This window comes from Carettochelys insculpta, chromosome 29 (genome assembly GCF_033958435.1).
Source record: "Carettochelys insculpta isolate YL-2023 chromosome 29, ASM3395843v1, whole genome shotgun sequence".
Lineage (NCBI taxonomy): Eukaryota > Metazoa > Chordata > Testudines > Carettochelyidae > Carettochelys > Carettochelys insculpta.
In genome coordinates, this window is record NC_134165.1 from 14,821,410 (window position 1) to 14,940,927 (window position 119,518).

The 119,518-nt window shown below is 57.2% G+C and overlaps 5 protein-coding genes and 1 long non-coding RNA gene across 10 annotated transcripts; all 6 read right to left on the minus strand.

Moving 5' to 3' along the window:
* Positions 1–3,468: 3,468 nt before the first annotated feature.
* ZC3H10 (zinc finger CCCH-type containing 10) lies at positions 3,469–8,565 on the minus strand. Of its 3 annotated transcripts, none has more exons than XM_074979807.1 (3): positions 8,300–8,352; positions 6,843–6,920; positions 3,469–6,190 (listed from the first exon to the last, which is right to left on the minus strand). In XM_074979807.1, the coding sequence occupies exon 3, from the start codon at positions 6,140–6,142 to the stop codon at positions 4,958–4,960; it is 1,185 nt and encodes a 394-aa protein (XP_074835908.1). In that variant the 5' UTR covers positions 6,143–6,190; positions 6,843–6,920; positions 8,300–8,352; the 3' UTR covers positions 3,469–4,957. The 3 variants fall into 3 exon arrangements, with proteins under 3 accessions (XP_074835908.1, XP_074835909.1, XP_074835907.1); XM_074979808.1 differs by lacking the exon at positions 8,300–8,352 and adding an exon at positions 7,396–7,414; XM_074979806.1 differs by lacking the exon at positions 6,843–6,920 and having other exon boundaries at positions 8,300–8,565.
* A 1,092-nt stretch (positions 8,566–9,657) lies between these two features.
* Positions 9,658–11,947, minus strand: LOC142003206 (uncharacterized). Its single transcript, XR_012642794.1, has 3 exons — positions 11,812–11,947; positions 11,258–11,280; positions 9,658–9,951 (listed from the first exon to the last, which is right to left on the minus strand). It is a non-coding gene; the product is annotated as an uncharacterized LOC142003206 (long non-coding RNA).
* Positions 11,948–14,607: 2,660 nt separating this feature from the next.
* PA2G4 (proliferation-associated 2G4) lies at positions 14,608–31,384 on the minus strand. 2 transcript variants are annotated; one of them, XM_074979982.1, is made up of 13 exons: positions 31,208–31,384; positions 27,646–27,774; positions 26,067–26,172; positions 25,783–25,852; positions 24,454–24,546; positions 23,025–23,088; positions 20,922–21,000; positions 19,749–19,827; positions 19,330–19,463; positions 18,670–18,764; positions 18,099–18,226; positions 17,136–17,189; positions 14,608–16,476 (listed from the first exon to the last, which is right to left on the minus strand). In XM_074979982.1, exons 1-13 carry the CDS (start codon positions 31,293–31,295, stop codon positions 16,411–16,413), a joined length of 1,185 nt encoding a protein of 394 aa, XP_074836083.1. In that variant the 5' UTR covers positions 31,296–31,384; the 3' UTR covers positions 14,608–16,410. The 2 variants fall into 2 exon arrangements, with proteins under 2 accessions (XP_074836083.1, XP_074836084.1); XM_074979983.1 differs by having other exon boundaries at positions 31,237–31,357.
* A 1,991-nt stretch (positions 31,385–33,375) lies between these two features.
* On the minus strand, positions 33,376–58,022 carry ERBB3 (erb-b2 receptor tyrosine kinase 3). The gene is made up of 28 exons (XM_074980113.1): positions 57,882–58,022; positions 50,657–50,808; positions 49,819–50,005; positions 48,372–48,497; positions 47,422–47,487; positions 46,963–47,081; positions 46,687–46,828; positions 45,858–45,971; positions 45,540–45,660; positions 44,630–44,703; positions 44,321–44,411; positions 43,680–43,879; positions 43,297–43,429; positions 43,004–43,094; positions 42,642–42,796; positions 42,130–42,183; positions 41,475–41,616; positions 41,272–41,391; positions 40,989–41,087; positions 40,379–40,564; positions 39,633–39,788; positions 39,304–39,379; positions 39,021–39,167; positions 38,081–38,178; positions 37,450–37,617; positions 37,069–37,137; positions 36,519–36,786; positions 33,376–36,162 (listed from the first exon to the last, which is right to left on the minus strand). The coding sequence occupies exons 1-28, from the start codon at positions 57,964–57,966 to the stop codon at positions 35,642–35,644; spliced, it is 3,960 nt and encodes a 1,319-aa protein (XP_074836214.1). The 5' UTR covers positions 57,967–58,022; the 3' UTR covers positions 33,376–35,641.
* A 5,570-nt stretch (positions 58,023–63,592) lies between these two features.
* RPS26 (ribosomal protein S26) lies at positions 63,593–67,442 on the minus strand. The gene is made up of 4 exons (XM_074980415.1): positions 67,321–67,442; positions 66,578–66,819; positions 65,519–65,649; positions 63,593–63,688 (listed from the first exon to the last, which is right to left on the minus strand). Exons 1-4 carry the CDS (start codon positions 67,440–67,442, stop codon positions 63,653–63,655), a joined length of 531 nt encoding a protein of 176 aa, XP_074836516.1. The 3' UTR covers positions 63,593–63,652.
* Positions 67,443–71,175: 3,733 nt separating this feature from the next.
* Positions 71,176–116,799, minus strand: IKZF4 (IKAROS family zinc finger 4). 2 transcript variants are annotated; one of them, XM_074980114.1, is made up of 8 exons: positions 116,645–116,799; positions 103,273–103,327; positions 94,727–94,831; positions 87,759–88,019; positions 87,415–87,582; positions 78,456–78,605; positions 76,812–76,943; positions 71,176–76,181 (listed from the first exon to the last, which is right to left on the minus strand). In XM_074980114.1, exons 2-8 carry the CDS (start codon positions 103,310–103,312, stop codon positions 75,457–75,459), a joined length of 1,581 nt encoding a protein of 526 aa, XP_074836215.1. In that variant the 5' UTR covers positions 103,313–103,327; positions 116,645–116,799; the 3' UTR covers positions 71,176–75,456. The 2 variants fall into 2 exon arrangements, with proteins under 2 accessions (XP_074836215.1, XP_074836216.1); XM_074980115.1 differs by lacking the exon at positions 116,645–116,799 and having other exon boundaries at positions 94,776–94,831; positions 103,273–103,309.
* Between the last annotated feature and the right edge of the window lie 2,719 nt (positions 116,800–119,518).

Here is a 119,518-nt window from a genome sequence, read left to right on the forward strand (position 1 = left end):
GAGAGTGTGCCCAAGGTCATGCAAACAGGCCGGTGCCAGAACTGAGAAGACAGGCTGGTTCTGATGCTTAGCCAGCGGCCTTGTACGCTGTTTCTTTTCCATGTCCTTCTCAGGACAAAATCCCTGATTTCACAACCTGCATTTGTTTGAGTGATTCTCTGTTATACTCTTATCTTGCTAAAAGCTTTGCTGGCAACCGCACAGCTGTGGCCAGGCCGTTTGCCCTTCTTTGACGAGCAGATCCTGTATGATGAGCAAAGTGGCTTTTCTTGTACACAATCGACTGACTGCAGCAGCCCTTCTGGCTTTCCAGTTTTACAGGTTACCTCATCTCTGTTTCTACTCTCTAAGCGTCTCTGTATAAACTACATTGCCAAGAGCGCTGTGCCTGCAGTCAGCCTGGAGTCTGATTTCAGCAGGAGCACATCTGGGTCCTTTGGCATTAGAACAGTTTCAGACTGGGTCTTGAGGAGGTTTCTTTTAAACAGGAAATTCTCCAGGAAGGGAAGCACAGCTACTTTGCATTGAAACAAAATAAGAGCTCATGAGATGGCAATACAGAGCAGCTCTTCCAAGGCGGGTGGGGGCAGAATATTCCAGTCTGGTGACTGGGACTTTTTTTACACTCCCATCTTCCTAAAGTCACACAACATGCATGACCTGCTCTACCCACTTGGCAAAATTCCTTAAAGGTGGGAGCCCTCTTTCCCCACCCCCCATTTTAACTGCTACAGGACAAGTGGCAAAGGTGGAGAAGAGTTTCTTTACAAAGTGAAAGAAATCTTCCTTCCAGCTAAGCCAGAGGTAGGACACTCCATGCATGCGCCTTGCTCTCAGTCTAAATGGCTGTTTACCCAGGTGTTTCAAAAGGAGCAAGATACATCCTCTGCTGCCTGACCACTTCACTCCTGCAAGCCTCCAGCAGTGGGAAAAAGCTTGCTCTGCAAACTATGTAATTGCTGTTCCTGTATGTGTTTGCGTTGCTGCCTTACAGCCTCCCGGTTAAACAAAGCCCTGTGGATTTAAAGCCAGCTCTGAATGATTGACTGCACCATGGAAGCTGAAAGTTCATCCCTTGGGCCTTGGCAATAGCTTACCCAGCTGCCAAGCCAGCTGCAGGAACAGAAATAAGCACGAAGGCCATCTGCCTGCAGCACAGCATTAGAAACAAAGGCTGAGGCCGGTGCAGCAGATAGCAGTGGGGGAAGCCAGAAGCTGTTCTCCCAGGACCACTTAAGACCCTACAACATTCTCACTTATTTCCAAAGCCTAAGCTTCAAGTGAGCATGTGCTCTTCCAGCGTAAAGGTGGGAAAGGCAGGGATCCATTGCCAGGGGCTATGGGTTACTGGCCTATACACAGAGAAGGTCCAATGCTCAGACCTGGAACCACACATCACAATCTCAGGCAGATCCAATAAGCCTGCCCCCTTTTCAAGTTAGATAAACTTACTGCGGGGTCGGGTAGGGGGGTGCTAATCAGGTCCCCAGACACAACCTCTCAGACCTTGCTTGGCTGCCTTTCAGTGGCAAAGTGTGTGTAGTTTACTGGCAGCTTTGGCTCAGAATGGGGCTGTAACAAGCACCGATCTGCAGCCAAGGTGTGTGCTGCAGACCTCTCTGCCATACTAGCCCAAGAGCTGTGCTGGCTGAGAAGGGTGCCTTGTTACTATGTGCTCCAGGCAGCTGTGGCAAGGTACAGGGTGCACAGGGAACCAGGCTGCCAGTTGGAAACCCCACTCAGGCAAACAGCTGGCACACACCACAGGCATGAACAGCCATCACCAGCCCCTGTGCACCCCGTTGAAACACATGCAGGTGTGCTTGCTCCACTGCTTTCTGCTATACAGACACACATCTATTGCGTGTGAGAAAGAGCAGGTCAACCCCTAAGTTCCCATTTTTGGTAAGGGGCTCTTCAGTCTCGCAGACAACGGACTCGCGCGACCCAACCTGGGAGTGGAAGCGAGACAAACTCTGCTGGAAATCAAGCGTGAATTTGTTACTGTGAAGGTAATTAAACATTGGAACAATTCCCCCAGGGCCAGCAGAGCTCCTCCAGCAGTGCCAATGTTTCCTTCAAGACTGGGTGGTTCTGTAAAAGCTTGGCTCTGGGAATGGGTTGCGGGGAGCTGCCTGGCCTTTGCTGTTCAGGGCCATGAGCTGTTCTGGCCTTGGAATTCAGTCGCTGGGGCATGGCTGTGATGTGCAGCGCACTGAATGGCTCAGATGCTCCAAGGAGCTGAGTACTTGTAACCAAAGGGAGCAGCAGAGGAGCAAGGGCTTTAAGTCCTCCCCGCCACGGCAGGCTGCAGCACGAGGAGTGACGCAGCTGGAGTCTCCCTGCTTCAGCCCTGGTCCGAACTCAAGCTGTACCCCAGGGAGCCACAGTGCACAGTTGAGGCAAAAGGAAGGGGCAACCAGGGGTCCTTCCCAGCAGCGAGGGGGCAGGGCTGCAGACTGCCACCACCAATGAGAGGCCTGGACAGCCTCATCTCTCCACATGGGGACCCTCAAGGGCTGCTCTTCATGGCCATTCTGAGCCCTGGTAGGAGGGTCAAGTGCCATCACTTCCATGCAGGGACCCTCCCACCCTGCACCTCTCTGGAGTAGCCCCTAAGGGAGCTAGACCTGCCCCTCCAGACAAGAGGGAATCGCCCTTCTAAGCCCTGACCACGTCCATGGGGGTGAGGGTGAGGACAGCAGTAGCAGCGCCCCTCCTGTTCTGAGCAACCTACCTGGGCACGGAGGCAGCTGCTAAAAACTGGTGCCACTCAGAGCTCAGTGCCCCACGCAGCGTGCGACAACCATCAGGGCTCCCCACCAGCTCAGTCACTCGACCCAATCTTCTGACGACCTGGGACCAAACCCTGGGGATGGACCGGGACCAGAGCCCGACAGTAACGAAGCAGCAGCACATCCCCCAGACCGCTGCCGAGCGCCAGAGCTGTCTGACGGGGCAGATGCGCCGCCCCTCGAGGGACGGACACGCGGAGCTCACCCCAGCGGTCGAGTTCAGGTTACTCAACGCCCAGACCTGAGCGCTGCTTCACTGGAGCCTCTCGTGGGTGCAGGCACGACAGGCCAGCCAGGCTGCCGCTCTGCACTGTGACCGGCCAGCACCATCCCATCATCACAGCCACAGCCAGCTCCGCCCTGGGAGACCTCCAAGGGCCTGGAGCGATCCAGCAGGTTGTGCTCTGCTGGCTGGAAGCCATCCAGCAAGGCGCTGCTGCCACCTTTTGGACGGGACGCAAAGCACGGCTCCGGGCACACGCCATTTGCAGCGATGCTGGCAGCTGCTGCATCCCGCCCCAGAAGTGGCTGCACTTCAGTGGGGCCCACGTAGCCCATACCTACCTCTTCACAGCCTTCCCCTCCCTGGAGTGTGCCCAGGTGAAAGGCCCGTGATCCGTCTGCTGGCTCAGCCGTGCTTTAAACAGAGCGTTGACACCAAAATATATCAGTCGGGGGCTGCAGGTTTTCTTTTAATAGCTGCAGACTTTACACCATAGTCACAGAACTAAAAAGCTAGACAGGCAAAGGTTGGCATTCTTAGAAAGAGCTTCGGCTGTAAATCATTCTCCTTTAAACCAAAACCAGACACAACTACACAAAAGCTAGTCTAGACCCATGGGTGAGCTTCAGTTCTAAAAACAAAGAGAGAGAGAGAGGGAGGGAGAGACTCTCTCTTCTCTCTGAACCAGGTTTCCCTGGGGGATGCGTGAATGGGGTGATCAGGGCAGAGGGCAGACTTCAGCGTGCGGAGGCTCAGGCACGGAAGCGGCTGGTGAAGGGGGCGGGATGTGGGGGCAGGGTCCAGTCAGGGCCTGGCATGATCACTGGCCCATCCGCCTCCTTTCGGCGAGCCGCTGCGTCTTGGGAGGTGGCCCCTGCCCAGCCCTGGCCATTCACAGAGCAACAGAGAGGATTTTATTCCCCACATGCTGCCAGGTGAAGCAGGGACAGGCATTGGACATGTTCCCTCTCCAGTGACATATGTAACTAGCGCCCCACCCCCACAGGCTGGAGCGCATGGCAAGGTTTATGTTGGCTGGAATTGGCAAGGGCCTGTCCCCACCTTTGGGGTTCAGTTGGTCCTGGGAACGAGCCACCCTTCTGCTGTGGGGGGCGGGGACAGGGATGCTCTCAAGGCCACTGTAGAAATGCTTGGCTCAGGTGTAGGCTGCCTCCTCCCGTCTTAAAGCAACAGGGATCGGTTTACAGGAGCCCAAATCCTATTTGGGATTTAACCATTTCATCCCCAAGCAAAACCACGCCAGGGTCGTGCCTTAAAGAGAGTGCTGATGAATAGCGTGAAGCATGTAGCCAGACTTTCTTCTGCCTTGGGAGGAGGCGCTGTCCCCAGGATCTCCCTTCCCTCATTCTACCTGAGCCCCCGGAAGCCTGGGGCACTCTCTCCTAGAAAGCAGGGGCCCAGGGCACCCAGTCCTTGGGGCGATTTCCCTGCAGCCTCCGTTCCAGTCCGTCCGTCAGTGAAATGATCCTGCCACAGCCAGGCAACACGCTGAGTTCCTGAACTCGCAGGGCTATGGCGGGGCTGGCATGGTGGGTACAGAATGGGGAGTATGTGAGCAAAGGTACATGTGACGCACAAAGGCTCTGAGGTTACTGTACCCTTCAAATCACATGGCATGAAGCCCTTCATCCCTGAATTCTGCTGCCTGGCGGAAGACTATGGCAACTGCTCTGGGTTCATGGAAATCCAGGTTGCTTGCCTGCGGGGCGGAACGCTCACCCCCTAAAAGGCCCCCCACCCCCAAGAGGAGAGAGGCATCCAAGGGTTCTCTCGTTCACATCTGGAGTCATTCACTTCTCCCCCTTGTCGGTTCCTGTCTCCCCGAAGGAACGAACAAGTCCTGCCAGGGCTGGAGCCCTCCCCCTGCGGCTCCCAACAGCACAGATCCACTGTAGCGCATGAGGTCCGCTGGGGGCAGTTAGTGCGGCATGGCTGTTATCCTCATGCTCTGTGAGGCAATAGGGTACGTCACCATGGGCGTGGTGGCATGGCTCATAGTGATACCTCCCAGCGGCTGTGCCATCGAAACCGCCACTGGTGCCACTGACACTGCCACGGGCGCCATGGAGACGGGAGGAGCCATGCCTTGGGCAATGGTCTGTGCCAACGCAGCCGAGAGCGGGGCAATTTCAGGGTTCATGGGGGGCGCTGCATTGGTTGGGGGCGCCGCCTGGGCTCCAGCTGGAGCCACCAAATCCTGCTGGGTGACAGGCCGGGGCTGGAGGGCCTGGCTGCTGAGCGTCGTGTGGGTCTGCGCAATGCTGTGGTTATAGCTGGTGACCGTGCCCACGGTCGGGGCCAGGGTCTGCTCAGTGACTGGGGCAGTGGAGCTCAGGGTCATGACCTTGGCCTGGTTCCGGAACTGGGCGTTCTGCTCCAGCAGCACCTCGTTGGTTGCCAGCAAGTTGCTGACCTGCTTCTTGAGGTCCTCCACGCGCTTGCGCAGCACGACGTTCTCCTCCTCCAGGAGCCGGTACTCCACCGTGCGGGGGCTGCCGAAGCTGTACTCGTAGTTTTCGAAGTGCAGCCCGTCCACCCGTCGCCGCTTCAGTACAGGGTCAAGGTCGTCGTAGCGGTCGGGGTCGTACATAACGTCATAGGGGTCGTAGCGGCGCACGGTGGTGGCGATGCCCTGGTCCCGGGCCGCAATGACCCGGGCGTCATACTCGTACTCCCGCTGCAAGTGCTGGAACTTGCACTTTGCTCCCCGCTGGCAGTCGCCCTTCAGGAAGTCCCGGCATATGGGTACCTCCTCCTTGCTGTTGGGCAGGTCCGCTGGGGAGAGCCCCAGCCCAGCAGCCACCTTCTGGCGCAGACGCGGGGGCAGCTCCCCTGTCTTCTTGTAATAGTCCTCGTCCTCCTTGGTGCCGTGGATGAAGCGGCAGTTGAGGCGGACGCACTCCTTGTTCTGGAAGTCGTGGCAGAAGATGAACTCGTTCTTGCGCACGCCCAGGTTGGTGACCTCACTGATGTCGGGGTGCCGGAAGCGGCAGCGCTTGCCTCGCTTGCAGACGTTGCGCAGGAAGTCGCGGCAGATGTCGTCCGAGTTGGCGCCCGCCTCGTCGCTGCTGCTGCCATTGTTGTAGTTGTCCCGGTCGGGCATTTTTCCACCCACGCCCTCCCTGCCCCCCGGTGGTGAGAGCGCACGCAACTGCAAAAGAGGAGAGGAGGCAGCGAGTGAGAAGACATAAGAGAAGGAGGGGGAAGTGGGTTAGGGAGGAGCTGTTCTGGGATAGCTGGCAGGGACATATCTGCCCTCAGGAATTACAAGCAGGGCGCCAGCCTCTCCTGCGATTAAATGCTGTGACTAGTTTTTGGCTTAAAGTTTGACCGTTAGTGCTGTAAGAGCCATGCGGATATCAGGCCATCTTGAAGTGATCCTGAGTAAGGTTAGTGATGCAAAAATCCGGGTCCCTCATTTTTAAGAGACGCTGTCAATACTTTTTTCGGACAGACCTTGTGCTGGTGACTACCCAGGCCCCTGCCCCACTTGCCTAACTCTGTTGTGTAGCCACTTGTCCGTTGGGACCTGGAGTGAGAGCCAGCCAGCTCTTTGCATAAATGAGCTTTCAGACATTCACCATGGTGCACCATGATGCAGTGGACGCAATTTTCAAAGCAGCTGCATTTTAACAGTTTGAAACCTCCATGAAAGGGCCTCTAAACAGGTGAGGTTCTGACTCCTTCAGACACAATCCAATGTCTGCGGCTCTTGGTACCCCTGCGCATTTAACATCCAACTCTCTCTAGACCCCGCCAGACTCTTCAACAAATACCACCTGTTCAAAAAGGCACAGCTTTACCTGTCAGATCCAAAATCTTCAAGGTCACCCCAGGCCAGATCACTGCTAGAGGAGCTGACTTGAGTTGAAATCAAAGTCCTAATGAAATTAAAACATAACCAAAACAAGCTAGTAATTGCTCCTTCTACATTAGTCAAGATAAAGGCAGAGGGGGCTGATTTCACAGTATTTGATGTCAGACAGCATTAGGGCCCACCATATTTATATTAGGGTCAGTAAATCAAGGCAGCAGCTACTTTTATTGTAAATGATGCACATCCAGCAGGATACATGGAACCTCCTGCAATCACACATCTTAGCGCCAGATTTCCAAGAGTGCATCTTTACAGCACGCGATGTACAGCAGCAGATGAGAGCTCTCCTTTAAATTCTGTCTCCTGAATTTAAAGGGCATGGGAAATCTGTCATCACATATAGTTACATCCGGAGGCAAACAATCAATTTTCTAGGGCAGGGCCATTGTTGCATGTACAGCACTTAATGCAACAGGGCCAGGATCAGGACCCTAGGAGTGGCTACAATACATAATAGTTTATTTTTTAACCAGACTGACCTTTTAAATCAAGGCCCTGGAACAAAAACTGCTTCTACATATGTCCACAAGCATGCAAAACAAAGATAATAAACACACAGCCCTTGAGGCTAACTATAGGAACAAAGGACTCGAAGGGACCCCCCAGGGCCAGCCCCCTGCTATCCTACCAGCCTATTCATAAACTTAATGAAAAGTGGAAGGAAGTGCAAAAGATTGGGGGTAGCCGTGTTAGTTTGTGTCTACAAAAACAATGAGAAGTCATGTGGCACCTGATAGAGTTACACATTTACTTGCCCACAAAAGCTTGAAGTGCTACTTGACCACTTTTTCGTTCCAATAAATCTGCTAGTCTCTGAGGCGCCACGGGACTTCTCGCTGTTTTGGCAGAACATCGCGTGACTAAGGGCGCGTGTGCGGTTCAGAGCCCGAGGTGATGTTGTTAGAAGCTGCTGGGGGACCCCTCTGCGGTTTCAACCTTCCCCTAACCTACCCCCTCGTGCTACTCTGCGATAGAGCCACCACGTTTGCGCGACCCACCGCAGCAGCGTGTGTAGGCGGGGGGGGGGGGGGGGGGGCAGTGTAGGCCTAGCGCCCCTACAGCGCCACCCGCGAGCGGTGAGCCCAGCGGGGTGCGGGGTTGGGGACCCAGGAGCCCCGTTTGCCGGTCTCTGAGCCGGGGTGAACCCCCGGGCCGGCGCCGGCAGCAGAGCAAGAGGAGTCCGGCCCCTCACTGCGGGTGGGGGACGGGGAGACCGGGGGGGGGGGGTTACCCCGCCCCGCCCCGCCCGGGACCGGGCCGGAAGTACGGGGAGGGCCCCCGGGCGGGCGGGGTTAGCCGGGCCCAGGCGCCCCAGCGGAAGAAGGGCCCCAAACCCGCCCCCTCCGCCCGGCCAGGGCCCACCCGGGGCGGCCTCTCGCTCACCCGCTCTCCGACCGCGTCCTCCTCCAGCCGCCACAAAGAGCGGCCCCTTCCGCCGGCCCAGCGGAACCACTCTATGGTTCTTCCGGCCGACGGCCGGAAGCCGCGCCTCCCAGGGTGCAGCGCGCGGCCAGGCGAGGTTACCATAGCGACGAGGCCCTACTTCCTGTAGCCTCGTGTAGCTAAGGCGGGGCGGGAGGCCTGGCAGCGCCGCGCCGGGTGAAACAGGCCCCCCGGGGACAGGAACCTGCACCCCACTAACACCTGGGCGGCGGCCCCCACCTGAGACCCAGCCAGCCCCTCCCCCACTAACTGAGCTGAACCACACGCGAGGGGGGCCAGGAGCCAACCCCCTCCTCCCATTGGCACCTGTTGGCTCTGCACCATTACATGGGATGATTGGATAACAGCAGCAGCCACCACTACTGGGGGCAGCTTAAGGACGGCCCATGGAAAGCCACCCCCCACCCCCAGTCATAGCACCTACGCCCCAGGCTGAGGGACAAGCCAAGGAAAATGTCATGGTAGGGCCAGAGCTAAAGAGGGCCTGTTACAGAGGTAGGTCACCTCGGGCTGCCAGCCCTTACGCCAAGCTGGGCTAGCAGGGTTGCCACAGGATTATTCACCACGCAGTGCACGCTGAAGGGTGCTTTAAATTCAGTTTTGTTTCCTTCTGCATCTCACACAGTATCTCTTACCACAGCTCATACCACACATTTCATCAGAGGAATATAATTTTTGGATAACCCTGATGCATTGCAGAAGCACCAGAGTTACAGGTTAGCCATGCACTCAGCACAAGAGCCAACACTTCACAGCATGTCATTGTGCAGCTGCAACAACCTAAGGTTCTCATCCCTGCTCCTCCCACTCATGTGCTGCATAATGGCTTTGCAATCTGCAAACAGACTCATTTGTTTAGTGTTTCAGAGCCTGCTCTGCAGCACAAAGCCTTCCCTTTGTGAGGGATTCTGCTACTGTATTCATTACCACCCTGGCATACAAACCCACTGTTCAGAGACACATGGGAACCCAGCACGGCTAACTTTGAAGGCTACAACTGCACAAAAGTGTAGCTGGGTATACGTGCACAACAACACAGTGCATCGTGGCCTGGACATTTGAAAAATTTCTCCAGTCGCATCTTCAGCAAAAGCTATTTCTGTATGTGGTGGATTCACTTATTCTAAGCCAGAGATCAAAAAGTCAAGAGGGGAGCTAAAGATATTGCAAAGCCAAACTACCATGTGTTAGAAGGGGGCCCAGAAAGCAAGCCACAAAGGGACTGAATGATGCAAGGCAAGTGTCATTGAATATCAAGTTGCATATTAAATAGCATTAAGAAAAAAGGCACATTCCCAACCAGACCAGGGTTTGTTTATTGTATACCTGCTACATTCAACTACAAAGACTAGGACCAGTCCAGAACGTCAAAACTCAGGGTTACCACCCATACAGATGAGACCTTCAGTCCTAAAATGGAAAACTCTTGAAGATGGTAAGGAAGCTGTCTTGCAACATCAGGAAGTAGGCACATCCGAAGGAGGTCAGCACCCCAAGCTCCAGCATCCTATGCTCTGCTTTGCAGATTCAGTAGCAGCAGAAAAGATGCCTACTTAGACCTCTGCCTCATCTTTCTCCTTTTGCGCTTCAGCCTGAGAAAGACAATTTTAACCCATCAGTAAAGAACAGATCGACACGGTAATAAAGCTATAATCATTCTACTGCAGGCATCCAACCTGGTCAAATGGACATGTCATTATCAGGCCAGATAAGAACAAATCAACAATTTTGTAAAAAAATTTATGCCTGGTGTTTAAACAGAACTAACACCCTATGAAGTCTGCCACTGAACTGCTGCACTGTCTTAGTGTACAAGGAACTGAATAACCCAGTTCATTATCCAGAGATGTGGACAGAACACAAATGAGGACAGCAACTTCAGTAGAGGCTAGCTCCAGCATAAAGGATGATTTGCAAATGAGGAAATAAAAGCAAGAGATCAGACGATTTTTGGTTAAGATTCAGTTTTTATGTATCAGCAGATCAGTGAACAACTAAAAATAGCAACAAATGAATTTATTCTGCTTGGAAGAACACTCATCTTCCCTGATGTATTTTGATGGCTTACTTTAAACACAGATAATACGGAGAAACTTAAACGTGACCGTTCAGTTAAAAGAAGTCAGCCTTACCTGTCCTACCTAACACAACTTATTACAGCAAAGACAAAAAGGTCAGAGGTAGGCAGGCCATTTTAGTTCTGAGCTGGCCCGGCTGCTGTTCTACTTACATAGCGCTGCCAGGTGAGCTAAATAATATTCACTAGAAATAAAAATTGGTTTACTTCTGCCCAAACATACCCACACAAGAAAAACAGTATTTACAACTGATGCCATCTATTTAAATGTTTTCTATAGCCTAAGCCACTAAATGCTTTGCATGCATCAATGTTTATCTTATCCCCACCCCAAAGTTGCATTCTCACTATTTTACAGAAAAATAGAAGCATTTAAGACTCTCAAGGTCATACGACAACAGAACCAGGAATTTTACTTTGCACCTAACACTCTCCTGTTAGCCCTCATGCTGTTCCCACAGCAGGCATCAGTCAATTAAGCTTGTAAACAGTTTTGACAGGTGGCCCACCCAACACAATGGGCTCTCAATCCTCAGTCAAAGCCTCTAGACACAACAGAAATAAACACATTTTAACTGTCAAATTAGCAAGTGATATGGGATGCAAAACCTGACTCAAACAAATCAAGGTTTATATTACACTTGCTTTGCTACATTTCATTAGCCATCCAAGCAGGCCTGCGCATGCATTCTTAGAGCACAAAAACAAGATTGGTATTTGCTAAGAGCTAAGCCATGCAAAGTATTTGCACCCAGCAGAACTACCCGTTAGCAGGTAAGCCACCTGGCCCTGCAAGAGGCAGCAAAACCTGGAACACATACCTGCGCATTCGCTTCTTTCGCCACTAGAGGAAAGAGAGGGTGGGAAAAAAAGAGTCAGTCACAGCGTTTTCACAACACACCCGTCCTGGACCCTCCCTTGAGGGCCCAATACCCGCCGCACTCCGCAGGTGAAGCCGGTACCAAATCGCCCCCCACCACGTTTTGAAAAGGATTAATACCCATGCAGCAGCGGCGCCAGACGGATCTTGACCCGCCCTCCCCACCAGCCAGCGCTGCAGGGGAGCAGCTCGCCTGCTACCCGCCCAGAGGCCATGCGAGCGGGGCAGGGGCAGCCCCACGTGCGTGCCGCCCAGAGCTTGAGGCAGGACCCCCCCGCAAGCCCAGGATGGATAGGGGGCTACCCCAGACAGCCACAGGACCGAGGGTCCGCGCCCCGCCCCCCGAGACAGGGGGTAAACACTGCCCCTCCCCCAGGCCCTCCAACCGGGGGGGGGGGGGGCCGCCGCTCAGACATGGCTCCCCCCACAAAGGAACCCCCCCGAACCCCGCTGCCCCACCCGACAAGCACCAGGCCCCTCCCCCGCCCCGCTCACCTTGGCTCTCATGGCGGCCCGGGCTCAGGGCCCGCGGATGCAGGCGGATGGCGGCGGGAGCCTTCGGCCTCCCACAAAATGGCGGCAGCAACGGCACAGAAAGAGAGCGCGAGCCCCCGCCGCCCCCTTTTATTGGCCAGTTACGGAAGGGGGCGGAGTGCCGCACGCGCTTCGCCGCAGGGCATGGCGGGAGTAGCTGTTTCTCCCGCCCCACAGCCTCACGGGAGATGTAGTCCGCCCCCCCCCCCCACTGGTCCTCCATTTTGAATACAAATCTCCCAAACTAAGCCCAGAGCCGGGGATGGGTTAAAAACTCCCAGTGGAGTGGGGGGTGGGGGGTATGAAAGGCCTAACCCCGCCCCCAGCTATAGTCCCCTGCCCGAACCGTGCACAAGCCCACGTGTTTGGTGTGTAACACCAGCCGCCTGTCCCGTGCAAGGCTACACATGCAATAAACCCATGCTAGGCGTGCAGCAAGGAAGAGTTACTCACCCCTTTCCAGGACACAAGAAGAGCCACAGGGGTCAGACCAAAGGCCCACCCCACAGGGACCTGTCTGCCGACCATGGCCAATGGCCCAGAAGAACGAACAGAACCACCACCGTGTGACACTAGCCCGGCCTGTCCTGGCTAATAGCCACCGATGTGCCCACCCTTCATGGACTTATCTAGCTCTTGGCCTTACAACATCCCCCAGCAGGGAGTTCCACAGGGTGACCGCACGTCGTGCGAGGAAGTGCACCCTTCTGTTTGGTTTACGCCTGCTGCCCATTCATTTCACATGGCCACCCCTAGGTCTTGTGTTCCAGAGAGTCAATATAACACACCTTTATTTACTTCCTCCACACGCATTATGATTTTATAGCCCTCTATCATCTCCCCAAGCCCCTTTTTTTTTCCAAACAGACGAGTCCCAGTCTAAATCACCTCTCCTTACCTTTCGTTGTGTCCGTTGACATTTTCTGAGGATGCCAGAGTGCCATGCTGGATGCAGGAGGTAACTATACCATTGATTTACATAGTGGCAATTTATTTTCTGTCTTACCTATTATTTTGCCTGCTGCCATTGACCAAGGAGCTGATGTTTTCAAAGAACTAGCCACAAGGATTCCAAGATCTTTCCTCGGGGTGGGTGACAGATCATTCTGCCCCCATCATTTTAATGTACGGCTGAGATTCCATTTTCCAATGAATGTTACTTTGCATTGGCCGCTGTTGAATTTCACCCACCGCATGCAGAGGGCACCGCTCAGCATTATAACCCACTTCAGTTTAGAGCCTGGCTTTCCAGCTTACACATTTAGCCCTGCAGGTCCGTTCAAGCCTCAGAGCATTAGGCAAGACAGGGGTCTGAGCAGCACACGCTGCATGTTACTGCTGGCTAATCTACTGGCCTATCACCAGCAGAGATGGGGGGACTGTTATAACACAGCAGCTAGGGCTGAAAGAGGCTTGTTGCCTCTCCACCTCAGCATGGGTTATGCTTGCAGAAGTGCACACACCCACTGCTGCGCTGCCAAGAGCTGATACCCCCCACTCCAGCACAGGCTGAAGGGGATATACAGAGGAACGCAAGCCTGGCCTGATCCAAGAGAAGGAGAAACTAACCCAGGGCTGGGAGGCCCCTGAGAAAGGGGGACACTTGCAGCAGACTCCCTCCAAAAATGGTGCTGTGAAATGGGAGGGGGTGGGGACCCCAAATCCTCAAGTCCCAGGTTGCAGTGATCACAGCAACCAAATGTGGCTTCCCACAGCGAGACCTTGGGGAGAAGCATTTCCCTGACAATGGTGGGAACCGAAAAGCTTCCTCGTTTTGCCTGGCATAAACAGCACCCTAGATTTCACTGCATCTCCTGATATTTAACCACCCCAAACCTCTTGCCTGCAACACCCTCCCCACCAGCTCATAGGGCAGGCCTCAGAACTTATATCCCCTCCTGGCCTGGGCACCCCAATACCCTACCCCAGCTCACAGCCCCCTCCTTCAACCAAGCTCCCTCAGACTCCACCCTCCAGTCCCCTATCCCAAACTCTGTGCCAAGCCCCACGCCTTCTCCGTTGACAAGTGCGTGCCTTGACCACACACCAGAATCTTTACATGAACCCCATCAAAATATATTGCCCACTCCTGCCCCAAGAGTGAGCAATAAGGTGCAAGCAGCACAGGTCAGAGAAGAGCCTGCAGCTGAGTTAACAGCTCTAAGGCATTTGTGCCACACTTGTCCCGGTTGCAGAGCATTGGTGTCAACTGGTTGCTGGTGCTGCCAGGTGGGTGTGGGACAGACCTAACAGGCAAGGGAAACCCTAGAGGCCCGACTCAGATGCCATACAACAAGGCTGGGGAACCCCCACCCCTGGAGGACTCTCCCCAGAAGCTCTGGTGCGAAATCAACTGGATGACTTTAGCACTAGAATTTGAACTGCACCAACACTCTTGGATCAAGCCAAGCCAGGTTAATGAGGCCTTTCCATGGGAGGTAAGTGGAGTTCCATACCTGGCCAAGTCTGGGGGCAGAGCCCAAAACCCTGAGCTCATGTTTGAATTTGAAGACCAAAGGATCCCTGTCTTTGACAACTATCTCCAATCCCCATTCTGGCCCAGCATGCTGTGCTTTGTCCAGCAGTCTCCATGCCAGAAGTGGCTGCATTTCAAGGATGTAGCAGAGGAAGGGGTACAAGATGCCTTCAAACCTGTTAGTGTGACATGGATACAGAAATACAGCCCACATCTTGTCTCTCTCCTGCACACACACAGCCCCCACAGCCCAAACAGCAGACCAACTTCTGTCCAAAGAGCAGTGTCACTAGTCAATTTTATTTGGAAAAAAATCTGTTACAGAATGTTTCTTGGGAATTTTGTTTCAAAACTTTTCACGACCGGAATTTTTCTCTTGCCTCAAGAGGTACATATTTTTGCAATGTTATTTTCAAAGTAAAAATAGAAAATTAAATAAACCTCCAGCAAGTCTTAGTGGTTTATAAATCGGTATTGTGAATGTGAAAGATAAGCCCTGCCCTTCCTTTACCAAAGGCGATAGACAGTGTATTGCTTATAAATGCTAAAATGTTCCTCTTCTGGAACAAGGCATCTTTATTTTCCCTTAAGCTCACGGTTAACAGTTGGGAGCAGCGTAACTTAAACCACCAGCAACATCAAAGTCTTGGACAGGCATGTGTCACCACCACTTCAGCGTGTGATGGCAGCTACCTACATCCATTCAGAATATAACCCACAGCATCTCTATTACTACCCAACCTCCTACCAGAGCTGAACACAGTTAAGAAATGGGAGCAGTTTGTAGACAGATGGAAAACTCATTCAGAAAAAAATCTCATTCATCTCCTTTTATTGACTAAACTTTGGTAGCATTTGAAAGGTTTTTTGTTTTTTTCAAACTCAAATACTGCCCAGGAAGCACTTAACCTGCAGCAAAGCACAGGTGCGCTCCTTAGAAAGGGTATCTTTTAACAGACAGGATGCCTTCCAAGCCAGCTACAGTAAGTGCTTAGAGACTTGGCTGGATAACAAACCCCAACTTGGATCCATTCAATTCACCTGGACAGCTTTGGGAAAAAAAGACCTACTATAGAAAAGGTTCCTGGGGTGGAGTCTAGCCCAGGACTGCGCACAAATTCTTTTATGGCACACAAGGGCAAGTGGGGAGGAGTGGGGCATTCTTCTGAAAAAGCCAAAGGTGTATTGACAAGCGGTGACCACTGGTTTGGTGCACAGGAGCCAGCCATGGGCAAGGGAAGGCAGGGGGAAAAAAGTTAAAAATGCCGGCAAAATTCTGAACTGAAGCTGATTCCAGAAACCTCTTACCCTTCGGAGGAGTTTGAAAGGGTTAGTGGAAAGCGTGGCTCGAACAGGCTGTTTCCTGGCCATATTACAACTGTCTCAATTAAAAACAAGCTTATCACACCCGTGCATTAAAAATAGAGTTTAGACACAAATGAATGCAAGCCAGAACTCAGTAGGCTGACCAGTCTACGGACTTGAGAGGGGGCATAAAATTTGATACGAATTTCCCAATTTTAAATATACAGGCTAAAAAAAGTGAAAACTTCCACGCCAAGGTAAGAGTTTAAAGCAGAAAGGTCCTTGTGGGCAGGGCCAGTAGAAGCGCTCTACCATCCAGGCGTACCGACTCCCTAAGCACATGGTGCTTCTCAGGCTTAATCGGTGGCTTGTCAGAGGTGACCGAAGATTTTTCCCTCCCTCCCAAGAGGGATCAGAAAATCTTCCAAGGGAGAAATGAAAAAACGGAGAAAGAGGGAAGAGCTGCTTACACTCCCTCTCTCTGGGAACAGAGCAGTCACTCACCTCTTCAACAAACACGAGTAGTAGCAAAGGTTAGAAAGAGGGGGATAGACTAGTTTGTACTCCTGGGTTTATTGTTTTGGTTGTTTGAACGCAGCCTGAAGTTGCCGAGTGAGTCCTCCGTTGGAGGAGAGTCAGTTGGAGCTGGCTGTTGTCAGTGGGGAGGCCAGGCTGGCTGTCACGGGGGGCGTAACGAGACAGGCAGCGTGTTTTTGTTTCTCGTTTTTGGGGGGTGTGCGCAAGAGACTTGGGTGCAACATGAGGGGCGCTGGTGCCATTCAGTCGCCAGCTTCGTTGTCTTCTGCTGGTTCCCCCGTGGTGGCGTTCTCAGCGTTCTTGGATGCCTGCAGACACAAAGGGGCGACTGACTGCTTCAGTGTGGAGAACTGCGAATTCTGGAGAGAGCCCAGAGACAGAGGGCCACCGCACCCCCGCAACCTCCACCACAGGCTCAGCCAGCCTGCAATACTCCATTGATTTCAAAGGCTGCCCACCTCTCCACACCACACACCCCAGCTTGGGCATCTCTTCCCCTCCTGCGATCCCACCCAGGCTGGCACAAGGCTTCCCTGCTACCACCGAGAATCTCCTGAACCTCTCCCTGTCAGCAGTACCAAGAGGTCGAACATCCCGGCTGCTCCAATCCCTCCCACCTGGCCCCAGAGAAGAGCTCAGCTTTGACACCTGGCCACATGAACCCAGACCAAGGCGGAGCAGTTTACAAGTGGGAGCACTGTGCTCTCTCTGGGATGGGAGAGACAAGGCTGGGTCCCTTCTGGCCTGGCCAGGCGGTAAAGATTCTGAGGACCAAACTGTGCTTTCAGTCACCCCTGTGCAACTCCACCCCAGACAAGGGGCACTGGTCACCCTTCCCGGACAGGGCAGAAATCAGAATCTGCCCCTCTTCCATAGCTGCAAGAGCTCTGCTAGGGCTGAGTAGGGAGTTTCTGGCTCCCAAGCTGCAGCCGATCCATGTGTGTATGAGATGACACAGCCAAATTACCTTCTTTTTCTTCTTTTTCTGCGTCTTCCGGCTGGCGGAGCTCTGCAGCAGTGCCTAGGCAGAGGAAGAGCAGGTAAGCAGCAGGGAGAGAGATGGCCTTTTTGCTTTGACTGCAGATGAAGGGAAATTCCAACAGATCAACTGAACTTTTGCCAGCCCCAAGGAACAGCAGATGTCCTGGAGGGCTTGGCCTGGGGAATAGCACTCAGCCTGCGTACAGCTGAGCGGCACAGCCACTCTGAATCGCCAGGGCCAGGCAGGAAAGGGATGACCCACATGTGACCAAGCAGGGGCCACTTGTGGATGATGCAGGAGATGTGCTAGACAGCATGTTCCTGACACAATCACCGTGAAACCTCAGCACAGCTGGGGTTAAGATGAGCTGCTGTTCTCTCACTCAATACTACTGCCACGCCTCACACATGCAAAGCAGTGCCTCTGAACCATGCCCTCCTTGGCTTCAGAGCCTGGAGCTCAGCATTCTGGTCCAACCTGCACTCCCTGTCCCTGCAGGAGCTTGGCCTCGTCCCTTTGGCTACCTGGGCCTCCGTCCCTGTCGGGTGATGGAAGCACAGCCCTGCCTTATGGGGGTTTCTAAGGGTAAGTTTAGTGAAGATCATCAGGCATCCAGATACTGCCATGGTGGCAGGTACACAAACCCCACACCAGGGTCTCATTTGAAATCTCGGTGATGTCACATTTTCTTCCCTTCCTTACAGCCCTGCCCCCTACCCAGTCTTCATTTGAGATCCTGGAAGAATCTGGTTGACAGGTAACACAAAACTCGCGTGGGGGAAGTCCTGTGAGCCAAACCACAGACCTAAACAGCTTCGAGAGACGACAAAAGGCCACCAGACTGCACAGGGGCCACGGGGCTGGCCAACCTGGCACTGAAGCACCAGACTCGCAGGCCCCAAGGGGAGCCAAGGCATGTGAGTCGAACACGCTTCACCTCGGACTGACCTTCAGTTCTGCATCCTGAACCTCCAGTTCAGATTTGTAGAGCTCCGGCTCGAAGGGGCCACAGGTTATCCTCATGGGGCCGTTGGGCATTAAGAGCACTGTAAATTTGAACTGGGCGACAAACTCACCTGTAAGGCAGGAATCGGCATCAGAGCTGAACCAGAGGTCGGCACTGGTGGAGCAGCACGCAGCCCAAACTCCACCTGCTTTCCCGCCGGTGAGCCTGCCTGACACAAGCAGTAAAGTGCACCTGCCACCTGTCAGTGAAGTCCCTCCCACCCAGTATGTCCTCCCATCTGACCTTTAAGAGAATCACACTGATGGCACTTCCACCACCACCCACAGAGAGCTCCCCAGGTGCCAGTGGAGCTCACAAGCAGGACTGCTCTTATGCAAGACCAGGCAACCAATGGGTCAAAAGCTACTTAGCAAAGAAATCCTTGGCTCTTTCTGCTGAACGAGTCTGATCAAAGCTGGGGGGGGACACACACACCAGGGGGAGGAAGCGGAGAGAGAAGCTGCTCTACCACCATTGTGCTCTCCTACAAGCCCCCTGCCCCCAAGGACTCACCTTCCTTTTCATACAGGACATTGAAAGGCTGGAGCAGCTCATGTTTGGCACATTCCACCACCCCCATCCTGGCCTTCTTCTCGTCCTCAAATGCCCTGCACAGAAAGGGAGAGTGCCAAGGACCTGAGTTTGTCTCTCTCACGAGCTAATGAGCAAACAACGGAGGAGGAGGCTCCAACCATGCTACCTAACTTCCCACTGGGGGCCCTTCCCCTCCCAGAGACCAGCCCTGGGTAAGGTAGCAGAGCTAAGTGAACACTAGATGGCAGGTTAGAATCCCTCAAAACAGCCCACAAATTGAACATTAACCTGGGAAGTTATTTCCCCTTTGCTCAAGTGCACAGCAGCCAAAAATGGGGGGCGTGGAATGGCCACTGCATCCAGACACAGCTTTCACTGTGCTGTGTGTGGGGGACAGGACTGGCTCCCTCATATTGCAGCTGCAACCTCACAGATGGTGCGGGGGGGCGCTCCAAGCTTCATGCTCCCTGACGGGTGGAACACTCGAGGCTGTCACATATCCTCTCTCTGTAGCTTGTTAGCTGCAGCGCACCCAACAGCTGCAGTCTAACTGATTCTGCTGTTGACAAATAAGGGAGGACTCCTGCAGGGCCCCTGATTTTGAGCCAAGGGGGGCCACAAAGGGAGAAGAGAGAATACCTGAGTGTAAACGGCATAGTGTCAAAGCGCCTCTCCACTTCGCTGAAAAAGGCACGGGAGGTTTTCATTTTCAAGCCGTACTGCTTTGAGGGGTCCCTTTTGTAAATGGTAGTTCTCTGGCCAGCATCCTTTGCCTAAAAGCACAGGCGAGACTGGAACCCAGCTCACAGCTTGGCTAGCCAGGCAGACTGAGACCCAGTGCATGCTGAGGCTCCGGGACCTCTGCTGGGCTTTACATGGAGACACAAATATTCCCAGCCCTCCCAGGAGGGGTCTCTGCATTACACACAGGGTGATGGAGACCAAAGGTGGTGGCATGATTGCACACAGCAAGTGTTCCACTGCTGAAACCAGCTCCTGATACCCCACTCAGCTCACAGGGCCACACTGAAATCCACATGGGGCCGAAGAACACGCACCTTCCCTTCTCCGGTGCTGACAAGAACATCAATGGCGTAAACTTCATGGACCTCAAACTCAGCTTTTTCATGGTCCTTCCTAGGCAGAAGAGATTTGGCAAGTGAGCAAAGCGAGACATCTCGGCAAGAGAAACGCCTCCTTCTCCCTAAGTAACACTGCTGCGCAGAGCCGGGGCCAGAAGGGGCAGGAAGAAGACAGCAGCACAGACACAGGTGTGGTAGTCGTGCTTTACACCACAATGACAGGAGCTTAATCAAACCAAGACATAGGAAACAGAGCCAAGGGTGCACCGAGGTGCTCTGTAGCCGCCCTAGAGATCTGACAGACAACCATCATTCAGGGAATTCTTTGCTACCCCAGCCACCAGCACCATCTTCAGTCGCGAAGATGGGAGGGACTAAGTCGCTTACACTGCATTTACTCTCTGCTCTTTGCTCAACCTGGAACACAGACCTATTGGTTTCACTTCTGGCAAGTCCAACAGTAGCTCAATGCCAGAGAGTCCAGACTGAAGCTACGTTAAACAAATGCCATGGAAATGTTTCTATTCAAGCGTATTCTTGGTTATCGATATGGAACTCATTGCCCCCGGGGCTGTAGGAATGTAGAACACAACCATGGTCCTCACAATATAAACAAATTATAGATTTTAAAAAGCCACAAAACTGGCATATTGGTCTAGCCCACCCAAGTGTATCCTGGCAGGAAAGGGAGGAGCCGGTGGAAGGGAAGGAAATGGGATAGCTCCATGATGTGACTGAAAATGGCAACTCATGGAAACTAATTTGATAACTCTCAATATAGTTGCTGATGAGCTTATGACACATGGTTAAAGAAATCCACTGCCACGATGAGAATGACTGGCTATGGTTGTTTGGCTGGTCATTCAAGTGATCAAAGACTGATTTAGTGATGGGGACACTTTCTAGAAAGACCAATGAACTGCACGGATGCCAGTGAAAGTTTTAGGGGGCAATGATCTTCAGTCACTACCTCTCAACCCAAGCTGCCAACGCACTGCCCTAAAAAAAATGGAAGACACCCACCATCCCACCCAGCCAGGTACCACACACCAAGAACTGGAAAAGCGAAGCTATTCTCACAGCAAGTCTGGTGTCATCCCCTTTCCCAATGCCGCGGAGAGGAATGACAATCCCGGAGAGGAGACTTACTTTTGCTGGTCTGTAGGATTTTGGATGATCGTTTTCTCCCCATCAATCACGTGCTGTTTCAACTGGTGGGACAGCATCCCTGCCAAGTTAAGAGATGCTGTTAGCACCTCAGAGCTGCAAACCAACTAGAGTGACTTGCATTATTTGTAATGCTCCCAGAACCTGCTCTGAAGCTTTCTGCTGGAGGAAGAATGGCAAGCTAAAATTTGAGACTGTTTGCCTCCTCCCTCCCCCGACCATCCAGGGATCTCAAATGGCTTCATTCATTAAATTTCACAGCTACTCTGTGATATAAGCCAATGTTCCCACTGTAAAGGGGTAACCTAATGTCCTAGGTCTGAGGCACAGCCAGAGAGAAACTCCTTTGTAACACTTCCCAACACAACTAACCATTAGAGCTCAGTAGTAACTTCAGGACCACCCCATAAACAAGCTGCCATTTTTCCTTTTGGTCTCTAAGCTGGAGCATCACCTACAAGGAGAATCAGATGTTGCATGGGGATTACAGCATCCCATATCTGTGAATGTTGCATTGTTCAGCATCTCCAAGGGAAGCACAGAGGCAGAAATATTTTTGCCTGTTAGATCACTTATGTACCCTCTGAACAGTCTAGCTATTGGGGCATTCAGCACATCTCAGTCTCACTGAATAAACTGTTTGGTTAGTCTTTAAAGCACTATATATTTCAGCTGTTTTGTTTTGTTTGCTTTGCAGCTCACCTTAGAATTCGGTTCATCAAGAAAAGCCAAAAGGCCATTCCTAATCTGCTTCCATAGTCACCAGCCACAGCAAGGAAACAAACGTAAATCCGTTTGGGAAGGCCTGTGGCCAGTGATGGCTAAGAGCTCACAGCCGAGGCAGAAAACAGCTCCATTTGTTTTCATAAACTGGATCCTTATGCTGCTGCCAGTGACTGCATAATTACAGCACCCGACTGTTTCCAAAACAGTGGCTGCTTAAACTCCCTTGATATCACGAGCAGCCGCCTCCACACTGCAGCAGAGGTGATATTTTTCTCCCAGAGAGCAGTGCAAAGCCTTGGCAAGACCTACACAACATCCCACGTAACGAACAGCCCAGCCTTGCAACTGCAGCTCTCTACGGTGAGCTGAGAAGCCTGCTAGTCTCTCATGGGATTTAACTGATAAGCAGCGACAGGATCTGTTGCTGAAGAAACCAACAGCCACATCACTACATGAACAAACACACCAGCTAAGACTGCGAGTACTAACAACTTTTGTTTACAATTTACATTGATACTTCCCATGTGTACATTTAAGTGTTTACCTTCAGTTTTTTCAGTTTACATGTTCACAGTTGCCAGAGATTATGAAGAGGTCAGACAACAATTATTCAATGATGACAAAACACCAAACCTCATTAACCATCAAAACACAATTCTGTCAACATCACACGTCTGAACACACAAAGTAACTGTTCTTAACCCAAACTATAAGTTTGAGGACCCCCGCCCCCCCAAGTGTGGGAAAACTGAGGCGGGGGGAGGGTTCACACAGACTGGATCCCAGGCCAGACCCTTTGGAGATGGGGAGGAGCATCACCCCCCCCTGGCTCCAGCGGCGAGCCCCTCTCCCTCGTCCATACCCACCCCAGCTGCAAGAGATGGTCCTGATCCCAGCTACTGATGGGGGGCGGGGGGGTGTTAGACTGCTTTAAGTTCTCAAGCAGCCCTTTCCTTGCTTAGTTTGCTGAGCAGCACATTTCAACAACCCTGCACTGAACACTTTTGGGGTTGTTTGCCTACGTACAGCAAAACTGATATTTATGGATCTAACCCTTCCAAGGCTGAACACAGCTGAGACCCATGCACTACGCTCCCCAGCACTGCTTCAAACACTGCAGTCTGATTTGTCTAAAATGCTTCCAAAGGCAACTTTCCGTTCTCCAATTCAGCGCTGAGAAAGCGCCAGCCTGAGCTGGCTTGAGGAGAGGACATCAGAGCCCTAATCAGTGGGCTCCAGGACACTGAATCATTAAAGGCTTCCCAAGGTTTTGACCAAGTAGGCCAGAGCTGCCCCGGATCACACTAGCGCACTTTTACTTCTCTGGCTGCCACCTGTGCTGAATCAGCAAGGCCTTACCTTCAATCGGCGTGCACTTAAAGGAGTGGGCTATTTTGTTCCAAGCGTCTGTCACTTGTGTGTTCTGTAGGAGGAAGACGACATGAAAGCAAGTGAAGGTTTGACAATCCAAGACACAGACACAATGAGGACGTAATCTGTGTTCTGCAACAAAACCGGCATGGTCTCTTATTGGCGGGATCGTGCAAAATCGCCCACTATTTGGGAAGCTGAAACAATTGCAGGTTTTGGCTTTTGATTTTGTAACAGCAAAAACAACAAGCTAACAGCAAAAATACAAGTCCAGAAGAAAACCAAGATGTGTTTTGTGCTAGGGCAGTAATCCAAAGTCTCTGCTGTGCTAGGAGCCACTTGACACAGGTCAGATAGTAAGGCTACACAGAGGCTGAGGGACTAGTAACATGGACAAGAGCAGCACATCAGGAGTGTCTGAGGCATGACCCCCAGGACAGAGGTGTGGCTTAGAGCCCCAAGGAGGATGGTTAGGAGGAATGGCAGGAAATCAAGAGAAATGTAAGTTGACTGTGAGGGAACATTTGCCAAGTGAGAGCTGAGACTAGTACAGCCTCCCAAGGCAATTAGTGGAAACCCCAAACCTCTAATATTTAAAAAACAAGGACCACTGTTTGTTCTGTCTGTACAGCACCAAGCACAAGGTCTCAGTCTATCCACTGCTGCGGTGATACAAATAAATGAGCAAAGGACAAAGAGAGTGGATGGGCTTTACCACACGTGGGCCCTTTGCAATCTGAACTCCTTCTGGGATTGCATTGCCTGTCATTGGATAAATGTCAACTTTCTACTCTTGATCTCAGTCACTGGGCTGCCTCGTGGCATGAATGCCTGTGATGGGAAGACACAGCAGCTATCTATTCCTTGGAGGGCTTGGGTTTCCTGCCCGACTAGAGAGTGAAACTTCTGTACGTACAGATGTCGGCAAAACCCACCAAGATACAGGCCACAAATGCAAGTCAGCAAGCGTGACAGTCACTCCCTCTGGCTGTCTTGCTTACCATGCCAGAAACTGAACAGCAAGCCACCAACCCTGTGAAACAGGGCTCATCTCCTCCTTCCTGGAGGGTATCTGACCGTGTGATCAGCTGCCAGTGACTTGTCACACTTAAGAGCTGTGTTCAAAGAGGGACTGACAAGCAGTAGTACCAAGCCCTTGTGTAATGACAGCTTCTTCCCAGTAGTACCAAGCCCTTGTGTAATGACAGCTTCTTCCCAGGTACAGCTCCAATCTGGCTGGAGAAGGTAACACTGGATACAGCCTTAAAGTCACAGCACCTCACTCTGCCTGGCTCCAGCACTCACCTCGGCTAGCTATGACCAGCTGGCTGTGGATTCCCTACTTTTGCCCCTTCCAGAGTAGGTCATGGCATTCTTGTTCTACATGTACGAGGTCACAGTACTAATTCGTTCTCACCTGGTTTCCGGGTTTTACCAAGCGCAGGGCAGCTTCGGCACAAAGGTGAGCTGCCTTGATGACATCCGCTTTACGACCCATCACTGGGGTTTCCTGGAAAAAAGTTGGCTGTTTTTGAATGGGGTCATTTCTCCCCTCTCTAGAATGCATTCTGCATTAGTGGGAGCTGCTAGTCAGACCCCGCACTAAAAACATCCTTCCAGAGTAAGGCAGGGCGCCCTTCCCTTAACTAGTGAACCCCAGGCTAAGCATGGAACAGACCCTGAGAGAGGGGAGTACAGATTTCTCAGCCTGTTCAGTTACCTCTGCTCTGTCAGAGGGGCCGGTCACCAACAGCTGCAACTGAAATCTAGTTACATTTCAGTTTGTAAATTTAAGAGCTACAGACAGGAACGCTGTGCAGCGCATCTGCCTGACCCCCACAGGACGAACCCCTAACAGTCCTACACTCCCAGACAGAAGAATGGACTCAGTGAGATCTAAGAACTTTTCCAACTTTCCTTTCTATTATCATCTAGCCCTTTTCGCAAGCACAACATGTTCACATGAGGACTGCTGCCCCCAGGTGCTCAGCTGTTATCACAAACGCCCCCACCAAGGGCCGCAGGTAAAAAGCAAGATTGAAGGGCTATTTACGACAAGTTTATTCAAATTTTCAAATATATTTTTCCCTACGTGGCAAATCTCTCAAATGCCATTTGTGAAAGTGACTTCCTGACACCACGCAGGATGGGCTGTGCCATCAATCTCTGCCAAAGACGCACCAGGTCTGTACACGTAACACTACTCTGGAGTACCTACAGCCACTTGCAAGCCAATCTGCTGCAAGTCCAGGCAGGATAAGTGCGTAGTGGGACTGGGTTCATCTAACTTGCTGTGCAAGTCACCTGAGCCGAACACAGAAGCAGGAACTTGGCTCCCTATCTTCCCCAGCAGGGAGCAGCAAGCCCAGTTTGACCAGCCAGCTCCATGCACCCAGGACACCATCCCCTCCAACTGCCACCACAGATCAAAGCATGGGTGACCCCCAACAGCTCAGCTTGCAGTTGGCTGGCTTCCCACGTGTTGCGTGTGCTACGGCAACATTCAAACAGCTCAGCGTCCTGGCTTTTATTAGGGGAATAATGATTCATTGATTTTAAATACTGCTTCTGTTCACGTTTTCCAAACTCACTGATGTACAGACTTCTGCTCTGCTGCTGACATCAGGTGCTCTCTGCAGTCTGGGTGCTCAAGCATGGGCTTGTATTTCCTGCCTTTTCTGAACCTGGCCTGATCCGAAAGTAGCGTAGGTGAGATCACCATGCATACCACATGCGAGAAACCTACCTTTGCTGCACTGATGATAAAACTGTGCGCTACATTCGCGATGAAGCCATCCACATGGACTCCCAGGTCACTGATAGTGAGAAAAACCAGGGTTAGTTCCAGGCAAGACCTCATGGTTCAGGAAGCCTCTATGACCCCTGAACACACAAAGGGAACAGGCTGTTTCAGTTGCATCACGCGCCTCACCAATGCTTCCAAAAGTGAGCCAGTTTGTAAATGCTCTTCACAAATCAAGGGGCAGAGGCCAACATTTAACTCACATGAAACATAGCTCAGGCACTTACATCTTGACCAAGTCTCCGTCTTTGAGGATATAATCTTGGTCACTCTTCAAGGGGGAAAAGTGACAGACGCAGTTATTTACTGATATACTCGTTGGGAAGGCAATACCTATGAACAAACGGAAGAATGGTGAGATCTGGTTTGTTAGTCTCTTCTGATGCACCTGAGAAAAAAGAGAAGAGCCACACCACCTCACGCTGCAGCCACATGCTCAAGCCAAGCTAAGCTGGGCCCTTCTGCACCCACTGAGATCTCCAAGGAGCAAAAAATGCATTACATTGCAGTGCCAGTTCTAGTGATCACAGTAGTACTGGAGGGGCCATCTTGCGGAGGAGATGCAAAACCACCGTCTTGATCACTTGTAGCCATTATAGATCCAACTCATCTAATTACGTCTGGAGTAACTAGGACTGCCCCCACTAGCTTTCATGGGTACTGGGTTTTACCTTCTGTCTTAAATGTGTTACCAGCACACACCAATAGCCCAGACGTGACAGATATTTGTGAGATTCGTTTAGCCTGCATATATACTATATTCTCTGGGATCTTTCAGGAAGAAAGCCACTGCAGAAAATCAACATGTGATTACTATAAACTCAGGCATCTGCCTTGAACATGGTTAAAACAAGTCAGCTCTAGAAGAGAGCCAGTCCTAATCAATTGTTTTCATACTGTCCCCATTGATGTTTTAATTTCCAACATCGTATGTGATGTGGGAGGTAAGAGGTGCTCTCCTCAAGAACAGAAGTCCGCTGGTTTAGAGACTCCGTAGTAAAGCTGAACAGGTCAGCAGCTCCAATGGCATACAAGTGAGGAGACAGCAAATCAATTGAGACAAGGCAGCATGGTCTGAGGTTCAGAGCACAAGTAACAAAGCCACAAATTTCAAAATTCTTACCTCAGCTCTGCCAATGACTATCTGTCTCGTATTTGGGGCAAGTCTAAGCCTCCAGGTATCTGTCTCGTCAGCTGAGGAGACTGAGAAGGACTGCTGAATGGCATACAGTATTTTTAAAATACAAAGCACTGAAATCCGGGCACAGACCATTGAGGTCTGCCACTCAATTTTTTAAAACACTGTTCTGTGCTCTGGGAACGGTCCTTCAACCAAAACACAGAACAAACATTTACTGCATCCCTCGGCATCAGACCAACTCCAGCCCAGACACACAGCCAAAGCAATCATTTCTCTCTCATGAGACACTGCTTGGAACCATGAGGTTCATCACAGCTTTGTGTAGCTGCAGAAATCTTGTAAAAATTACAGAGCTGCAAAAGTAGAGTGAGTCTTATTCGAGACAGGGTATGTGTCTCCAAAACAAACCTAGTTTGTCTGAAGTGCATGGCTCATTCAAGCACGAAACTCAAACCAACCAGTGCTGTATGGTTGCTGCTGTAGACTGCTCCTTAGTAGAAAATGTGGGGTGTTTATTGGGGTAGGCACAAACCCTGGAGCTCAGCTTCCAGAAGGCAATCTTCACTATGCATCTCAACAACTTCATTGTATGGTGTGATGTAAACAAACAGAAAAGGGATAAAAGCACAGCCTTGGCAAAAGGAACCTTTGAAACTGCACTTTACCTTTTTTCATTTCTTTCTCCTTCTTGAAGATTTTGCCAGTCTCTTCCATGATCATGGCATCCCCCTTCTCACACAGGCTAAGAACAGACCCTCCAGATTTAGCGGCTTCGACCACTGTACGCAGGACCCCTGGATTCAAACACAAAGTGGAAATGGATGTGTTCATTAAAAACAGGCAGTAACATTAAAAGAGCTCCTTTATATGTGACACATATATGGGCCACAGCAGAAAGGCATTTCAGGAGACGAAAACTGACAGCTCAACTTTTCACCCCAGTACACCCTAGGTGCACACATTTGATTTTTTTAAATACAGCTGGCTCTCAGGGACTGCCCTGACTCAGGAACTCCATCGAGCACTACCTTGCTGTGACTGCAAGCATACATGAACAAACAGGAGGACTTGCACCCACGGGCTATGTCTACAACTAGCCCCAAACTTCGAAATGGCCATGCAAATGGCCATTTCGAAGTTTACTAATGAAGTGCTGAAATGCATATTCAACGCTTCATTAGCATGCGGGTGGCTGCGGCGCTTCGAAATTGATGCGCCTCGCTGCCGCGCATCTCGTCCTGACGGGGCTCCTTTTTGAAAGGACCCTGACTACTTTGAAGTCCCCTTAGTCCCATCAGCTCATGGGAATAAGGAGACTTCGAAGTAGGCGGGGTCCTTTCGAAAAGGAGCCCCGTCGGGACGAGACGTGCAGCTGCGAGGGCACATCAATTTCGAAGCGCCGCGGCCGCCCGCATGCTAATGAAGCGCTGAATATGCATTTCAGCGCTTCATTAGTAAACTTCAAAATGGCCATTTGCGTGGCCATTTCGAAGTTTGGGGCTAGTGTAGACACGGCCATGAAGTGCTGAACTTCAGATGCCCTTGAAATTCCAAACACCTGTCCACTCCCGCCTACAGACAGCAGGGTCTGTTTACTAAGGGAGTCAAGTGGAAACAGTGCCGCTCTCCCTCATTCCTTCCCTGCACGAGTCAGGGCTACAGAAAGAGGCTCAAAAATGACCCAGGAAACTGTGTGTCACACATCAAAGGAACAAGGGCTGCTATTGTGGCTTCAAGGACTATTACATATGGATTCTCATTGGGACAGGTCATTTGGCACCAGAGCTGGCAACGGTACAGAACAAGTGCAGCTAACCTTCCTGCGCTAGTCTCATGCTTTGCAGCCACCTTTCTTGCAGTGGCACAGAAAAACTTTTCTTAACTAGTCCTTTGCTTTCTTTCCTTCTTCCCCACTCCACCAGCTGTACACCTCATGCCGCACTAGGTGCTAAACAACATTCTCGGCCCTAGTCACAGAACACTGCACAGTTCTGGCTTTGGAAATATTATAGTTTGGCTTTTTGATTGCTTTATCAGCAGGCTGAGAGTCCAGCACAGACACAAGGTACATTTCTATTTTATAAATGGCTAGAAAACATTTGAAGCATGGGGCTCTTGCTGAAGTTCTCCAGCACCACATCTGTGACCAAATCTTGACTGCATTATTCACACAGCACCAGGGAAATCCCTGGGATTATTTGAGGGAGAACAAAGAGCAAGTTGACACATTAGCCAATAGTCAGTATGTACAGGCACTGGGAGCCAGGGCTTTCCTTCTGTTTCCAGATCTACTGAAGGCTGCTATGCCATTACTTTACCTCTCGGCTTCATTTCCCCCTCTTGTAATAACATGGCATACTACTTATTTACTTCACAAGGCAGTTGTGAAACTTACATTTTGTAAAATGCGTTTAAATCCCTGCATAAAAGGCACTTGCTCCACAATCTTTCACCCAGTTTCTCTCATATGGAGGAAAGAGATGACCTAATGAATTAATTATAAAAAACCCACCTGTTTCCTCAGACAATCAACTTTCCATACACTGCATGAACTGTGAATTTGGAAGTGGGTCTTTAAAGCGTATCGTAAAACCATCACAAAAACAGTGCTTGGCATATGCCATCACATGAGGAACGGGCTGCTTGAAAATATGAAGTCTTAAAATTCACACTGGAGCAAAAGAAATGGGCATCGATATCCATTAGGGATTGGGAAGTTACAAACCAGTTTTATAGCACTGGCCAAGGAACATCTATTAACTGTACTTTGTACTTATAGAGTGTCTCATTACACAATTTAAAAGCACTTCACATCGTTAAATACATGTACTACATTGTCAAGAAATCAAGAGATTTTGAGCTGGCCCAGGCAAATTTAAAACCTTGTCACTATTCTGGATTGTGAGGATTGTGAATATTTTACTTGTGACATACAGAAAAATACTGCAAGAAGACTTGTGGCACCTCATGGATGAACAGATATTTTGGAGCATAAGCTTTCGTGGTCAAAGACCCTCTTCATTATATGCATGTTAATCTAGAAGGTGCCACAGGACTTGTTCTTTTTGAAGATACAGACTAACACGGCTACCCCTCTGTCACTCGCCATCAGAAAAACACTGATATACCTCACAAAGTGGGCTCCAGACCACAAAAGCCTTTAACTATCAGAGGGACAGCCGAGTTAGTCTGTATCTTCAAAAAACAACCAGAAGTCCAGAAACACCTTATAGACTAACAGATATTTTGGAGCATAAGCTTTCGTGGGCAAAGACCCACTTCATCAGAGGCATAAGTGGGGGGTTCCATTAAGCCTTGAAGGCACCACCACACCCCTCGGTGTTTTCGCAGAAATACGGAGAGCATTTTTCTCTCCCACTTCTCCTACCATGCACACGCCAGGGTTTCCGTCTAGACCTTGGTGCTCTGTGTGGCATAACCCAACGGGATACAAGCGTGTTTACACCTCACCGGTAAGAGCCACGGGGGCGCCCACGCACGGGCCATCTCCTACAAACGGACCCACTCCCCGAGCCCCAGGAGGATCCTTCTTCCAGAGGGGTTCTCCAATCCCCCGACTACCCAGGGCAGGGGTGAAGCTGCTGAGATGCACGTGGAGGCCTCGCAGGAAGCAGCCCCGGCGGATTTGCAGCCAGCTGTCACTCCCCTGCGAGCTCCCGCCCGCCACCACGAATGATCCAGCAGAACCACGAAAAGGGAGCGACGGGGAGCAGGCGCCGAGTTTCCCGGCGGGCTCCCGCAGGGCCGGCGGGCGGGGGGAGGGGCGGCTCCAGGACCCCGCCGCGCCCGGGGGGCAGGGCAGGGGCGAGCCCGCGAACAAAAGGCAGAGCCCATGTGGCAGGCGGGAGCCGCACATGGCACAGGCGCAGCCGGACCATGTGCTGCACTTCCCGGCCGGGGGCAGCCTGACACCCCCGCCCCCACCCCGCCAGCCTGCGGCCGCGGGGGAGCAACCGCCCCGGGACCCGCCGACAATGGCGCGGGGCGGGGAGAGGTGAGGTCGGGCCGCGGGGGCCTTAGGCCGCCCCGGGGTGCCCGGCCCGACCCCCACCCGCAGGGGCCGGCGCTGCTCCGAGCCAGCCCGCACGTGGCCCCCCGGCCCCGAGCCGCCCCCCAGCTCTGCCCAGACCCAAGGGGCTCCACAGCCCCAGCGGCCCGGCCCCCGCCGCCCCCAGGCCCCGGCCAGGCCCCCCCGGCCCCACTCACGGTTGGCGATGTCCCCCCCCATCTTGTACTTGGTCACCACCAGGTCCTCGGCGATGGTCAGCTCGGCCGCCTCCTCCTCGCCCGACATGGCGCGGCCCGGCCCGGCCCCGCGCTGGAACCGCCGCCGCCGCCTGAGGAGAGACCCGGCCGGAGGGAGCAAGCCGCAGAGAGCGCGGGCTCCGCGCGGGGCACGCTGGGGAGGCGAGTCCCCGCCCGCTCCGCCGCCGGACTACGACTCCCGGCAGGCGCCGCGCGGACCACCGCTCCCGGCATGCAGCGCGCCTCGGGGAGCGCTCGCGAGAACAGGGTCGGCGGGCTGGTTCCTGGCGGGCGGGCAGGCGGGGCCGCAGTGCCCTCTGGGAGTTGTATGCTGGGGCCATTTCCACAGCCTCCAAGCAGGGGGCGGGGGCTGAGGAGCCTTTGGCAAAGCTGTGGGGGGCTGTCCTAAGGGGCGGGGAGAGAGGGGGGGCACCCTAAAGAGGGGAGCACCCTCAGAGAGGGGGAGGGGAGTACAATGGGGAGCACCCTCATGGGGGTACAGTAGGGGGGAGCCTGAGGGGGTGGGGCACCCTCAGGGGGAGTGCAGGGGGGTGAGATCCCCAGGGAAGGGGACCACGGGCGGGGGGCAGCACAGGGGCCCCTTGTGTTGCTGGGGAAGCAGAGGACACAAGCTCTGGGGAGGGCTCTAACCCAGGGTACCCCAGGCAGGGCTTGGGGCCTCAGCAGGGCCAGGCAAGGGAGGGGAAGAGGCCGCCTCGTCCCCGTCTTCAGCAGAAGAATTTGACCACAGAGGGAGAGGGCTGCATGGGACTTCCTTGGCGAATGGGACACAGTTAATCCAGACCTGAACAGAGATCACCTTACAAGGGCCCGTTCCCCAGGATGGGAGACACCCTACTTCCCTGGCTTCATTAGCTGGTCCTACTTGCAACAAGGGACGGTTTTTTCCTTCCTTCCCCGCTATATAAATCCTGGATTTTATTTCTCTTCACCATTCATCAGAGGAAGTGGGTTTTACCTACAAAGCTCATGAGATAATACATTTGTTGGTCTCTACGGTGCCACAGGCCTTCTTCTTATTTCTCTCCTTCAAGCGCTCCTTGGCATGGCGTTGGGAGAGGCCCCACTCACCCCTCCCTGCCCCCGCACTACACCAGCAGAGATGCACTCAAGGACCATGTTCATCAGTTTCATCTTTATTTTGTCTTAAAAAAAAAAATGAAAACTCCTTCAGTGCCGGAAAGCATAGAAAACCAAGAGAGATGGCGCAAGCAAGGGCTTCCCTTGTGGGGGTTTGTCCCGACTCGGAGAGTGACACAGAGGAAGGCACCAACCCTCACCCACCTGTAACACCACACCTACTGCCCCAATCCAGCAGTGATACGCACTTGGAGAAGCCCTTCTTCCGCTCTGCAGCTGCTCACAAGTTCAGTGCGAGTTTCTGTTTTCTTAAAGCTTCATATTACATAAAGTATGGTTCTAGTCCTTGCAGCTGCACGGAAAAGCTTGACGAGATGAGCTCTTGTGTGAGCTAAAGGCTCAGAAACCAGAAGACAAATAAAAAAAATACCACAACCAAACTCATTTTTAAAAAAAACATCAGGATTTTACAACTGAGCCCTGATTTTTGAGTCCTCGAGTTTGGCACAGCTGCCTAGAGAGTCCTCTTTGACCTTCGATTGTTTGTTCGTACCGCCCACAGCCTCCAATTTCCTTCACTCATGCTGTATTCACTAAGGCCATGATATATAGTTACCTGCAGTTTGTCTGTATTTGGTATCTCTCCCTCATGCCAGAGGAATTAATAAACGCATCCCTAGTTGCCACAAATGTGTCAAACCCAATGGTGAAAGGAAGTGGGTGTGCCTCCATTCTTTTAGCAACACAACCACTAGAGCTGTTTCATTCCTCAGCAGAGAGTCCCACAGTTAAAATGGTAAAGCTCAGAGATTTCTTTTAACCTTCATGTCACCTGTTCTGACACACAGCAAGACAATGCAAACACTGACAGGAACAAACTGCGTGCGCGCACACACACACACACACACACACACACACACACACACACACACACACACACACACACACACACACACACACACACACACACACACACACACACACACACACACACACACACACACCCCCCCCCCCCCCCCCCCCCCGCTTTCATGCATATCAACCTGTTGGCTTTGAAAATGTATACGAAGGGCCTTTTTGGGGCAGCCCACACAAGGCTAGGTGAGGCACTGCACGTGAAAGGGGGAATTAACAAATTGGATTGGTTCGTGCTCACTGCCATTGTGAGCTGCCAAGTTGCCATGCCCTTTGTAAACAAGCTGCAGAGGAATTGGAACCCATCACTTCACTAGAATTAGAAAACCAAGAGCCGCCCCTTTGAGTGTAGCAGGGAGCTGCTGCCCTGGGCTCAGCTCTGCTGGGTGGGTTTTGGTCTGTTCTTGAGTTGTTCTTTCTCCTTGGGAGAGGCTGGGAAGAAAACACGGCAAACCTGCCACATTATGGATTGTTCCCTGTTTAGAACCCAGGAGTCCGGACCTAGCAGACTATCGGCTCCTGCATTTGATACAAACGAAACCGGCTGGAGCAGCCAGCCTTGTTAAAGCACAGGCCGGGAGGGGAGACGCCGGGCTTGCTTCTGCTTTTCATTCTGAAATACAATAAACCCTCCACCCCCAGCGGAAGGTTTTTCTGCAGTTAAGTGCCACTTGCCGGAATGGGGCAGGGCAGTAGCTTTTAGAACAAGTGTGGGGCCTCACCTGGCCCTAGGGTGGGACAGGGGCCAGTGTGGATTCTGTAGCCCTCACATGCAGGATGGTATTTGGGGACTGAGCCAGGTCACAGGCCCTGCCCCGATTGGAAGAGGGAAATCAGAAGCTGGAGCTTCCCCACAGCTCCTGCAGAGGGGAGACAGTCTCACCAGATGCCACCAAAGCATCGATGCAGCACTCCTGATCTCTGCTGGCAGCTCAGGGCAATGGCCTGGCTCCCCCAGCTGCACCAGGGAGGAGCTTGGGGAAACAGGTTCCTGCTCGGCTCAGATGTCACTTGGCTCATCTGCCCATCCTGCGGCTGAACGAGGTGGGGAGCAGTGGGGTGTGCCCCGGTGCCCACCCCTTTCAGACCTCACAGCAGTGGGGCCAGCCTGCTCCAACTGATAGCCACTTCACTGTCTCCCACAGCCAGGAGCAGAACCCAGGTGTCCTGCCAGCCAGAGCAAGGAAGGATCCCGCTCAGAATGGGACCAGAATCCAGGAGTCCTGACTCCCATGCGCTCTGCTCTAACCCCTACACAATGCTGCCCACCCAAGGGGTCAGTGACTTCCCCTACTCTAACCAAGGCCCACTGCGGTCCGCAGGAAAAGTAATTGACATCCCATAGCCTCCAGTGGAAATCATTCAGAGCCGCAGACTCGGTTTGGGGGACACAGGTGGAGAGAGACAATTCAGCAGCCCTCTGGCACAGCCCGGCAAAGGTCAGACACCGCAGGCCTGTGGCGAGTGCTGAGGCCTTTGTCAGTGGAGAGGAAAGAGGGGAAGTCTGTGATGAGAAAGCCCCAAAGAGAGGGCCAGCTCAGGGACACAGCCAGCGTGCCGGGCCACCTGGCTCCCGCTTCGCCCGTGGGGTCAAACGCCACCAGATTCAGTGCAAAAATATCAACTTCATTTCTTTGCCGCAGGCCTGAAGTGGCCCCCCACTGGTAACCAGCTCCCAGGCTTCTCCTCAGGTGCTCCTTCTGGGAGGCAGAGAAGGGGAGGTGACTTTGGAGCCGCTGCCAGGGCTTTTCCCAGGCTCCCATGGACGTGCACTGGCACCAAATCACCCCTGTTTACATTGGGGCGAATCAGGAGTGACTCTGGAAGAGTCAAGATCAGATCCTGGCCCCCAGGCTCCTTTCGCCAGTGGAAATAGGGTTAAATCCAAACAGAAACGGACGCACGCTGCAGCTTCGGCTCCAAGGGGCTCAGTGGCACCAAGGGAGGGGGAAGCACCTCTTGGGAACCGCCTGGCTGGCAGGGGAGAGTGGAGTGGGGACTGATTCATTCATGGCTGGGCCCCCAATGCCCCCAGCTGAGAGCTTATCACAGGAAGCTTTCCCTGGTGGCAGGGGCGGGCTGGGGGGCCATGCGGCTCCCCTCCTCTGCCCGCTTGCCAGCTATGTGCCTGTGATCCTGAGGCAAAAGAGAGGGCAGCATGTTGCCCCCAGAAGGACCCTGCACCCCAGCCTGCAGGGGGCACAGATGGAGGGGCCGGCCCCCTCAGTGGCTGTTTCTCCCCGGGTCCCGGCTGCCTGTAAATCCCCCAGGCTGGGAAGGAGATTTGGGGCAGGCAGGCACCGGAGTCCCAGCAGAGCGCCAGCCTCCCATGTCCGACGGCCCTGCCCCAGCACCAGCAGCTGGCTCCCCCCGCTGCCCTTAGGTCCGCTGGGCGTCCACCTTGGCGAACAGCCGGCTGTGCCAGTAGTCGGGGTTGTCGAAGGCGCAGTCGGAGGCCTCCAGGCTCCGCAGGGGTTTCAGGAATCCGTTCTTGGGGCAGGGCAAGCTGGAGCAGCCTGGCCCCGGCCCCGGCCCCAGGATGGCTTCCATCACCTCGTAGCCCTGCTCCTCGGGGCCAGCGGGGGGGCCAGCCGTGCTCATGCAGGCATAGTCGTCCTGCCTGGCCCCTGGCGAGCTCAGCATGCTGCTCAGGGACTGGCTGAGCCGAGGCTGCTTGTTCATGTACTCGTAGTCCTCCTCTGCCTCGCAGTCGGGCGCCGGCAGCCGGGAGCTCAGCATGCTGCCCAGGGAGGCGCTCCGCTCCGAGCTCAGCTCCATGTACTCGTAGCCCAGCTCCTCCAGCGAGGCTGGACGGGGCTGCGGGGGGCGTCTGTTCATGTACTCGTACTCCTCCTCCAGCGGCCCATCCTGCACTGCCCGGGCCAGGCTGGCCGCTCGCGCTGTGGGGTCAACCAACAAGCCAGCCTTAGGGGTACCTGGGGGGAACTGAGCTGCCTCGTGGCCTCTGCCTGGAGGTGGCCCATGGCAGTATCAGCCCCTGTCCAGGTGCCACCTGCCAGCCTTGTACGCTGTGGGCAGCCAGGGCACCGTACCTGGGCACCACAGGGGAGGGGAGAAGCTGGCTCTGGAATCTCACCAGGCTCAAAGTGGGAGGGACCAGGCAGCCAAGACTCCAGGACACAGGTGCAGCGAGTTTGTTGGGTCTCAACGGGGCGGCCAACTAATTACAGCCCCCACGGCCCCCCTCGGCAGCAGGGAAGACCTGGGGAGCAGAGGCAGATGGAGGTGCCCTTACCTCGGCTGCGGCGCTCCGGCATGACGTAGCCGTTGGCATCCTCCTCTTCGTCAGTGGCGCCTGCGGCCAGGGGGAAGCTCTCGCGCTGGGAGAGGTAGGCGCTGTCGCCCCGGGAGCGCAGGCTGCGGCACAGGCTGCCTGCCAGGGAGAGCTCTTCCGGCAGCTCGCACTCCGAGGCCGTGCCCCGCCCCTCCGATGACTCCGACAACGTCCGCCCCAGCGATTCCTGCCGGGTCCTCAGGGTCTGCCGGGAGCCCAGCCCAGCGCCCTGGGGCCATGGAGAGAGACAGGTCAGGAGAGGAGCTGCTGGTCGTGGGCTGCGTAAGAGACCTGGTCCTGCTCACAGCAGTGGGGATGGGCAAGGCCCAAAGGAGCTGGCAGGGCAAAGCTCCTGGTTACTCCAGTCCTGGCGCCCCTCGCTGCTCCTAACCGTGCCACTGTCCATCACCCCTGACTTGCAGCCCAGCCCTGTCAGTGCCCCTCACCCCCAACCCGCAGCCCCACGGGACCCCCTGGCAGAGGACAACCCTTTGTACGCTGCACTGGGTACCTGGCGGCTGCTGCTGAAGCCAGTCTGGTTCATGGGGATGTAGCCGGCTGCGGGGCTCAGGTTGGGGCTCTGCAATCGGACAGAGGCAGGGCGGTGACTGTTTGGCGCAGGCCAGAGAGGGAGGGCACTTGCTCAGCCAGCCTGATCCCCAGCCACAAGCTGGGTGGTGTGGCCAGCGCTGAGGCATGACCAGGGAACCAGGTCTCATGCTTCGGGGCTGAGCACTTCCGAGGTCAGGAAGGAAACCCCTCCCCAGCATGGGGATCCCACCGTTGGGGTGTCCCCGTTCATGCTTTTAAAGGGTATTTAGCCTCCTGGCTTAGGAGCAGGATGGGGGCGGGGGGCACAGGCCGGGCGGAGGTGCCAGCGGCTGTCTCTTACCCGGGCGTACTCAGCCCGCTGCTTGGAGGCGAAGTGGCCGGTGGCCGCGTTGAAGGAGCTCAGCTCCTCCTCCAACTCCAGCTCCAGCTCTAGCTCCAGCGCCTCCATGTCCTCCAGCTCCTTGTCGGTCAGGGGGGGTTCGGTGGGGGACAGCGTCCCACTGTCCCTCTGCAGGGCAGGGCACCACATCAGGGGCACAAGGGGTTAGCGGGGCCGGACCCCAGGGGTGAGCAGCCAGGGACGCCTTAGTGCTCAGAGGAGCAGGGAGGCCACAGGGGTGTGGGACCCGCCTGGGGGGTCTGAGTGAGGGAAGGGGGAGGGGGTGTGCCTAAATCTGGTCCTGCCCCTCCCCCCAGGAGGGCCCCTGTGGTCCAGAGCTCCCTGGGGTACATGTGTCAGGCAGGGAGCAGAGAGCAGAAGGGTGGATGGGGCAGGAGCTGGGACGCTCAGGCAGTGGTGGCGGGGCAGGAATGGGGATTTAAAGGACCGATGCACCATAGGCTGGGCAGCTGGGGGTGGGGGGGGAGGCCGTGCTGAAGGCTGAATTTGCCGAGGGCAGAGGGCCTAGGGCAGCCTCCCTCACCCCCCCACCCCCTGCAGAGAATGACCCGGCCCAGGGCAGCACACTGACCTTGATGACCAGGTATCGGGGAGGGTCCCGGGCCATGCGCGTGAACTCATTGGCCAGTTCCTTGAAGGTGGGACGGACATTCTCATCAATCATCCAGCCTGGAGGAAGGGGGTGGGGGGGAAGGAGGTGAGACTTGGCAGCTGGGGTGGGGGGGTGAGACCCAGTCTCCCCCCCCCCCCGACTCCTCCCAGCAGCACAGGCCCCAGCTGAGGGGCTAGGAGACAGTGTGTGATGGGGTTCAGGGGTCCCCCTGCACTGCACCCCGTCCGCTGGCAGGAGAGACTCTCACTCAGCAGGTACAACAGCAAGTTTATTAGGCGACAGATGTCCAGTTTCTCACAGAAGCGACAGCACAGCAGCCAGAGACGGTCCTTCCAACCTGTCCTGGGGAGAAGACCCCGAGGGGGGCCCCTCTGGGGTGTAGCTTCCCCCTCCTCAGGCTGGCTGCCTTCCAGCTCTCCCTTTTCCTAGCCTCTAACTGCCGCCCCCGATTCAAAAACCCAGCTCAGCTCCTCCCTGCTCTTTGTTCAGGCAGAGGTGTCACCTGCCAGTTGTAGCCCCAGGGTCATCCTTAGCCACTGGGAGCTGCTGCTTGCCTCAGACATCCAGCCTGACTCACACATGCACTCCCCCCACTCCATTACACAGTGCCATGCCCTCCTGCCCAGGGCTGTGCTCTGCCCCCCCAGCTGTGGGGCTCCCAGCTCCCCCCTGCTAGATGCCCTCCTTGCACCCAGGCACTGCAGACCTTGAAGTAGCTGGTCCATAGCAGGGGTAGCATGCATCCTTCCCACAGGCCCTGCTGGGCCACGGGGCACCAGACCCCCAGACCCCTTCCCAGAGCTAGCTCCCCAGCTGCCCCCAGCAGGGAGAGGAGGGCCAAGCCCCGATGGACAGGACAGACGGATGGACAGAGCTGCGCCCGGCCGCAGCAACTCACATTTCACCATCACCATGTAGACGTCGATGGTGCAGATCTGGGGCTGTGTGAGCCGCTCGCCCTTCTCCAGCAGGTCGGGCACCTTGGCCAGCCGGATCCCAGCGTAGGGCTCTGCCCCGAAGGTCATCATCTCCCACAGCGTCACGCCTGTGGGACGGGGGGCACCAGGGTCAGTCAGGGGACGTGCCAGAGGGGGCCCCCGGGTCCCAGGGCGGAAGGGGGGCACAGCTCCTGGCTACTTCAGCCTGGCTGCCCTGGGCAGGGGCACATGGCGGGCACTGACCGTAGCTCCAGACATCGCTCTGGTGCGTGTACCGCCCGAAGTGGATGCTTTCCAGCGCCATCCATTTAATGGGGGTCTGTGGGGCGAGAGGCAGGAGGAGCGTTACCCAGCCGGGGCGGAGGGTGCGGGGGAGGGGGCTGCTTCTGCCAGCGCGTGTACGGGGCTTCTCTGATGGGGTCCCAGGGTCACCTCTCCAACCAGCCCCTCTCCATAGGGCGGAGCCGACGCCAGCCCCGCACCAGCCGATGCATGAAAAGAGCAGGGAGCCTCAGGCCAGACTGCACCTCAAGCGCTGCCTCCCCGGGGATGAGGGCCCGAGGGTGTCCCACCTTGAGCTCGTTGTAGAAGTATTTCTTGTCGTCGGGGTAGAGCAGGTCCGCCACCCCGAAGTCGGCCACCTGCACCTGGTTGGGCGACTTGAGCAGGATGTTGCGGGCAGCCAGGTTGCGGTGAACCATGCGGTGCTCTTCCAGGTAGTACATGCCCTGCGGGTGAGAGGCGAGTTTCACTGGAGTTTCATCCTGGTGATGGGCAGCAGGCTGTGCAAGCTCTGCCCGTAGCCTCAAGGCTCCACCCACTCCTGCTGGCCTAGTCCCACCCATAGCCTCAAGCTCCACCCACTGCCTCAAGGCTCCACCCACAACTGCAGAGCCAGCAGGATGTCCTTGCTGAAGTGGTCTGGCCTCAAGACCCACCCACAACCCTCATAGATCCCCCTTCAGGGCATCAGGCTCCGCCCCCACTGAAAAGCTCCACCCACACAGCCAAAGGCTCCTCCCACCACCCTGACCAAGAATGGGTTGACACCACTGGCCTGTTCAGAGCACTCCCTCATTAGGGTTCAGAGTCAACGCCCCAGCGGAGAGGAACAGGCCACATTCACCCTACCTTCAGGACAGCACCAACCCCAATCACTACCCCATCTCCTTGCCCTGCCCAGCCAGGCCCAGCCACCCCACCCCCAGAGCCCAGCTCTGCCGGGGCCCTGCCTCCCCGGCTTCACCCCAGAGTGCTCCAGTTCCAGGTGGGCTGGACGCCAGCATGGAGGTGCTGTCGAGGGCGGGGGGCAGCTCACCTTGGCCACCTGCACGCACCAGTTGAGCAGCAGCTGCGGCCCGATGCTGTCCCTGTGCTTGCGCACGTACTCCAGCAGCGAGCCCAGCGGCAGCAGCTGCGTCACCAGCTGCAGCTGCGTCCCAGGGCAGATGCCCAGCAGCCGCAGGATGTAGGCGTGGTCCAGGCTGCCAATGGCCAGCATGTGCTGCAGGGCCCAGGGGAGACAAGCGCCCGTCACCGCCCAGGCTCCGCCTCCTGCCCCAGGTGCCCGTCACCGCCCAGGCTCCGCCTCCTGCCCCAGGTGCCCGTCACGGCCCAGGCTCCGCCTCCCGCCCCAGGTGCCCGTCACGGCCCAGGCTCCGCCTCCCGCCCCAGGCGCCTGCGGAACTCCCCAACACTGGGATCTGGGCCCAGCCAGACCAACGGGGACCGGGGAGATGCTGGCCAGGGCCCCACCGGCTGGCTGCTGCAGCGAGGGCCGGCAGTGCTGACCCCCGCCATGCTGGGGCGAGTGGGGGGAGCGGTGGCACATGGAGAAGCACCAGAGTTTTACGCCTTTCCAAAGCACCAAGCCTGGAAGCAGGTGGTGACGGCGCAGCAGGGACAGGCCGAAGCGAGGGCTGACTCACGTCGGTGACGGCATGGAAGGTCTGCCGGCCGCTCTGGTCCTGGATCACCTTGATGCTGACAGGGATCTTGATGGAATCTCCGTCGGGGATCCAGACGCCCTGGCGGGAGGGGACCCCCTGTGAACTGAGCTGGGATCCCAGCGCCTGCCCCCCTACAGCAGCGAGGCGACGCCCCCCAGGTCCCCTGGGCTCCCCACAGCCGTGAGGTGACACCCCACCTGGCAGCTGCCCAGGACCTGCTCCCCAACCCCCACAACCCCCCCCAGCCACAGCCCCCCCTTACCTTGTGCACCGTCCCGAACACGCCTGAGCCCAGCACCTTCAGCCGCCTCAGCTCTGTCTCCTTGAAGATCCGGGCCAGCACCTTGTTGGCCTTCTCACTCGGGTCCAGGGGCTCGAGGCTCTGCCCAGGACACAGGTGGTCAGATGGGCGCCCGGCCCCACAGGGCTCCGGAGGGTAGTGGGGGCTGGGCGGGGGCCTCTCACCTCCCCCCTCTCCAGGTACCGGCGCATCGCCCGCTTCCTCTGGATCTTCTTCCCACGCCAGTAGAGCAGGGTGAGCAGGAAGCAGGAGCAGGAGATGAAGAGGCAGCCGACCACCACCACTGCGATGACCGTGGGGCTTTTCCTGGGCACAGCCGGGGGGTCAGCGCCAGCCCTGCCTGATTCACCGGCGCCGCCTATGGGGCCTGCTGCTGATCCCAGGGGCATCGGGGACGGCACTATAGCGGGGGCCCCTCTGCCACACAGGCCAGGGGCCTTGGTCTCTGGCCAGCCAAGGAGGCTGGGAGAGGAGCAGCAGGACAGTCCAGGGGGGCCTGACAGACACCCCAGCCCCACCCTCAGCAGCTGGTCCCAGGCGAGGGGCCTGGCCTGGGGGGGAGGGTATCAAGGCTGAGTCCAGCACCACGGCCCTGGCTCCCGGGGGTACCTGCAGTGCGGCCTGGGCCAGCCCCAACACAAGGAAGGTGCAGACAGAGCCAGCCTGGAGGGCACTCGCCCCGGATACACTGGGAGCACCGGGCTGAGAACGGCCAAACTCAATCCGTGCAGGAGCCCAGCCCCTCCCTCTGCCCCACGTCTGCTGACACACAGCTCCCCCCACCCCGGGCCAGCGTATCGGAGACTGCTGGGGCAGTACCTGACAACAGGCAGGGGGTCACTGAGGCAGTCCTGGAGCTGTGGCCCGAGGCACCTGCCGGAGACAAAACTGGCTAATTACCCCATGAACGGACAGGAGCTGCAGAGCGCCAGGCTTGTGGGAAGGTTGGAGTGGGGCAGGCTGGGAGCCAGGACTCCTGGGTTCTCTCCCCAGCTCTGCGAGGGAAGTGGGGGCTAGTGGTTAGAGCAGGCTGGGAGCCAGGACTCCTGGGTTCTCCCCCTGACCTTGGGAACCGCGCAGAGATGGTTCTTGGGAGACAGCCCCAGCGTCAATGCTTCACCAGCTGACCCCCCCAGGCAGGCGCTGGCAGCGCCAGGTCATGGAGCCCTCCAGCCCCCATCACTGGCTCAGGAGCTGAACGTGGGGCTCAGCTGCAGCCCCTCCCCCACCCCATGCTGGATGTGGGCTGCAGGATCGGGGCCTCCCCTAGCTGTGCCTGGGGCCGGGGGGGGGCTGCAGGATTGGGTCCCTCCCCCAGCCACTGCTCTCACCCCTGGGTGCAGTTCTCATGGCAGGGCCGGCACTCACGGCTGGCGTCCGGGTACTTGTAGATGGGGCCCCTCTCACCAAGGACGCCCTGGGGGCAGCTGGCCACGCAGTGAGGCCCGTCCCGGTACCGGGCACAACTCAGGCAGGCATCCGCGCCCTGCGGGAGGGGGGCACAGTGTCAGGGGGGGCTGGGGGGGACCCCACCACAACCAGCACCCACAACCCTTAGTGTGCCCCCTAGAGGAGACAGTCCCCTTTCCCCAGCCAGCCCCCGCCCTGGGGCCGGCTTGGAGCTGGCGCCCCCTAAAGGGGACAGGCCCCTGCCCTTCCCCTGCAGCATGCAGTGTTGGGGGGCACTGCGCACCGAGCCGTTGCAGGTCAGGTTGCCCTCGGTCCTCGCGCACTCAGGGTGGCACGGCAAGCACTCACCCCCGCGGGTGTATTCCCGGCTCGGCCTGCAACACAAGAGGGGGGTCACTGATGCTGCCCCCCAGGGGCCTCCTGTCCCTCCTGCCCCCCCACATTTCCACACAGGCTCCCCAGGCCCTCAGACCCCCAACACCCCACCCCTCAGGCACCTCCCCCCATCCATCACCCCCATCACCCCACCCCTCAGCCTCCTGGCCCCCTCCCCTCACCCCAGCTCTCCCCCGCTACCCCTGGTAGAAGCGGCAGGTGTCCACACAGGTCCCTTCCCGGCTGTAGTTGCGGCAGGACATGCACTGGTCGGGGCCGGGCCCCCAGCAGCCGTCGCTGGAGCACAGTGGGTCACACACCTTCCCCTCTTGCACTGCAGGGAGCCGGGGGTCAGTACTGGGGTGAGCTCGCAGCCCCAGCCACGGCCCCTCTGCTCCCCATGCCACCCAGGGGCTCGTGTGCCCCCTTGTTCCCCCACCCTCCTGCTCCCAGATCCAGGTACTCAGGAGTCCTCGTTCCCGGTGCCCCTAACCACTAGACCCCGCTGCCCGTCCCACTCTGGGGACAGAACCCAGCATCCTGGCCCTCCCGCCCGGGCTGCCGCCAGACCTGCCCCAACTCACCGCACTTGCTGCGGGGCTTGTTGTTCTTGATGTCGAGGTCAGCCCTGCGGCGGGACAGCGCGGCCCAGTTGAGTGTGTGCAGGTAGCAGAGCTGCCGGTTCTCGGTGATGTACACCTTCCCTGCGCTGATCTCCCGCAGCGACCGCAGCCCCAGCGAGCTCACGTTCACGTGCTTCATGATCAGCAGGGAGAAGCCACGGCTGGAAACGGAGGTGCCCGCGTCAGCCCCACAACGCTAATTCTATCCCTGGCTCCGGAAGGGCAGTGGGGGCTAGTGGTTAGAGCAGGGTGGGATGGGAGCCAGGACTCCTGGGTTCTGTCTCCAGCTCTGAGGTGCACTGGGACAGAACAGAGGACCTGGGTGTCCTGGTGCTGCTTGGGAAATGGACCCCGCCTCCCTGCTAGGAACTGGGCTGAGACCCGCTGACTTGTTTCAGCCAGGACCCCCGAGAGGCTGGCTCTCAGCCCCCACCCAGCAAGGGCTGGATTCGACCTGACACCCCAGAACCGACGGCTCCATTTCTCCCCAGCCCGTCCTAAGCCACAGCCCTGCTTGCCAGGGTGGCAAGGGGCCAGGGAGCGCTTCCTGCTGCTGTGTGGGCCAGGGACATGCCCCCTACAACGCGGGGTGGGGGTCTCACTTGTACAGGCTCCGGCCCCCGATGGTGACAAGGTTGGAGAAGACGCTGAAGTTGTGCATGTGCTGGGGCCATGACTGGATGTTCAGGTAACCTGGGGAGGTGCAGCCAGAGTGTCAGAAATGACCCCCCACTTCCTCTCCCACCCCCCACTGCTCTCTTCTGGGCACCACGACCCCCGCCCTTGGCTGCCCTGGTTTGACATAGACACTTGTGTCTCCCTGCTGACCAACTGGCAGGGGCCTCCCCCCCACCCCCGTTCTGTCCCCCCACCCCCCGTTTCGCCCCCTCCAGCCCCTGCCTGCTCCTCACCCGTGATCTCCCGCACAGTCCGGAAGACATTCAGCTTCTCCGGGTCCAGAGCAGAGATGTTGTGCCAGGGGTCCCTGCAGGGGGTGGGGGACGACAAGACCCAGACACTGTTAGAACAGCTGGCCTGGCGGAGCCCAGCTTGGCCGGATGGCGCTGTTCTCCCCAGGGTGTCAAAATGAGGTGCTGGGGGGTGAGTTGCAGGGAGCGAGGCAGGGGGCCAGAAGAGGGTGCTGCGCTGCGTGGGGTGGGGTTGAGGTGCTGTGCTCCCCTGGGAGTCAGGGCTGGGCATTAGGGTGCGCTGTGCTACAAAGAGAGGCAAGGGAATTAGCAGGGGGCGCTGGGCCAGGGGCAGATGCAGAGGAGGCTGGCTGCAGAGGGAGGGGGGAGGGCCAGCAGGGGGGCGCTGCAGTGCAGAGGGAGGGGGGAGGGCTAGCAGGGGGGGCGCTGCGGTGCAGAGGGAGGCGGGGGAGGGCCAGCAGGGGGGCGCTGCGGTGCAGAGGGAGGGGGGAGGGCCAGCGGGGGGGCGCTGCGGTGCAGAGGGAGGCAGGGGAGGGCCAGCAGGGGGGGCGCTGCAGTGCAGAGGGAGGGGGGAGGGCTAGCAGGGGGGGCGCTGCGGTGCAGAGGGAGGCGGGGGAGGGCCTGGCGGGGGGGCGCTGCGGTGCAGAGGGAGGGGGGAGGGCCAGCAGGGGGCGCTGCGGTGCAGAGGGAGGGGGGAGGGCCAGCGGGGGGGCGCTGCGGTGCAGAGGGAGGCAGGGGAGGGCCTGGCAGGGGGGGCGCTGCGGTGCAGAGGGAGGCAGGGGAGGGCCTGGCAGGGGGGGCGCTGCGGTGCAGAGGGAGGGGGGAGGGCCAGCGGGGGGGCGCTGCGGTGCAGAGGGAGGGGGGAGGGCCAGCAGGGGGCGCTGCGACTCACCCGTTCAGCCCCGTGATGAGGAAGTCCAGGTTGCCCAGTATCTTGGTGCAGTTGACAAATTTGTCAATGTTGCTGGAATCGACCGTCTGGTATTTGCTGCCGGCACCGGTCCCCTCACAGGCTGCGGGGCAGGGGGCAAGTCAGCAGAAGTGCCTGGGCCGTTCCCCCCACCAGGCCCAGAACCTGGCTCCAGGAGGGGAGGAGGGGCAGAGCCCTGCGGGGGGAGGGGTGGGAGGCAGGACTCCTGGGTTCTGTCCCTACGTGGTAGGGCTACACCCTGGAGGCGTTGGGGCCCCGAGAGAGACCCGCCTCCCGTACCTTTGGGGCACAGTCCGGAGCAGGGCTCACACATCTTCAGGCCGTTCTTCTCCACCTCCATCTTGTCACTGGGACAAGCCCGCACGCAGGAGCTCTGGTCCACCACGAAGTTGTCTGCAGACAGAGGCAGTGGGTCACGCCGCGCTCCTGGGCAGGAGAGGGGGCGGAGCGCCTAGTGGTTGGAGCAGGGGAGTCTGGGAACCTGGACTCCTGCTCAGCTGGGTGCGCGCCTTCCAGGCACGTCACACCTGCCTGGCTCCGGGCCTCAGTTTCCCTAAATGGTTAGAGTAGCCCCGCTCTGTGGAAGGCCCTTTGCCATCCTTGGCCTGGGGCGACAGGCTGGGAGGGACGATTGCCAGTGCTGCCCCCAGCGGGCGGGGTGGGGCGCTGCTGGGGCACGGGTGCGCCGTGTGAGTGGCGGGTGGCATTTCACAGCAGGGCCAGGTCGTTTCCCCTGCCCCCTGGAGAGAGGTCTTGGGGGGTAGGACTAGGGCTGTCACCTGCCCCGGCGGGAGCTGCAGAGAGGGTGCTGGCCGGCAGGGGCAGCGTGCGGAGCTGGAAGGACCTGGAGCCGCCCAAGGTAAGTGCCGCCCGGTCCAAGCCTGCAACCCTCAGATCCTCCCGCGCCCCAGCCCGGAGCCCCTCCGGCTCCCCAGCCCCAGCCCAGTGAAAGTGAGGGTGAGGGAGAGCGAGTCAGAGGGATGGGGGCTGGAGGGAGTGGGGGCAGGGTGGGGACAGGGCGGGGGCTGTGCAGGAAGGCTGGGACCCCTCCCCACGCCCCTGGGAGAGGTCAGGGTGTCCCTGGGGAGCCCCCCCAGCCCCGGCTCACGTGGGCAGCTGGCGACGCAGATGCCCCCGTACTGGTACTTGGTGTGGGGGTTGGGCTCCAGCTGGAAGGTCAGCTTGTTGTAGATGAGGGGCTGCGGGCACAGGGGGACACAGGCCCCGCTGTCGTTGAAGTGGCGGCAGGCCTGCGGGGGGCACAGCGTCAGAGACCCCAGCCTGGCATGGCGGGGGCACCCACCCCGGCCTGGCACATACAGGCCCCTCCGCCACCCGGTCCCGCCCCTCCCCATCTCTGCCCCCGCCCGGCCCCCGGACGTACGAAGCAGTCGGTCTGGCCAGGGCCGGTGCAGCCGCCCGCACACTCGTCGTGGCAGCACTCGCTGGGGTTGCGCCCGAAGCAGCGCCCGTTGCACTGGGGGGCGCAGATGGTCTTGCTCACTGGGGGGAGCAGAGGGGACGGGTGAGAGGGGGCTGTGGTCTGAACTCCCCGAAGACTCCCGCCCCCGGCGCCTATGAACAGGGCCAGATCCTCGCCCCGGGGGGGCCTGGAGGTGCTGCCAGGGCAGTTCTGGTCCCCTTCCCACCCCTGACCCCAGATACTTGCCCCATGGAGGGACCCCCAGCCCTAGATACCTGCCCCACAGCGGGTTCCTGGCGCCAGCCAGGTCCAGGGAACCAGCACCCATGTGACCCCCTGCTCTCTTTGCCAAGCAGAGACCCTTCCCCCTTCGGCCCTGCCAAGCACCCCGCCCATCCAGGACTGTGAGCCGGTACCCACATTTCTGGCAGTCCGTGGGGCGCGGGCCCCAGCAGTGTCCGTCACAGCTCTCATGGCAGGGGGCACCTGGCGGGAGGGAAATGCCAGTGTCAGGGGGCAGAGGGGCCAGGCTCCGGCTCTGGCACCCTGACCAGGCACAGGCCAGGCCCCGGCTGGGTAGGGAGAGGAACGGAGGCCAGCCCCTCCTATGGGCAGGGCGGCACAGGGGGCAGGAGAGTCAGTCCAGCGCTCAGCGCCACCCCGGCCCCCTGACCAGAGCTAACGAGGGACCGGGAGCCCTCAGTGCTGCTGGGAACCTGACGGAGCCAAGACTCCTGCGCTCCGAGGGGAGTGAGGACTAGTGGGTAAAGGTGCTTTGAGTTCTTCATCCTTGCCCTGCAGCTGGGCACCCTGCCAGGCCCTGTTGGCCCGGGGGAGGTGCTTTGGACCCTGGACGTTGGGGCCGATGTCTGCAGGGGGCTGGGCAGTGGGGTGCTCTGCCCTGCTGTGCTGGGGCACAGGGAACTGAACACCTCCCAAGGTGCAGCTGGGGCCCTGCTCTGCCTCCCTGTTTCTCTCCAATTCTGGCAGCCCCCCGCCTCCAGAGCTGCCTTGTGCCAAGTGCTGCCCAAAGCAAGTGGGGGACTCCCCCAAGATCCCAGGGTGCAATGGGAAACAGAGGCCCAGGGAGCGGGTGGTGTAACTTGACCAGGTTCGCCCAGCCAGTCAGTGGCAGAGTTGTGAATAGCCCCTGCCCAGCCCGTGAAAGCCTGGCCCAGGGAGGCCCCCTTGTTTGGGCCGGGGACTGAGGCAGAATTGGCCTCTGGGCACCCAGCCCAACTTTCACCCCTTGTGCCACGGGCAGCAGGGGGGCAGCGCCATGGTTACAATTCCTGGCGCAAGGGGAGCTGGAGCCCAGGGGCAGCTGCCAGCAGGACCGGGCGGTGGCGGTGCCCTGGCCAGACACTCACACTGCCTGCCATTGTCCCGCACCACCGGCTCGATCTGCTGGTCCCGGACAATGTCCCTCCACTCGATGGTGTCCACATGGCACAGCTGCTCATTCTTCTCGATGTACACCCCGCCCGCCAGGATCTCTGCAAGGCAAGGAGCCGCTGGGACCAGGCTCTGCCCACGGGCTGGCCCCCAAGCCCAGGCACTGAGCCGGTACCCTGGGAGCTGGTGAGAATTGGGCGCTGCCCGGCTGATCAGCGGAAGGCCCAGGCCAGCAGCAGGTGGGCTGGTGTTGCACGTCCCCACCCGCTTCCATGCGCGGAACACGAGGCATTCTGCACAGGGGTGGGCAAAATTAGGGGGAACCCTGGCGCTGGCTGCCCCCCCATGCTGGGGCTCAGAAGGGGCACAGCATGGGGGGCAGGGAAAGGGAAGTGGGGCTCCTGCCTGCAGGGCCGGGGAGAGGAGGGGGCTGGACACATGGCGTGTGGGGCCCCACTCACGCCACTAGCAGGGGGTTCCATCTGGCCACTCCGTGCCCCCCCGCTGGGAAGGCCCAGGTCAGGGGTGTTCTCAGACGGGCTGTGGGGGGCCAGCCCCGAGAGCTGGGGGGCTGGTGACAGGGGGTGATTTCCGCAGGCCACGGCTGGAATGCAGGTCCACAGTGCTGGGGACCCCCCCTCCTTTACACCCTGCCCTCCCCTCCCCCAGCCAAGCACTGGGAATGGGGCACAGAGACAGAACTCCCTGCTGGGGGCAAGGACCCCGTGAGAACGATGCTCAGCCCTGACTCCCCCTCCCCAGATTCCTTCCTCCCAAAGTCTGACCCCCCCCAGACACCAAAGAAACCCACCAGGGACTTATCTACCTTGTCTGGCACGGGGAAGGGGCTGAGATGCTGTGGGCTGCAGCTGGTATCTGGCCCCTTCCCCGAACTAGAGGAGGAAGACAGAGGCTGATGCGCGTGAGCTGCCGTTCTGCAGACAAACATGTGACCTTGGCCTCTGAGGGGGGACTACAGCTCCTACCCGACACCCTCCCTGGAGACAGGGAGGCTGGGCCCCTGCTCCACTCTGCTCTGTTTTCGGCCTCAGTTACATGGCGTTGCTGTGGGCGGCTCCCGTCCTCCACCCTAGCACTGGCTGCATTTTGCCAGCAGGGCGGGCAGGGCAACCTGGAAGCTGTGATGGCCTCGCCCCTCCCCCTGCAGAGTGCAGGTGAGCCGTGGCCAAGGGTGAGGTCATGGTGTTTGTGCCGTGAACAGGCCCAGCCTGCACCATGGCACCCGCACCCGACACACCCCACCCCTGCTGACGCGGCCTTGCCCTGCCTCGGGGCAGCCGCCAGGCAGGAAAAGCCACACAGGCCGCTGGTTAGCCTCCGACGCAGCTTGCACAAGGCTGTTAGCCACCCTGCGGGCTGAGAACGGCCCACTCGTGTCACACACCAGGGTGGCACACTCACCCGTCAGCTGGTTGAAGCCCACCTGGCGGAGGGCGTGCGTGGCGTTGCGGTGGTAGTTGAGCAGCACAAAGAGGGCGTATTTCTCCTCGTACTGCTGGGTGCCCCGGATGACGCGCAGGTTCCACAGGGGCAGGTTCGTGAAGACGTTCATGGCGATGAGGACGTAGCCGGTCACTTCCCGGATGGTCTGCAGGGCAGCGGGACAAGGCGCCGTCAGCCTGCACCGTGTCCAGGCCCCTTGGCCAGCCGGGGCGCACAGGAGAGCAACTCGCTCAGGGAGCCCTGGTCGCCTGCCGGCTCTCCTGTGCCTTTGCCCTGCTGACCACTGCGTCCCTCGCACGCGCCTGTGAGCATGCACGCCTGAACACAGGCACACGTGAACACATGCCTGCTGCCTGCAATGACCCCTTTCCCGCTGCCCCCGGTGTTCACCCCAATGCAGCTCAGTTCCCCCTCGCCCCCCGGCGCAGGCAGGACCCAAAGGCTCCAGGAATTCACCCCTGGCTCTAGGGCCCAGCTCTGCGGGTTGGGGGCTTCAATAAAAGGGGGGCAGAAGCAGCATTTGGGGGCCCGGGAGCTCCGGCCTCGGTGCTTGGAGCCGGCAGCTGCCAGCGCTAGCCCGCGGCACTGGGGAGCAGCAATCCAGCCGTGTGGGCCCTGAGCCCCCCCCCCCGTGCTCACACCCGTGTAACCGCCTGCACCACAGGGGATTTGCACGTGTGTGTTCGCACACGCACGTGCCCCGGCAGCCCCACCCTGGCGTGATCCCTCCCAGGGCAGTTGGAGCTCCCCCTCCTCCTGGCAGAACCCCAGTGCCCAGCCGCGCCCCGGGCCCCACCTGCAGGAAGGACAGGTTCTGGTGGTGGTCGATGAGCACAATCTCCAGGTTACCCATGACGATCTCGCAATTGTTGTACATTTTGTGTAGCGTCTGGTACTGGTGCTGGGCGTCGCCCGTCACGCTCAGCCCGTTCAGGGTCCCTGCGCACACTGCAGGGGGGACAGCAGGGCCTGAGAGCTGCACGAGGGTACGCCTCGCACGCGCGTGTGCACGCACACCCGCTGGGGGCCCCTCAGGGGGCTGGCCTCCTGCCCCAGCCCCACCCCCCAGGTAAGCAAAGGACAACCCTCCCCTCCCCCACACACTGCCACAATGCCACCATTGTGACATGTCGGTGGGGGGAGGGACACTTGGCAGGTGGCCAAGGGGCAGCCGATGCCAGCGGGGAGGGCGCGGGGGGCACCTGACCCTGCCTTGCCGGGAGGACAAGCCCTGTGCCAGTCCACCTGTCCTGCTCTCTAGGCAGGGCCAAGGCATCCCAGACTCCTGGGTTCAGGTCGCGAGCCAGCCACGCAGGGCATCCTAGGGCACCTCCCAACCCCTCCCCACGCTGCTCCCCTGGCTCGGGCCCCTCCCACGGCATCTCCCAACCCCCCAGACAGGCCCAGACGCTTCTTGTGCAAGGGAGGGAGGGACCGACCTGTCCTGCCCAGCCCCCACCTCTCCCCTCCCCCTCACTGCTCCAACCCCCTCCTCTGAACTTTCCATCCTCTGACAGGCCCTGCAGAGGTCACCCCCCCTCTGGCGCAGAAGAATCGGCCCTTTGGGACGTGGGCGGCCCTGCCAGCCCCAGGGAGGGGCCAGGGGACACAGGCTCCATTGTGCCAGCCCAAACGGCCCCCGCCTCGCAGTGGGGCGTAGCTGTTCCCCGGCTCTGGGGGCCTGGGAGCGTCTGGGGGGGGCAGGGCCCCAGGCATGTTCTGTCTTTACAATGGGGGCTCCTCCACCCCCTCCCCTGCCAGGAACGACTCTGCCCTAGCAGCGCCTGGGGTGGGCGGGTCGATCCTGGCCCCCCTGCACCCGATTTGGGGAGAAACCCCCTCCCTGGCCTCCTATCCCCCCCAGGGGAATCCTTTCCCCGCTCCCCCAGGTCCCCAGGAGGAAGCCTGGCTCCCTCTCTTCAGTTTACAAGGGGGCTCCTTTGCTCCTCCCCCCAGACTTGTGGTCCATTACAAGGGAGTCAGATCCTGCCAAACCCTCTGGGCCCCTGCTGCCCCCCGCAGACAGCCCCACTGCAGCCCCCAAGCCCCACCCTCCATCCCTCATGCACCCCCCCCCAGCCAGGCCAGTGCCAGCTCACCCACGTGGGGCCTACAGGAGGACACCACCCCCAGTTCAGGGGTGTTCAGAGCCCCTCTCCCAACACCCTCCAGTGCCCAGGTCCAGACAGGGTCTGGCCCTTCCTGCCTGATAACAGCTGGGGGCCGGGGGGTCAGGGGGCCACAACTCTCCCTGCATCCTTCCTGCTGCCCCCACGGCCAGACGTGACTCAGGCAGCTTGTGCTAAATGGGGTCTTTGTCTCCCGGCTGAGATAAGCCCCCGGCCTGCAGGGAAGAGCTGGCACCAGACAGGCCGGGCCGGGCCAGGGGGGCAGTGCCCTGGTGATGCCTGTGGCTCAGGGGGCTTCGAGCACAGCCCTGCCTCATGCCCCCGCTACAGAGAACAAGGAACTTGTCACAGGTGTGAGCAGCTGGGAGTGGGGCGGGGTTTGCCCCCTCGGGGGCACCTGCTCCCACCTGGCCCCCGGCCAGGGAAGGGGCTGGCTTAGGGGGCTGGGAATGAGGTCTCTCTACTCTGTGGGGAAGGGGTCAGTGCCGATGGGGTAGGACCCTGCTGCCCCCCCCAGCCAGTGTTTTCACCCTTCATGCCCTGAGCTGCCGGCCCAAGGGCACTGGGGATCTTGGCTGGACCCCCTCCAGGCTGCGCTCTCCCCCCGTCATGCCTCACACCCACCAGGAGGCGGGGGACAAGTGCACCCCCCACCTCCTCCGGAGGGGCCCGGGGAAGGAGGTGCCTCTGGTGGATGCCCCCCGGCTGGATGGGGGATGGGCTGCTGTGACTGACAGGGAGCAGAATGCCCCCTTCCCCCCCCGGCAGCTGGGCGCGGCCATGGGAGCTATTTTGGTCGTGCCAGCTGCGCTGCCGGCTGGGGCTGCGGGGCCCATGGGTGGGAGCCGGGCCAGAGCCAGACCAAGGGAGCTGCCAGCCCCAGACTGAACGATCTCCCCGCCCAGGGACGGACAGACAGACAGGCCCTGCCCCACAGGTTCAGCCCCACAGGGCTTTGCTCCTGCCCTCCATTAAAGTTCCCCAGGCCAGGCTGAGGCCTGCTCCCTGGTCTCCCCCAGGGTCCCTCAACCCTCTGACTCCCCCCCACTGCCGATCTCGGCCTGGGTCCCCCCCCCATGCCCTCAGTGGGACAAGCCAGAGCAGCCCGAGACACCCCAGTGACCACCCCCCCATGTTACTGGCTTATAAATCATCCTGAAACCGCACCAGTGCTCACTGCCTGGGGTCTGCTCTGGAGCCGGCGCTCGGCAGGCCAGGCCAGCGAGTCGCTGAAGCCAGGGGTGCCACCTGCGTCCCTGTGCCAGCTGGGCCAGGCAGGGGCATGTCAGGGCTCTGTGCCCACATGGGAAACGTTGGAGAGTTGAGATTCCCCACAGAAGGGGCCTGCACCCCCCAGGCAGGCAATGCGGCCGAACAGAGCCAGACACCCAGGCGTGGGACGGAAACACACTGGGCCAATGGCAGAGGGCACAGCAGACAACCTGGGCAGGTGACCCAGTGCAGGGAGAAGGGATTTTCCCTCCCATGGCAAGGCCATAGCATGGTCCTGGCAGTGACCTCCTATGTGAGCCGGGAGCCCGACTCAGGGGGGCAGTTCAGAGGCTCTCAGGAAACCAGCTTAGAACACTGCTGTATCCTGCGTCAGGAGCTGTAAGTGGCAGATGTAACGTCCCCCTTCAGCAGCTTTCGCCTCTCGCCCTGTTCTTCCTTAATAACCCTTTGCATGGTAGACGGCCAGGGACCGGCCCGGCGTGGGGCTGCGGGTGAGATCGAGGGATCTATTGACCTGGGGACGTGGCTGGTCCCTCCGACGGCTGGAAGAACCTGGGTGGAGTTGGGGCAATGGGCTTTCACAGCAGGAGGGTCGCAGGTGGGGCGTTAGGAGCGGCAGGAGAACCTGTGGCTTTGCCTGTCTCACTTCTGGCTGGGCAGTGGGGAGGGCAGAGGGACTTCTGGGGCTGGCTGGATTTGCCTTGCTGAGAAGGACGCCCCAGCTCAGGCTGTAAGCAGACGGTTGCAAGCAATTTGCCCAGGGTTGGTTCTCAGCTGTAGCCAGGACCCCGGTAATATTACAACCCCGCCTCAGTGGTACAGAGTGAGTCATGGCACGCGAATGGAGGGATCCTGACTCCCCACCCCAGGAGGCCATTCAGAGGATGCCAGACAACCTCCCTCCTTGGCCCACAGAAATAACTGGGAGGGGGCGGGGGGCAGCATGCCAGCCCCAGGGAGAACCCAGACTCCTGGGTTCCCTCCCCAGCTCCTGCAGGGCAGCGGTGTCTAGTGGTTAGAGCCAGGGGCAGCTGGGTGCCTGGACTTCTGGGTTCTGTCCCCGGCTCTGCTACAGACTCGCTCCTTGGCCTCACTTTTTCCAGCCCTCCCCCACCCCACGTCCTCGCTTCAAAGTGCTCCAGGCAGCTGCAGCTGCTGCCCCCCCAGCTTGTTGCTGAGGCCCCTCCCCCCACCTGGTTCACCCCCACACCCAGTAGTGAGGGATCCTGGCCCGGCCCGCCTGCCCCACAACTCCCAGGAACTAGGAACTACACAAGGAAGTTCAAAAGTCCGTCCCGGCCCCCCCCCCATCCCGGGTAAACAGAGCAACAGCCAAGGGCAGCCTGGGCCTCTGGCACCTGTTTACCAAGGGCCTGGAATGTAACTTCGCAGGCTCCTCCCAGCCCTGCCGGTGCCCCTCACCCGACCCACAGCCCCAGCCCTGTGGCTGTTTCAGCCTGTGCCCTCCTGAGCAGTGCAGGAAATAGAGCTGAGTGGGCAGAAAACCCACCAGCCTGCGAGGGGCCCTGGGCAAAGCCCTTTGGCGACGTGGGTCCAGGTGCCCGGCGTGGCCAGGTCAGGGGCACAGCAGCTGGGCTCAGCGTGACCTGGCCCCAGGCCTGTCCCAGGAGCCCAAGGAAGCCGGGGAGGGGAGTGCAGGGTCCCCCGGGATACTGCCCCAGGCGCTGGGAACAGAGGGGCTTTCGCTGCAGATAAAGGCAGGAGCCAGCGAAGCAGCTCGGTCATTAACTGGCCACACAAAGGGACGAGTCTCCTTCCCGCCCCGCCAGGCCCCGGCCTGGGCTGCCTGCCCCCTCCTGGCGGGAGTCCTCAGCCCTGCACCCCCACCCCCCAGGTCTGGCCACCTCTGAGCTCCCAGCCACTCCCCCTGCTGCTCCTGCAGGGGCAGAACCCCTTGGCCACCTCCAGCCTCCTGCCTGCTGAGGGGAAACTGAGGCACGGGGGGGGCAAAGACAAGCCCCCAAGAGTCCTGGCAGGGTATGAGTAACTCCCATTGCCTGCAGGGCCCCAACGCCACCGCTTCTGTGGGGTCACTAACACCCCCCAATTCCCAGAGGGAACCCAGGCATCCTGACCCCCAGCCCCTCTGCTCTGACCCCCAGGCCCGGCTCCCCAAGCCGAGAACAGAGCCCGGAGCATGAGTTCCCAAGCCTCTTTCTCCCCGGCCACGGCCCACAGGACCAGCCCCAGCCACCCAGACCTTGTCACAGCGCAGGGGTGTCGGCGAGGGAGGGGCGCTCCAGCTGTTAGGAGCGAGCAGCCTGTGCACCGAGCCCAGCCCCGGGGTCGCCGCACTCATGGCCAGAGACCCCCGGTGGGCTGGGAGCAGCAAGGCAGGGACAGCCTTGGGGGGAAGCCCTGGGAAATCCCTCTGCTCCCCATCTCTGAGGGGCATAGGGGACTCTTTGGCACACCCCCACCAGCTCCTGGCAAGGGGAGCTGGGCAGACAAAGGGCCGTGAGCCTGGCACTCTGGCCACCCTGTTGTGTAGGTGCCCTGGAGCAGGGTGGGCAGCTCCTGCCTCTGCCCCCCCACCAGAGCCCCATCTGGCTGGAGCAAGGGGACGAAGCAGGAAGCCAACAAAACCACCGAGGGGAAACTGAGGCACAGCAGGGCTGGGACTGGCAGAGGGAGAACTAGAACCCAGGAGTCCTGGCTCAGTTGCTCCAGCCGACAGGCAGCGCTGTGCTCCGACCAGGGGAGCGGCTGCCCCAGCGGCTGTTGCCGGGGGGTCCCGACCCTGTGCCCCTCCAGCTCCAGGCCTGCACCGGCCACACAATGGGCAGCCTTTATCCGCTGGCCCGCCGGGCGTGGGGCTCCCAGGCCCGGGCCCATTAGGGCTTTGGAAAAAATCTGGCCGCTGGGAACAAAGAGCTACAGACAGAAGCACCGAGCCCAGGCCGGGGGAGGGGGGAGGAAACCCCGGTACAAGCAGGAGAGCGAAGGCAGCCGGGCCCAGCTACGCCCGGAACGCAGCCCCGAGCCCCAGCGGCCCCCGGCCGGGTTAGGAATGAGACTCCCCCCGCGGCCCCCGGGCTGCTCCACTCCCGGCGGTTAACGGCGGAGCCCGGGGCGGCCCGGACACTGCGAACTGCCGGGTCCCCGCCGCTGACCGCAGCGCTGGGGTGGTGCCCGGGCGCACGCTGCGGCGCGCGCGACAAAACTTGTTCCGCCGGCCCGGCCCGGCCCGGCCCGGCCCGCTGGGCGCCCCCGCCCCGCGCCCGGGCCCAGATACCGCCGCGGCGGCAGAGCCCGAGGAATGCGGCCGAGGCTGGGGCGCGGGGCGGGGAAGAGGCCGGGAACGCAGAGCCCGGCCGGGGAAAGGGTCGCTCCGGCCCCGCTGCACCTGCGAGGGAGCCCCGGGCCGGCCGGGAACGTGCCAACGCGGAGCAAGGGGGGTCCCACGCACGGCCCGGCCCGGCCCGGGCTCCTCCCGGACGCCTGGGTTCCGGCCCGAGTGATCCAGCCCGCTCCCGCGGAGCTTCGCGCCCGGGCGATGCGCACCACGGGCAGAACCGCCGCCGGCTGCGGGCGCTCAGCTCACGGGGGGAACTGAGGCAGCGCGCTCCCTACAGCCCCGCGGCTCCGGGCCGGGCTGGCGGGACATCACCGCAGGTCAGCGGCGGCTCAGCCACGGGCCCGCAGGGAACCGGCCGCCTCCCCGCGCGGCCCGGAGCGCCCGTGGGTGCGCAGGTGCTTTGCCCGCTCAGGCCTGGGCGGGAGTGGGGCACGTCACAGCAACGCAGCTGCCCTTGGGCGGGGGCCGCGGGGTCCCCCTTCCACTGCGGGGCGGGCGGGAGAGGCAGCCCCGGGCCCCGCACACCCGGGGAGCGAACTGCAGGGCCGCGCCCGGGCCACGCTCCGGGGTCACTCACAGGCCCAGGGCCGGACAGACACAAACACCGGCCTCGGGGTCCCCGGGCAGCGAGCCGGCCCGTCCGGCGGGCATATGGGGAAACTGAGGCACGGCGCAGGGGGTCATCAGCCGAGGAGTGGGCGGGGGGCTGTCGCGAGGGCCCGCGAATCGCAGTCAGTCGCGAGAGCTGAGCCTGTCCCGCCGGCCTCACGCTCGGGGGGGAGCCCCAACGCCTGGGGTCCGAGCCCGGCGCGGCTCCGGCCCTCGGCGCCCCCTGGACGAGCCGCGCCTGCCCGGCGGACAAGGCGACAGGTGTCCGGGAGCGGCCGCTGGCCCGGCGCCAGCAAACGTTGCAGCTCCGAGAGCACCTTGATCCCGAGCGCCGGACCTGCCCCAGCCTGTTCGGCGGGGAGAGGCCGGGAACCTGCCGAGCCAGATACCAACAGCCCGGCCGCTCCCCGCGCCCGCTCCCCTGGGGGAAGCCCGCGGGTCCCGCGGCCCCGATCCGGGTCGGGCTGCGCCGGCGGAGGCGGGAGCTCGGCTCGCCCGTGCGGGAGGTAAAGGCACCGCCCCGCCCCAAGCCGCCAGCGGGGTCACGCACCGACCCCCCGGACCCCCCCGGGAGCCGAGGAGTCCCGCGGGCCGGAGCGGGGCAGACGTGGCTCTGGGCCCCGGCCGGCCCCCGGGAGTTGTGCCGGACCAGCCCGGGCCTGGGGGCGGGGGGCGCGGGGCCGCCCCCGGGCAGGGCAGGTCCAAGGGCGCATCCCCGCGCCCCGACTTACCCGCCTGCGGGGCCGCGAGCTCCGGGCGCCAGAGCAGCAGCACGAGCCAGCCGGGGAAGCCGCCCGGCAGCGGGACCCGCCGCATCCTCCCGCCGGCCCCGCTGGGCTCCGCTCGGCAGCGCTGCGCCGCGCGGCGGGGAATACGGCCACACGCTCCATTCAGGAGCGGCTGCGCCGCGCTCATTGGCTGCGGCTCGCAGCCAATCAGAGACGAGCCAGCTGAGCGGGGGGCGGGGCTGAGTCCCCTGGGGTGGGCAGAGCCTGCACCCCTGGCGGCGTCCGGGCCCGGCCCGCTGGGCTCCCGCCAGTCCTTTGCATGGCGCGCGGGATAAAAGTTGTCCCGAGCACCCAGGGACGGGCAGAGCCCCGACCCGCCCGCGGCATCGGCTTCCCCGGGAACAGGGGCGGCCCCCGGACCTGCTGCGCCCGGTGGGCCGCGGCGAAGGCGCCGATCGAGGTGGAAGTGAAGTTTTTCTGCAGTTAGGCGGAGTTTGAATCCGTTCCGGCTTGGAAACAGCAGCGCGGGGTGTGTGCACGCGTGTGTGTACGTGTGTACACACGTGTGTACACGTGTGTATGTGCCTGTCTGTGCATGTGTGATGGAGTGGGGGATACGTGTGTACCTGTGTACCCATGTGCGTACGTGTGTATACGTGTGCGTACACATGTGTACACGTGTGCATGTGCCTGTCTGTGCATGTGTGATGGAGTGGGGGATACGTGGGGGGGGCTCACAGAGGCTGTGGGGCTCCTCCTGGGGGTAACCAGGAGACCAGGTGACACTTCTGAGCTGCAGACAAAGGGGGAGGTGGAGCCTGAGGGGTGTGAATGGGAGCTGGGAGTTGGAAGGAGTGAGTCTGGGCTGGGAGAGAGAGAGACAAAGTGGGGGGGGCAGGCCCCGGCTGCGGGGTCCTCCCGGGCTCCTCTCACCAGCACAGATGGGACTGGCTGTCCCTGGCGGTTGCACTGACCTCTCTGTACGATGCTGTGTCCTGTCAGCTAATAAACCCGCTGGTCTCCTGCCGAGTGAGAGTCACTCCTGCTTGGGGATGGGGGGCAGCGCCTGGGGACCCCTGAAGCCCATCACAGCATGTGTGTGCATGTGTACATGTGTGTATACGGGTATGTGTGTTGTGGAGCAGCACGGCATGGCTGGGCCAGGAGCTCAGCCCCACTGCATGTGTAACTACAGGGGAAGGGTCCCCCTCTGGCCTGGGGTGGGGCTGGCTGGTCGCCCACTGCTCCAGTTAGCCGGTCCACGACCTGCCACCTTCCAAGCCGCGATCCCAAGGCCGCTGGGTGACCCTATTGCCTTATGGAAAATCCAGGACCCCGGCCTCCAACGATGGCGCAGAGCGGCTGTCCCATGTCAGGGCCCCTTGGCAATGGGCCTGCTGCTCCAGGGATGAAGGGGATGGGGGCTTCAGAACCCCCTAGTGGGGGGGGGGGTGTTCCAAAGCCTCCTGGAAGGGGAGGGCCGGGAATGAAGCCAGAGCTGTGTCCATGAGGAGTGGGAGGCCAGGGACCGAGCCAGCTGCCCCGTGGAGGGGTCCCCTGGCACTGTAGGGCACCAGCGAATGAGGCAGCTGCCGTTTGGTGTTCAGCAGCAGTGGGGGGCTGCCACAGAGGGGTGCCAGGGAATGGGACAACTGCCCCACAGAGGAGCTCCCCTGCAGCAGGCGCTGCTGCCATAAGGTGCAGAGCTCCAGGGAGCAGGCAGCTGCCCAGTGAAGGAGCTCCCTGGCAGGAAAGGCTGCCACCCCAGGGCACAGGGTGCCAGGGACCAGGAACCCTGCAAAATACAGCGCAATTTGCCCATTTTCTTAAGAGAGGTTGGGATGCCCAGGCGACAGCTTAGCTACAGGACCGTCCTGGGACAGCCGGGCCGGGCGGGCACCCTTGTCACCTTGGACTTGCAAAGCTGGGTAAGAGGTTTTCACCCGCTTGCGAACGGAGCCCCCAGAAATCCAGGGCAGGCGTCTGTAGTGGCCCACAAGGCCCCTCCTTGGGAAGGCACCTCGACCCGTGCTCCCAGCGCTGGTCAGACCCACACAAGGCCGACAAAGCTTTGCTGTGACAGTGGCTGGGCAGGTGCCCACTGCAGCGTAACCGTGTTGGAACTAACGAAAAGCAGGAACAACTCACCACACATGGTTGAGTTTTGCTTTGGCCAGTTCGAAGGCCCAGGGCTGCAAGGGGCCATTTCGTTCTGGGTGCCTCATTTTTCTTGCTGTTGAAGTGGGGTGGGGGGGCTGGGGGGGCAGCCCTGCCTTCCTCGCCTGGACGTCTCCTGACCACCCCACGAGGCGCAGGATCCAGGGTCCCCGGGGCAGGGAGGAGCTGAACCAGGGGGGTAAGAGGGGCAGTAACCAGCCCACGCCCAGCCTGAGCGCTGCACCCCTTACCAGTGTCTCCTCCCCCGCCCCCCCCGGCGGCCTCTCACCAGCACACGGTAGGTACCTGCTGCTCCCCACGCTCTGCTCTGTGCCCGGCCCGAGGCCCCAGCCGTCAGCAGCCGCCGAGTGGCACGGCAGCGCCATGCAGGCCGGGGCACACCACGGATTCCGGGCGTGGGTGAGGGGACAATGGGCATAGTCAGTGCGGGCAGGGAGAGGGCCAGGGCACGGCAGGGAATGAGCTCAGAGATGGCGCGGGTGGGGAGCTGCACAACACACTCCCAGGAGGCGCCAGCCATGGCGCCGTTGGCAACGGTCACACGTCACCCCCCCCCACCCCCAGTGGGACTGGAACCAGCTCAGCAGCCTGGCAGAGCTGTGGGGGAAGATCTGTGCCCCAGTCAGTCCTTGGCACATAGTGTGTGTGGGGGGGGGGCAGAGGGGGCTGGAAACACCCCCTGGAAGCTGCGGGGTGGGGGGGGCAGGTAGGGCCCATCTTTGTGTTTGGTGTTTGTACAGCTCCCAGCACAGGCTGGAGAGGGGAGCCTCACGGCAACTGTAATATACCTAATAATGAGAACAGGGGATCCCAGAGCAGCGCCTGGTCTGTGGCTGCTCTCTGCTGCCACCAATCAGTGCCGTACAGCACCATGCACAGCAGGCACGGCGTGTTCCCATCACGAACCACACAACTGGGTTCGCCTGGTTTCTTTTTCTGGGACCATTCGCTGAGCACCTCCATGGAAGCCACAGGAAGCCCTGAGCCATGCAGCCCCCCCCCAGGCCTGCTGCCTCTGCTGCAGGGAGCGAGGGCCCTGGAAACACTCTGGCTGGCATGTGCCCAGCCCCATCACATGAGTGTCTTTGGGCCCTGCTGAGACCCGGGGTCCAGCACATGCTGGCGGTGTGCAATGGGCACTGTGCCATGCTGCTTCATGCCAGGGCACGAGGGCGGACAGAGACGCCCCCCCAGCCCTTTGCTGTATCTTGTTCCCGTCTCCTTCAGCCAGGGCCCGGCTGAGCAGTCCCCAGGCACCTCTGAGTGGCTGTCTTGTGCTCCTGACCCTCCGGCAGGCAGGGCTGGTCAGACAGTGCCCCAAACCCACTCACAAAACACCCAGCCTCATGTGGCAGGTGCAGTGGGAAAGCCCAGGGACTAGAGGGACCCAGCAAGGCCTGAGCCTGCACCGCTCCCAGCCTGCAGCCTCCCCCCTTGTGGTCACTTCAGGGAATTCCTCTCTGGGCCTGGTGCTAAGGACACAGGCCACCAGCACTTCCAGGCCAGGCTGGGTCAGGGTAAAGGCCCCTGCAGCCCAGGTCCTGTCTGCCCACCATGGCCTAGGCCAGCGTCCCAGAGAGGTGCACTGAGTAGGGAACCATTGTCCCCCATCCCCAGCTTCTGGCTAACAGGCTGGGACCCCAGCCCAGCTAACAGCCATGGATGGACCTAACCACCATGAATTTATCTGGCCCTTCTCTGAACCATTACAGCCCTGCTTTTCCCCACCTCCCCAGCTGAGTTCCACAGACCAACCCTGCACTGGGTGAACAAAAACGTCCCCCGGTTAGTTTTAAACCTGCTGCCTATTAATGCCATTTGGTGACCACCCTCCCCCCCCTTCTTACGTTCTGAGAACAGGCAGGCGACTTTACTTTCTCCACACCCCTCACGAATGTGTAGACAGAACCTCCGTCACACCCCACCCAGGCTCCTCTTCCAAGCTGAAAACTTCTTTTTAATCTCTCTCCAGGCAGCAGCCAGTCCAAACCCCTCACCATTTTTGTTGCCTTTCTCTGAACCCACACCAAGATCTCTCTTCTGAGCCAGTGACCACATATGTACGCAGGGTTCAAGAGGTGGGCATATTAGGGATTTCTATCGAGGCAGTAAGAGAGCCTCTGCCTTATTCTCTATCCCCTTTTTAACTATTCCTCACGTTCTGTTTGCTCTTTTAACTGCCCCTGTGCACCGAGTGGATGTTTTCAGAGAACTTTCCACAGTAACTCCAAGATCTCTCCCGTAGTTATAGCTGATTTAGTCCCCATCATCACGTATGCAGAGTTAGGATTGTTTCTCCAATGTGCGTTACTTTACATTTATCAGCGTGACATTTCATCTGCCAGCTTGGTGCCCAATCGCTCAGTTCTGGGACATCTTCTCAAAGCTCTTCCCAGTCTGCTTTGTTCTGATCTCGAGCAGCGTCAGCTCATCAGCCCTTTGCCCCCTCACTGTTTACCCCCTTCTCCAGATCATTTAGAAGTAGGGTGAATGGGACTGGTCCCACCACAGACCCTGGGGGGGACACCACCAGTCACCTCTTTCCAAATTTATTCCCCATTTCCTCTTTTAACCAGTTTCCAAGCCCTGGGAGAACTGTTTAGCATTTGTATAGAAGCACTTTAACGATTTGTCACTATTTATCACTGTCATTTCCTGATGTATCAGACCAATTAATCTCAACTGATCTTACCTTTCCGGGATCATCTTCCATACTCTCCTCACTAGAGCAGAGAATCTATTCCTAGACCCTCCCCCTCTGCCTGGTCAACACCCTCCTCCGCTCCCATCAGTTTTTCCTCCAGCCCTTAGTCTGAAAACTGCACTGACCTTTTGAATGCGCAGGGCACTTCACCTCCCCAAAACCTGCAGCTTCTTGCTGGGCCCCCAGCACAGAGGAATTCTGCCAGCCAGTGGGGAACATAAGCTGTATCTTCACCCACCAGGTTGGTGTGAAGGGAGCCCCCATCACCCAGCTGACCTTGGGCCCACAAGTCTGTAGGTTTCTGTCCTGCCTGAGTCCTGGCCAGGCTCATTCCTCGGCCACTGGCCACACCAGGCACCACTGAAGCCTGGACCTCTTCTGCTTACAGCTAGTGGAGGCCAGGCCCAGACCCTGCACTTCAGGGCCTGAGCTAGAGCTGCCTTGGTCCACAAACCAGATCAGCACAATAGCACCCATTAGCCTAGTGCCACGTCAGGGCCCTGCCCGGCTCCTGGGGAGCCACCAGTGCTGCTGGATGACACATTAACTGGGTAAGCCCCTGCCCCCAGCATGGACTACCCAGAGCCTGCTGGCTGCCCCGGGACAGCCTCTCGGCATCCAGCTTGCCAGCAGAAGGGCCTGGACAGCAGCTTTGCTCCACGGCTGAGCTTTGGAGCTGGGATCTACCTGCCCGGCCAGTCCTGCCCCTGCTGCCCAGCAGAGGGAGCCCCGATGCCTGCCCCACTCACTCACCCTAGGTCACTGCCCCACCCCACACTCCCAGCCCACAGAATGCTCCACCGCCCCTCCCCCAACAGACTCACATGCAGACTAAATGTAAAGCCATTTATTGAGGCGAGGTCTCCAGCTGCACATTCCCAGCAGGCTCTGCTTACATGGGCTTGGGGGGCGGTCTGGGGGCAGCGCCCTAGAGGGAGAGAGGAGATTGTTAGGGCACTGCCAGCCAAGAGCCCCATGACCCGGCCTCTCGGCCTGGAACACAAGAACAGCCAGAGGTGGTCAGAGCAGAGCTGCATCTAGTCCTGTGTCCTGTCTGCTGATGGTGGCCGAAGCCAGGTGCCCCTGCAGCAGCCCAGGGAATCAGCACGTCATCCCTCGCCTGTCACCCAGAGAGACAAGGACACCAGCCCTGACCAGCCTGGCTGACAACCACAGACGGGCCCAGCTCCTCACCCTTATCGAGCTCTCTTTAAAACTCTGTTGCAGTCTTGGCTGTCCCCACACCTTCTGCCAAGGAGTGCCCACGGCCAACCATGCACTGTGGAAGCAGCATCTCCTTCTGTCGAAAACCTGCTACCTCGTGATTTGTGTTATGAGAACAAAAACTTTTCCCAATTCACTTTCTCCACTCCCATCACGACTGACTTCCTGAACTTCTTCCCCGTGCAAAGAACTCCTGAGCAGACTTCTACAGCTGCACACAGTATCCAAACTGCGGGTGCACTGCAGAGCTACACAGCGGCATTAAGATATTGTCTTATTTGCTACCTTTTAAAATCATTCCTAACGTTGCTTGCTTCTGACCGCTGCTGCACACGCAGCAGATGTTCAGAGAACTATCCACAGTGATCCAAGACTCTCCCGTGGTTATAGGCGATTTAGTCCCCATCACTGTGTACGGAGGTGGGATTATTTTCCCATGTGCGTCACTTTACATTTATCAACGTTACAATTAATTTCCCAGCTAGTTGCCCAATCGCTCAGTTCTGTGAGATCTTTTCAAAGCTCCTCTCGGTTTGCTTTGTTCTGAACTATCAGCAAAATTTGCCACCTCACTGTTTACCCCCTTCTGCAGATCATTATAAGTAGGCTGAACAGGACTGGTCCCAGTATGCACCCTTGCGGGACACCACTGGTTACCACTGCCCATTCCGAAACTGGACAATAAATTCCCACTCTTTGTTTCCTGTCTTTTAACCAGTTATCAGCCCACGAGAGGCCCTTCCCTCTTATCCCATGACAGCTGAAGAGCCTTTGGTGAGGGGATTTCTCAAAAGCTTTCTGGAAATCCAAGGTACTCTCCACAGGCTCTCTGTCCACATGCTTACTGAGCCCTCAAAGAGCTCTTGCAGATTAATCAGGTGAGAAACCACGTGGATCCCCCCTGCCCCACAAATGTTCTCTAGTGTCTGACAGTTCTGGAGCCAATGAGCTCAGAGGAGCTGCAGGCCTGGATCTGACCCAAGGTCCAGCTGGCGTTCCAGGGAAGGTGCAATGATCACTGTCTTCGGTTCACCTCCTCTGGGTCACCTGGTATTGGCTACTGTTGGCAGACAGGATACTGGGCTAGATGGACCTTTGGTCTGACCCAGTATGGCCGTTCTTGTGTTTTCACAGGTCAGAGAGAGGGTTTAACATCCCCACCAAGACCAAGTCCCTGTGATAAGGGCCTGTTACCTACAGAGACCAGCCCCTTTAGTCCCAACTACTGGGCGGCCTGCTCCAGAGTAGGTCCCCGTCCCACCCACCCTCTCTCGTGGATGGGGCTGCTTGGAAGAGACCATTCTGTGGAGGAACTGGCCTCGCATGGAAGCAATCCCAGCATGCTGGGCACAGACCAGCAGGGCTGGAAAGACGGCCAGGGGCATGGAGGGAGAGTGAGGGGTTCTGGTGGGGGAAGCAAGTGGGGAGAAGAGACACGAGACTCGTTGGCAGGGAGGAGCTTGCGGGCGGTTGTCGGGGCCCCTGAGTTGGGGGCAGGCCGTGGGTATCGAGGGGTTTCTGCAGCAATACCTACAGCAGGCCTAAACCTGGGCGGGGGGGTACGGTCCTTCCGGGCCTCCCGGGAACGGTTCCTCACCACCTTGCTGTGGATGGCACAGCTGACGCAGTAGTGCAGCTTCACATACAGCTTGGGCAGCACATACGCTGGAGAGAGACAGGAGAGGTATAAAATGGGAGCCCACAGAGGGGCTGGTCACTGTCGCCCAGGCCCGAGCGCTTAACCATAAGCTACCTCCAGGGTGGCAGAGCACCAGGCGCTGAGCCAAAAATTACACACAGTACAGCCACACTCAGAGCAGGGGTGGAGCATGGCAGGATGGGCTGTGTCACTAAGGTGGGTTCACCTCTGCAGTCACGGTAACACCTTCCCACTGCATGGACCCGGGCCAGTCCCGCAGCACAAACTGCTCACATTGATGCTGCTTCTCAGCAGCTGTTTTTTGGCAGGAACGTTGGACCTGCCGAGGGCTCCTGGTCTCAGGCTGCTCACTGCCAGGGGACTAGAAGCACCACCTGAAACCCTGGCACTGTTTTGCTACAGCATGGCCTACTGGTTAGAGCAAGCAGCCAGGACACCTGGGCTCTACAGCCAGCTTCGCTGTCCACTTTCTCGTGGCCTTTCACAAAGAAGCTGGGCTCAGTCTCTGCTCCCTCCCCCGCACGAGGAGGGCATGTCGCCCAGCCTCGCACAAAGCGCAGAACCTCACTAACATGCAGAGCCCCTGACTGGCCCACTAGCATCCTGGCAGCTCTACAGGCAGCAGCGGCACACAACCGGCCCGGTTCCGGGAGATACGCCCAAGTCTGGTGGGCGGCACATCACACAAGTTAGGTGCCTCTTCAGGGCCGTGTGATGCTGGACTGACGTAAGAGGTGCAAGCACCCTGCACCAGCTATTCACCCCAAGCGCCCTGGGGGGCAGGGTGCTGCTACTGCCCCCATTGTACAGACAGGCAAACAGAGGGCGTGGGGCACAGGGCGCCCTGGCACCCTAAGCAGGAGGCGGCCTTTCCCCAGCTGGCGCAGGGCGACGCCAGGACACGGCCCCGCCGGGCAGCGCCCCCCGGCTCACAGTCGAAGACGCTGGCTTCGGAGATGTCGCGCACGGCGGCCGCCTCCACGATGTTGCGGATGACGAACTTCTTGATGGCCTTGTCCTTGGGCACGCAGCGGGCGCAGTTGGTGCAGCGGATGGGCTGCACGTGGCCCCGGCCCTTCTTGGCGCGCCCGTTGTTCCGCCGCTTCTTGGTCTGCCGGGAGGGAGGGAGGTGGGGGGGGCGCTCACGGGGGGGGCCACCAGACCCCCTCCCCGCCCTGGGAGAGCATCACCCCCGCCCCTCGCCCAGGAGACCCCCGCCCTAGGGGAGCCCCGCCCCACCCCACCCCCCGGGGTACTGCCCCCGCCCCCAGCTCGGGGTGGGAGGGGGCGCAGCCGCAGCGGGGGCTTTCGCCGGTACGCCCGGTACGGTACCGCCCCGCCCGCCTGGGCCCCGCGCGCCGCCGCTCACCATCTTGGAACAGAAGAGGCGAAAGAGGATCCGGCGTCGCCTCCTGCCCTTATATAGTCCCCAGCCCTCCCCGGAAGTGCCTCCGCCAGGCCCGCGGGAGCGCCCAGCGGCTCCGACCCCGCCGAGACCACGTCCCCCCTCCCCTCGCGCCTCTCCCCGCGCGGCGCTCAGGCCCCGAGACGGGCGGATGCTGGGTCTGTGGAACTCGGCGGAGGGACTACTTTTTCAGGCGGTGCGGAGGGATCGTACTTGGTCTCAGCAGTCACTACCAGAATGCAGCGCGGTAGCGGTCAGAGCCGGGCCGCACGCAGGCGCGTGGGACGGTGCATGCTGGGAACTGTAGTCCTCCTGGCCCAGCGGGCCCCGCTGCGTGCTGGGGCATGTAGTCCGCAGGGACCACATGGCCCGCAGGAGTAAGCTGGGCAGCATGACGCGCTGAGTGGGGACCCAGGAGTCTGGCTGCCCCCCCACACACACTTGCTCTGCCCACTAGACACCACTCCCCTCCCACAGCCAGAGGGGAGACCCCCGGAGTCCGGGCTCCCTTGCGGCCTTCTGCTCTAACCACTAGTCCCTGCTCCCCTCCCAGAGCCAGGGGGAGACGCCAGGCATCCTGGCTCCTACTCTATTCCTGCACCCGCCGCCCCACTCTCCCTTTGCCCCACTGAGCTCCTGCAAACAGACCCCAGCATCCTGGCTGCCAGCGCTCCCGTCCCCCCTCCCCTGCCCACTCTTCCTACTCCAATACAACGTTACAGTGAACAAACAAAACTCTAAGTTCCTGCCTCAGCGTGAACAGGTCCCCAGGTTATTGCAACTCCAAAATCCAGCAGAAAACACCCCAGCCCCCACCTTCAGAGAGGGCCCCAGCCCAAAACCTGGGCCCCTGGGAAGCAGAGGCACAGCCCGGGGCTTGGTGGCACCTGTGCCAGATACACCCACAGTAAAACCTCCAGGGGCTGCCTTGGGCTGTGGTACAGCACCTGCAGAGGAGGCGGCTCTGTGACATTCAGAGGCTAAAACCCCCCCGAGCCCTTTGTGGGTATCAGGCCCTCTCTGCCAGGCAAAACAAAGAACGGTTCAGTGCTGAGCACTGCCTCTGAGCGTCACAGTGAAAAAGCCCCCTCTGCGGTATGGTCTCCCTCCCCGACTCCTGCTCAGAAAGGTCAGATCCTAATCTGCTCAGGCTGGCACTCCAACTTCTTCCCCTCCGGCAGCCAACTCCCCTGTCCCCTGCCTCGGCCCAGCGCCTCAAAGCTCCCTCTCTGAAGGCCTCAAACCTGCCAGGGGCAAGGCGCTTCTGGGCTCACCGTCCAGTAGAGATGCAAGCCTGAAAGGTACCCAGCAGGCACCCTCCAAAACATCCCCCCTCCACACAGCATTTTCCACACGACCGGACGAGGTGCTGCCCCAGCAGCTTTCACACACAGCCACATGCTGGGACCACTGCCCAGAGAGTGGATTGGCGCTGCCTCGCTGCTTCCTCTGAATCAGAAGCCTGGGCTATGCTTAGCAGCCTGCTCTGGGCCTGCCGTTCGACCTCTGATTGTCTGGTCGCAGCAGACTGGACACTGTGCTCCTGGCAGCTACACCACCAGCAGAATTAATGTCCGCCCCAGCTATAGGCATCGTCCGTTGGGGACTGAACATCCTCGCCAGCTGCCACGGAAGTAGCAAGTCCCTTGAATGGTACTGTCCTAACATCACCCCCCTTGTGGGGGCCAGAGCGGGAGGATGGTAGGACAGTGTGGGATGGAGGGCATGCAGGGCAGGAGGTCCAGGGTAGGGGGTGGTGGTGGAGAGCTCAGGGCTGTGAGTGCAGACCCTGCTCTGGCCGGCTGCCAGACCCCTGGGGTAAGAAGAACCACGCCCCAGCGCCAGGCACACCAGGGGCAGTGGGGAACGGCACTTCCAGAGCACACAGCCCCAGGTGCCAGCAGCAGCCCCCAGCCAGACCAGCTCTCTGAGGCACGCATCGGTTTCCTTTCCCCTTGGAGCAAGAGGGGAAGGCCCCTGCCCAGCGAAGCCGCAGAACTGGGAAGGGAACACATCTCTGCCACCACCAGAGCCCCAAGGCCCCAAAGCCTATTCCCTGGGGCTCCCGGCCCAAAGGCCGTGTAGATATTCCCATGGGAGGTGGAAGCGGCTCAGCTGCGCCCTAGGGTCTCCACTGCAGTATTTTAACCCCGAGCCTGAGACAGCCGAGCAGGGCCAGCTGCAGCTGGGCTGCAGGGGCGTTATGGCCTTGTAGACAAGGGCCAGGCCAGCACCTGAACCAGCCACGCTTCGCAGAGACAGAGCCCAGCTGAGAATTGAGAGGAAGTTGCTATTGTTGGGATGGACACCAGGGCACTGAATCACCCGGGTATCAGCCCAGGCTCCAGCTCAAAGCTCAGCACCCTGCCAGAGCGAGAGCTGCCCCCTCTGGCTCTGCTAAGCTGCATGGCAGCACCTCAGACAGACTCCGTGGGGGGCGAGACGGACCTCCGTGAGCCTCCTGAGGTTCCTGTGCCAAAGCCATCTCCCTGCTTTCAGCAGAGCTCAGGGCACCCTGGCCTGGCCTCCAACAGTGCTGCCTTGCAAATGGAGTGGGGCAGGGGTGCAACCCAAACTCCTTGGCTCAGTGATCTGCACAGCTGAGAGCAATAGGGCTCCTGACAAACAGGCCTTGGTTACAGCTAAACTACTGTCGGCAACATGAGCTGAGAGGCTGAAGGGTTGATGGGGCCATGATGAGCAAAGTCCCTTTGCCCTGGAGATGGGCCTGGCGAGATGTGTCGAGGCTCTGGAGCTGCCCCTGCTCCCATAGGAGCAGAGGGATTGGGGTGTGTTGGAAGATGCAGTTACATCTATTCTCCAATAGCCAGAAGCCACAAGGATCAGTGAGCTGCAGAGCACGAGTTAGAGCAGCCCCAAGGCTGCTCTACCTCACACGCTATGCCAGTGAGGACTCCACAGGACCTCACAAGAGTGGGAGCTCAAAAGGGAGTTCAAGGGCTCTCCTCACAGACCCTCTCTGGCCTACTCTAGGAAAGAAGTAACTGAGAATCACCTTTCTTCTGCACGCTGCCGTTCTCAGGTGCACACACGTCAGTTCCTTCCCGCCCCCCCTTAATCGAGCTGTAACAGCCATTGCCCTCCTCTCGCCTCAGCAGCCTAAAATGAAATCGCGAGACAGCTGTGAGCACACCCGAGTGCCACTCGAGGCACACGCACCGATTGTTTGTACCGGCGTCTCCCCCGTGGCAGCGCACTGAGGGAGGCAGGCATCCAGGCGGGGCTGACAATAACCCTGGCACAGTGGAAAAGAAGTGACAAGGGTTCTTTGCCTCTCAACTGGGCAACCATTCTGTGCGCACCCTGGTCTTTCCTCCACCCTCATGCTGGAACCCAGGGCGGGTCCCACGTGGCAGCCAACCAACAGAACCAGAGCTGCTTGATTACTCCCCACCAGCCCCGCCCACTGGGCAGCTTCCTGGAAGATAAAAGTCCTCAGTGGAGCTGGGATAGTTTCCATGGGATGAAATTTTCCTGGAACTACGCAGCTTCGAAGTGGAAACATTTGCAGAGCTGCATCATTCAGGTGGGACGGCGTCTGCTGTCCGGGTGACTCGTCAGTCACTTCCCTGAATGCCTTGATCCCCGGCTGGGCGCGGCAATTCCCAGGTGGGGTGGGGTGATCTGACTCTGTGGGAAGCTTTGGAAAGGTTTTGTCCCAACAGAAAATGAACAAATTGCAACCCCCCAAAAAATCTCACAAAGTGGAAAACTCCAGCCAGCTCCATCCCTTGACATCTCGTCACTAAACCACAGCAAGTCGAGTCTCTGGGCCTAATTATCCGGGGTCCTTCAATTTTTTTCCATCCATGGGCAGAATAAATTTTGTTCTGAACACTGAAATGTGCTGATGTGCACCACCATAGAAACCCATGCTGCCGGCCAGCCCTGGGTGCTCTGCTCATCAGCTGGGTGGCCACCCAAGCACTCAGTGACAGGGAACACTGCTTGTTAGCCCTATTCCAGGGGTGGAGGCGGCTTCCTCCCTGACAGTGGCTGGGCAGGCTAGCTGGCACCGTGTTTGGGAGCAGTTCTCGAGGACAGGGAGCTCCCTGGGCAGACGGTGCTCCAGAAGAGATGAAGTCTGAGCAGGAAGAAAGCTGGGGCATTAAATTATTTATGTTTATTTATAACAGACCTTCAGCCAGTACAGTACAAAACTTACAGTAGTATATCTCCATTACACAAATAGTTACTTACAATATATTACAGATACAAAAAGCTTTTGCGGTAAGAGTTCTGTTGTTGAAAGGCGAGTCTAACCTCACAAAAAAAGGGGGGAACCCAGACAACAGCAAATCCATTAACGATATACAAATGAAAACTCATCAGAAAGGAAGGAGGAGCTGGAGCTGGGGAGGGCTATTGCACATCATCGGTTTTGTTCTTCATACAGCTGATTATTAAAATATATATATATATATTTACACAAACAAAGCGACCTGGAGGTTTACAAAATTCCTACATTGGTTTTAGACTCTTCTGACAGGGAAAAGAAACAAAGATGTGTAAAAAAAACCTTTGTAAGTTTCCAAACTTCCCTTCCCCTTGGAATACTGGGTTGGGTTAGGGACGCGGGGGCGGGACGGGGGAGCAGAGCTTCTTCCTATTTAGTGGACCCTGGCTCCTCATTCACAGTCTAGTGGGGGCACCCGTCAGGTCAGGCTGAGCCAAGTCTCGTACTGGATCGACAGGGCAGTGGTTGTGGTCAGAAAGCAACTACGAAACTGACGCCTTCATTGAGCACCTTGGCTGTGTCTGGGGGACGGAGCAGATCTGATCTGGGCAAAGGGCTTTTTACGCCCTTTAGCCTCAGGGCTGAGTGACCACCTGACCGGTGATTATGGCCAGGCGGGTGCAGCTCCGGTCCCTGGGGGGATTTGAGAGGCTGGAGGCAGGATAAGCCAGCCGGGTTCAGACGCAGCAGGAGACGGCTGGTGGCACAGCAGTGGCCTTTGGGAATCAAAAGGCACATTTTTCTGAAGTGAATCAGAGGGAAATCACAGCAGCACCCGTGTATGTCAGTTTTGCTTGTCTGTTTTTCAGACCACAGACTGCTTTAAAAATCCCCCACCAGCAGCCATCCCAGGCACCAGCTTTCCACCACGGCATTTACCCCGGCTCCTTCCGAACTGAGCTTCTGGCTCTGCTCAGAGAAGACAGCGTCACCAGATGTCTATTTCCTTCTGTCTCTGCCTGCTCAGCTGCGGCCAGGCAGCAAAAGTGCATCATTTCCACGGGAGAGCTGGCAGTCTGGGGTGGCTGGAGAGCTCTCAAAGAGTGCACACCACCAGTCCGCTCTGCTGGTTATTGCTACCTGGGGGCACACCAGCAGCTTCCTGGGCTGCCTGTAGCATCCTGTATCACAGTCCCGCGTAAAGTACCGCAAGCGGGCTAGCTGCTCGGCACACTCACAGCATACCTCACCGGAGATCGCTTGCAACAGCTCTGACTACAGAGAAGTGATTTGACTATCTGGGAAAAGGGTCAATCACCTCCAGCTCGAGCTGGGCTGAGGCCCGGGTCAGTGCTGAGAAAGAACAGGGATTTTCAGAGGTTGGTGTCACATCACGAGGCCTAGAATGGAGCAAAGGAATCCTGCCATATGGATCACCATCGCCTGCTCCCTCCAGTTCCAAACAGGCGGACTTCACACTCCTAAATCTCTAGGTCAGCCACGGACTCGGGCCCCCACCAAGTGGTGCGCCTCCAAGAGCGGGGCAGGTAACCAACAAGCAAACGCTCTGACCCACTTGGTTTCGCAGGTTTGAGGGTTTCAAACACGCCCGAGGAAATGAACGCTCAGTACCCAGAGACAGCCCAGGAGAGCCAGGGACCTTCCAAAATCCCCACCCCAACTGGGGAGGTCCATGCTCAAAACTAGGCCGAAAACTTCCATCTCAGTCTAATTTTGGTCGTGTGCCAGAATGGCTGATGGGCTCAGGCGCTTTCTCCCATCAGCTGCAAGATGGACATCAGATCGGTGGGATTTTTAGGGTCCGTTTTCTCCTGGGCTGCCAGGGCTAGAGGAGTTTGGTGGCCAACAGTATAAAATGCCTTGTGAGCCAGCCATGCACTCCCTGGGCCGCGGCGCTGGCGGGAGACGAGAGAGGATTAAGCGAGTTTGCACCATAACGGTTCTGTACCTAACGTGGAAAGGAGGGAAGAGATTGTCTTCTCGGGAGCTTTCCTACCCTCCTCCCCACGATTTCAGCACCTCGCATCGGCCAGGCCAGGCCCGACTGCCCAAGCTGGTGCAGGCCACCACAGGACTACTGAAAAAACCGGCTCTGCGCTTTCATTTCACATCTGGAGACACAAACACCGTCAACAGAAAAGCAAGAAAAAGAAGAAGAAAAAAAAAGAGCAACGAGCGTCGCGACTTGTGAGGTGGTTTTGTTTTAGTAGAAAAGAACAAGCCTTTGGTTTGATCTCAAAGTAGCAGTTTGCTGGGCTGCTATTGAGTGAGTAGTTTTATGCATCGTGGGCCTTGGTACAAAGTGGGGTTCCTGCCCCTCACCCCCCCACCCAAGCTGTGGTCACAGGAGCGCAGTCAGGCTCTGGGTCCTCCCTGCCTGCAACTCGGCCGTTTCAGATGGGCAGCGTTATAAGCCAGGGCAGGGGGGTGAAGCAGTTCCGTGGCCAATTTAGGTGGGAAGGGGATGGCTGGATGAGCCCCCTCCCCTTTTGTGCACAGTGGCCTGGTATAACACTCACACCCCTTTCCAAGGGCCAGGGCCGCTCGGGTCCCTGCTGCCAGGTGGGGAGTTAACAGGTTGGCTATAAAAATAAAATCGTGGTGGACGCAGCTGCTGGCAATGCGGAGCGGGTGAGAGCCCGGCCATGGGCTGCTGAGGCCCCACTAGCCCATCCCTTTCGCTCTGTGCCCGCAGGGCTCATGAGAATGACTCCAAGCCCCTCCCATGGGGATCAGCTCGTTCTCAGGCTCTGGGGACCTCGGCCTTCTCAGCTGGGGATTTCCACTGCCAGGCATTTCTGCGGCTCAGCCTCTTACTCCAGCAGTGTGAGCCGCAGCAGAACCCCCAGTCCCACATGTCCTGCTGGTGTTGCATGTCCCAGAAGCTAGTGATCACCTTGCCCCCTTTCTTGGGCGTCTGCCTCCAGCCAAGCCCCTCCCCAGGGGCTGGATCACACACGCGCAGCGAGCAGCCCACTCTGCTGGCCCCCAGAACAGAAGCACCCCCCCTTGAATCCATCGCTCTGAAGACACAAGCTGCTCACACACAAGTGCTAGAGAGACAACTTCCACATCTCCCTGCTTGGCCACACAGCCTCACAGCAAGCAGTGGGGCAAAGCTGCCCCCAAACAACCCACCAACCAGCTCTCGTGGGCTCACCCAGCTGATCCACGTCCTCTGTGCGCACTCGAGCCAGGCGCAAGCTAACAGGGAAGCTACAGAATCCGATGGCGAAGAGGGAAACTCCTCAGTCCCCAGCACAGGCCGAGGAGGCGGAGGAGGATTCCGGGGCGGACGTGCTTAGCGAGCACTTCTCCAGCCCTGGGCACCAGCCTCAGCCGTTCCACAAGGGCAGGCCACTAGGTGACCCTGACCCTCCAGGGATCAGGTCAAGGCGGGCAGTGCTCAGCAGACGCTTGGGGGAGCAGCCGTCAGTGACAGGCCCCTAATGCAGCATGGTGCCTCCGCTTCTTTCTGACTCACGCTTCAGAGGCCACTGGAGAGCTGACACCAGGCACGAGCCGAGCTAGTTCCGCCCGCGTTCTCCTTGGCTCCCTGGGAGCAGCGTGGGCCAAACCCGGCCAGGGAGAACAGCGCTGTCACTCTCCTCCTGGCTAAAGGGGGCACAGCTGGATCCAGCTGCTAAAGCTTGGGGTACGTTCACCCAAAGGGCACCCATGGGGCTAGCGATGGATTTCCTGACCAAGGGAGTTCGCTTCACTTTAGCACCTAATCGGAGGTCCTTGCTGCCAGACGTGGCTCAGGACCACCAGCGAAACGAGTCGGGAGGACGGGGCGGTGGCGAGGGGTCAGAGGCGCATGTGCATCATGTCGCTGTGTGCTTGAGGTTTCCACACTCCTCTTGGGCGAGAGAAAAGCGGATCAAGTCTCTGACAAAATTTCAAAGAGCTTTAGGGAGAGAGTCATAAAGAAATGGAAAAAGCTTAATAAATAAGTGAGGAAGGGCCAGGAGGGAAAAGCACAAAGAATGGGAAAAATCCATGAACAAAATTTAAATCACTCTGGTATAAAAAGGCAAATCTTAAGAGCTCCCTTCGGGAGGGTTTTTAAATATTTCGTAGCCAAAGTCAGTGCAAAGGAGTAGAAAAGAAAAACAAGCCCATGGCTGGCGAGGGGCGGAGCTAGAGACGGGGAGGTGGGAGACCCGGGCTGGGGGCAGGGTTGAGTTAGCCTATCTTGTGCTCTCCCCGCACTATATGGGAGGAGAATTCGTACCGATCCTGGCTGTGGTAGCCACAGATGTTGCACTCGAAAGGGTCTCTGAAGCCGTGGCAGCCCATGTGGATGGTGAACATCACGTGGTCGAGGAAGAGGATCCGGCAGTGCTCACATTTGAAGGCTTTCACCTGCTCCCCTTCCTCGTTCACCACGCGCAGGATGTCTTTGGCTGAGCTGGGCGTTGCTCGGGCAGCCGGGGTGCCCTCCTGCAGCTTGGGGTCTTCTTTGGCGTAGGCTGGGCTCTGCCGGCTGTTTGAGCAGTTCCCCACCAGCAGCTGCACGGTCCTCTCTTCGTGGTTGCTCTCAGTGTCTGTGGAATCCTGGCAGCCGTTGCTGGGCGACACGCCCTGCTCGCGCGCCCGGTACACCATCTGTGCCCCCTCGGGAATGTCCTCGTGGCCTTCCCCGGCATCTCGGCTCCCCGGGATGTCCAGCCGGCCCGGGAGGGGCTGGATCTGGGTGTAGACGGAGCTGATCACAGGTGTGATCTCCGAGATGCAGTTTGTGGAAGGGAGGCGGAGGGGGCGCAGGTGATCGGCCCCCACGAAGGACAGCGAGCTGCCATAAGTGGGGTCCAGGGGGTGGTGGGCAGCCACCAGCTCCACGTCCTTCTCGAAGCTGGAGTTCACATCGAAGGGCAGGTCGGAGAGGTTGAATCGCATCTGCTTCTCCCCTGGCGAGGAGCAGCAAGGGATCAGAACGCAGGGACAAGCCACACACTGCCCAGCTCAGCCTGCGCTCCCTTCCCCCTGCACCTCACACCGGCCTCAGCCTCTTCGCCTGCAGCAACTCAGGATCGCTCAGCCGTCTGGACGGGGGCCAAGCCGGAGCCCCAGCACAGGCAGGGGCGCATGTCGAGGGGAGCACGGCTCAGTAAAGCGCGCTCCCCCTCACAGCAGGATCAGGGCCCTGCTGTGAGCACACGCTGACGGCAGCGTCTCAGCACGGCCTGGGGCTGCTGGGGCCACGGGGTTCCCAGTGAAGGGCAGAACACAGGCCCCAGGCTGGCAGGTGGCGTTACTGTCCCTCCTCACAAACACCCGCAGCAGCTTCGAACAGAGCCACGGTTCTCTGCTGCCCCCTTTGAACACCGCCGTGGTTCAGCTCCCCAGAGCTGGCCGCACTCTGGGGGCGATGGGCCCGGCAGGAAGAAAGGGGCTGGGTGCGGTTAGCCATGCCAGCACAGATAGGGCTGCTGCTCAGAGGGGTGGTCATTTCCTCCAGGAAGGGCCAAGGAGCTGCTGCCAGGCCCACCCTCACCTGTCCCTCTGCTCCATCTGGGAAGCCTGGGGGAGCCCCTTACCCACAAATTTCTGAGGCGTGGAGCGTTTCCGCTTGGTGAGGCTGTTGGCCAGCCGGTCGATAAACGCCGGCCGGTCGGCTGAGGGGTGAAGCAGCGAATCCGGCACCATCTCCAGGTCTCGCATCTCATCGCCTGCCAAGACAAGGGAAGGGCCCAGTCACGCCTCTCATTGTAGGCAATGGGCTGTTCTGCCAAAGGAGGAACTCCCCTGGGGAAATGCCCAGGTCCCTCAGTCAGTCAGTGAGCCAGCAGCCCCCCGCCCACTGCTTTGCTTGAGCCGCCCTGGCCTGGGCAGCCCGGGGCCAGCAGTGCTGCAGGGAAGGGCTCTGCTGGAGTGTGAAGCATCCTGGGCTCCAGACGGGCTTTGCAGCAGGAGAGGTGGCTGGCAAGGGTGCTTCTCCCACCCCTCCTTGGTGGCTGTGATCGCTCCATTCAAGCGCTGGGCCCTCGCCTGGGACTGGCCCGACACGTGGCTCCCCCAGCCTGCAGGGAGACCCACCCACCAGCAGCGCTTTCTGGGCAAAACACCAGGGACTCGGCTCCGTGGCCAGTGCTTGGGGAGGGAGGGGCCCGTGGTGTTTCTTAGCTCACCTCCCCTGCGGAGCTCTGCGGCGTGCCTGCTGCCACGCTGGCTCCGGACTCCCCCTTGGGGCGAGGTGGAACTTGCATTGCAAGGGGGGCAGTGGAGCCCTTCCCCTCCTGGGGCCGTCAGGTGCCAGGCAGGTCTCTGGCAGCCGAGACATGGGACGGGAAATTGGAACGGCAAAGAGGCTGGTAGAATTAGCTAACATCCAGCACAGGTCCCAGGCGCACTCTGACTGCCCGGCAGCCGGGGTCGGCTTTGCTAGTGGGCCGGGACGTGGTGATCTTTACGGGGATGTTTGTCTGTGACCCCAGGGGCGGCTGCTGAAACCAGGCAGCTCGTCTGAGCAGAGCACAAGTTTCGCTTCCACAGAACTGACAGGCGCACGCTGCATGCGAGACACACGCCCACCTTGCCAGCAGCTGGGCAGGATGGAGGCGCAGGTTCCCAGGCGGTCGATCGCTCCCGGCCACGGACGGGCTCAGTTGGGAGCAAGATTCTGCCCACCCTGCGTGAGGTGCTCACATTTCAGCGATCGGTTGGGGGCGTGACGTGGTGCTTTGCAAGTTCCAGCCTTTGCTTACCGAGCATCCGCACGGCCACCTTGGGGCAGACCTGGAGTCTGTGCAGCCCAGTGCCCGGTGCCCCAGAGGGAATGAACAGGGAGCCCCTCCTGTCGCCTGTTCCCAGCCTCTGGCCATCAGAGGCCTGGGGCCCCCAGGAGACGGTTTGGCATTGTTCAGCTTTGTTTGTGACCAAGAGACACCTCACAGCGTTCTCTCCTAGTCACAGTTTCTAGCAGAGGTGTCAGGCTGAGCTTCGTGTGGCCAGTTTTAGCAAAGGACGGGCCCTGGCCAGGGGATGTTCGTAACCAGGTGGCATGCGGCAGCTGGGAAGAGAACCCCAAAGTCCACACGCCCCATCCTCTACTCTAACCACTAGTCCCCATGGCCTTCTCCAGCCAGGACGAGGCACCAGAGCCCTGGCCCCAGCTCCTGCTCCAAGCACGAGCTGCCCCAGCTGGCGCCAGGCTGGCTGACCAGCTGCTCTCTCTTACTGACCTTGCTGGCTGGCCAGCGACGGCGGCTCAGTGTTCAGACTCTGCAGATAGCTGTGGCAGCGCTCCTTGTGCTCCTCCAGCGTGCTCTGCTGCTTGTAGCTCCGGCCGCAGTAGTTGCACTTGTAGGGCTTGCCGACTGTGGGGGAGGAGACTGGAAAAAATGAAAAAACAGGTCCTGGCCATCAAAACAGATACTACCCTGAAAGCCAGGTACGACCCGGCGGCGCCAGAGCCACAGGCACAGCAGCGACCGGGACCGAACCGGACAGCAGGCAGCGTGGGCGAATCGGCCCAGGGACGGACACTGACAGGCAGCGGCATTAACCAAAGCCGCACGGCTGACCTAGTGCCAGAGCAGCGAGGCCCTTCTCGCAAACTCCCGGCACACCCCCTGCCTCCCCCTCTGCGGCGGAGTCCCAGGAGAGCATTCCTAAACCCCCACCGCAGAGCCGTACAGTGCACCCGGTAGCATCTCACGCACGGGTCAGGCTTAAAATGACGCTGCTCAGAAGTCAGAGCAGTGAGAGGTTCCTCTGAATAAACGAACTCGCCCGGCCCGGCCCGGCCCGGCCCAGCCCAGCCCAACCCACCCAGGAGGCAGGCGAGTCTGAGCCCTTCTCTGCAGGCCAGAGAGCAGCCACCCCGCCCTGCTCCGGTCAGGTCAGGTCAGGTCAGATGACTGGCTTAAAGCAATCCACCACGAGCCAGGACGCCAAACCAGGTCACTCCCCCATCTCTGACCACTGGGTGAACAGCCCTCCCAGAGCCGGGATCTAAACCCTGGCGTCCTGCCCCCCCAGCTGCTGGCCTCTCCGTGCACCTGCCTACTGCCCCAAACACGGTGTCACTGGGTAGGTTCAGTCACAGGAGCTCAGTCCCCCTTGCTGAGGGGCGCTCTCTTCCCAGGCAGGTGTCAGAGGTGCCTGGAGGGGAAGGTCTGAGCTTGGGGAACGCTGATTTGACACACCGGCCTCCTGACCCAGCCGTTACCAGCATGCTCGTTCTCCCCAGCCGCGCTGCCCATGCAGCGGGTCGGCAGCCCCGGAGCCCAGCAGCCAGCGCACACGCATAAGAGCTGCCACAGCCAGGCTGGAAATCCCCAGCACGCTGTTCCGTTGCTTGGCTCAGAGCAGCCGGCCTGCAGGCTCTGAAAGCACCAGCAGACGGGCAGTTAGGGACGGGCATGGGGCACAGCTCCCACCTCACCCATCTTCCCATCCGTGGCTGATGGGTCTCTGAGGCTCAGTCCTGCCCCGTGAAGGCCAATGACCCAGCAGAGCCATTCAGCCTCGGGGGCCACGCAAGCCGATGACACAGAGGAGTTCGTACGGAACGTTCCCTTAGCTGCGCAGCGCCGCAGGCTGGCAGGCAGATTCAGAGATATCGTTACACCTCTGCAGGGCCCAACAGCAGCCCGGGGTGTCGGTCGCTATCTGTACTGCGGCCGGGGCAGCGCTTCTGCATCGCTCCCTTCGGATGAGTGCTGGTGCCTCGGGCCAGCCATGAATGCTGTTGTGCTGTGTGAGGCCCTGCACAGAGGACAGGAAAATGGCTACGCAAACAAGACACAGGGCTAGAGATACAAACAGAGGAAGCAACCAAAGTGAGGGCAGAAAACGTGGCCTGAGCTCCGTGGGAGGGGGTGTCTGGCAGGTAGGGGTACGCTCGGCGGAAGGACAGAAGGGAGACGATGGTGGGGCAGGAGGAAGGAGCCGGGTGTGTGGGCCAGATGGGGAGTTGGCGGCCACGAATCCTGCAGGTGAACACAACACATAACGACTCAGTCGCTCTCTGCAGCAACGCTCACAACCTTTTCTACCCACACGCGTGGGACACGGGCTCCAGGCAGAGATCACACGTGTTTGATATCAGAGGAACCTGGAAACTACCCAGATCCTGCCCTGCTGCGGTCATGGGCACAGAGGCTATTACACCCTTCCACAGGGCCATTCCAGCCACCGAAGCCCTGATGGGACCAGCTCTGCCCTGGCCGAGAGGGACTCTCCCATCCAACAGGCCTTTTCCAACAAAGCATTCTAGGACACCTGGGGCGCCCCTAAACCTTCAAAAGCCCTTGGCACTTGTTCTAGGTAAGTGGGGAAGATCCCAGCATTCGACACCCCTCACAAGTCCTGTACCATGTCAGCACCAAGCCACCTTCCAGTGTCAGAGCTGAGGTCACGCAGCAAGTCAGCCACAGAGCTAGGGACAGAACTCGGAGGTCCAGACTCCCAGGCCACTAGGTCACTCTGCCAGAATGTGAAGCCTGTTCCCAAGAGGAAGGGAAGCAAACTGTGCCCAGGGAAGGGACTGGAACACCCCAGGGTCAACAAAGGTGAAGCTGAACTGTGGGAAAAGTGAGAGCTCTAATGGGCCCAGCCCAGGATTGCGAGTCAGGGTTCTTGGGTCCCCTTTTTGGCTGCCCCCCACGTCCTTGACATTGTGCAGTGTTCATGGGGCAGGAGAGAGGGAGCATTCCTCTCCTCTCAGCCATTCCCAGAGCAATACTCTGATTCCGGCCTCATCTGTGAGACTCGGACGCTTGATCAGAGTTCTCCGAACCATCCGCAGGAAGTGCCTGCGTGGAACGAAACTGACGCTGCTCATCAGATAGGGAGCCGCCTGCGTCACAAACGCGCCCTCTTGGGGTCTGCGGCTCTGGTGGAGTTTTTCCCTCGCCCAAACCACCGTCTGAGACAGTGTTGCTCAGACCGGCCCAAACAGACTTTTTGAGTCACGTTTCAAAAAATGGGGATTTGTTTTGCTACATGTGGTTTAACCTTTAACTGCTCTGATTTTTCAAGAATAAAGTTTGCCCCTCATCCGCTCACGTAGCTGGAACTTTACCACTTCAGGCTTCGCACGCTCATAAAAATAATTCATCATCATTTTCTAGACAGAAAGCTCCTTTCCTTGGAGGGCCTTGGGGTGCTTTGAGCCACAAGCTTCTGGGACCAGGCCCAGCACCGTCACCCACACTTTACAGAAAGTGGAAACTGAGGTAGAGCAAGTGAGGTCAGAGCTCCAGTAAGATGACAGGGAGCCAGCTAGCCTAGTCTTCCTCATTTCAGTCTGAGTGGGAACATGACCCACCTATCTTGGTAGTAAGGGCAGGGACTAACTGACTGACCTGCAAGTGCACCATCTACAGTGGGGCTCAAGGGCCAGATGAAATAAACCTAAATAACCCTACCTCCGAGAACCACCTCTTAATTCCGCAGTCAGTAAACACAAATTCTAGCCAGAGACGCCCCACTCCATATGCAGTAGTCCATGCTGTGGCCCCAGGATGTGGGTTACTAGCCAAATCTATTCTCACCTGTTAGTTCCAAGAGGCCCAGAGGGGAAGAACAAAAATCGACAAGGGAGTCCTTCAGATGACACAGGATGAACACAAACAAACAACACAAGTATGGATGGGACAAAATGAGAGAGGCCCAGGCACAAGATGAGCTCAGACTAGCTAGAGACACAAAAGGTGACGAGAAAATAGTCTACAAATATATGAGAAGGCAGAGGAAGAGCACGGCCAGGGTCAGCCTGTTACTCAACAAAGAAGGAAAAACAATAAAAGAAAAAGTGAAAATGGCACAGATGCCTAACAGCTTCCCTGCTTTGGTTTTCACCAAGGCGGCTGGTGGTGACCGGATGCCTAACCTAGTGAATGGTGGTCAAAATGGGGTAGAGTCAGATGCTAAAACAGGAAGCGAACAAGTTAGAAGTCTTCAAGTCACCAGTGCCCAATGAAATGCATCACAGAATACTGCAGGGACTGACAGATGGGGTATCTGAACCATTTCCTATCCTCTTTGAAAAGCCACAGAATACAGGAGAGATTCCAGAAGACTGGAGAAGGACAGCGCACCCACCTATAAGAAGGGGAATAAGTACAACCCAGGCAATTACAGACCCATCACCTTCACTTCTGTGCCAGGGAAGATAATGGAGCAAATAATTAAAGGGATCCACCTGCGGGTTTCAGGAAGATAAGGAGGTGATAAGTGACAGGCAGCATGGGTTTGTGAAGAACAAATCATTTGAAGCCAGCCTGATGCTCTGTGCTAGGATAGGGGAAGTGGTAGCTGTCATATAGCCAGACAGCTGCAAGGAGGAAGTGGCCCAGAAAACCTGATGATGTGGACTGGACTTGGAGTCCAGGGACTAAATTCAGCCTTAGGGTCAAAATGGGTCTGTTTCACCGACATCCCCGAGGCTTAAGCCATCGTTGTGGTCGCAGGAGAGAAGAGGAGAGGAAGATGATGGGTTTGGACTGGGATCTCCAGGAAAGTAGCCCAGCCCTAGACAAAGGGGTGCAACTGAGTTCACTATCTTCACGGGCACTGTGGGAGCAGACGACTGCTCCACAATGCCCGACACAAGGAGGACGCCAGGGTCGTTGCCACATGCACCTTGCTCTGAGACGTCACCGACTTCAGCGCTCGCTCAAACCTCAGGCTGGGCTGGTGGAGCAGCCCGAAAACCCCCATTACACATCCCTTCAGAGGAGCCGGTGGCAGTGTGAAACCTCCCCAGCTGAACAGCGTTATTTCCACCCAGCGGCTGAAATCGGTTTAACCAGCCCCGAGGGAGACAGGCTAATGCAGTCGGCAACCACAGCCAGGCGGCTTTGCGTTCCAGACAGGCATTTCACTCCCAAACCCTGAGCTAGTTAACTGCTAAAACTTCCACTGCCTCTCCCCTGTCTGGCACTCTCAGCCCTCGGGTACAACGCCCCCTCAGTGGCTCGGCTTCTTTGTTTTTAATCTGCACTTATTTTTGGCTTCTGAAAGCCAGGCGGGGTCCCGAGGTGGTTTTCCGAGGCCAGAGTCACAGCTCTTCTCCCTTCTGGGGGTTTGCCTTCAACTCCCTGCTCTTCCCTCACTCCAACTGGCCTCTATTGTGGGGCCCTCAGGACAGACAACTCCCGGACAGCGCTCCCTGTAAGCTGAGTGCTTGGGCGGCCACTCAGGAGAGAGGCAGGTGCTGCCCGGCCGATTAGCAGAGAGCGCCCAGCCGGCTGCCGGGGTTTCTATGGGTGGTGCGCATCTGCACGTGCCTCAATGCACAAAAAATGTATTCTGCCCATGGGTGGAAGAAATCAGAGGGAGCCCTGCTCCCAGCAACTCACAGGGCGATGGCAGAACACACATGACCCGGGCCTGGTCCCATCTGCAGAGGAGTCAGGGTTTCCACCATTATTTCCAGCAACTCTGGTACAGGTGTCTGAGCGACAGCTGCTGTTTCCTGAGTTGAGCCCTCTTCCACGCTCCTGCCAACATACTTCGGCTGCGGCAGCTCCTTGCTCTCCTGGGACCAGCCTTCACCCAAGTAGAGAATAAACATCACTCTATGGTCATGTGCAGTGGGGGGAGGGAGGGAAATCTGTGACAGAGGCAGGATGGTGTAATGGCTAGACATCTAGAGATCTGTGTTCTAATCCCAGGCCTCCTGCTTATTGGCTTTGTGACATGTCTCTTCCTCAGTTTACCCATCTGAGAAACAGGTGCAGTACCACTTACCTACTTTACAGGATTTGAGGCAGGGGTGTCTCTGAGAGCCTCTCTGCCTGCCCCACTCCTGCTTTCCTCTGTCACCTGACTGAGTGCTTGTTTGCCCAGGGGCCTGGGTCCCGGTCATTTGTCCATCAAGGGCCTAACACACAGCTGATGCTAAGGGAATGAACACAGTGTAATGATTTCCAGGCAGTGAGGGGTGATTTTGATATCTAGTTTGTAAAAATCCAGAGGAGGGAAAAAGGTTCTTCAGGACAGTCTCCACTACACCGGGAAGTGCGCACAGGCTGCCAGTTCCTTTGTTTACTGGGCTGCAAGAAGCAGCACCCACTACAACGGAACACGGCTCCCAGAGCCGGGCATCTAATCGCAGCTGTCCCGGGTGGGGGATGCAGCTTCTGGTCTATTTCAGAGCAACATTGCACACTTGATCTGGATTTGAAAACATCACTCTGCAGGACAGCTTGGCTTCCGAGATGAAAGTGAACACGTGCCCAAGGGAGACGGCATGAAACACCCACAGAGGCAAAGCAAGCCGCAGTTCCTTCCAGCACAGCTAGGCAGCTACCGTTTCAGGGGGAGAAACCCACATGCTAATGAGGCTTCTTAATAACAAGCGGTTCCCAAGCTGTATGCTTGATATTCTAACCCAGATGGGGGTCTGTCCCGTCTCCATGCCTGCCCCAAGAAGAACTAACCTTTCCTGTGCCTCATGGCGGAGGAGCATTCATGCAGCCCCGTGACTGCACCCACTGGCAGGGTGTTCACATCTGGAGACCCGGGTTCGAGTGCCGCGGGACTCTGCTACTGCTTGTCTGTCTGACACGGGAAGTGCAGGGTTGGCAGGCCAACACTTCCAGTGATGGATGGTCTCAGGGAGACACGCCTACCCACCCTCCCGGAGCAGACTGGCAGATCTGGCCAGCATGTAACTGGGGATGTCTGGCGAATCTGTGTCTGGGCCCTTCCTCCTTTTTGCCCTGCTTCCGCCCGCACAGTGCCAGGCTACAGCTAGGACAAATGGCACCTTTTTGCAAGCACCATATTCATGTGAAGAGGGGATGGGAGCTGTGGTGTTCACAGAGCTAAGCTCAGAGCCGACATGCTACGCCAACAGCCTAATTCCAGGCCAAATGCTACAAAACGCAACTGACTCAGGCTGGTAATTTCACCTTTCTGCACGCCCAGCTTCAGAGCCAAGGCTCCCAGAAAAGGGACCGAGCGACACAATGCACAAAGCAACCACAGAGCTCTCTGACTCAGTGTCTCTCTAAGGCCAAGAGCTTAGAGAACTAACACCAAGACAAACGGTCATCTAGCTAACGAGCCCTTCCAGGTACAACAGAGAGAATACGACACAGAGGAACCCTCATGCTCCAGGGCATGTGTCAGGCACTAGCCATTAGTGTCAGGCAGTAACTTCCCTCTAGGGCAAATTATTCTGTAAGTGCCCACTAGGGCAGTGTTTCCCAAACTTAACACGCTCCTCTACCCCTTGTGGGACTGTGGCCTTATCGGCGTCCCCCTCTCGCAGGGCCGTCTCACTGCTTATCTCCTGGCTTTTGGCCATCTGTTTTCTGCTGCGTACCCCTTGCCACCCTTCAGCGGCCCACCGGTGGAACGCATCCCCCACTTTCAGCAACACTGCTCGGGACTCCTCGCACCTTCCTTTCAAGCAGAAGACCCTGGCCACCACTGGAGACAGGGCATCAGTTTAAACAAAAACAACAGCTCCGGTCCTCCCTGGCAGCTCCTGTGCTCCACTTCCATGCCCCAGATCTGCCCCTCCTGGCCCATTTTGAGGCTGCTCATTAACAGCACCCCCCAGCGAACGCAGGGCTGCAGCTGGCAGTGGGGCGCACACACACGGAACAAATGCCAAAACACTTCTGCCATTGGGACTCTTCCCCTGTTTGCAAACGAGCTGTGCCAGCAGACGTGAGGGGGCTCAGCCTGTGCAGAGAGCGGGGGGTACCTCCCAGCCTGCTCCCTAACAGCTCAGAGCGAGCCGAGCCGGCACCACAAACAGCTAGAAAAAGCTGGGGGTGGAAGTGAAGGCAACAGCTGATGCTGATTGTTGTAGACTGACAGCCTCAAGGCAAAACAGGCGGGAGCTCAGCCGGCCCAAACAGCACAGCCCTGGTGATGCACAGTGGCATCTGTGCAAAGCAGAGAGCTGCTACTGTTACCTGGCTTTTCTCAACCTGCAAATGAGCCTGGATACAGCAGACAGGCTCCTTACTCCCTCTAGAGTGAGTCTCACTAAGCTCTCTGCTCCCAGCCACTGGCTATTTTTCTTTTTCTTTTTTTGGGACAATAGTATTATCCCTGCAGCCCAAAGCCACGAATCTCCCTTCATCCCATTGGGAGAAACTGACCGGGAACAGCGTCAAGAGGGTCAGAAAAGAATGGTTAAAACGAAAAACTCCTGCCAGATTCAGCCCAGCCGTTCATTGGCAGGTCAGCGTAGTCATGTTTCCACAGACACCAGAGTGTGTTCCCTGCCGAAACATCCAGAGAGGCAATGGCTGTACAGCCCCTGACAACACAGAACTAACACAGAGAAGCGTGGCCAGGCGCGGGTGAAGCAGAGATCTGCCCTGGCATTGCTGGTGCCTCAAATGCTTTAAATGTCCCTTTGCCATGTCCAGGCAAGTCAGAGATGGAAAGCGAAGTTCTCAGAACGGATGGAGCCAAAGGAAAGCTTGGTGGAGACAACTAATGGTAAGAACCAGGTCCTCCATCAGGGCCACAAAGAGCCAGGAGTTCTGTGGCAGCGGAGGGCAGGACTCTGACCAGAAGGGAGGTTGGCTTTTGCCCCCCCGCCCCCATTTTTTTTTTTTTTTAAGAGGAAGCTGGCGAACAAGACACCGGATCCCTCTGGCACTCAACAGGTGAAACAGAGAAAGTGACAAATGGCTTGAGACACCTGGTGAACTTTAAAACCCGCCGGTAGTGCAGACAGACACCAAGGGGAACCGACAGGCGCCAGCATCTCCCACACCTGCCCCACACCCCCAGCCAGCTGGGGCATCATGGCACTGCAGGGGGAGGCCCCCTCCCGAATGCCACACGGACGAGGACCCTGTGAAGACGCCAACAGAAAAGCCCCAGTTGCTGGTTTTTGTTGCACAGGGTGGCTCCAGCTTGGCACCTGCACCTGGCTGGGAGCAGGAGGAACCCACCGGGGGCAGCCCGCAGCCCTCCTGTGCAATGCGGAGGTGGGGCTCCCAGCGACCACGGCTGGAGCCAAGCCGAGACTGTTTCCAGTCCCACCGGGGAAGCTCTGGGCCGGACGCCAACGTGGCTCCCACTGTACCCAAGCGACTCCCTCAAAAGAGGAAGGCTGGGCCAGCGGCTGCGGGGCCAGCAGGGATGGTGCAGGAGGCGCTCAGGCCCTCCGCTGACCGGGGACAGAGGCGGCTTGCGGGAACGCGGGCGACCCACCTGAGTGCGTGCGGAGGTGGCCGGTAAGCGCGTCTCTCCGGCGGCAGGCGTAGTTGCAGAAGGGACACTTGAAGGGCTTCTCGCCAGAGTGCAGCTTGATGTGGCGCAGGAGGTTCCCCTTCTGGGTGAAGGAAGCCCCACACTGGTTGCAGTGGAACGGCCTCTCTCCTGCAAGGCAAGCTGCCGTGAGTCCCCACGCAGGCCGGGCCACCGAACCCCACCTAACGTCGCCCCAAAGGTCCAGGCTGCGGGAGGGGCATCAGACCAACAGCCCTGCAACCCCCTGGACAGCCTCCAGCCGGGCACACCGCCCCCAGACCCCAGCGCCCGCACCGGCTGCTCACCCGTGTGGCTGCGCTTGTGCACCATCAGCACGTTGGGGCCGATACACACCATCCCGCAGATGTCACACTTCAGCTTGCCGTTGGGGAGCCGGATGCCGCCGGGAGAGTGAGGCTCCTGCCCTGTGCCGTCGCAGTACCCCAGGGGCTCCGAGAGGGAGTCCTCCACAATCACGCTGTCCTCTTTCTCCAGGATGCGGTCGTCCTGCGACAGCAGCCTGCTGGCTTCATCATCGCTGTACATCTCCACCTTGATGGAGTTTGCTGCGGAGGGATGGGAGGGACAGCAAACACAAACACTCACCAGGCGGTTTCGGAGAACTGCAACCCCTCAGAGAAACACCCGTCCCGTGCTGCGGGTCACAGCAAAGGAAACGGGGCCAAGCGAAGTTACTTGCTCGTCAGTAATGCGACAGGTTAAGGTGCATAAGGATGCTCCTCCCTGGACACTTCCTCAATTCCTCTGGTTTCCCAGGACCACCAGGCAGCCCCTGATTGTGGGACATTAAAGAATCTGACGGCTCATGGGACCCAAGCGTCACAAGGCCAAACGGAAGTTTTTGACTGCCAGGGCTGACAGATAGCAAGGAACGACCGTTGCCAGGCTGAGAAGGGGCAGGGACCAAGTTCTGAAAGCTCTCGCCAGGCAGGAGACAATGGCTGAGGGCCGACAGCTTTGCCAGCGAACCCCAAAGCACTGGCACACGAACCAAGGGATGGCTTAGGCAATCTAAACTTGAACAGCATGTGAGCCAGCATGTCGTTAAAGGCAGAAAACCCCAATGCACCGGCAACCCGAAGCCAGCCACTTTCACAGGTGTGACTCCAAGCTGCCCGACCAGCCCCTGACGTGTGTGTCCAGCGCTGGGCATTTGCTCCCCTTGTAGGGCTTCGCGCCCACTTCATGCGCTTCAGGGAGGTGATTCCCTGAAAGTTGACAGGCATGTAAGCAGCCACACGGCAGTAATATGAACGCAGGCGGGTGACAAACACGCCTGGAGGGGCGGGTTAGGTACCTGCAACGGTAGACACTATGCAACAGGGCCCTGGGTTACTTGCAAGGTCTTGGAGCAATCCAGAGCCTCTGGCTAGAAGGGGGCTTGGGGTAAGCTGGGGGAAGACGTAGGAATGGTGTGCGCCATTATGGAGCAGCATTCTACAAATGGCAGCTGGCTGGACTTCACAGAGTCACAGAGAACTAGAACTGGGAGAGACCTCGAAAGGTCCTTGAGTCCAGCCCCCTCCCTCGTGGCCGGACCAAGCACCACCTCGAGCATCATGTCCCTGAGAGGCGTCTCTCTAACCTGCTCTGAAATATCTCCCAGGATGGAGACTCCACAACCTGTGTTGGCAACTAAGCCCTGTCACTAACCCCCCGACAGGTAGGTAGTTTTTCCTAACGTCCAGCCTAACCCTCCCAGGCTGCAGTTCAAGCCAATTGCTCCTTGTCCTATCAGAGGTCAGGGAGAAGAATATTTCTCCCGGCTCGGTACTTGAAAGCTGCTCTGTCCCCTCTCTGCCTTGTCTTCCAAGCTAAGCAAACCCCGTTCTTCCCATCTTCCCGCACAGGTCACGTTTTCTAGCCCTTTCATCGTAACTAGCCAGAGCCAGCGGAACCACGCAGAAGAAGAGCCCAGAGAGATCGTGCAGCAAGTGAACGTCTCGCAGTGGGGTGCCTTGTACACACCTGGGGAACGGGGAGGGGAGGACTGGCCACAGAGAAGGCTGGCAGGGCCAGTGAGCTAGGCCAAGCAAATCCATACAGCACGGTTTGGTGGGTGGGAGGTTTCTAATGGGTGCCACACAGTATACCTGAGCTCCAGCGCATGTCTCGGGCCCCCTGGCTGCCAGCTGCGTCCGTTCGTGCATCACACGGCCCTCTGGTTGTTACCTTCCTTCACATCCGCAGCATCACAGGCTGAGCATGGGAAGCGGAAAGGAGATGCTGGCCGTGACCTACATTCCCAGCTATTCTAATGATGTGTGGAATGCCACAAATCAAACAGTCCCTCGGAAGATACAAGGAGACTGCACGGCGAGACCTCCCTGCTTATTCTGCTGAGAGCAAGAGAGCCAGGTGGGCAGGGGAAGGGCTGGGGCTCACTGTCCCCAGCCTGCTGCTTCCCCAACATTTTCTCAGCAGTTTCTCTCTAGATCCTGGGTGTTTCCAGCCCGTCCCAGGAAGGGGAGTTTCTGGAGTGGGTGGGGAGACAGATGAGAGTTTCCCAGCCCCTCAGTGCTGGTGCGACCTTGTTGGATTTTAAACTGAACATGCAAAGATTAGTGCAACCTCTGTCCTGGGTTTGCACCAACCCTTGGGCCACCCGAGGGGTCTACTGAAAGCTGGGGATTTGCTCAATCTGTTTATGCTGCTGCTCTGTTTGTACCATTTTTGCATGTGGGTTACTGGAAGGGCTGGCTCTGGGCTGGTTGCTGAGGTTCTTGTTTCCGGGAGACCGGCTGGGAGAGGTTCCTAGGCAGGTGAGGCCGGACTTGGTTCCCATCCGCAGCTGAGGAGTTCGGCTGTGGCCCTGTGGCCTGGCAGACGGCCCAGAAAGGACCTGGACAGGTGACCGGCTCATGTGACAGGCACCGATTCGGACGTGCCGCCACACGGGGAGGAACAATGGAATTCCCTCTGCCCGGGCCAGGGGATAAAGGGGCGCTGAGGTTCCTTCATCTCGTCTCCAACCCAGCTCGTCACTGCAGGAGCGTCTCTGCCGTGACCCGAGCCCGGAAGGATCGCTGGGCTGCCCCAGCAAAGGACGGGCCCCAGAGACGTGTAAGCAGCAGCAATTCCACCACTGCTGCAGCCGCACCCAGGACTCGGTGGTCGGTGTGTGTAATTCAGCTTCAACAATTTGACTCTCATCCTGGTCTCTCCTTTTCATTGCTAAACCTTTGGACACTAAAGGACCAGCCCAGCCACTCGCTCGGGTGAGGTCTGAGGCTCTCATCCCCCTGGGGAGGCGGCTGCTCCCTGGGGACCGGGAGAACCTGTTCGGATTTGGGGAGCTGGGTTTCCAGAACCTCGCACCCGCGTGAGGAGGGGACTGGCTGCGGCACAAGGGAGCTGGAGTGTCGGAGGGAATTGGGGTGTGACTCTGGCAGGCGACAGACGTGCTCACTGGGCCGGGTTTGGGGCCTTGTAATGGAGGATCCCCAGGCTGGGCTGTCAGTAGCCCCGTTCTAAGCAATTTGCCCTGGTTCAGCTCGCAGCAGTGCGCAGGCTTACAGCTGGCCATGCCCTTGCCAAGACACAGCTGCTTGCTCTGGGTGCTGCTCCCCTCACGTGCTGCACGTTTCACCTGTGGAGCACGGTCTGTACGTGACTCAGTTTAGTCGTTTCCTGCTGCGTTCGTTCCATCGGCCGAGAACTAGAGAGAATTCCCTCAGGGATCCCCACACTGCTCTCTGGGCAGCAAGAGCTGCTGCTTTGTCACCAGGCCGCCCGACACCAACCCGCCTCCTCGCGCTCCTCAAGGGTTAGGGCGGGCTGGGCAGGGAAGAGAACAGGTGACCCGGTGGAAGGGCCGAGCCACGTGGAACTTAAAATGCTGCCTTTCAGAGAGTGGAGAGGTTGAGACGCAGCTGCTCCTGATCGCTCAGCGCACGGACATGCCAAGAAAGCAGCAGGCCTGGGGCTTGCCTCACAGAACCAGCGCTGCATGTGGGACTGGGCACCCGGAACTCCAGGCTAGTGCCTGGTGTGAGGCTGAGCCCACCCACGGAGCAACACCAGGCACGTCGATTCCCACCTCCTGCCCGGGAGGTTCCGTGAACGAGGGCAACTGGCACCGAAGAGCTCGGCATGGATTCAGCGCTGTGGTGGGACAGAAGAGGACAGGGGTTTGAACCCAAGTGGGCTGGGGATTAGAGCTGTGGGACAAGGGAGGGCAGGGACGTCCCTTTGGGGCGCACCAGCTCAGATGCTGCCGGTGAGAGGGCTGTTCAGACTGAGGGTGGCATCTTCCACACAGGGGACCTCCCGGGACCACAGCACAGCACAGATGTTCTCCTCCCGCCACTCGCGTGCCGCAGAGAAGTACATCGCAACCACAGTCTGAAAGCGACTGGTCCCTACTGGCAGACCAGGGAGACGAGAGATGCAGCGCTTGGCTGCCTGCACCTTGTGGCCCAAGTGAAGGCCACTGTACAAGTGAGGCAGCTGCTTAGATGTTCAGGAGGGAGCTGGTGAATTCTGCACTCCCTTTGCCTACGGATCTCAAAGTGCTCTACAAGGCAGCAGGAGGGGGCACAGCCTCTTTTCTCCGGTGGGGGACAAAGAGCGTCAGGGACTCGGCTGAGGTTGCTTTGGTCAGCAGTATGGCCAGGTTCTGGCTCGCTGGGCCCCGCTGTTGCTAGCGGACAATGTGTTTGGGGAAGGGGAACGAAGTCTCAGCTGGGCCTTGGGCAATAAGAACCGGCCTGGACACTGGCTGGGATGCACACTGAGGCACAACCGCATTGCTGGAGTGAAGCGCAAAGTCTTAACCCCTTTCTGCAGGCCGCCCCTGGAGCCACGGCATGAACGGGTGCCTGGGTGCGCACACACCAAGTGGGACGCGGCTTCCTCTTGGCAGGAGCTGCCCGGCTACACTGCCATTTGCTGCACCGGGGATTTGTCCATGCCCCCGGGACTGGTTTGTCTTTCGGGGTGGAGAGATGTGACTATTGTTCTGTGAGTCGCTTTCAGGACCAACGCAGAGCCAGGCTGTTATGTAATCTTCCAGCTCCTCTGGGGCACAGCGCTTGTTGGATGAACCAGCTGTGAAGTCAAGTCAGATCAGGAGCAATGCCATCACCGGCACCCCCCTGTTAAAGGGGAAGAGTGCTTTCTTTTCCTTTAGGTGGGTGTCTGACTGCAGTCTCTCTGCTTCCCACCAAGGGACCTGTGTCCCAGGGCTTCCCTGCAGGAGACCAACAATTGGATTCTTTGGGGCCCTTCTAACCATTTTACAGGACGAAAACCACAAGCCACACATTAAAGAAAGGGGACTAGACCCAGGCTGATTCACTCTGGTGCAGCCTTATTGCTGTGAGTCTAACTTGTCCTACCTCCTCCAGACCCACCCTCCTGGGAGCATGCGGTGAAGACGGACAGACTACATGGCAATTTCTCTTTTACAGAAAGGAAGGAAACCACTGGCTTCAACTCGAGAAGTGAGATGAGTGAACTGTATTACCAGCTCGGTTTCACTGGGGCTGGATGGTTGGACCCTAATTCACGGCGCTCTCTTCTTTTGCTTGCACGTTACTGCTCTTAAAAGGAGAGCAGGGCCACTGCCCAGGAAGCTTGTGGCGTAAGCAGCACGTTTACAGTTTGAGCTTGCAAAGGCCTTGCTAAGTTCCACTTGTGCCAGGGCCCTGCCATTTCTGCCACGTAAGTGAAACATGAAATCTCTCAGCAGTCACCAGTGAAAGGCGGGTGAGTGGAGTGGGGATCGCTGAGAAAGGGGGTGGGCTCCGAAACGCATTTCAAAAAGCAGCTTAATGCACCTGAGGATGGTGGAGAAATTTCAGCCACAATGCAGAGATGGAGCTGAAATGTCTCACCTTAGAGCCTTTACACCCTGGGAAGTGGCCCCGTGCTCCACCCCAGCCTGGCTCAGCACCTCTCCCCACCGCACACAGCCCAGGAAAGCCCAAGAGAGCAGCTGCTTGACCCAGACAAATCTTTCTTGCCAATCTGACTCCATGCTGTGAGGTTAAAGTCCCGTGGAGGGAGAGAGGGAGGAGGCGATGTTTCCAGATAGGGCTGAGGACAGAGCTTGAGCAGAAGAAGAAAACAACAGGAGGCAGACGGACTGGACAGCACCTTACCACAGGTGAGCAGAAGTTACCAGGTACTGGCTACTGGCTGAGCAAGCTGGACTAGGAGGGAACCCTGCACCAGGCTCCTGATGCACACAGCTGTCACAGTGTGTCTACACTGCAAAGGTATTTTGAGACAATGGCTGCTGCTGCGAAATAACCCTGAGCGTCTACACAACACAACTGCCATTTCAAAGTCATTCGAAACTGGTAACCCTCACACCAGGAGGAACAGCACCTACTGAGAAAGAGGCACGTCGTGCAGGCATCGTATTTCAGATTAGAGCCCAGTGCTTCCTGGGGCTCTAATCCAGAACAGACGCTACTGTGTGTGGACACACTATTTCCAAATCAGCTGTGCTGATTTTGGGCCCTCCCTGTCGGGTAGCTGTGTTATTCCAGATGATCATGTTTTGGACTAACAACTCCGGAATAAGCTAGAGTGGAGCGCGGACTCCCCCTACGCGTCCCGAGGGCAGAACCAGCAGCCTCCAGAGTCACAGTGTCGCACCGAGGTCTCGCTTCAGACATCGGGAGCTCTTTCGGCTGCCTGTCAGGGGAGGGGCAGCTACGCAGGCTCCCGCGGAGGAGGTCCATTTCCACACGCCGAGCAGGGTTCAAAACCCTACCATGGCTGCAAAGCCAGTGCCCCTGCTGAAACACACCAGTCCTCCCACGGAACCACAACCCCAGCTGCTGCATGGCCCCCGCCACACATTACCCCCTCACTGCTGGAGCTGAGTGCAGAGCTGCTCCCAAGAATAAGCACTCCCATCCCACACCCGCCCCAGCTCCCCCTGAGAGGGGGACCAAGGAGGCAGCCCTGTTTCATTCCCAGTCCATCAGCCCCAGCGGCTGCAACGAGCATTCCATCCCACTCCTCTGCAGCCCACTCTCCGAGCACACCGCTCTTCCGTGAACAGTCGGGAGCACACAGCTGTTTTGGTTCTGGGCCAAACAAGGGGACCTGAGCATGGCTACCTTACACATGGGGGGCTTCAAATCTGCAGGCTGAGTGGACGGTAGCTCAGGTAAGTAACCCCACTGCAGCTCTGAACACAAGGGCTGAAGTCACAATTTATCCACAAAGGGAAGCCACCGCACCCCACTGCCAGCTAGGCAGCCTTCCCCGCGCCGGGCGAGGACGGGGTACTCACCACTCAGGGAGCGGCTCGGGGAGGAGTGCTGGCTGTTTGGGGTGCTCACCGTGGGTCCCACGATCGCCGAGCTGAACTCCTTCTCCAGAGACGAATCCCCACTACCTTTGGGAATAAGAAGCAGGGAACACAGATGAGACGTGGCTGCTCCCGCCAGCTTTCAGACAGTGCAATCCTCCCCCTCGCAACCAGAGCGGCAAAGGCCTGAAAAGAGGCAGCAGCTGGACCTTGTGCCCCTCTCTTTCAGGTGTCAGAAGAGACACCTCAGTGTTGCTCACAGCAAGACAAACCCTTTGCTACAGGGGCAAGACAGTGGCCAGGGACCTGGGTACATCCCAGGTGCCATGCAAGCAGGGTGCTACTTTGCAACAAAATGGTTAGTGGACAGATGTGTGCTTACTCTGTGCAGGGAGATGGCCAGGCCTCAGCAGGGTCACCTGGCTATGCAGGCGGTTGGGACGGCTCCCCAGGGAGCCCCCTTGCGAGTGCAACCTGGAGCAGTTGGATGGGTTGCAGCTCTCCCCAGGCGGAGGGCTGGTTTCTGCAGCATGCGGGGGATGGTGAGCTGGCAGGTGGTGCACGCTGTTTGCTATCCCCAGCACTGGGACATTTCCCACAACAAAGCAGCTGTCAGAACATCAGCCCTGGGAGTCCAGGTGTTCACACAGCCCTGCGGAGCTGAGACAGCTCTTCACCCTCCGGAGGCTTATAAGGCACTGCAGTGCTTCCTGCCTGGCTGACACTTACCAGCCAAGGGCCAGTCTGCTGCAAACAGACCTGCAAGAGCCTCTGGGCAACCCAGGCGTGTGGGTGCATGAGCAACCTGGTTATTTCCCTCCTCCCAAGCCAGCCTGTCCCTTCCCCACCACCTCTGTGTGCTGGCTGAGCCCTGCTCCCCCAGAAGTGGCTGCCTCTCCCTGGTTGGCACGAATAGAGATTAGGAGGCGCTTTGGGATGGAGAAGGCTGCAGCAGTGTGAACTTTTATCAGAGAGGATAACGCTGCTGCTGATAGCTGCAGCTGGAACAACCCCGTCCCGACACCGACACACGCAGCCCTGGTGTCTGGGGGCTGTAGGGAATGCTGCGTCGGCGGCCATGCCAGCTATGGGCGTCATTTACCATAAATGCCCAGAAGCGATGGGGCGGGCTGCAAATCACCACTCGGCACACAGCCACCGCGCTCAGCTGGGACTGCCGAGGCAGCATTCTCCCCGCCGTTGCAGTAAGAGCTACTCTGCTCCCCTGGGTTGGAGTGGCTAAGAGGGATCCCCTCCCTTCCTCTCCCCCATGCTTTGACTGGCTCAATAAACTGTTGCCGACAAGTTTGAGTCATGCTAAGCCAACCTGCATCGACCACAGAAGCTGCCCCCCAGATGACAGAGATGAGCTCTGCATGAGGAGAGGTTAAGGAGACAAACCCAGACAGCCAGGCACAACGCTAAGAACCCTGGGCCTGTCAGGGCGACTCAGCACCCTGAGAGCTGGACCCAGCATCGTCTCAGGCCAGAGGCCCGGTGTGACTGATGGACTGGAGGAACGGAGCGTACGTTCAACAGCCGGAAAGCCTCGCAGAAAGGGCAGTGGGGAGGGAGTGGGGAAGCGACACCCTGATTTCTGTTCAAGGTGCTTAGCACCTCTGATTCTAAACCACGCTCTTGTGCCCTCATCCCCGGCAGCATTCACCTTCTCGTAATTCTTCTATGGCCAGGAGCCTGCGGTAGCATTGCAAATGGTCAAGCGGTTCCCTGTTCCCCCGCCCCCATGTCTTAATCTCCATCTGAAGCTATTTCTCCTGCACAATGTGTTAAAGCCCACCCCCACACCGCCACCAAACGGAAAGGGACACGAACGGCACAGAGTTACACCCCCCACCACCCTCCCGTTTCACTTACATTATTCTACCTTGCTGGAGAGACCCTGGAGTGCTAGCACAGCCAACTCCTTGGAAACAGCACTGGAATACAGGCTGTGTATGCATGTCTGCATGGCAGGGGTAGGGTGAACTCAGCCACTCACCTTCCAGGAAGAGCAGATTCCTGGAAGTGAGAAAAACGGCCCTCATTTTACAGGCAAGCAGCACAGTTAGCAGGAATTCAGGGCTGCGGCATCCCCTTCTGCAGAAACACACACTCGCTCCCCCAGCTGCTCAGCGTGCGTGTGCCCGTGTCCCAAAATAGCACAGCCTCCGAGAGTGCACGGCTGCGCCATCCCTTTAACTAGCCAGCCAAGGCCCAAAGGTGCTCACCCAGGCGCTCCGTCTCCATGGGGAACGGCAGCAGGGCACTCAGCACAAGCAGAGCATTGTCCAAAGCTGAACAACGGGGACTGAATGCTGCACAGAGGAGCACATGCCTTATGCTGCCAGGAGACAGAGCTGCCATCACAGACCTTGCAGCCTGCGCACACAAGAAGCAACTGAGCAAAGTGTCATGAAATACAGCGGGGGCCGGGGGGGTGTTCTCCTAGGCACAGCTACACCTAACCCAGCTCTAAGCTCCTAACAAGCAGCAGCCCCCCAAGGGCTCAGAAAGCAGGGGCCAACGCACTGCTTGTGGGAATGGGAAGAGGGGAGGGGGGCTGTCTTTAAATCTCAGCCCTGGACTGAAGAGGGGCAGGAAAATACTTAAGGCAATCCAGACCCTAGCCAGACACCTGTTGGCTGGGGAGCTCCGAGTCCAGCCGGTGCCCCCTCTTCCACAAAGTCCCAGCAAACGGGCGGCCCATCCCAGCTGCTTGGGCTAAACAAACTTCTCCACCAGCCCCGTCATCCTGCTTTTCGCTAGAGCCTTTTATCCCAAAGGCCCCCACAGAGCTCATGAAGCTTGTCCACACACTACAACCGAATACATCGCTGGCCTGTCCCAGCAGAGGCTGCTTAGCTAAGAACCTGTCCTCTGACACGAAGGACTCTGGGACGTCCTGGCTCAGTAGAGCTGACAGGGCTCATTAGGGACATGAAATGGTTACCTGGTGTGCTTACTGGTTAACTGACCCATAGTAGCAAACTCTGCTGGCGGCCAGCTGTGCCAAACTGGAGCAGCAGAACCTCATGGGCCAGGCTGGACTGCAGGAGCTGATTTTGAACAGTTAATCCCTTATGCGCTCACTTGCAGCCAGTTAACTGTTTTAACATCTCTAGGCCCCATGGCAAAGCCTCCATCTCTGGCAAGCAGCAAACTGGGCAGAAACTGACCTGTCTGTGGCAAAGCAGGGCTCAGAGGGCACCTGCCAAACCTGAGCCCCTCAGGGAGAATTTCAACCCTGACACTCCCATTGGGCACACCAGCATGGTCACCCCCGAGGACTTTAACCCTTTCCTTCCACCGAGAAAGGGAGACCATGCACACTGCTGCCCCTCTCAAAGTGGTCCGGGAACTCTCAGCAGAATTTGCAGGTTTCCTTTCAAGGCACACAAACCAAAGAGCTGCAGCTTCATCCCCCTCCTTTGACCTGCTTGTGGAGGGACTCATACGTGGCTTCTCACAGTCTCTTCAGAGTTTTCAACTCGAATAATTCTCCCCGCGCTAAGACTTCACGCAGCACAAGGTGCCATTTCACCCAACGCGTTCATAAGTCTTGCACCCAACACAGAATAATTTGTTCACCTATTGCACCTGCTGTCCAAAGTAATTAAACCTCATTTAACCTTTGTATGCCACTATCCCCATTTCATGGATGGGGAAACTGAGGCAAGGAGACACAAAAAGCAACTAGCTTCACCCAGACAAAAGTCAGCAGCAAAATTTGGAAAAGAACCCTGGAGTCCTGGCTCTCACGCCCCACAACCTCATACAGACATACTTCTCTGCTTCCAGCAATCACCCCAGGCAAACGGCGAGGCAAACGAGATGGTGTCAACAGGTAGAAAGAAACCCACTCTCCCAATGTCACGCAGGTTTGACAGTCACCAGGCAGCAAACATTCTAGCCAGAGACCAGCTCTTACTTCCTTTTTAAAAACCATGAGGAGACCGTTCTCTCACTACAATACGAGGACGTGCTGCGTCAGGGAATTGATACGTGATATGGCTGTTTTGTGCTTCCGTGACAGGTAGTAACTGAGTCATTACCAGAGCTGATCGAAAATGGTAATTTATCTTCCCAGAAAAGGTCCCAACAAAAAAATCCATTTTCTTAAAAATGTTTTCAAGTTTTTCAAGGAAAGCCTGAAAAATCAGAGAAAACTAGAAATTTTCCTGCAAATGTTCTTCCTTTAATTACAGATCTGATTTTTGTGGAAGGCCATTTCAGCAAAAGTTTTGTTTTCATGGTTTTCTTTTTGCAGCAGCTCTAGTCGTTACTGACTCCCAGCTATTCAGGGCTTGTAGCAAATGACTAGGTGGCTCTTGCTTTGGTTCCTAGTGGGGAGGTAACAGAAACAGGTCTACCCAAATGGAAGAAAATCACTCTAAGGTGCAACTCCTGCTGTGTGACCTGCGCAGCTGGACTCTGACACACCTTACGCTCATTTTCTGAGCTGTCCCCACAGCAGGAGGTTGATGGGAGAAACTCCCCCACCAACTTCCCTTACACCTGGGAGCACTGGGGTTGACGTGGGCACCCTCAGCACTCAATTGAGTGGGTCCGTACTAGATCCGCTAACTCAAACCCCAGAAGATCGACCCCTAGGGCATGGACCCTCCAGTGAGCATAGAGAAATTCAAAACACTTTCTGATGGACCCATGCTCTACTCACCATGTTGTGGGCTCACCCTCCAGGCCAGACTCAGACACAGCATAAGCAGGTGCAGCTCCAGTGGGCCTGATGTTACCAACACAATGAGGCATCAAAGCCTCAGTAACAGTGGAAAGTGGAGCCTGATCCTGGCTATCCTTAGCACACACTTCCCCTGGGAATGCAGCAAGTAGGGAGGTTTCCTGCTAGATATGCCAGTGTGTTTAGCTCCCGATCATCCTTACCCACATCCCTTTGCAGCCTGGGATGACAGGCCAGGATAAAGCAGCTTCTTTATTCCTTCTGGTCACGCTTTCTTCCTGCGCCAAGTGGCAACAGGGAGAGGTGGGGAGAGCACCCTGGACAAGAAGGGAACACCAGCCTTTGCTACCCACTGGGAAGAGAAACTTTGGTTGTAGAACTCCAGTTCTCCTCTCCTCTCCTCTCGTTGACCAGCTCCTTTGCAAGTTTCCTCCTTGAAAAGCTGCCAGCAGCTGCCAGCAGTTTGGAGTTCCTGCACCCAGAGCTCAAGCCGGATTCCAATTACATGGAGGGAGCTGCTCTCTTTTCGTTTCAGGCATTCTTAGGGAACTACAGCATCTCCATGGAGTTCAGGGCAAACAGGAACCTGTGGGAGAGGTTGGGGGTGGGGGGGGAGGATGCTGCTCACCAGAAGAGTCCCAAAGAGAAGGAAGGCACCAACTTGCAAGACAATGCAACCCCCTGCACTGAGTGTACCCAGGCCTGGTCAGACGCAGCTGCAAAGCAGGAAGGTGTGGCTCCGCTGAGTGGGAAGCTGACCGAACCTAGTGAAGCAGCACTTGGAGCAAGCACTCACCATGGCTCTGTACAAGCCTCCCCTCATGGAAGCACTGTGTGACAAAACACAAGGGCTCCATGGCGACCCAGACCCCAGAAACCCCTGATCTGGCCACCAGCACTCACCCTCCTGGCAGCAGCGGGACCAAACCTGCCCAAATGGCTTTGGCTCAGTGGTTCTGTCTCTCAGGGTGGGCAGGACATTAGGTACCTGATGCAAAAGGCACAGGTCACGTTTCCTTGCCCAGCTCTGGCAGTGCCCCCCAATCCTGGCCAGCAGCACCCCTGTTCAAATGTGCTGACTCCGCCCCACAGCTTTATCAATGCACTTCACTTCCCACCTGTACACTGGGAACCCTGGTCTTTTGGCCTCGGCCCATGCGCTCCACCCATCACCTTCTGAATTCAGAGGAGCTCGACATACAGCCTGCGTGTTCCACAAGAGGCCCCGAGACAATCTCAGCGCTTCCGTCCAGCTTTGCAATTGCTAAACCTGCTCCAGTTCAAGGCCTGAATTTCAGCTCAGGGCACAGGGGTCTGATACCCACCAGAGAACTGCAGGGCCCCACCAAACAAGACTCATGACTCACCTCCAAAGATTAGGAGACAGGTTTCAATAGGCAAATCTCTAGTCTCTGAAACCCCCTGCGACTCCTGAGAGGTTCACAAGCCACTGATGGCCTAGCACCAACACTCTGCTCCACTCTATCCACCCACATCCAAAAGGGCCTTCGTGTTACCATCAGTCAGAAACACAGAGGGGAACTCACCCCATGCGCCCACCTCGCCTTGTCCCCATGCAGACTTCATGGCTCCAAACCCAGCCCAAGCGCCACATCTAACCTTACCACTCGAGAATGACAAGTCGCGCAGTGTTTGGCAGGGCAGACCTTCGCAAACAGCCCAGGGTGAGGCGGCTGCAAGTTTAGAATTGTGGGAGCATGAGCATAAGAAGAGAGAATAAGATACCCTGTATAAACACAAGCAGGGTATCAAACTCTCTTGGCTCTGGCAGATCCAGGCAGACATCGCTGGAAAGATACATTTCATTCTCTTTGCAGTCAGGGTTGAGCTCCTACCTGTAGTCTGGAGAGTCCTGGGTACTAATGATCACCAAGCAGGTGAGTACATGATGACACTCAGAACTGCCCATGGGCAGAGAGCAAGGGGCTTCCTGGTATTTAGCCCTGAAGGGCAGCTGGACTGACCAGCTCAGCACTCCCTGACTTATTACCGTTACAACTTGGATCGGAGTGGTGCAGTGGAACGTCGCCAGGAAGCTTGTAATGTGGTAGTTCTTAGTATCACCGAGTCAGGGAGGCACAAGAAACTCATGCAAAGTTACGGACAGAAACTGAAAGTGCAATTCTTAACAAATCGGTTGCCAATCCGAGAGGAGCTAGCCCACCCGACACAAAGGAAGATGGTTTCTCTCCCAAGCAGGTGCTCCCAAATAACTCAGAAAGAGAATGAGAAACATTTACAGACAAATAAAGCAGACAAGCTACTACATCAGGGCGGCACTGGGAGTGGGAAGACACCCTGGCTACACTCCGACAGGGGAGAGGAATTTTACCTGCTCTGTAGAAACGGGGAGAGGGGCTATACAGCAATTATAATACGCAACTGAATGAAGCGACCGAATAAAATATCAGGTCACTCGCGAGCACCTGGAGCACGCTGCAGAGTAATGTCATTAGGCAGCGTCTATGTTAATGCGACAGGAGGAATTATGAAGACTCACTAATAGTATGTTTTAAAACGTGTGGTCGAACACGCGAAGGAGCAGTGCCCCACAGACAGGCAGGGGGTGCAGTTTGGTACCAGCCCAAGGGGGCAGGGCTGGAGCCTCTGGGAACCAGACCATTGAGTAAGGGAAGAGAGACCCAAGGTCTCTTTCCCTTGGGGGAGACAAGGCGCTAACTTGTTCCTCTTCTGTGACAAGATCCAAGCCAAAGACGTGATCATCCACGCCGAGCTCCTGGCTGGGAGCGTGTGGCACCGGTTTTACCCTGAACGTAGCTGCAGGGAAAGTTCAGGCTTCGCCACTGGAAGATGCTCTGTTGTGTGGTGCTTGGAGTCCTTCCCACCTTCACTCCCCCAGGCGAGTGTGCTCCTTTGGGGTGTTTACTACAGGCCACCCTAGTGCTGTGTTTCACTGGCCGTGAGGATCAAACACCAGTTCAAGCGATGAGCTGGGCTGGGACGAGGGCTCCCTCTAATTTTTGCCATGCACAGGCAAAATAAATGTTGTTCTGCGCGCTGAGCCGTAGGAGGACGTGCACCACCCACCAGTGGCAACACACCCTGCTGGCTGGGGGCGCTCTGCGAACCAGCTGGGCTGCACCCGGCTCTCCTGAGCAGCCATCCAAGCCCTCAGCTTACAGGCACAAACCACCCTTACTTTGTCTCCAAGCTGGCCAAGAGAGGCATCACCAGGCCAGTGGTCTGGGGGAGACGTGGGATGAAGAGGGCACTGGGATCAAGTCCCTGGCTGTAGCTACGGCTGATGGAAGCCAGAGTGGGGCTGTCCCCAGGCTGCTGGACTACGGCCGCGTACCACAGACACTCAGGGTGTGACCTGCACGCATTGTGCCGACTGCCAGCCTCCCAGCCTGAGAGCGACAGCAGCAAGGCCTTATAAGGCACCCAGCGTGATGTGGCAAGTGGCGACACAACCCTTTGCTGGCCCAGCTTGGCGCCCTTAACTGACTGGGCCATCGCACAGGAGTAGCCAAATGTCTAAAATCTGCTATAATTAGGCTGATCCTGGAAAACTAATTTCTAACTCAGCTTCTAAAACCATCTCATTGCCAGTGAATGGCTCCGTTGCTGAGAAGGGAAATGCCAACAAGGTGTTAATACTTTTCAGATGGTAACAGTAACAAGATCTGCTAGATAACCTGAAAGCAATCCACACCGCCATCCTCAGTCAGGCACCTTATAGGAAAGCTTTGCAGCAACACAACACGGCATTAGATTCACACACAGGTAACGAAGCATGGAATACAGATCTCCCAAGTATCGAGCAACAGCAAAACAGGTGACGTACCAGATACGTAGGCGCGTCCATTGCAGTCTTCCATATCCATCGTTAAGGTATTTTGCTGAAAGAGAAAGCAGAGCTCCGTCAGAACGTCTCTGGAAATAAAGGGCCGGATTCTCTTTCCTGACAAAACCTCTTCAGCAAAAGGGCCCACCGACTTCTTCCAGCCGGTGAATGGCTTCCCCAGCCTTGATTCATGAATGCCAGTTTGCAGCACTGCTTCCGGCACAGCAGAACAAGCTGAAACTCTGATTTGATCCCCACTTCAGAACTAATTTTATATTGGCCATGAACAAGCTACTTTCTAGGTGCTGAGAAAACACTCTTGGAAAGCGACAGCTGATTTTAGTCAATGGGATGAAGTTTCAGTAGTTTGCAGCACACAGAAGCCAAAAATCAACGAGCCCCTACAAACAAAATGAACATAGTGTGTTCGCATCCAGCCCAGCCTTCAGCTCTCCGCCATCACAGTTCTGCAGCATTTACATGGGAGTCTGTTTGTCAAATGGCATTAGGTCTTAAAAGTCGGACTTCACGCTGGAAGTGGTGTGAGTCTAGAGAGAAGCAGCTGTCGTTTCTCCTGGAGCAACTGACAAGGCAAGACCTGATTCAAACTTCACTGGTCCAGAAGGACAAGCGCCTACAGGCCACTGCTAATTAATCCGAAACCTCCACTGGCGAGGTATGATAGCCATTGTAGATACAATTCAACCCATTTAATAAACCTATTTCAGCAGGAGACTTAGTTGTTGAAAAGCAATGCTGCTATATATGGGATGGCAGAAGGTACATGAAGCCTTGAGTGTAAGGAGGATTGAACTGAGGCATTCAGCTTCGTTTTATCAATGAAAGGAGATGCTTTTCTGGGTAATAAGACCGAAAACTAGCACACAATGCGTCACTGAGCAGTCTTGGAACAGCCATTGCAAAGACCACGCTAGAATAAAAGCAAAGTCTTCCTTCTAGTTAGCTACTTGGGACCCTGCAGAGATAATGAACATGTTATCAAGGCAAACAGCTTTTTTATTTGTCAATTACGTTTGTTGTTTAAAAAACAAAACGAGTGCTGCCTCCAACTATACAAGTTTGGCGGTTCAGAATTCACGCTGTAATCAGCAGCAGGTATGCTCAGAAACTAGCAGAATTTGCAGCAGAGAACAATTAAAAGTGATCAATTGCTGTGATGAAGTATCTCCTCGAGAGGGAAAATAAATGTGATTTGCAAAATGTGCCCAGAAAGGGGAAAAACGACAGAATTAACTTTTTTTCCTCCATTTTTGCCAGTGATGGACTGTCGCTTACCGCCAGTGCAAACGGCTTCCTCTAAAAAAGGTCAGAAAAAATCTGAGTTACCCCCTTCTGATAATTCCCATCTGAAAGACAATTTTTTGTCTGAAGTTGCTCAGATAAATGGCATCAACGCTGCTGTTTTACAATCAAACTTCTGGCAGCGGAGAGGAGATCAATGCCGAATGGACAGGGCTGTGAGGGAGACAGGCTGCTCTAGTGGCTGCAGCGATGGTGTGGGACTCGGGAGAGCTGGGGTCTAGTGGTCCCAGACTACTGGATGACCCCGGCCAGGTCACTGTGTCTCATCTGCAAAGTGGGATCAAGGGTACTGACCTACTTTGTGCAGCCTGTTCAGGTCCCTGGATGAGAAGCAGGACATGATACTTATTCCACTGATGGACTAATCACTTTCTATTAACCCACCAGATCTAATTACTCACTTTCAAATCAAGTTTGTCTTGCCAACAGCCACTTAGTTTAAAAGCATCCATACAAACAAGTTAGCTGTCACGATATGGAGCCTTTCGCTCCTGGGTCACCAGCTTAAAGTCAGGCTGGGCCAGTGGAGGTTTCCATCAGTAGCTATTTATCAGCCTTTCCCCCGTGAGTTGGTGGCTCTTGGTAAATATCCCCATTACAAACATTAAAAGCGGCTCTGCTGCTGGTAATCACAGCAGAAACTACCTTCTCGGCCCCCACAGCGGCAAGTCTGTTTTGGGGGGAGTGCGTCTGTGGAGGAGAGTTTATGGGACCGTCTGCTGTAGATAAACAAGTGGGCTCAGTCCCTGATGCATCAAGTTAACGTTAGCACAGTCAATCACACTAAACAAATGGACCAAAAAAAAAAAAAAATCAAGCACGGGGCTGCCTCCTTTCATTACCATCCCAGTTTTTAAAACAACTACAGACAGGAAATCTTCGTAGCCACAGCCACGATTAACTTGAGAAGATGATAATTTTGGCTGAAACACACATTGGAATGGGACAAGACAGACGAATTTTGCACAAGCCACATAATCAGCTAGTTGAACTGAGCGTGCTGCTCAGTGGGAGGCCCCGGTCTGTAGCGTTGACCCCATCTGAATCACAAGCCTGTGCCCAATGTGGAGGAAGTGAGGCTCAAATGCCATTTCTGAATTTTACAAGGGGGCAGAGAACTTGGAAGTGGACGCCCATCAGCTGGAACTCTGACTCTGGCTCTACTTGGTGAAGATGCAACTCCCCCAAACCCACTAGAAATGGCTGGCCTTAAGGACCCTCAACTGAGGAAATGGCTTTGCTTTGGAGACACATCTTTACACCAAACACTCAACATCTACACTGCGCAGATCCTAGCTCTCAAGGCCAGCAATGCCAGGTGATTGAAAACAATCCCTGGCTTAAAGAAACGGTTTCAAAGAGTGAATCTGACATGTCGATGACATGCTTTGGGTCTGGAAGGAATAGTCAACCATTACGTTCTCAGCTTTGCTCTCAATTGCCAGCTAGCAAGCGCCGGAGAGAATAGCGCTTGTATTTCCAATGCTTTGTCCCCTAGCCTTTTACAAACGCTGAATGATCAGCCCCTGTGAAACACAGCTATTTCTAGCATGGCCTGCACAACTGAGAGGGGGTATTTAGATCACTGGAGGAGCCTCTGGTCTTAAGGAGAGCATCCTGGGAGATCTATGTAGGCCACACAGAAGAGACACGACTCTCCCTGGTTTACAAGGTCTCGTGTGAAAAATCCAGAGCCAAATACACAAGACAGCTTCCCTCCTTGGAGAGGGTAGAGTCCAGGCAGCTACAGGGCCACAAAGCACACCGAATTTCACACTTCATCCATGGAGTCATCCCACCCCACATTGCTCCTCTGACAGAGAGCAGGCCAGTACCTGCAAGGTCCTCCTCGCTTTCAGAGACAATCACCAGCTGGAGAAACAACTTACATGCACTAAAATTAGAGCAGAGCGCGTTTAGAATGGTTTGAAGTTCTCATTCCCTCTGAAACAAAGACCCTTCCCCTAGTGACCAGACTCAGTTAAGGGAGGACCTCGGCAACAGCCTACTTAACAGTGAAACGTCCAGTCTCACTGGGATGCAGTTTGCGAAAACAGCCTTTGTGCTGAGAGGTTTCTGAGCACAGCTGGGCCTGGAACGCCTTATGGAGGGGGAAAAAGGGCTGGATCACTGTGCACTTAGTAGGTATTTGGATTATGAGTGAGTTCTAGAGCTGGAAAAGTCATGCCTAGTCCAGCCCTCCACAGACTCCTGTCTACTTTCAAGTGCCTCAAACCATGAGGATTTGGTCCGTCTCTTGGGACACAATTCTACAGTCCTATTCTTACTGGAAAACAGCCTAAATTTTTCTTCTCTTAATGTCATCCCATTATCCTGGTTATATCCTAAGAACTGTGAAACAGTGTTCTGCATTCTAAGCATCCCGACGTCAGCCGCACAACGCTCTTCAGACTCCTGATGCCGTAACTGCCAGAGCGAGAACACTAAATTCCAACCAAATTACACTGAGGCATCTGCATTACTACAAGTAGAGCCCAGTTAACATTAACCCCTCGTGAGAAGCCGCCTGTCTTCTGTGGAAAGCACCAGATCCTACAGCCGGCTTCTGGATAGCTTGGCCACAAGGACTAAAATCCTTTAGGGCCTCACAAGAGCCCAACACACTCCCGTGGTGATGTGTGCACGCTCCAAGGAGATGATACACAGGCAGGTTTCATTTCTGTGCCAACCATGATTCACTGTTTAAGATGCACAAATTGGACTCCTTGTGCCATTCAAACTGCAAGCTGGGATAAACAGGAGCCTCCCACGGGAACTGTTACAATGAACACCCGCACTTTTTAATGGCATGGAAACAATTAACCACCAAAAGCCGCGCAACAGATAGCAAGGAGCCATGAAAACTTCCAGCTCCACTGCATCCACTAATCAAGGCAAAGACAACAGCTTGGGCTTTTTCAACTCACTAGCAAACTTGCCACTTCAAGCTTCGTAGGGCTGGGTATTTCTCGGCCCCTCTGCTAGGGGTGTGAAGAAAAGGAGATACTCACAGGGTCGGTGGTGCTAAAATGCACTCGCTTCATCGTCTCCTTCAGGCAGACAGATCTTGTCTAGATTGAGACTTTTTCAGTGACCTTTAGGGCTAGCATACCTCCACTTATTATGCTGCAAGTGCGGGGAAATACGTTACAACTGTGTGTGTTTACGGCCCCATTCTGCAGACATGCATATTAGCTTCCAATAAGTTACAGAGTGGGATGTGACCTTAAAATGACCCTACTGATACAGAAAGATTCCAAATTAAAAAGGCAGCACCAAAATAATTGCTGTGTTAGAACAGACTGAATCCAACTGCAAGTCTCAGATAAAATCCACTTCGTCTCTCCTGGCTATAGTTTCTGAATTTCTCTGCCCCCATCTCCAGCTGTTACTGAACTTGGTCCTGGGTGATAGCTGGGATAAGAAATACAATAGAAAATAAAGTTGTAATGTCAAAGGAGGACTGTGTTTTTAAAAAGCAACAGAATAAACTTTCACACAAGCGCCTGTAAAGGACACTGGATGAAGTGTTCTGATTTTTAAGTCAAGCTCGTGCCCCGGGAGCTGCACCCAATGGAGTATGTTTGAGAATGTATTTACTCTCCTTCACAGCCAACAGGGAAGACACTAACACTTAGCACTTTTTGCTCTTCATTCGTACATTTCGTTTCTCAAAACACCTTAAAGCCAGATGGCGGCAACCTCTCTTTTCAGCAGTTACCTTCTCTCTTATCCCACAACTGCTCAATTTGTTTAAGAGCCTTCAGGGACGGATCTTGGCAAAAGCTTTCTAAAAGTCCAAGTACACGATAGCCACTCAATCAACATGTTTGTTGCCCTCGTCAAAGAATTCTTCTAATAGATTGGCGAGGCACGATTTCCCCTCGCAAAAGCGGTGCTGACCTTCTTCAGCAACCTGGCTCACCAGTGCATAGTTGTCAGGACTGCGTCTAGATCCTTTTCTAAAGACTGGCAATATTTTAGCTGTCTTCCAACTCTCTGATACAAGGGCCAATTAATACATAGGTCACATACCACAGCTAGTTCTGCAATTACATATCTGAGTTCCTTCACACCTCCTGGGTGAATCCCATTTGATCCTGGTGACCTCTTACTATTTACCAATTTGTTCCAAAACTACACCTCAATCTGGGACAGTTCTTCAGATCAGTCATCTAAAAATAATGGCTCTCCCTCACATCCTCTGCAGTTTAGATGGCTGCAAATAGTTTATTTAATTTCTCCACAGTGGCCTCATCTTCCCTGAGTGCTCCTTTAGCACCCAGATCATTCAGTGACCCCACCAATGGTTTGTCAGGCTTCCTGCTTCCAAACATTGCTCTTAGTTTCTGTTTATTCCCCCCCACCCCCAAGCTGCTCTTCAAATTCCTGTTTGGTTTGCCTAATTATACTCTTACACTTGTTTTGCCAGGGTCTATTGTCCTGTCCTCATTTTGCTTCCTTTTGCAACAGGAATTTGGTTTATTTTCTCCATCATTGCCATATGTTGTATATGAAGAATCAGCCATAAAGACAGAAAGGTAAGCAAACGAGAAAAGGAAGATTTCCCCAGTTTTTTCTTCCTAACCAGACTTATTCCAAACAGTGTTTTTCTAAGCCTCTGTTTAACCCAGCATCTGATTCACTCCTGGGAGTAGAGCTGTGTGAGAAAGAGTCAAACTGGTACTTCAGTTGAGTGCTGGGAAAGTTCCCATAACAATTTTCAAGTCCTCCAGGAACCTTCCATCAAAAACAAGACAGATGATACTTGGTATTGCTGACAGTTAAAAAACCAAGCAAAAACCTTAGATTTTATCATCGTAAGGAAGCAATATGGAAATAAAATACAATAAACATGGCAAACTTTTTGTTCCCTTGCAGATATTATTAAACTTTCTTCAAGAATTTGGAAGCACAGCCAGACCTCTGAAATACATCCATGCTGCCCGTCTATGACACAAGACACCTGAGAAATGGCGTAGTCTAGAAGCCTGAGAATCAGGCATGGCAATTGAAAACTACAGAGTTCTACGTCCAACATCACTGATATAGACAAGTAATTTCATCTCCTGTGCCTCAGTTTCCCTACCTATAAAACTCAAGGGAAGACAGCTGCATCACAATTGAGGTTATGAGGATTAGTTAATGCTTGTGCAGCACTTTGAGACATACAGACAAAAGCCAGGAACTGAGCTAACAGTGATCAGTATATAACCAAGTGCTTAGTAAATGACATCGCACCAAAAAATTGTAGCATCTCTCTCCACTTGGGACTTTTCCACGGCGGTTTTACCAAGTAGAAGACAGGGTGCTCTCACAAGCTGACAGCAGCACCAGCTGAACAAGGTGAACCATCTGAACAGCAGAAAGTAAATGTCTAAAAGCAAACTCTTCACAACACCCTCATTCTTCTAATGACAGAGGCCAAGCTTACCCAAGACATCTGAGCATCTCTGTGGCTCCTACGAAAAGACTAATGGCAGAAGTGCTCATGTATACAGAGCCCAAAACAGGACTATGGTCGACAGCAGCATGGCCCCTAGAGCGACAGGGGACTGGACTGGGTCTCAAGAGAGCCGAGTTCTCTTCTCAGCTCTATTACCGGACAAGCCACCTTAACTCTGTGCCTCAGTTTCCCATCCTACAGAGGATACCGACTCTCTCAGTAAAGCACTTTTAGGCCTATGGATGAGAAGCCCCTATATAAGAGTTATTAATATTTTTAAAAGCATCACTTCAACGACGGGACACGAGAAGAAAGAGATCTAGGGCGAAGGCAGCCACAGTCAGCATCTCAGCTAAGGTAAGAATTAACAAACGCCATCAACGCCCCTGTATTTTCTGCTTCCAACCTATTCTTTCCATCAGCTGCAGTTTTTTCGCCAGTGTGAAGACTTTTTTCCACCCCTTGCTACAGAAAGACGTTCATTGGATGAACCGGCCTTTTTTTCAGTAGGGGTCATTGGAAGAGTTCCAAAATTAAGCTCAGCGCAAAAACTTTTTTTTTTTTTTTTTTTTTTTAAGATGTTTGTTTTTACTCCAAACTGCCAATTATTTAAATGCCAAGGAAGCTGCTTTCAGGGCTCCAAGCGTGTACTCGCACTGCGGCAGCTAGCTGCAGGTATCTGGTAGAGCAGAACCCCACTAAACCGGAGAACACCCTTTGCAGCTGAGTGATTTTGACAAATTAGCACGTAAACAGACAAGAAGCCAAACACAGAGCAAGCCCATCATGATGCTGTCTCTGTCCCTTAATCTTATCCATGGCAGTTTAGTTTTCTTTATTTAATGCTTTGCAATAGATTAGTACACAGCCTGGGGCGTAACTGGAAAAATGAATTCAGTGTAATACTAGACCAAAAGGCTGCCTCTGCCTGGGCATCATTTTGGAACTGAGAAGGAACCACAGATTTTCTTGGGCCCTTATCAGGAGGCGTTTAATCTAACGAGGTGTTACTGTGCAAATTGAATATATTATCAAAGTGATAAGCTGCAGCCTTTTCAAGTTACCGCGCGAGGAGCAAGAGAAAGTAATGTGTTGTAGGACAAAATCCAAGTTGCTCACTCGACAGGTTACCACATAGAACCACAAAGGCAGCCGTCCTGGGTCAGACTACTGGCCTGTCCAGCCCTGTCGCCTGTCTTCCCACAGTGGACAGAGTAATTTTGAGCAATCCACCTCCTCACCCAGCCCCTGCTTCTAAGGGTCAGTGGTTGAAGGGAACGTGGGGTTGTGTCCCTCTCCATCTTGACTCTCAGCCAACGAAGGAGCTAACCTCCAGGACAGATTTTCTGAGCCCAGTTCACTTTGGGGCTTTGCAACCCCCAGGGGCAACGAGTCCTGCAGGCTGGTTGTGCGTTGGGTGGAGCAGAACTTCCTTTCAGCTGTTCTAAACCTCTAGGCTATTCACGTCATGTGGTGACCCCCTATTCCTTGTGATTCATAGGGGGGTAAGTAACACTTCCCCGTTCCAGTCATGATTTTCAAGGCCTCTATTATATCCCTCTTCAGCCATCTCTTTTCTAAGGGAAACAATTCCAGTCTTTCCATTTGCACTTATCAGCCTTAAATTTCATCTGCCTCTTTTGTCAGCCCGTTGAGACAGAGCCCGCTGTAATCTGACAAACCGGGCCTCTGCCCATGAAAGCTCACGTTCCAAAACATCTGCTACTCTGTAAGGTGCCACAGGACTTCTTGTTGTTTTTGAAGATACAGACTAACTCGGCTACCTCTCTTACCCTTTGTAATAAGGGCTTATTTACTGCTCTGGTCAACTCACCATCACCATCTTTTTCTTATACGTAGCTGCATCAAAACCTACGTGGATAAGCTAGATATTTTCCCTCAGAGAAGACGGATGACAAGCACGTTTATCATCGAGCTGCTCTTAAATAACTTGTGTTGGGGTCCCCTATTCAAAATATTGAGTGATTATGTCCCTTCTCCAAAGGCAATGCTCGGCAACCGGGAGAGGAAGGGGGTGCAGGGGAGATACTGTAATCCACTTGACAGAGCTAAATCCATTTCCTTCCAGCAACACCCACAACTAGGTACAGCTAAGTGGATTTATGTAAAATAGGAATGGTTACAAGAACCATATTTGACTGGTGCAAGTGTGATTTTGTTTAGGATTATATCACTGCAAATAGTCTTTCTAATAATGCTAATAGGAAGCCTATGGGTAACTTTCCCATGCAGCAATGTTTTTATTTAAAGGCCATTGAGGGAGGCATAATAAAATTAAGTTCAACTACTGCTCTGAAACACCGAGGTCAAATGACAAAGTTTGAATTCAAAGTACAAAAAGAAGGACTGTCTCCTACTGTGTTCAGTGCAGCACCTAGGTCCTTGGTGAGTTCACTGGTGGGCACAACCACAATTGGAATAAATAAAAACCTACCCATGGGCTATGCTGAAAGCTGCAAGGGGGAGCATGAGATGCCAGGCTTCTTTTGTTTCTAAGGGAATGAGGGAAAATACGACCTCCTCAGCATCTGCCTAGACAGATTCAAGACAAATGGAAAGTCAGTCCCACTTCCACCCACCACCCGCGAGTGACAGCGACCTTTGCAGATAAAGGCGTGCTGCACTTTTGAATACCAATATTTTGAGCTCCAATAAGAGGGAGTATGGAAACACACTGCACTTGACTAACGTGAACTGTGCCAATGCCAGACGCACACAAGCTGTCAATGAATTGAGCCACTGCAAACAGAATAAATAACCCTCACGTGCTCTCTCCCCCCATTTGCTTACCCTGGCGTTTTCTACCTCTTCCCCCTCTGGTGAACTTGGATAACCCCATCTCCCTCTCACAGAAGGGGAGACCAGACCTAATAGCTGGGATGCTGTAATTCTGTTACCAGAGCACAAGCTGCTGCTGTATGACGTCCCCAAAGGAATGAAGGGTTTTGGGGAACCAAGTTAACTCCTACTCTAAACAGTGTCACTTGCACGAGGTCTCCAGACTCAGCCTTTGCAAGCTGGAGAGCAGTGGGGTGCAGCTGAGGAGGCATGGCTAGCTCAGATCTCTGAGGTTTCATGGAGTCCCTCAAGTAAAAGCTAAGCTGAAACCCAGAATCACTGTCCCCTCTGCACTGGGTCTCTCTCCATGAGCACAAGACAAGCTCTAAGTGAAAACAACGCCCTCCTCCTCCTGACAACGCCGCAGCTTCGACCCACAGCTCAGCAGGCAGCTGTGCCCTTGTCTCCACCAAGCGAGACAGGGAGTGATTACGCCCTGCGCGAGCTAACATGAGGTGAAACCGTAAGGGGGGCAAGGTGTTCTAGCTTCCTAGCATTTGCCTCAACCCACTCGCATACAGGAAAATTACAGACTGCCTTGTCTTTAGGATTTGCATATGTGGTCAGAACACAATCCAAACCGTTGTCTCAAAAACATCGCCCTTGGCAGTTCTGTACGCCAAACTCACTGCTTCAGAGGTGCAGACTGAGGAACGGCCTGCTCCCTGCACCGCCAGCGCTGCTTATTTGAGGACCTTACAAATCTTATGATTAAAGCGTTACATTTGCTTAACCTTCCTCAAGATACCAGCCCCACCTGGCTACCAGAGAAACTGAGCCACGTGGACATATGACTTGCCAAAGGACATGCACTGAGTCAGTAGCAGAACTAGGAACGTGGGACTCATGGCGGCAACACCATCCCTGCCTCTGGACGCAGCTGAACCACAGAAAAGAAATATCACCTCTAGCACAAAGGTCCTGTGCCGTGCCACTTCTAAGCCTGGTAAGTGCTCGTCACTCAAGCATTCAGGTTCAACACCAAGAGCCACAGAATCAGACAACGAAGCACGTAGCACAGGCAACTTCGTTTATCCTGAAGCTGCCAGTAATGGCTTGTCGTCCAACAACATCCCACCGCAGATCTGCTGTCTCTTCACGTGCCTCACCCCGCCACACTAGGAAATTTGGATCCTTTTTCCTTCCTTAAGCCTCTATGACCCCATCTAGACTGAGGCACTGCACGTAGCTAGGAAAGCATTCACACAGCCCTCCTCTGCGATAGCTGGAGAACACAAGACTAGGGTCTGCAGAGATGCACACAGGCTGCATGGATGAGGGCTGATGCAGGGGAAGGAGGGCACTTGTACTCAGGCCCTAAACTTGGGGACACTGTTCCCCCCGAAACCCCCCCGTCACCTCTGCATTAGTAAAGTGAAATGGGAAGGGGTGGGGCCCTAGTGAACATGTTATACCAGGCCCTACATTTCTCACCGGTGCCTGTGGGCAATGCCTTGTCCCAGCAAGGAATGCTTTGGTGGAGGGGTCGTGTGCAGCAGTGAGGCATTACTACTCATCTGCAAAGGAGGTTCAGATTTTGCTTGGTTCTAAGTCCTCTTCAGCTCTGAGGCAAACAACATGCGTCAGTGGTCAGGAGCCATTCAGCAGATGGTGCTCGGCACAACAGGTCCTCCTCCTGAGGTACCAAACAGCAGGTGACAAGGCCAGGGCAGGCCACTGGCTAGGTCTGTACAGTGCCTAGAACAATGGAGCTGACCCATGACTGGGACTCCTACGCGCTATGGTCATAGAATCACAGGTGCCAGTCTGGGATGCAGAACACCCATCACTCCATCACTGACTCCTTGAACGTCCTTGCTCAAGTCACTTAGCTCCTTCATGGCTCAGCACCCCTTCAATAAAGAACAAAAGCACTTCCTCCACCCCACAGGGGCCTGACATGGGTAAAAATATTCAAAATTATGAGTAAGTCTTCCACAAATGCCAATAAAAGACACTGGTGGCACAGAGACAGGGCTGAGCATTTAAACTCCAGTCAGGAAACCATCCTCTCACACCAGACACCAACCTGACTTTCAGCACTTTTCATCTGAGAAGCATTAAGTATTATCCAACAGCAGCCTCAACCTTAACTCCATCACCTTGTGCGTGTGCATTACAAGCCCGTATTCCATTTCACCAGCTCGCCAGCTGTAAGTAATACACCGTGCCAGAGGGCACCAGCTGCCACGCAGGAAAAACGGAAGTTACTTTGCCCAACTGAAAGGAAATTCCTCCAAGATGTATACTGATTTGTCTGACAATCAGAAAAGACATTGGACTAGAGCAAGGAAGCAAAGCAATTTTATGGAAATCCCCTGGTTCGCTGTCCTTGAAAGACTAGATACTGCAGCCGCATTTTTAGAAATGCAAAACCCACCAGCTATCAGCCCATTCCACCACACCCGTCCCCAGGGAGACTGGTACCACCATGTGCCAATGAAAGAGTCAAGTTAAGCTCTTTTTTTCCCTCATAAAGGCGTACCTTTTCAAACTACAGAGCCTTTTAACAGCAGCTGAGTACTAGGAGGATAACAAAACCGGAAGTGGCTTCTGGGCTGGAGAAGATGGAGTTTCTTTCCTCTTTTCCAACAGTAACTACAAATCAACCCCTGGGAGGAGATGATTTATTGTACATTCTTTAGCCTCGTCCCTGTGGAGGGAGGAGCGCACACACAAACACCCGTTCCCTGAAGCTACCAAGCCTGCAAGGCAGTGCATGGAGAGGAATAGAAAAGGGAAAGTAAATGGGTCCAGGTACATTCCTAGTCTATTCCCTCTCATGTCAGTCTATCACTCTTAAAACGGAGAAAGGGGGCTTCAAAAAGAAAGTTTGAGCACCTGAGCAAAGGGAAAACACTCCTCAACTCTCCACCTCAGTCCCTATCGGCCCTCCACCTTGGCCAGCTGCACCCCACCACGCCGACCACCTCCTCCTCCTCCTCCTCTCTGCCACCCCCTCCCAGGCAGATGCAGCAGTACTCACCTGGCCACCGCCCACGCCAGGACAGCTGCCCCCATCCCTTCTGCCAACCCCTGGGCACAGCCCACCTCCACCCCCCAGTGACTCTTCCCGCAGCCCAGGCCCTCGCTCTCAGACCTCCACCCCCACAACCCCCCCTTGCAGCCCACGTCCAGTTCCTTCCCATAGCCCAACCCCTTGCCCAGATCACCCCACACATCCCCTCCTGAGGATTCTTCCCACAGACTAGCCTCACTCCCACTTCCACCCGTCCCCCTCAGCCCCCCGCCACCCCCTCCCCTTCCCCTTCCCCTCCCGGCAACCCCCTCCCCTTCCACCCATCCCCCTCAGCCCCCCCGCAACCCCCTCCCTTTCCGCCCCCTCCTCAGCCCCCCGCAACCCCCCTTCCACCCCTCCCCCTCAGGCCCCCGCAACCCCCTCCCCTTCCACCTGTCCCCCTCAGCCCCCCGCAACCCCCTCCCCTTCCACCCGTCCCCCTCAGCCCCCCGCAACCCCCTCCCCTTCCCCCCTCAGCCCCCGCAACCCCCTCCCCTTCCACCTGTCCCCCTCAGCCCCCCGCAACCCCCTCCCCTTCCACCTGTCCCCCTCAGCCCCCCACAACCCCCTCCCCTTCCACCTGTCCCCCTCAGCCCCCCGCAACCCCCTCCCCTTCCCCCCTCAGCCTCCTGCAACCCCCTCCCCTTCCACCCCTCCCCCTCAGCCCCCCGCAACCCCCTCCCCTTCCACCCCTCCCCCTCAGCCCCCTGGCACTGCCCTCTCACCTGGGGGAGGGGCTGGCTGCCCCGCTGCGGCGCCCCCCGGCCCGCCCGGCCGCTGGGGGTGGCGACTGGGGGGCTCAGCGGCTCCGCAGCGGCGGCTCCATCGGCGGCGGCTTCACCTGAGGAGGGACCGGGCCCCCCTCCCCTGCCCGAGCCACTTCCGGTCCCACAGCCAGGAGACAGGCGGGGGAAGCCGCGCGCCGAGCGCATCGAGCTGGCAGGGAGCAACCGAGAGCATCGTGCGGGGGGGCAGCAGCCGAGCGCCGAACGGATCGAGCGAGCTGGGCGCAACCAGGCGCAGCTTCCTAGGGGAGCCAGGGAAGCAGGTGAGTACCGAGAGAATCGAGCCAGGGAGACGCCCCCGGGGAACGGCGGAGCGCATCGGTAGCCGGGTTGCCCTGGGAGCAGCAGAGCGCCTCGATCGGGAGGGGGAGCAGCCGAGCGCCGAGCGCATCGATGGGCACGGCTCGCTGGGCACCAGCGGGCGGGGCGGACAATCGACTAGGGCGTGATCGCGGCACCGATCGATAAGCGATAACCGAGAGCGAGCGAGCCCCGCCCCGCCCCGCCCCGCAGCCTGCCCGGCCCCGCCCCCCTCCCTGGGGTCCAGCCCGGAGCTCTCCGCACCCCGCACCCCTTCCTGGGGTCCGTCCCAGCGCCCTCTGCACCCCCCTCCTTCCTGGGGTCCGGCCCGGCACCCTCTGCACCCCCCCACTTCCTGGGGTCCATCCCAGCGCCCTCTGCACACACCCCACTTCCTGGGGTCCTGCCCTGCCTCATCTTACCTTCCACACCACATCCACCCCATCACTGTGTTTAGTGCAAGCTTGGAAGTTGGGCTGCGCACGCCCTCACGCTGGGGACAGGTGGCCCCTGCCTTGCAAGGCTCCAGCAGGTTTGAACCCCCAGCTCTTCACTCCCTGCAGGAGCAGTTATCACCCCATCAGTTACCGCAGGGGGCAGGTGTGATTCTGGGGGAGCCAGACTCCTCCGCGCTTCTCCCCAGGAAACTCAGCAACCCGCCTCCTCGCCTTCCATGGCTTGTGGTGCGTTATGGCTTGGCCAACAGCCAGGGCCGGAGCCTCAGGGGTTTAGGCGCCAGATTCCCATTGGAATCCAATATGGCAGATGGTCAGTGCTGGCTGCTGTCAATGGGAGTTAGAGACATGGGAGGGGCTGGGTCCAAACCAACACACCTGAGATAGACGACAAAGACCCTATGCCATGTTTATTTCATTAGCAGCGCCTGCCAGTGCATCTTCCAGCTTCGCCCACCACTGAAACAGGTGCTGATTTCATGTCGATTTAAAGTCCTCATTGACCCCCTACACAGCTCGCACCCATGACTCCACCAGCCAGGGCTCCCATTCCCTGTCTCCAGCCCATTTCTAGAGGGGCTGATTATGAGGCCCATCCAAAGCCTGCAGCGGTGAGTTCTGCTGGCTCTAATCCACTACTCCTGGTGCTTATGCCAGAAATGATGATCAGTCAGATCAGCAAACGTAACCCCGAGATGGGTAAAGTGATGGGCTGCAGATGAGCTGTTCACGCAGGAGCGAGATCTTGGAGAAGGTCCAGAAAAGAGCAACTAAAGGATGAAAAGTCCAGAGAACAGGAGCTGCTAGGGGAGACTGGAAGAACTGGGCATGTTTAGTCTGGAGAGGAGATGGCTAAGGGGACATGAGAGCAGCTTTCAAGTACCTCAGAGTGTTACCAGGAGGAGGGCGAAAAATTGTTCTCTGTAACCTCTGAGGGCAGGACAAGGAGCGATGGGTTTAAACTGCCACCAGGGAGTGTTCAGCTGGAGATCAGGAAAACTTCCTACCTGGCAGGGTGGTTAAGCACAGGAACAAATGGCCCAGGGCGGTCGTGGAGGCCCCATTGCTGGAGATATTTCTGAGCTGGTCGGACAGACACCCGTCAGGGTTGGTCTGATGGTGCTGGGTCCTGCCGCAAGAGCAGGGACTGGCCTGGATGCTTGCTCGCCGTTCCTTCCACTTCTGGGATTCCAGGCACAAGGAGATCACCTGCGTCTCGTCTCCCACAGCTTCCTCCGGCTATTCCTGGGGGTAGCGGCTGCCCCACTGCCTCCAGCAGAGCCACCAGCCTCCTCAGCTCTCACATCCCTGAGCTGACCCCCAACACCGCAGCAAGGCTCCTGCCTCTGAGCCCTCCCTCCTTCCAGCACCAGAGTCCACCGCAGCCAGGCCAGAGCCGGGGGCAGCCGCCAGGTGGCACTGCACCCACAGGCGTGATGACAGCGGGGAGGCGCTGGGTTTAAGACACTTGCGCCCTGCTCATGCCAGGGCCACCACGACCAGCGTTAGACCTGAGTCCCCGGCAAGGCCGTGATTTCGCCCACCTCGAATCAGGCCGATGCACTGAAATGTTAGGAGGAAAGTCGTGGGGTGGAACGTTCTGCAGCAGCCGGAGAACGAAGCCATCGCACTTCGACCCGGAGCTGCACCCCCAAGACGGGCCGGGCCGGGCCGGGCCGCCTGGCGCCTCATGCCCCTTCTCCTCCATGGGCCGGGCTCCCCCATGACACTACGCCTCCCATCCCCCACAAGCTGCTGGAGCAGAGCTTCTGGGCTTCACCTGCTGCCTGCTCGTTTCACTGGACGATCACCTGGGGTGGGGGGGATAAATGTCACTTCATTCCTCCCTTCGTCCACACCCGGCCCAAGCTGGCTGGCCTCTGTCCCGTCCCCCCCAGCCCGATCAGGCCCAGGCTTTGGGGTCTCTCCTCATTTCTGTGCCACTTCAGCTCTGACAGGCACTACAGGTTGAACAGCCGTTTGCTGAAGACTCGCCCAGGACCATTGGTTCCTGCCCCTTGTTACGGATCCGTGACAGGACCCTCCCTCACTCTGCTCA

What these genes read in the sequence shown, in the direction of transcription:
- ZC3H10 (XM_074979806.1), bottom strand. Translation starts at nt 8,443, where the DNA reads ATGGTAACCTCGCCTGGCCGCGCGCTGCACCCTGGGAGGCGCGGCTTC. An exon ending in AGGACGCGGTCGGAGAGCGG is followed by an intron (nt 6,191 to 8,299) that starts GTGAGCGAGAGG and finishes CCTCTTTTGCAG; the next exon opens with TTGCGTGCGCTCTCACCACC.
- PA2G4 (XM_074979982.1), bottom strand. Translation starts at nt 31,295, where the DNA reads ATGTCGGGCGAGGAGGAGGCGGCCGAGCTGACCATCGCCGAGGACCTG. An exon ending in TAAGTGCACGCCGATTGAAG is followed by an intron (nt 21,001 to 23,024) that starts GTAAGGCCTTGC and finishes TTAACTTGGCAG; the next exon opens with GGATGCTGTCCCACCAGTTG. An exon ending in TGTCCTGTATGAAAAGGAAG is followed by an intron (nt 18,227 to 18,669) that starts GTGAGTCCTTGG and finishes CCTGCCTTACAG; the next exon opens with GTGAGTTTGTCGCCCAGTTC.
- ERBB3 (XM_074980113.1), bottom strand. Translation starts at nt 57,966, where the DNA reads ATGCGGCGGGTCCCGCTGCCGGGCGGCTTCCCCGGCTGGCTCGTGCTG. An exon ending in GCTCGCGGCCCCGCAGGCGG is followed by an intron (nt 50,809 to 57,881) that starts GTAAGTCGGGGC and finishes TCCCCCCTGCAG; the next exon opens with TGTGCGCAGGGACCCTGAAC. An exon ending in GGGCTTCAACCAGCTGACGG is followed by an intron (nt 48,498 to 49,818) that starts GTGAGTGTGCCA and finishes CTTGCCTTGCAG; the next exon opens with AGATCCTGGCGGGCGGGGTG.
- RPS26 (XM_074980415.1), bottom strand. Translation starts at nt 67,442, where the DNA reads ATGCTGCCCAGCTTACTCCTGCGGGCCATGTGGTCCCTGCGGACTACA. An exon ending in GCACCGTCCCACGCGCCTGC is followed by an intron (nt 66,820 to 67,320) that starts GTGCGGCCCGGC and finishes ATGCTCTCCCAG; the next exon opens with GGCGGGGAGGGGGTCTGGTG. An exon ending in CGAAGCCAGCGTCTTCGACT is followed by an intron (nt 65,650 to 66,577) that starts GTGAGCCGGGGG and finishes GTCTCTCTCCAG; the next exon opens with CGTATGTGCTGCCCAAGCTG.
- IKZF4 (XM_074980114.1), bottom strand. Translation starts at nt 103,312, where the DNA reads ATGGATATGGAAGACTGCAATGGACGCGCCTACGTATCTG. An exon ending in CCCGAGCCGCTCCCTGAGTG is followed by an intron (nt 88,020 to 94,726) that starts GTGAGTACCCCG and finishes ATCCCTCCGCAG; the next exon opens with CAAACTCCATCAAGGTGGAG. An exon ending in CACGCCTCAGAAATTTGTGG is followed by an intron (nt 76,182 to 76,811) that starts GTAAGGGGCTCC and finishes GCTCCTCGCCAG; the next exon opens with GGGAGAAGCAGATGCGATTC.